The 144179-nt window shown below is 38.9% G+C and overlaps 1 protein-coding gene across 1 annotated transcript; it reads left to right on the top strand.

The window, feature by feature from the left end:
• The first annotated feature begins 43207 nt into the window (after positions 1–43207).
• On the top strand, positions 43208–117506 carry NEURL1B (neuralized E3 ubiquitin protein ligase 1B). Its single transcript, XM_051978908.1, has 5 exons — positions 43208–44437; positions 82497–83057; positions 96959–97666; positions 104083–104208; positions 110358–117506. The coding sequence occupies exons 1-5, from the start codon at positions 44407–44409 to the stop codon at positions 110600–110602; spliced, it is 1671 nt and encodes a 556-aa protein (XP_051834868.1). The 5' UTR covers positions 43208–44406; the 3' UTR covers positions 110603–117506.
• Positions 117507–144179: the final 26673 nt, after the last annotated feature.

Here is a 144179-nt window from a genome sequence, read left to right on the forward strand (position 1 = left end):
GGTTTTTGAGCATAATCTTGGCAATGAACTATGTGTCTTCTCTGAGACTCAGCCTAGCTGATAGAAAGGAATAAAGTAAAAAGGAAAGACTATAGGATTTGTAGACAGGAGTCTAGCACCATCCCATCCTGCCAGAGTGAGGGAAAAGTGACTTAATTTCTCTGGGCCTCAGCTCTCTTATCCCTAAAGCAAAGAGGAAAAGTTGGACAAAGTGACTTTTCAGGTTCCTGCTAGCTCTAAATCTGTGATCCAAAGGTGGAAAGGCTTGTCACCCAGAGGTTGAACACAGAAGCTAATGAAGTCTGGTTACTGAGGTTTGGCACTAGAGCAAAGATGAAATCACAGGTCTTTGAAGTACACAAATAAATCTCTCTCTTTCTCTTTTTTTTTTTTTTTTTTTAACATTTTTTAGTTTTTTGTTTTTTTTTTGATCTGGAGGAAGTTTAACAAGTCTACAAAACCTCAGAATTTTTTAAAATAAGTTTTCTTTTTTATTGTGAAATAAAGTTTTCCATTTTAAAATCTGAAGCCTTCACGTTGTCCTTCTAACTTTTTTGCTGCCCACCTCTCCTCTTTGGGAGTGATGGATGAGATGTTGAAAAGGAGGGTAGAGACCTCTTTGTGAAGTCATTTAGTTGTATCTGACTTCATGAGACCATTGGCCATACTGTCTGTGGGGTTTTCTTGGAGAAGATATGGGAGTGGTTTGCCATCTCCTTTTCTGGCTCATTTTACAGATAGGAAAACTGAAGTAAACAGGGTCAAGTGACTTGCCCAGGAACAAATCAATAGTAAGAGTCTGTCGAATTCAAATTTAGGTCTTTCTGAATTACTCTATCCACTGAATCACCTAGCTGCTCCTAAATATTATTTCCTAGGTTTTCTTTATTAATTTCTATGGGCCTATATGTGTTCAGTGTGTTGGAAGCATTGTTGTACAATAGAGAGAACATCAAATAAGATGTTGAGACTAAATTCTAACAGTACTCTAGCACTTCTCAGCTGTGAGATCTATATAATTTTATGATTGCTTTTATGAGTGGGAGGGTCTTTTCTGATCCAAGTAGCCTTTTGTACTGTACAACAAACCATTTTAGAAAACAGCTATTCAAACTCCCTCAAATAATTGGTGAGTGAAATAACCAGAACTATAACCCAGAAGCAAAATTCACATCCATTCTCAAGCTAGTGTTCTTTGCACTGTGCTAGAGCAAAGATATCAAATATGGAGCCCAAAGGTTGCACTAAGACCAAAACACTCTGTAGAACTGGCTGAATCAAATTAAAATGGAATTGAGAAATATTTAAGGAAAAATACAATAGAACGTAGATAATGTCAATATATAGTTTCCTAGGAAACTGCATGGGATCAGTTTGCAACCTCTGTTTTTATTTGAGTTTGACATTATTATAGACTAGAGTGCTGCCCTGTGCACTCTATATAAAATTAATATAAATTTAATTATCAATGGTAGTCTTTCTCTTTCCCCTAACCCCACTCCTACTTGTGACTTAAGATCTCTTTGGTCACAAGAGGGTAATATAAAATTAATAATAATAATAATTTTTATTATTATTATAGTTAACACTTATATAGCACCTACTATGTGCCAGAAGCTATATGGTATGTCATAAATATTTCACTTAATCTTCACTATAATACTGGATAACAAATGTTATTATTTTCCATATTTTACAGTTGAGAAAATTGAAGCAAACAGAAGTTAGTTGGCGTATCCAAGGTCGCACAGCTAGTAAGTGTCTGAGGCTGTTGAATTCAAGTCTGACAACAGACCCAGAACTCTATCCACTGCATCATCTAGCTACCTGAATCAGTCAGGAAAGGCTCTAAAGACCATCCAGCTCATTCCTCAGGCAAAGTCAAGTAAACAATAGGTCAACAAATATTGATTAAGACTTATGATGTGCCATGTACTGGATGTATAAATACAAGGAGAAAGAAAAATAGTTCCTGCCCTTAAGGAACTTATATTCTAATGGAAAAGGACAATATATAAAAAACAAACTGAAAGGGGGAAGGGAGGAAGTCTGAGAGAGTCAGGAGAACAGCCTGGAGAGGGATGAAGATAGAGTTAGCTTGGGCATCTTCCTTACAAGGGAGGTTCAGGGAAGAACCAGCCAATCAAAAAAAGAAGTCTCAGGAGTCAAAGGAATTCCCAGTGTATGGAGTATAGGGTTTCCTGGGTGAAGAAGTTACTTGTAGAAAGAGTCCAGGTGTGCAACCTGCCTAGGAGTAAAGCCAGAGGTTGCCTGATAAGGTATAGAGATTAAATCTTTCTCCCAGTGGAACATGGCGATTTTATGACCAATCCTATTTGTTCATGATATATTTTTGTCTGAGAAGCAATGAGGTATAATGGATAGAGACCTGATTTCAAACTCAGAGTTCAAGATTGCCTTATAATAAAGCTATTCTGATCTATATAGTACAGAGAAGGTGCTAATATCTGCACTGGTAAATTGGGGTTTCCTCCTTCAGGAGTTCTATTTAACCAATGAAATCATATATTGAGTCTGCAGCCTTAAGTTGACTGAGCAACTTTAGATCTAGAGGGATGTTTAACTGCATTTTAAATTTTTCAACTTTTTCTGAAATGTTATATTTTTCCTTAAATTCAAGTTTTTTACAGATTCATTTCTGGAAAATTTATAATGTTGCCTGCTTTCTCTCAAAACCTTTAATTTTATGCCCTTTTTAATAAAGCAAATCAAGGCACAGAGAAGTATGGGCTGGATGATGATACAGGAGGTGTAGAGTCTAATATATGGATTCAGAGGACTGATTAATGAATTCCCATCATCTTGGAGAAAGGTCTCTAGTGTGGTGAGGCAAGGATTTACCCTTGGCCATGTTCTTTTCAAATTTTTTTCATTAGTAACTTGGATGAATTTGTGATTACTCACTTTTGGGAAAGCTAGCCAATGTGTTGGAAGACAAAGGTTGGGATTTTTGACAGGCTGGAACAATGGTCTGAATCTGTTGTTGTTGTTATTCTGCATCTGTGATAATTTTATCAGCACGAGGGAATTCCCAGTTTGGAAAGTCTCATACAGATCTGTAATCCATTTGCAGTGTAAGAGTCAGGAAGTTGCCTGACTGAGAGGTGCTGCTGAAAGGTATGGGAGACAGAGTGGTTCAATGGAAAGATTTTTGGGTATAAAGTCAGAGGATGTGGGATCAAATCTCACTTTTGGCAATAATCACTTGGGTGAGTTCCAGCAGGTGACTAAATCTATGTGGGGCAGCTGAGTGGTACAGGGGTAGAACAATGGGTTTGGAATCAGCAAGATTCATCTTCCTAGCCTCAGATACTTTCTAGCTGTGTGACTTTAAGCAAGTCATTTAACCCTGTTTGCTTCAGTTTTTCCATCTGTAAAATGAGCCAGAGAAGGAAATGGCAAACCATTCCAGTAGCTTTGCTAAGAATACCTCAAATGGGATTTAAAAGAAGTCAGACAAACTGAAAAATGATTCAACAACAACAAATCTATGTGGTCCTCATTTCCTCATTTATGAAGTGATAGGGATGAACTAAACGAGCCTTCTACCTCTGAATTGTTTTAGGGTAAACAATTTATCTATATTCAAAGGCAAGATTTAATCTTCAGTCTTCCTAATTTGAAGACTATCCCCCTATCTATTCCATAATCAATGACTTAAACACTAGTAGATAAGATCTGCATTTAAAAAATGGTCTTTAAAAAAACAACTATCAAAATGCAAGCTGGGGGTATTGTGGCTAAACATCAATTCATGTGACAAAAATCTGGGGATGCTGGAATTATGTTAGAAAAAAGTGTTAGGTGCTAAAGAGAGATAATGACAAAAGAATAAAACAAAACAATCCTTGCCCTCAATAATCTTATATCCTATCATGAGAAGCAACATGTACATAAAATAAGCACAAAATATATATACAGTAAAAAAAAAAAATGGAAGGAGGGTGAGTAAAGCCTCATGTGGCATTTAAATTAAGTTTTAAAGAGAACTAAAAATTTGGGAGGTCACAGGTTGGACTTCAAACCAGGAGCAAGGAGAATCTGTGCAAGGGCACACAGGTGGGACTCCATTGTTATGTGTGAGGAACAACAAGTACCCTGGTTTGGCCAGAACTTCAAGTTTGTGTAATATGATATGGAAAAGTAGGCAGCGGTCAGATCATGGAGAGCTTTAAATACCAAACAGAAGAATTTATATTTGATGCAGAGATAATAAGGAGCCCCTGGAGTTTATTGAGCAGAGGAATGCCACAGTCAGACCCGTGCTTTAGGAAAATCACTTTGGCAGAAAGGAGCAATCTAGCATTCCTTCCATAGCACTACACTGCATAAAGAACTCTTCCTTAAGAATAAGAACTGGCTACTTTTGGAAATAGCTCCCCATGCTGAAAATTTTCAAGCAGAAGTTAGATAGGTGGCCTGGTAGATAGAGAACTGGGCTTAGAATCAGGAAAACTTGTCTTCCTGAGTTCAAATCCAGCCTCAGATGCTTGCTATTTGCATGACCCTGGGCAAATCACCTAACCCTGTTTGCCTCAGTTTCCTCATCTGTAAAATGAGTTGAGAAAAGGAAATGGCAAACCACTCTAATATTTTTGACCAGAAAACCCCAAGTGGGATCACAAAGATTTGGACGTGACTAAAATAACTGAACACAAGGTTCAGAGATGCTGCAGACTGGATTTGCACCTTAGATAAGATTTACACTGGATGATTTTAGAGTACTCTTTGAGCTGCAGTAATTCTAAGATTCCATATTAATTAAAGTCCATACAGGTAAAACTGGCCCAACTTAAAACTGGATCAGTTCATGTGCTTGGCAGACAGAGCACTGGACCTGGAATCAGGAAAATCTTGAGTGAGTTCAAATCTGACCTCTGACACTTACTAGCTGTGTGAATCTTGGCAAGTCCCTTAACCCTGTTTTCCCAAGTTTCTTCATATGCAAAATGGGAATACTAATATCACTCACCTGTAAGAATCAAATGAGATAATAATTGTAAAGTTTTTCATTAGTTTCTACATCCTAGATGAAGCACCTTTTTCTCCACATGGGAAGGTCCCAATGTGCAGATGGGCATAAAACATATGTCACTCTGAACATTGCTAGATAGAGCTTTGAAGGTTTGGGATTTGAGGGGGAGTTGTGCTTGCTTATGTAGGATGGCAGAGATTCTGCTAGAGGCTGGCATCCTGTTGAGGAAGCTGGATTCCTTCCTGCTAATGACACCACACTCAGTGTTCTAGAGTTGCTGAGTCTGTGGCAATTGCTAGCACAAAGTCCCCTGCTGAGCTTTCTTTCCCATTTTTTCCTTATATCATCATCTCCCACACCCACTGTATTTTCTTCAGGCATCATTTCTTATATCCTGGTCACAGCTTCCCTCCCTTCTCCTGACCTGATCACTTTTTTACCCAACCAAACAGTCTGGCCCCCTTTAGATGAAAAAGCTCTGGGAACAAATGAATTTTCTAAGAGACAAAGAGTTTACATATCTAACTACCAGTGTCCAGGAGGAGAATATCAGAAAAGTGGGGATATGGAACATGAAGTTGAAGAAGACAGGGAAACAATGCCATGATTTGCTCAAATTATCTCCAAAAAGATTATTGGTCAAAGCCCTGCCATGAGGTACCAGTGCTTCTTAAAATAGCTTCAGTTATCTCATTATGTTCAAAATAAGCACACATAAATCTGTTCAGATCTATCTGGAAATAGTCTGGAAGGTTAAGAAACCACAGGATCCCAGGGTTTAGGAGCTGGAAGAGACTCTGGAAATCTACTCATTCAATCTCTTCATTTTCCTGGAGAAGAAAATGAGACTTAGAAAGGGGAAAGCACTTATCAATATCCATCCCACAGCAAGAAGCAGAACTGGAATTCAAAGTCTGGGTCTTTGGAGTTTAAGTTTAGTGTGGTGTTCCTCTATTCTTATCACCCCACCAGTCATAAACTAGGGACAGATCAATGCATAAAATAAGGGTCTTTAGAACTGGAAGGAATCTTAAAGGTTATTCTACTTTCTTCATAATTATCTATAGAGACAAGAAGTAGAAAGAAAGTTGTTTGTGATCCTTAAAGCACCTTTGAAATATGAATTATTAGCAATATGCAGGTGGGGGAACTGAGGCTCAGGTAGCAAAGTGATTTGCCCAAGATTACACAAGTGGCAAGTAGCAGAACTGGGGTTCAAACCTAGTTCTTGATAAATGTCCTCTGGTAAAATGTAAGCTCCTTAAGAGCTGGGGATGTTTCCATTTTGATTTTTTGGGGTATCCCCAATTCCCAGAACAAGTGCTTGGCACATAGTAGGGCACTTAATAAAATAATGTCACTTTTGTTGAATAACACTCCCTTCCTGTTTGCATTTACAACTGTCCCAGTTGTGTGTGATAGGAATATGGAATAATTTTATGGACTACACACAATGATTTTAATTACACTCTCTCCCCACTGTCTTCTTCTTCCCTACTTCTTCTTTTCCCATATTATTCCCTCTCAAAAATTAAGCTGTGAGAGAAAAAATTCAGCCTGCCAAACGCCCACAGAGCACATATTTTAATCTGGTTCCTCAGTCTTCCAGGAAAGCAGATGCAAGATTCTTCCTGCCGGCTGGAACTAAGTCCTGTTTCACGCAATTAAAAAGGAGGGATTTGGGAGGGGGGGCATGGGGAGAGGAGAACTAAGGAAGAGGAAAAATTGCATGTAGGTGATGCTATTCTCATCCAAGAATCAACTCCAGCTTCAGCTGCTTCTGGATTCATTTCTGAGGATCAGGCAGGTAACATTAATTTATAGTTAGAAGGGACCTTTAAGCATGGACCTTCCATCCAAGCAAAGAATAAATAACACTGTAGAGAAACTGAAGAGATGAGATAATTTGTGGAGGAGGGTGGAGTCTGAGGCCCTGGGCTCATGAATCTTTCTCCCAAAGACACAAGCAACATTAATATAAACCAGAACTAGGAGTGAGAGTTTGACATAGTGACCAGCATTGTCATCTCTGAACTAGGGGACCCTCCACTCTAAACTATCACACTGAAGAATATCTGATAGCCTCAGGCAGTGCATTTACTAAGTATTTGGTTGGGACAGGCACTATGCTGAGGACATGAATGCAAGCAAAAAGAAAGACAGCCCCTGCCTTCCAAGAGCTTCCATTCTACTGAGGGAGGCTAGTCCATAAAAGAATGCTGAAAAAAGATGGGAAAGAATAAAGGGTTTCCATGCAGGCAGAGTCACGCAGTCCTTTGAGTCAAAGCACAATCAAATGCAAGCTGCAACTGGTTTGGGCCCATCCCCAAAATGGAAGCTGAGAAAGGAACCCACCAATGGGAGGAAGGGCTCTTATGGCAGAGGGATGTTGTGGGAGCCCCAGGAACTGAAGGGAGTTTCAGGGTGAGACGACAGATCAGTTATGCTATCCAGTCCATAGAGGCAGGAGCACAAGCAGAGAGGAAGAAGGATGGCTTGCTTAAACCCCTTCCCCTAATGGAAGAATTAAAAGGAAATCATCAAAGCGGGGAGAGACATCAGCAAAGACTTGCAATCTAGAACAAAGACTTGTGTGTGTATGTGTGAGGATGTGAGGGGAATTAGGAGGAGGGGAGGAGCAGGGAAGGCTGAGGAGATCAACGTGGCTAGAATAGAAGGTGTGAGTCTAAGAGGAATAAGCAATAAAGGTTCATAGGTGGGCCAGGAAATATCTGATTGTGGAGGGCTTCATTAAACAGTGGAACTCTGCGGTCAATGACTTATACAGAGAATACAATGCATTGTAAGGTAGTTTCAGTCTAGGGATTTACTGTTCTTGTAAGACCCAAAAAGTCATCATTGTAACAATCTCATCTCTTCCACCATCTCCTCCTGGAAGGACCCTAAGAAGGGCATTACAGTGAGACTTGTACCCCTACCCGAGATAAGTTCTAGCAGGCAGGTAATGCCAGTGAGAGCACTCTCAGTCTTTCTCTCTCTGTCTCTGTCTCTCTCTGTCTATCTCTGTCTGTCTGTCTCTGTCTGTCTCTCTATCTGTCTCTCTGTGTCTCTGCCTCTCTCTGTGTGTCTCTGTCTATCTGTCTCTCTTCTTTCTCTCTTTCTCTCTTTCTTCTCTCTCTCTTCTTTCTCTCTCATATTCTCTTCTCTCTCTTATTCTCTCTCTTTTCTCTCTTTTCTCTGTCCTCTCTCTCATTCCTTTCTTTCTTCTCTTTCTCTCATTCTCCTCGTACTCTCTCTACTCTCTCTCTCTCTCTTATTCTCTCTTTTCTTTCTCTCTCTCATTCTCTCTCTCTCCCCCTTGTACTGATACTCTTGCCAACTTCTTGAGGCCTTGCCACACAGGAAATGCAAGGATTAGCCTCTGGCCTTTCCCACAATGGGATTTTTTTTGTTTCAGGGAAACTAGAGACAGCAGAGACCTTCTAGGTCATCTAATGCCTTTTGGTTGTTTTAAACAGGAAGTTTCTTTAGTGTCTTCTGGAGAAATTTGTTGAGGTCTATTCTTAAACTATTCAAGCAGGCTTTTTAGCTTGGTAAATATCCATCTAATCAATTTTTTTCACTAAGCATTTACTACCATGGACCTAGCTTTATACTAGGCTTTGTTGTGGTATACGTAGCAGCATAAGACAAAACTCTTCTCAAGGAGCTGATAATCTAAGTGAGAAAAGGAGGCAATATATAGTATAGTAGGAGGCACCGGGTCTTGCCTCAAGATATCTGAGTTCAAAATCAGGCTTGATATTTCCTAAATGTGAAACAACAAAATACAGTTTTTCTCTGGGCTCAGGTTCTACATTAAGTAAAATGGGGCTAAAATAAATACTCTGTCAGTACCTCAGAGGATTTCTGTGAAGGAAGCCTTTGCAAACCTTAAATGCTATAGAAATGTGAATTACTCCAATTATTATATATACACATTAAAAAACAATTAATAGTGTCAGGAAGTAAGGCAATGATTGTGCCAAAGGAGCAAGAGAAAGTAAGTTTCAAAGAACTATGAGAAAGATTATTGTGGGCTCAGAGAGTCGGTCAGAAAAGACTTGGCGGAGGAGATGGCGTGTGAATTAGGTTTTGAAGGAGATGGGATGCAAATAGTCAGAAAGGGCTTTCTGAGGCTGAATTGAATGTCTGAGGGATAGAGTAGATAAATTTGAATGGAAGAGAGAGCTTGGTCAGTGAAGTGGTCAGCACTTCCAAATATAGCCCTATTCAGCACTATATTAGGAAGAATAGCTCTAATAGTTGCATAATCCCTTACTTTCTTCATCTGTAAAATGGGATTTAACTCACTCTTTTTACAGAAAGAGAAACTAAGACCAAAGGTTAACTGATTTGACCAACTTTATACAATTAGTATTAGAGATCTGATCCCAGCTCTTCTTATTTTGATTTACATAAGTAATAATTGTCCCAGGTAGGATTTGAATCCAGGCTCTTTTATTATAGATATAGTAGTCTTTGCACTGTAGGGGAATGGAAAGTACTACAGAGTTGTAAGCATAGCATCACTTGCTAGCTTAGAGGAATTGGGTTGTTCTTTTCTATTAAGGGGCCCAAGTTCTGAATTTACGGGGACCAGGAGAATGGTGGTATATCAGACTTTTTTCCCCCTTGTTATCTCTGGCTCTTGATGCCCCCACTCTGGAACAAGTAATTTATATCAAGGACTCATAAACAAGAATTGAAAAAAACTTAAAGCATGACACAGTAAGCACTAACATTATACTCTCTTGGGAGATTGAGGCTTGAAAAATTAAAATGTGAAGCACTTTATGGAACTATTGATCAAGCACTTCACTTGCATCTTGACTCTAAACCATTCAGAGGATTTTTAAGATTCATTTATAGGGCATCCTTTGAACCCAGGCTCCTTTCGCAGGGTTATCTTCTCTGAGAAAGGTGCAGGTGCAGAATAGTTCTGCTGCTAGTCAACTTTGACTAAAGAACTCCTGAACTCCCAAAGTAACCATCAGGCTTGAGAAGACCCTCTCTTTTGATCTCTGTTTGGTCACTGTGCACAGGAGAAAAATACAAAGCAAAAAAACAAAACAAAACAAAAACCTGGAGGCTCATATTCCAGTGTCAGATCCATCTAGATGAGCATGTTTTCATTGCCATGTGAAGGCAGTCACCATTGTTTGATAGAGAATAGGAGAGAAAAGAAATCCCCGCCCCCACGAAGTTATAGGGAGAGCTGTTCAAGTCCCAAGCCAAATGTTCAAAATGTAGGAAGAAGAGTGAAGAATAATCTATTGATAAGTATATATTAATCACTGACCGTGTATCCAGCACTATGGTAGGCAATACCAATGCAACAAGTAAAACAATTCCTGTTCTCAAGAACTTCACATTTTAACAAAGGAAAGTACAGTGAGTATGTGGGTAAATACAAAATATTGAAAGGAAATAAATACAAAGTAGTTGAATCCAAAATAACTGGAAAGGGACTTAGCAGTTCAGACTTGATGAATTGTTTTTACTTTGTTGCTCACACCTCATTCTCGGAGAGGATCAATGACATCAGGAGGGTGATGTCTTGACTTGCAAGTGAATTGGATTTAAATGAGATGAAGCTGTGCTAAGCTATCAGCCTCATTTTCTCCTCCACGGTCATCAGAGTTCAGTGATGAGACAAAAATCAAAATGATGGGCAATGACCCAGATGCAGTGGGAGACCTTGAATCAGGAAAGCTTTCCTTTTGATGGTGGTACGCAAAAGGCACCTTGAAGGAAGAGTGAGATTCTCTAAGGTGGAGATGAGGAGGTCACAGATTCTAGACATGGGTAACATACATCACAGAGTCACAGAGATTAGAAATGGAGTTTCAGGAGTCAGGCACAGAGAAATCAGTTCAGCTGCATCCCAATGAAGGAAGGGGCATAATGTCCAGTGAGACTGAAAAGATAAACAGAGGAGTTTATGTTTGATTCTAGAGGTAATAGGAAGTCAGTAGAATTCACTGAGAGTGGGAATAACATGGTTGAATCTGTGCTTAAAGAAAATCACTTTGGCAGCAGTGGAGACGATCAGGGCAGAAATGTCCTCTGCCGGTATGGAAGGTTCTTTCTTCTCACTTACTGATACCGACTGGGATCATGAGGACCAAGGAACTAGAAGAGATTTCTTTCTCATGTCAAAGCACAAGTCCTTTTATAATGGGTCACATACATCACTAGAAGTCATCAAAGTCTTTCTGCTCACCTTCAGGCAGGCCCCAAGGGGATGACTCCTCTCACTCCCCAGCAGATTCCCCCATGCATACTCTATGGAGTGCGCTCTAACCAAAGCAGACCCATGAGTTCCTCCTGTTAGACAAGATTAGTCTAAGTTCTCATGGAATTTGATATTAAAGAATCAAAGATCTAGAAGTAGAAGAATTCTGAGAGGAAATCAAAGCTAGAAACCAGGTGACACAGCAGTCAAAGCACTGGCTCTGAAGTAAGGAAGACCTGAGCTTAAATCCTGTCTCAGATACCTACTAGCTCTTTGCAAGTCATTTAAACTGTCTTCCTCAGTTTCCTCATCTGTAATATGGAATAATAATAGCACCTGCTTCCCTAGGCTATCATATGAGGATCATATAAACCTTAAAGCACTACATAAAGGCTAATTCCTATTATTATGAAGAATTAACCCTACATCTGAGAAACTAAGACCCAGAAATGTTAAGTGATTAAAATTTCAATTTGCTATCAAATCCAACCTTTTTTCTCTAAACTCCTCAGAGGTTTAGGAATCTCAGCACTCATGGATCCATTGTGTCCATTGGGAATAGAATCATTAGAATTTAATTCTGATCTTAGAGGAACAAACTCATTTTAGATCCACATGATCTAATGAAAATAGCACTGGACTAGAGTGAGAGGCCTTGGATTCTAATCCCAGCACTGACACTTCCTGGTGGCAAATCTTTTTGATTCTTGGCATTACAGTCTCCTCTTCTATAAAACAAAAATAATAATGTTTATTTCCTATTTCACAGGAGCTGTTATGCAATAAACCTTAAAGCATCACACAAATGTCAGCTATTATTCTTAGCTCAGATGAAATAAATGTTAAGTAGACAGTATAGCTGAGACTAGAGAGTTTATTTTCAGGAGTTGAGAAGTTGTTTCCCAACCTACCTCCTGGAGAAAGGCAAAATTATCCATTAGGTGTGAGATGTAGGAGATGACTAAGGAGCATAGCCCTCTTGGTAACACCTTGATCCTTCCAGGTCATATAGAGACTCTCCAAAACAAAATAAAGATAGCTATCTGCAGTTATTTGAGTGAGGTGGCAAGGATTGGGCATTTTCTTCCTGACCTCAGAGGACAGAATCAAGAGCCAAAGATGGAGTGCAAGAAGTTAATTTAGTTGCAATGTCAAAATAAAACCTCTTCTAACCATTAGACCTATGTCCCCAAGTGGAATGGGCTCAGGGTTATGCTGGTAAATGTTTAACAATCAGCCTGGAGGTGGGGGAGAAGAATAGTGAGACAGAGGCAATTTTTAAATTCACTAGGCATTATTGACATTTTCTCTATCACTTTCTTAAGTCTAGACAATTAACAATAAATCAAGCCTGATTTTGTGGTTTGCTGATTTACAAGATATAAATGCTCACACTAAAAATTTAACAATGGTTCTTGGGTATTCCTAAAGGGGCTGGCAGTTCTCCCACCGTTACCATCACCTTGGAGGTCTTTAAGCAGAAGCTGGATGACCACTTGTTGGTTATGTTATAATGGAAATTCCTATACAGATACATATTAGAGGGAGGTCCCTTCTAACTTTGAAATTCTATGATTCTCTTGTATGTTGGTATCTGAATGTTTCCTATTGGGTTCTTGTCCATCATTCAATGAATATTTATTGAGTACTTGACATATAACATATATATATTTATATTTATTACCTAACATATACTATATTTATATAATAAACATTTATTGAGGTCCTACCGTGTGTGTGTGTGTATACATATATATGTATATAGTGAGAAAGAAAGTACCTAATATATAAATTTCAATATAATAAACATTTCTTGAATATCTACTATATGACTATATAAGGCACGATGGGAGAGACAAAGATAATTAACAGCATCTTCCTTCCAGGACTATGGAAACAGTCAGATTAGTTCAGCAATCAATCAAACAAGTATATATTAAGTATCTACTACTATATGCCTTGCATTGACTGTATAGACTGATTAAGTGACTTGTCCAAGGTCACACTGGTAGTGTCAGAGTCAGATTTTGAACTGAGGTCTTCTGTGTACAAAGTCAAAACTCTTTCTTTTGTGCTATGTTCCCTTCCCCCCCCCCCACTCTGAGTTATTGTGATTCTGCTGATTTGGGTGAAAGCCCACTGAAAGAAAATTTTGCATGGGAAGGAAGGAATGCTTTAGCTCTCCCCTTTCCCCACATCTTCCTACCTATGAACACAGTCTGTTTGGCTTTGACCTGGGGCTATCACCTGAGTTCCCCAGCAGGTCCATGCCAGGTGCAGCTGTTTGGATTTGCACCTGCTTGTTTTCATCTCTGCCTGCAATGAACCAAGAGAAAAGCTGCCTCAACAGCTGGCAAAAGACAAGAAAGACTTTGGGGCATTCTCTTCGATCATTCCTCCCACATTGCTGGGCTTGGCTGGGTATGTTCAAGGGAGGGGGACTGCCAGGAGGTGCTGATGGAAACTGGTGGAACAGCTGTGCAGAGGAATTACAGCATTGAGCAGCATTTGGATGCTTAAGCTTCTTCTCAGGACCTTTTTGGCCTGGGGTTTCCGGAATTAGCAGTCCCCAGGGATTTAAACTTCTTGGATCACTTAAGGGCCCAGGGATGGGCAAGGGTCTCAAGAACTTGGCTCCCTTTCTTACAATCCTTCTTTCTCTACCTATCAAGTAACACTCTATTTGTGCTAGCTAAAGTCCATTAACAATTGGTTCTTGGACATTTCTAAAGAGGCTGCTGGCTCTCCCACCATTACCAGCACCCTGGAGGCGAATAAAGAAGTTATATCTTAACATGCTACGATTTTGTTTCTATAGATCCATGATCCCCCAAAGCCAAGGAAAATCTTCTCTCTCTCTAAAGGGAAAGCTCAAGATCCATATAATCTAATCATAATAAGGTCAGACAACTGAAAAATTCCTAGATCAATAGAACCAGAAAGAATTTTTTTTAATTTTTATTTAATAATTACTTTATATTGACAGAATCCATGCCAGGGTAATTTTTTTTTTTACAACATTATCCTTTGCATTCGTTTCTGTTCCAATTTTTTTCCCCTCCCTCCCTCCACCCCCTCCCCTAGATGGCAAGCAGTCCTTTATATGTTTGATATGTTGCAGTATATCCTAGATACAATATATGTTTGCAGAACCAAACAGTTCTCTTGTTGCATAGGGAGAATTGGATTCAGAAGGTATAAATAACCCGGGAAGAAAAACAAAAATGTAGATAGATCACATTCGTTTCCCAGTGTTCTTTCTTTGGGTGTAGCTGCTTTTGTCCGTCATTTATCAATTGAAACTCAGTTAGGTCTCTTTGTCAAAGAAATCCACTTCCATCAAAATATGTCCTCATACAATATCGTTGTCGAAGTGTATAATGATCTCCTGGTTCTGCTCATTTCACTTAGCATCAGTTCGTGTAAGTCTCGCCAGTCCTCTCTGTATTCATCCTGATGGTCATTTCTTACAGAACAATAATATTCCATAACATTCATATACCAGAACCAGAAAGAACTTTAAAGATCATCTAGCAGATCCAGTCCCTCATTTTTCATAAGAGCAACTTGAAGTTCAAAGGGGAGGAAGTGATTTGCCACACAGATCATCAGTGTGAAATAATTACAAATTATCATATTCTAATAAATTACTAACAAATGAATAATAATAAATATATTCCTTAACTAGATTATAAATCTCATAGAAAGAACTGTCTTCATGAGCAGTCGAAGGGAGAGTAAATAAGAATGCTTCTGTGTGATGCCCACATGGACCACACTCTATACATGCCCATTTCTGCCTTTATTTCAGCACTTCCCATAGCACTAGGCAGTAACCACAGAATTAGTGCTTAAAATTTCTATTTGCTGTAGGATTTAAGAGTTAGAAGGGAACTGAGAGGGGGATGGAAAACTAGTTCAATCCTTCCATTTTATAGTAGAAGAAACCAAGGGCCAGTGATTTCAAATAATTCACTCAAAGTCATACTGGTAGTAAATGGTAGAACCAAAATTTTGTGACACCAAACACTCTTCTTCAGAGATATTGGGGTTCTCACTCTAGAGCCTTAATGCCAGTTGGCTTAGTGTTCCCCCTTCCTTATGGAGTGTGTGTGTGTTTGTGTGTGTGTGTGTGCATGCGTGGAATGAAATTAAATAAAACGCAATTGGGTAGCTAGGTGGTACAGTAGATAAAGCACTGGACTTGCATTCAATTAGACTCATCTTCATGAATTCAAATCTGGCTTCAGAAACTTGTTACTTGTGTGACCCTGTGCAAGTCACTTAACCCCATATGCTTAGGTTCCTCATCTGTCAAATGAGCTAGAGAATAAAATGGCAAACCTCTCTAGTATCTTTGCCAAGAAAATCCCAAATGGGGTCATTAAGAGTTAGACATAACTGAAACAACTAAACAACAGCAGAGTATTGAAAACAGCTAATCATTCCCCCTCTGTGTGATGACTCCCATATATAATTTTACTTCTTGATTTTTTTTCCTCCTTTCAGTTTATTTCTTAAGTGGATATATACTCAGAGAGAAGGGGTAGATGCTTCTGAGGTACCTTGACACAGCCTACATCTCATACCCATGGAACCACAAGAGCCCCAACCCAATTGGTTTTTCTACTGTTCTTTGAAGTTTCATGGCACAGTTTGACTTTGAATTACTCTCTTGTTTCTTTTCCATATTTTTCACATTTATTGGAACTGGACTTAGAACAAAAATTTATGAAGACTTTTTTTTCACATGAAATGAAATTCACATAAAAATATACTTTTTTTCCATCCATTTTCTCTTTCCCCAAACAAAGATTTCTTTTTGTACCATGCTAGTATTTATTTTAAATTCCTGCTAGCTAGTTTCAAGTGAGCCACAAACCTAAGAAGAAATCTCAAGATTCTGTTGAGTGATCTAGACATATTTTACATCCAGACAACTCTATTCTACCTACTTGAGGTCAGACAGAAAAATTTTTGTTGAGATTATTCTTTCAGATGATATGTTCCCCCAAATGCTTATGAGTTGGAGCACAATGGAGAAAAGATTTGCCTTTTCTAGCTTCAGAGATTTGGGGATTCCTCAATTTTCTTTCAGACCCATATCCACATACTCAATCTTTGCAATCCTTCTAGCATATTCCCTCTGTGATCTTCAATTTGAGTATGGTTGATTTTAATGATTTATTTGTAATTCCACAAACCCTTATTAGGAGTTACTATGTACTAGGTACAAAAGGGAAAAAAAGGAAACAGTGTCTCATCTGAAGATGATGACATTCTACCCAGTGCAAGTTGCTACTAACTTCTTGTGTGAGTCCTTAAAGCTGCTTTTACTCTCTGAGTCTTGCTGATCAAGTACAGAAAGAGAAAGCATTAGACTCAATGATGTCTGAAGTCCTTTCAGCTCTAACATTCTATGTCTATGTTCTTGGGGAAGTGGGAACAATGGAAAGGGGAAAAGACTCAGAGAAGTTTTCATAATGTGTCAGGAATTCATGCTTATTCCTGTGTCTTTGCTTATAGTGTCCCCTGCTTGGAAAGTTTTCCCCCCCATATACTCAGCTTTTTTTACCTTCCCCATCTTTCAAGGATCGCCTCTTCTTCAATCCCCACTGAGTCCTCCCTCTTTGATCCCCTGACCCTTCCTCATAGTTTTGTTTGGTTTTATGAAAATTTCCCATTTCCCAATGAAAAACAAACTTATAGCAATACATAATTTGCATGCAGGTAACAGGAGAGGGCAAAAATCCCACAAAGTGCAGCTTGAGGGGCAAGAGCTGGGAAAAGAGAACTAAATACAAATAAATCTTTTTATTAAATAAAAGTTGTACTTATATGGCATACAGAAAGATCTTCAACTTCCAAATGAAGTATAAAACGAGGGAAATAGTCTCTAACTGTTCTTCAAAGCAGCTAGCTATTTCTTAAGATAAAATCAGCAACATTCAGGGGTATTTCATCAATTTGAGTTGAGTAGCACTGTTCAATGTCTCTGAGAATACAGATGTCTTCATTTTTTATAAAATTAATCAAAACACACTTTTAGTCATTTTGACCTATGTTCCAATTCTGCATATGTGCAATTCTCTGTTGTTGATCAAGTCATAGTTGACGAAAAGAGAGACTTGAGGAACAACTGTAGAAATAAATACTCGGCTTGCATGAAATCTAAACCTTTTCATGATGGACTTTCTCTTTGGGGGACATGTCTCCATGCATTGATGAAACAGTGAGAATGGCTTCTCTCATTTTCTAAGTCAACCAGTCTACCAGCTTCTTCTTGGTATTACAAATGATCAGTTGTACAACTAGATGCATCACACTGGATTATATACTATCATCTCCAGGGAGAGGATATGTGGAAGGAGCTTAGCAAACTTTAAAGCATTGGGTAAATGGTAATTATTACCACTATGTTATCATCCTCCAATGGTTCTGTGTAGCTTGGTCCCTGCAAGTTATTAAGGAGACATGGGCTTGTGCCCTCTATGTATATATAATAAGAAATATGCAATAAATATGTGATTGAGCCAGCCATAGTTTTGACATCCAGATGGTATCACTTTAATGTTCTGGAGACTTCTCCTGCCTCTAACACTACATACCCATATGACTCCTTAACTCTAGTTTCTCACTTCTTCAAATGGGAATGATAGCACTTATACTCTCTACTTGTTTTGTTATTGTTCTGTTGTTTTCAATCATGTCTAATTCTCTGTGACCCCATTTGGGGCTTTCTTGGCAAAGATACTGTGGTGGTTTGCTATTTACTTCTCCACTCATTTTACAGATGAGTAAACTGAGGCAAGCAGGATTAAGAGACTTATCCAGATAAATATCTGGAACTAGTAAATATCTGAAACTGAATTTGTACTCTTGAAAATAAATCTTACACACTTAGTGCTCTATCCACTGCCCCACCTAGCTGTCATTGTGAGGGATTAAAAGGCATTGTGGTGATGAATAGTAAGCATTCATATAACAACCAGAGTGTAGTCTTTTAGCAGACCAATCTCTTTCTTGACTACCTGATGGTATTTGTCTTATTAGCCTCCTCTGCTTTTCGAGACTAGCATTATAACTTTCTCCCCTTTGTTTTCTCCATCAAATTTCCCCCATTTCCACATTAAACTCTTTGCATTATACAGAGAAATATGTGTTGAATTAAATCTTGATCTTACAACCAATGAGAAAGATGAAATGACTTGCTAACTAGGTTTCACCTAAGTAGAGGAAACTCATCACACAAAGGCATGGCATTGCGAGTGAGTTCAGGGTGCCAACATAACATCAATCAGAGTCTGCTTTCAAGGAGCATATATTCTATTACTACTATGAATAAACAGCAAAATTGTATATTCTGTCCTCCCTTTCATGTCTACTGCCTTCCCCTATTTAGGACTAGTTAGCATTTATTAAGGACTTATTATCTTCTAGCATCATGGCTTGAAGGATGAAGTATTCTCTTGGAGTCAGCAGGACCTGGGTTCAAGACTCCTTTCTAACATACTGGCAGCCAGACTAATAGATAAGTTTTCTGTATTAGAACAAAGGACACTAATATTCTCCCAAGCGGTTACTTGCTGAAGCAACCAGCACCAGTCACATAACTAAGCTAACAGAAGAAGGCACTGGAACTCTGGTCTTCCTGCCTCCAAGGTCAGTCCTCTCAACACTTCACCCAACTGCCCTGAGTCAGAGGAATCTCTCCATCCAATAGTCACAAAAGGCATTCATTTCCTTCTGTGAATGTTTCCAAACTGACAAATTAACTGAACTTCCAGATATTTCATTCAATCAATCAACAAAAGTTCCTTAAATAACTTAAATAACTATTAGGTGTCAGATGTAGTAGATAAAGAAGCATTGGCATTGAAGTTAGGAAGACCCAGTATAAAGCCTACTTTTTAAATTACTGGGTAAATCACTGAATCTCTTAGAACTCCAGGAAACTTTTTAAAAAGGGCTAGAAACTGAGGAAAAGGTGCCAGTCTAGACTAGCAGAAGGACTTTTTAAATCCAAAGTTACTTATTGCAATGAAATCCCAGGTATTATGTGCACATACACAGAAAGGCATGTGCACATACATGTGTTTACATGCATACATGTGTGTGCAACATATTAACATGTATGTTCATATATGCATGCCGAGTATTATGCTGGATTCTGGGACAGAGTCCCTAGGACAACTTGTACAGTCGGTCAATCAATATTTATTAAGTACTACTATATGTCAAGTTCTATGCTAAGCACTGAGCACACTTAAAAAAAAAAAAAGGCACAAAACAATGTCTGCTCTCAAGAAACTTCCAGTGTAATGAAAGAGATGACATATAAACAACTACTTAAAAACAATCATTTTGACTATTATAATACACAAGTTAAAAAGAGAGGACATCGAAAAAAAGATGCTATCTGTTCTAGTGAAAAAAAAACTGATAGATATATAGAATAATTTTATAAATATATATTTATGTCTAATGATGGTTATCTCTTGGTCAATATTGAGAAGGGGTGTAGAGGAGGGAAGAGAAAAAAATATATATAATGAATTTGTTGTCTATTTGGAGAAAATAGCAAGTTATATATGGTAGATTTGCAGTTTCATGAACAGTTATCTTTTTTATTTCAATATGAAATATTGAAATATTAAATAAAGCAAGCATGTGAAAATGCTTGCTTTGTTCCATGAATTGAAAATAAAATAAATTTGTAATGCCAAAAAACTAAAATCAAGATATTGGTAACATAAATTGGAGACTGCCACAGAGAGAAGGTATATACAAGTTGAGCTAGTCTATTATACAATAGAATAAACAAGAATATTAAGGGACTGGTTCCTTGAGGCTTTTTGACAACTCAAAACCAGACTGGGCATCTGGATTTCAGTCTCTTGACTCCTTCCTTCTCCCACCTGACCTGAGGGATTGGAAGCTGTAGCCAAGAGTTGGGATGGGAGATGTAAACACAGGCTGAGGTTCCCATAGCTCTTATTATATTGTCACGTAAAACAGTGACTCACTTCAAACCACCATGAATAGCTTATTCGTCAGGGTTAAAATTACAGAGCCAGTATTTGATATTAAAAATAAAAGGGGCATGTATTTGGTTCACAGAGAATGGCAAAATATGGCTGCTCTATAGACAGGATTATTTAGATGGTATGAATGGATGTTTATAAATTCTGGTTGCTAGCACTGCTGGGCCAACAGGTATGAACAGCTTCTACTAAAAATAGGGGGAACTACAAATCTATTTTATACAGTACTGAAATATTCTCACGCTTCTAAGGGTAAGAAGCACAACTTATAGATAATGGAGATGAAAGTTTTCCCTCCAGAGAAGATTTTCATAGTTCTTTTGCTTCATATCTGGGACCAATCTGGTACTTCTAGTCACACTCCTCAGGTGTAAGTCATAACAATCCTTATATAACCAGCTTCTCCTAACAATAGAACTAAGAGGTATTTAGGGAAGAATTATGATCCCATTTTACAGATGAAGCTCAAAGCATTGTGGAAGAGGAAAGGGCAGTTGTTCTGGAGGGGAGAGACCTAGGTTCAGATATAAATACCTTTGATATATACAGAAATATCAAGTTTCCTGAGGAAGGGACAGGAGATAACTTGTACCAGGACAGGCAAATCACCACCACCATCTTGGTGGCCTCTAAGCTAGCCCACTGTAGACATCAGCCTGGCAGGATGTGTTTCAGCCACAGAAATCGAACATCCACAGTTCTTGGCTCTATCAAATGGTTCAAGATGAGGAACTGATACGACTTTTTTTCAGTGGCAATGACATGAAAGATGATATGTTGCCGTCTGCATCCTTACAAAGCTGCTGAAATCTGCTTTAGAATGAGAGCCTCCTGAAAGCAAGAATGATCTTACTTTTCTATTTATATCCCCAGCACTTAATGCAAAGCTTTGTACATAGTAAGGACTAATAAATGCTTCTCATTTATTCACTCAGATCACTTGCATGATCTGGGACAGATGGTTTGATGTCTAGAGTCCTTAGTTTCTAAGGGCCAGAACGGCAATCCTACTTACTGTTGGAAGTTTACAGGTGAATGGGGGAAAGAGTCACATGGAGTAAGAAGGTATGAATAAGGTACAGTTTGCACCATTGGGAGAAGTTCCTACCTAAATGAGGTCACAGATCCATTAAAGTAATGAAGAAGGGATGCCTGTACTTGGCCTCTGAGAACTGCTCCAGTTGGTATTCAAAGAAATGCCAATTGGAACATTTTCAACTGGGCTTGGAAAGTTCTGATTAAGGTAAATGAAAGGAACACCAAAGCAAAGCCAAATGCTGAGTAATTGTACTGGTCAATCATGGTTTCCTCCAAGGATGGAAGATAGACTTCCCTTCTTTCCATAGAAAGGTGTGGGACTCTGGGTACAGAACGTTGCATTTTGAGCACAATTCCTGAGTCAGCTTTTGATCCTCTTGCATTTAAATAGCTTCTTCTATGTACCAGGGACTGTGCTAAGTACTTTTTGTAACATTTTTCTTTGTTTTGAGGGAGAGCTCACTGATGGTTTCTTTTCATTAGCATTCAAGGCAATGGTGGCTTATATTCAGAATGGATTATGATGTAAAAACAAAAGATTATCAACATTTAAAAAGAAATTTTTAGCTAAGGAGATGGAAGTCATTCACATATAGAAACCAAAGATGGTCTAATCAGTAGCTCCCAATTACCAACTGAGAAATGGCCAGAAGGGAAGGAATAGTGTGTCTCACACTGGGAAAGTAATGACATCTTTTCAGCAATCAGAATGACAGACATTTATTGAATGCAAGATCCTATGTTCAGTTCTGGGATTACAAAAACGAGGAAGACCTGGTCCCTGTCCTTAAGGATTTTTCAGTGTGGTAAGGGATATGTCACAGGGGTCCTCAAACTTTTTAAGTAGGGGGCCAGTTCACTGTCCCTCAGACTGTTGGAGGGCCAGACTATAGTAAAAACAAAACCTTTGTTTTATGGGCCTTTAAATAAAGAAACTTCATAGCCCTGGGTGAGGGGGATAATCGTCCTCAGCTGCCGCATCTGGCCTGCAGGACTTAGTTTGAGGACCCCTGGATGAGATAATAGAAGTTCAAAGCATAAGAGACATATGAAAGATTCTGGAACAGAGAGATCATATAGCTGGGGAAGGCAATAAAAATGGAAAAGAGAAGCAGGGACAAATGGAAATTTCATAGAGAAAGGAAGCCACTAATTTGTGATTTCATTCATATGAGGACTGCTTCCAACAGTATAGCCCACACCTTGTTCATGCCTTCTTAAATTGTGTCACTCTTGTTCATGTTCACCAATAAATCCTTCATGAATCTTCCACTCAATTGGTTGGTATTCTTACTTCAGGCTGCTTAATATTACTTACCAGTGCAGGCCATGGGCTCCCCATCTTTTCTGTGAGATTGCATAAGGGTCTGTATTCTTCTTTTCCTAGAATACTTCTCATATATCTTTATTTTTGGTAGACTATACCCATTGAACCATGAAAAAAGTCACAAGTCTCTGATGCTTTCTAATTGGTATACTTTTTCTCCCCTGGAGTAAAATCAGAAAGGTGAGAAGAGTGTGTTTAAGTACCAGCAAACTGGAGTCAGCCAGCTCAAACTATCTCTGAATTGCTGATTGATAAATTTTTGGTGTGACCATTTACATCATGGAAATCAGCTAACGTTACTAATCAGAATTTGATTTATTGTTTTATTGATTGGCTAGACCTAAAAAAGTGATGGAGAATGTTAATAATTCAGATTAAGTTTAAAAGTATGTGATGCTTACAGTTCTTTTTCAGAGAACCAGTTGTTAAATATTTACCAACACACTACTATTTCAATCTTTTTTAATCTGCTGATATTCCATTCGAGGAGGTTGCTAACACTTAAAAATGAAATTAAACCACTTCCTTTGGCAAGTGACATGGATTTTAAAAATAATTTCCCCTAAAGTTCTCTCTGCCCATTCATGGAATCATAGAACATCAATCCTAGAAAGGACCTTAGAGATAATCTCGTCTTTACAGATGAGGAGAACTAGATGCAGAGTGGCAGAAACTGGCCTAAAACATTCTCCTTTTTCCTCTATTTCACCCTAAGGTTGTGTCTGCAAACACCATAAGTCAGTTGATTGCTTCATTGAGCAGTGGGGCTTAATTGGGCATTAGGATAACTGACCTAACCAGATCTTGACATGGTTGATCAGTGTTATAATGGACTCCAATCCACTAGACAGTATAAACCAGCTATTTAAGAGTCTATTAAGCAGTGATTGAAAATTCTTTCTATATATATGTGAATAAATCAAATCAACTCTCTGGCAATGTGTGGAGTAGAGAAAGTCACAGAGGCTTAAGATTTAGAACTGAAAGGTCATCAAGGTCTGAAAGCTCAAGTCTATTTGTGTTGCAAAAGCAGCATAGTTCAATATATAGGGCACTAGACGTGGAGTCAGTAATTCCTGACTTCATATCTTTATTGGCTGTGTAATTCTGGGCAGATATCTTTGATCATTCAGGGCTTCAGTTTTCTCATCCTTAAAATGAAGGATTTCTGTAGTTTCTTCTGTATTTAAATTCATGATCCTATGACTCCATTCTTTGCAGATGAACTGTGGTAGGTCAATGGCAAAAAAAAAAAAAAAAAAAAAAAAATACTAGCTAGTTATTTAGAACATGTCACCAAATCTGTCTCATTAGCAAACATCACAAGTCATTTTTCAAGCATCATCTCTGCCCATTGTCATAGTCTTCTCAGTCTTGGATCAGGCACTCCTCCTTTTCCAGTTCCTGGCATCCTACCTGAATCTTTCCATTCCATTGACGTTGTTCTGAGGTCATATTCTACCAGAGAAACTCTTTTTCTTTTTTCCATTTCTCCTTTCTGCAGTTAACTCTTTCTGCTGCCAGACCAATACCAGAATTCTAAGCCATCCCTAAATAGAGAAGGTGTCCTTCATAATGGATAACAACATTCTCACCCATTCTTTCTGCAATCTCCCAAAGTGAAGTGAACTTCTAGACTGTTTATTCCATAAGCCTCTGGCAGCAAGAACTAGCAGGCTTCTAAGTCACATGGAACCATTATAGGTGCATATATTTAGAATAGAAAGGGACCTAGAAAAATCATTATCACACCCAACATTTTATATTTGCATTTTACAGATGAGTAAACTGAGACCCAGTGAGGTAAAGTGACTTACTTAGAATTATCTAGTTAGTAACTGAAATAAGATTCAAATCCAAATCTTCCAGAGCTCCATTCACTATGCCATGCTGCCTCTCAGAAAAGGAGGCTGAGAAACAGGAAGAAGTCAAGGTCAATTCAAAAAGGGACATAATGTGTAGGATTTCCTTCCCCTAGCTTTTTGAATATTTAATTTCTTTTTCTTACCTTTTAAGTTCCTCCTTCCCTCCCTGCACTAGAGAAAGCCATTACTTGGCACAAATATATAAATATATGTAAAACTATACTCTACAAACTTCTATTAATCAGTTCTTTCTCTGGATAAGGATAGAATCTTCCTTCATAGGTCCTTTGTGGTGGACTTGAATATTTATAATACTCAGAATAACTTGGTTACCCTTGCTTTTATTGAAAGGGGGGAAACAAAGACAGACTACATTTCTACAAGTGACAGATCTCCTCTTCAACTCACCTCTCAATCAAATGCCTAACCTCCCACCCTCTCGTGCATCATGTAATCATCATGACCAGGGCCAGGGAAGAGAGTATCTCAGATCTTGACACAAGTGGGTAGCAGGCAGGTTTTGTTCTGTGTTATAATTGAGGACATACTGTACGTGAATCCTTCCTAAACAAATTCCTTTTCACTGACTGTTCTGGGAAAAGAAAGGAGAGCTTTTAACTATTTGCCAGTTCTAACTGGTAATGAGCTAGACAAGGAAGCCCTGCTCCTAGTACATCAGTGTCAGCCGAGGGAGAGAGGATAAGTACAGGACTCACTCCTAGAGCCTGTACTCTTCCATGACTTAGGATCTATGTAAGTGGGTGTCTCTGTGGGTGCCTTTGTACCTGGCCATTCATGTATATTTTCATCAATGACCTAGTTGATTGATGGAAATAACCCCATCTTCTGAATTCTGGGATAGCATTGACAGAAGGAAAGGAATAATTCTATCCTAAAAGGCAGGTTTTGACAAGCCAGATTAATGGGTCAGGAATAAATTAAATAGGTTTTCAATAGATACAAGTTCCTCAAACTTTCCCAGGGTTGGGGAGAGAAAAAAACAAAAGCTACATATAGAATCAATCAGTCATGGTCTAAGGGACTCAGAAGATTTGAGTTCAAGGACCAGTTATGCTACTTACTGTGAAAGCTACTTCCTCATTTCTGTACCTTATTTTTATACCCTATTGCTCTCATCTGTAAAATTATGAAGGGGGATTAGATTATCTCTAAGTCTCACCAAGGTCTAATATTCTGTGATTCTGTAAAAATAAGGACTCAGACTGGACATATCAGCAGAGTCAGTCTTTGGCAAAATTTGTGTAACCCTGGGGTCAGAAAACTGAACAACATAGAAATATTTGGGAAAATTTAAAGGAATTTCTCATATCTCTGGGTTCTTGTCCCATCAGAAAAAAAACTAGAGAAATAATTACCATGATACCAGCCAGTGTACTGATGCCAACTCCTTTTGCAAACACATTTGATAAAATTTAAAAAGGAAAATGTTATTGAAAAGGTTGGCAAGACAAAATAGACAAAACAAATAAATTCTTGGAAAGTAAAGAAAACTTCTAAAGAGCAATCTTCTCCCAAAGAATTTCATGGAGTGTCAGTTCCTTCTAATCTTGACCAAGTGCCTGCCAAGGCCCTCAAAAGGTCTTTCCTCCCAGAGTTCTGCATCAGGAAGCATGAAATAGCATCCAGCAACATGTCTTATTGTGGTTCCTTCTTCCATTCTGTGAACTCCCATCAGGAGCATTTCTTGTCACCCAGAATCAGTCCCACTTTTTTTCTGGGCCCCATCTCTACACACTACAGAAGGAATAATTTTAGGGTGTTCCTGGTTTAAAGGCAGATAATTTTTCCTGGATCACAGCTTTGGTGATAAAGTGTTAGACAATAGCTCTGCTCTTTCAGAGGTGATTCCCAATATGATCTAGGGTGCAAAAAAGCTTGTCCAGACACTTATCTCCCAGATAAGTCACCAGCATGATTAGTTCAGACCTAGAGGCCACAAATCTCAATGACCTTTCTGTCTTAGTTATCCAGGAGGGTTGTTTTCCTATTTGAGTGAACATCCCAAACTTCTTCCAAATTATCTACCCAGATCTGCGTGGGTGACCTTGGATCTCTGGACCCAATCTCTGGAGACTTGTTTGTTTTTCAATAGACTAGATAGTCTTTAAGGTTCCTTCTACTTATAGGATATCCATCTATTGAATCATAATCCTATTATCTTAAATCCCAAAGAATCTTTTTGGAATATCTAGTCATGATTATTTAAATTACTTAAGACTATTATCAGATCTAAGGTAAAGGAATTCTCTTTTGAGACAAGCCAAAGTGACTTAGTGATTTACATAGCTAGTTCTTCATGATTTCAAATTCAGCCTCAAACTAGCCATGTAAACCACTAAGTCACTTTTGTCTCGTTTGCCTCAGTTTCCTCATCTGTGAAATGAACTGGAGAAGGAAATGGCAAACCACTAGAGATATCTTTGCCAAAAGGGGTCAAAAAAAGTAGACACGACTAAAATGACTGAATGATAACACATTTATATAGCCAAAAAAGCTTGCCTTCATTTCTTCAATCCTTTGCTTTTGCTCCCTTTCCTTTTTCTCACAATCCTAACCACACCATACTCCATATTGCATAGGGAAATATCTTATGCATAGCTGTCACTTCTGGGCCTTATCCCATCCTCCAAAACTCTTCTACTGCTAGAAAGCTCTTAATGGCTGGATTTACAGTAGCTGTTTCAGAATGAAGCTAACTGACAAACACATTCACCTTGAAATACTGATACTGATACCAGCTTGATGTGTTACCATCCCAGGAGGATTTGACTTATAAGAGGATTCTCTTAAGTGCAATACCTTAAATCCAACATCATAAATTTCAATGGTATAATTTCAGGAAGAATGGAAAGTGGAGATGATGAGAGCGAAACCAGACAGCCCAGTAAAGTTATGTAAAATCACTAACAAAAAGTTATGCAAACTTAAAGGGACTTACACTCTCTGAAACCAAGAACTTCCAGAGAATGACTCCTTTCATATACAAACCTAAATGGTCCCACACCCTCTGGAACCAGGAAGAGGAATATCCTGAGAATATGCCCTTTCATATACAAATTTAAGTAGTCTTGCCTATTTTGTTCTATTGTTCTATCTCTGTATAAAGTAGGTCTTCAGAAAATGTCTCTTTGCAAAAATCACTTCTCTCTGGAGAATGATAATTGCCCCCCAAGAGCGTTATCTTGGTGTCTTTCTAACAATAAAAGCCTTTTTTATCACAGCCTTTTGAGTAAGTGAATTTCCTTCTGTACGAGACCCCATACCTTGGTTCCTTGGAGAACGAGAACCCCACACCCATCCCTGCCACATGACCCTACCCTCATCAGAGATATCTTAGCAGAAGTTGTTCCTACTTTCTCTCCCCTTCTAACCCACACTTCCTTTTGCACAAATCTATGTCACCAGTTTGTTCAAAACCCTTTTGTGGGGATCAAAGTAGTTTCACAGAAGAGGTTAAATTTGAATTGAACTTTAAGGAATGGGCAGAAATTCAACAAGTGAAGAGGGAGGAGACCATGCCAGACACAGGGAACGTCAGGAAAAAAGGATTGGAAATAAGAGAGGGATGTCCATAACTAAGGCAGGGAGCCTGGTGTAATTGTCACCAATGAAATAAAAACAAAGGCAAGAAAGGAGAGATCATTTCCTGCATTGGAGATAGCTGGGAATCATAGAGGATTTAGCCTCAGAGGATCATAGTTTAAGAAATAGAAAAGACTTTAGAAGCCACTAAATCCAACCTCCCTCCTCTCCACATTATAGATGAAGGTACTAAGATTCTTAAGTTGTCATTTATCAAATGTCATACCAGTAATAAATGGTGAGTGGAAGAGGTTGTATTTGATCAGGATTTTGAAAAATTGGCAGGATTTCAATAGCCAGAAAGCAGTTCAGAAAGATGTGAAAGCAGGAAAATGTGGTATGTGTTAGGGAATGGTAAATAATTCACTTTACCTGGATGTGTATATAAGAAAAAAGAGATAAAGCTGGAAAGATTGCCCAATCTCAGAAAGTGAAAGACTGTGAATTTGCATATTTATAGGAGAGAGGGAATCATTAAAGATTTTTTTCAGGGGAGGATTATAGGGCTTTAAGGAGACTCACCCAGTAGGATATATGTGTAGGGTTAGAGTTACAAATGATGACTTATTGATTGTGGAATATGAGAGGGAAGAGTCAAAGGTGGATCCAAAGAAATCTTCATCTGACTACCCTCTTCTCATACTAATCATCCCATATCTCTCCACCCTTTATTAGCCTAACTCCTATTAAAAAAACAAAACAAAACAAACAAACAAAAAGGTGTCCACACTTGCTGTCTTTCTTCTCTTACCTCCTACTCACTTCTCCACCCTTTGCAATCTGGCTTCTGTCTTTAGCATTCAACTGAAACTGCTTTCACAAATGATCTCCTTATTGCTAAATCCAATAGTCTTTTGCCAGTTGTCAAACTTCTTGACTTTTTGGAGGTATTTAACACTGTTAATTACCCCCTCCATTTAGTTATTCTTTCTTCCCTAGATTTTTGCAACACTTCCTTTGTGTCTCTCCCCCTACACATCTCTCAGTAATGTTTTTACAGAACCTAGATTCTGACCCTATGAGTGGATATACACCAGGGCTCTATCTGGATCTTTTCCTTTCCTGTCACTTAGTGATTTCATCAGTTCCTCTGGGTGCAGCTATCATCTCTACAGAAATGCCTCCCAAATCCATATACCCAGCCCTCATTTTTCTCCTGATCGCTAGGATTTCATCCATTTGAATAAACCATAGGCATCTCAAACTCAACACAACCTATAGAATAGGTTATCTTTCTCCTTAAACTCATCTCTCTTTCTCACTTTCCCTTTTCTGTCTAGGGAGTCGTCATTCTTCTGGTCACTCAGGTTTGCAATCTCTGAGTCACACTCAGCTCTTCACTCCCATCACCTTTGTAACTAATCAATTGCCAAATGTTATCAATTTCACCTTCACAAAGTCCCTCAGATCCATCCCCTTTTTTATACTTATACAGTCACCACCTAAGGTCAGGCCCTCATCACTTCTCATTTGGACTATCACCTTTTAATTTGCTTCTCTGCATTCAGCCTTTCCTCTATATAATGCATCCTCCAGACAGCTGCCCAATTGATATTCTTGAAGCGGATGTCACTTCCTTCTCAAAAAGTTTCCATGTTTTCCCATTGCCTCTAGGATCAAATATAAATCCTTCTCACAGAAAAGCACAGAAAGTCCTTCACAATTAGACCCTTTTCCCCCCTTTCAAAATTGATTACATCTTTCTCTTTGTCATTCTAGTCAATTCTTTCCTTGCTATCGTTCATATACAATATTTTGTAACCTACCACCTGTGCAAAGGCAGCATGGAATCAGGAAGACCAGAATTCAAATTCAGATGCAGACATTTAGTAGCTGTGTTATCCTGAGCAAGGCTGCCTGCCTCAGTTTCCTCCATTGTTAAAGGAAGGAAAAAATAGCGCCATTGCATAGGTATGGTGACATTTCAGGGCTGTTTCAGGCTCTGTACCTGAAATGTTCTCCTTTCACACTCCCAGTTCTTAATTTCTTTTGCTGCCATAAGGATTCAGCCTCCTGTAATAAACCTTTTAGCAGCTAGATGGCTCAGTGCATAGAGCCTGGAATCATGAAGACCTCAGTTCAATTCCTGTCTCAGATGCTTTTAGTTCTGCAACTCTGGGCAGGCCACTTAATTTCTGTTTGCCTCAGTTTGCTCATTTATTAAATGGGGATAATAATGGAACATGTAGCATTGTTTTGAGCATCAAATGAGACCATGGTGTAAAACACTTAGCACAGTGCCCGGCACACAGTTAAATATTATTTTTTTGTTAATATTGTTCATTCATGTCTAGTTCTTTGTGATCCCATTTGGGATTTTCTTGGCAAAGGCACTGAGGTGATTTGTCATTTCCTTCTGCAGCTCACTTTACAGATAAAGAAACTGAGGCAAACAGGCTAAGTGATTCACCTAGGGTCGTTCACACAGCTAATAAGTATCGTTAGAACTCAGATCTTCCTGATTCCAAATTTAGTGCTCTATGCACTGCCCCTCTTTACCCTGTTAGTCATTATTTCCTGTGTCCTCCACATTTTTTTCTATAGACAGATAAATCTAGACTTGGAGGTTACCTATTCCTGCCCCTTCCGGTTTTAGATGAGGAAATTGAGTCCCAGGGAAGTTAAGTGACCCCAAACCACAGAGGTAGGATTTGAACCCAGGCCCTCTAAATCCTGAGTTAGCATTTTTTTGCCTCCTGCCCTTTTATTTCTCTTATGACCGTTATGTCTGCAATGTTTTAGAGTATGCTTAACTCACCTCTCTTACTCAAGGCTCCTTCAGGGCATGTTTCATTCAACTTCATTTTTTCTATGTCATTGAACAATGACTAACTCACTCAGCAAGCACAGGATAAATTTATATCAATGACCACTAAGGGAGATAAGGGGAGAGGAGGGTTCCAAAAACATCCCGAAGAGTTTCTCTGTGTGGAGAATGAGGGAGTTAGATGTCATTATCTCTAGAATCCCTTCTTAAATCCTGTGAACTCAAAAAATGCTAAATAATGAAGTCTTGGGGACAAGGAACACAAGCACTGTGCTCTCCTGGGCAGGAAGTGTTAGGGGAGCAACAGGAGACCCAGGGCTCTCACCAGGATCCTCTGGGGGCTGAGCTTTGGCACCAACATGGCCAGACATCAAGGAAACTGCTTTTCCCCAGGCCTCTGAGCCCCCACCTGCCTCTCAGGAGGGGCTGCAACGGAGGGGCTGCCAGGAGAATATTTGTGGCAATTGGGACGTGACAGCTGTGTGACCCAGGAACTTGTTAGAAGGGAAAGAGCTGGGATTTCAAAGTGAGGGAGGAATAGACACTGCACTTTTCATCATCACTGCTTTCTTGAGCCCTTAAAGGTCAAAGTTTCTCTTCTGTTTTTAAGCTAAAAATTTGGGAGTTCCCAAGTAATGTATTAACAACAATTCACATCTCAACAAAGTCTCTGCAGTTTTCAAAGGATTTTCCTCCTAACCAACCCTGTGACATGAGGAGGACAAAATTATTATATTAAATATAGAATACTGGGACTCAGAAGTATGTGAAATGACTTGCCATTTTGGCTTAATCGACAAATATCGGAACAAGGACAAAAACTGAGGTCTCCCAACTCTAAATTTAGTCTCTGGTCACTAAACTAAGCTGCCACTGAAAGAAAGCCCAAGTCACCCGAGCCCAGGGACATAACACCTTTTCTTTGAGGGCCCCAGATGAGACAGGAAATATGTCTTGGTGAAGAGAGGTCTGCTCAGCCTATGACAATTCCAGTCAGGAAGAGCCGGGCTCTGCCCCAGGTAACAAACTAAGATCATATCTAGTGCTAATTTGCAAAAGCAAGTTTTCTCGATGAATTCTCTTTGCTAGTGAAACCACAGGTTTGAAACAGAAAAATTAAGGGTGTGTGTGTGTGTGTGTGTGTGTGTGTGTGTAGTGCAGGGGCAGGGACTGGGATAATATTTAAAGATTTTTAAATTATCATCATGGTAGAAGGGGAAGAGCCCTGGATTTGGTATCAGAGGACAGCTCCCCTGGCCCTTTCTTCTGGGCTTTAGTGCCCTTATATGTAAAATGAAGGAAATCAGGCTAGACTAGATAATCTCTAAGGTCTCTCTTCATCCTAATTTCATGGTCTTTCTATTCAGAGGAATATTCTGCTACTATCCACAATCTTTCATATTTAGGAAAATAGGTTTTGAAGTTGCAAGCCAATTGTCATCTTATTGAGCTTTTAATCCTCATATCTCATAACTTAAATAAATATCTTTTTCTTTCTTTGGAGAGTGTGTGGAGGTGGTTTCTCCCTGTAATCAGCCAATGTCTCCCCCCCATCCCCACCCCCTCCAGAAAAAAGCTGGTCGGGATGCCAGGGCCTGTGCCTTTGTTAATCACTGTCCAGGGGAGAGCCGAGGAGGAAGCTGTCTGGTTCATTGAGTTGGGGTGGCCCAGCTCCCCTCCTCCTGCCCTGTAGCTCCAAGCCCTGCTTTTGACAGCTTCTGCAAATGCCTGGCAGTGCATAGCAACCCAGGCCCACGGTGCAGCAAGGGCCAAGGCAGCAGATGGCTGTGAGTTTCTTTAAAAGCAGCTGCTGGTAAAGTTGAAGTTTTCTTTGTGGAGGCCTTTTCAGTGAATCAATTTCATGACACAATATGAGTATTGGAGGAGTGGGGGGGGAGGGAAGAGAGAGAGAGAAACCAGAAGAAAATTGCATTTCTACCTCTGAGTTCTTCCTCCTCTATACTGTCCTCAGGAGGGAGAGAGCCTGGATTCCCATGTCCCTGTCTGTGATACTTCCTTTAAAGCCAGCCTCAGCCAAGTTAAAGTTGGTAAAGTTTGTACTTGGTGCCTTACTAAACCCAGATATATTCTTTATCATCACCATCACCTAAGTCCCAAGTAGCCCTTACATTTGTTATTCAGACACATAATAGACATTTAATAAATGCTTGCTTCTTTTTTTTAATTGACTAATTTTTTGGTTACATTTTAAGTTCCAAACTGTTTCCCTCCCTCCTTTCTCCAGCTCTCATGAGAGAAGGCTACCATTTTACACAGTTTTATAAATATATGTAAAATCATACCATACATAATTCTATTTTCAGTTCTTTCTCTGGAGGTGGGTAGCATCTTTCTTCATAGGTCCTAAAATCAACCAGCTCATCATAATATTCTATCACAATCATATACTTGACGATCCATTCCCCAATTGATGAGCATTCCCTCAATTTCCAGTTCTTTGCCACCACAAAGAGAACTGCTATAAATATTTTAGAACTTAGAGGTTTTTTTCCTTTTTCCCTGATCGCTTTGAAAACAAATCTAACAGTGGTATTGCTGGATTAAAGGATATACACAGTTTTATAATTCTTTGGGCATAATTCCAGATTGCCCTCCAAAATGATTAGATCAACTGATAGTTCCATCAACAGTATATTAATGTCTCAGTTTGTCTACATCTCCTCCAACATTTGTCATTTTCCCCTTCTGACATTTTAGCCCATCTGACAGGTATGAGGTAAAATGCTTGCTTCATTGAGTTAGAATGATTCCATGTTAGAGTTGGAAGGATCCTGAAAAATCTTCTAGTCCAGAGATTCTTGGACCTTTTTGGAAGTCTGATGAACTGTATAGACTCAGAATGTTTTTAAATAGATATTTTATGTAAAAAAAATGAAAGGAAGGAAATGTTAACTTTCAGTTAGAGGCTAGTGAAAATAAAGACAAAATTTCCTCTCCATTCAAGTTCATAGATTCCCTGAAACCTATTCACAGAGCCCTATGGTCTATGGACTCCATTTAAAGAACTTTTAGGTGGATTTAACCCTATATACATCATCCCAGCTCCCTATTTTTCATTATGTGAGGCAAGACCTCTTGAAATTTCACCTTTCCTAATTTAAACTTTCTGAGGGGAAGGATGAACATTTTTGAGATTCTCTGTCCTCATATTTTAAGGCTTGACCTTGGATCTCACTGCTCTAAATGTTTCAGGACAGTTGCTAAACCTCTCTGACTATCCTTTCTTACAAAATTCAGAGTTGAAAAGGCCATTTCAAACCCAAATAAGAATCCCTTCTACTAAATATCTAACTGTCAACTATCCAGGCTTTGCTTGAAAATGAATCTAGGCTCCAGAGCTAGGTTCATTCCACTTTGAACTACTCCAATGGTAAGGAAGTTTTTCCTTACAATTTTCCTTTTACAATAAAAAAAAAAAAAAGTTTTTTTTTTTTTTCCTTTTACCCATTGATCCTATCTTTGCCCTTTGCCTCTCTGAAGTGGAGTTCTACATATCTGGGAGGGGCTGACTAGGCTCAAAGCCTATTACTGCCCACGGGCTTTAAGTCCTATGCTCAAACATAGTGTTAACACAGAAAGACTGGTGGGACCAGAATAACCATGTTACTCATTATCTCTTGGGGTTGGAGTGGATCGCTAATTGAGGTCTTGCTTGGGACCATCTGGTCCTCCCAAGGCAACAAAGACTTAATTTTTCATATTTCTATTCTGAAAGTTGGGAACCCCACTGAACATGCTGAAATTCTCCAAGGAATGAATGCTACTCACCTTTCCCCAGTACATCTTACTTCCAAAGGATTATTTTTAAAAAACTTAGGAATGCTGATGAACACATCAATCAGCTATGACTCCAGAGGACAGACGAGGAAGAATGCTACCCACTCCTGAGGGAGAGATGACGGACTAATATGAAAGATGAGACACACATTCTTTTGAACATTGCCAATGCAGAAATTTGTTTTGCTTGACTGCATTTATTTGTTCCCAACCCCCACACACACTTTTATGCCTTTGCCAATAACATTCTTATACTTAAAATACTGTCTATTCCCAACTCACTCCTCCCTGTTTCACCTGTTGAAATACTACTCATCCTTCAAGACCCATAGGAAGTTCTCAATGGCTACTTGACATGCAAAGAATTAGTAAGCTATTCCTAAAGTAGATTCTTATTTTCAGTATCCATAAGTAATGCTTTTTTCAGAGTAAGTCGTAGGTTCAAAAAGCCGATCGGGAAATCCCTCATTACAAATCAGCCTGTTCGTATCATGTCACAAAGGCAGCCAACCACTCTACTAATGCTTAGGATCAAAGCTCCCTTAGGGGCAGAGGCTACCATTAGTTCAATGGTTCAGGGACAATTAGAAATAGAAACTTCCTGTCCTTTGACATATGAATTGGCTCTCCAATTTCCCTATCCCCACACTCCCACACATACACATAGGAAAGTATCTTCCCCGTCAGCAAAAGGACCAATAAAGTAAACTTTATTTGAAGTAACCAGAATCGAGAAGGTATCAAAAAACCTGTTTTTTCCCTATAACTGCCTTCCATTCAGTCTGGCTGCTGGCCCCTGACTGTTGTCTTTACTTCCCAGTAACTGCTTGGTCTCAGCGACAGCTTGGTCCTTCACATTACTTAACTCCTTACCAGAATAGAGACTTGCAGATGGGAGATGGTAGAGTGAGATTTGAAGCAGGATTTGTATCCTGTTCTTTCAGGTATTTTCCTTTGTTCCTATAATTGAAGGAATGTCTCTTCCTTTGCATATCTCTCTCCCCACTCAGGTCAATAGTGTCCCTTCTGAGACACATTAGGAGTTAAATTCAATTTCTTGGAGACTCAATTCAACAAACAACTCTTAGGTGCCTACTAAGAGAATACACCAAGTCTAGCTACTAGGGGAGACAATGAAGGAAATTACTTAGACATCAAAGACTTTCCCTGTAGAAGCAAGGAAATGGGAGTGTATGGAAGCAAATAGTACATTTACACAAAGAACTGAGATATCTAAATCACAAAGCCCAAAAGCCTTAATTAAATTGCTTTTCAAATTTTGGATGGCTGTGTTACCTTTGTATATCTCAGGGTTTTGGTCTATTAAATGGGTTCACACAAAAAAGTGTGTCCTCTCCCTTTAGCAGATTGGTGAAGCCTAGATATCCTATTTCAGAATAACATATTTTGGGGGTGCAGTGGATAGAGCACCAGCTCTGAAGTCAGGAGGATCTGAATTCAAATTTGACCTCAGACACTTAAAACTCCCTGGCTGTGTGACCCTGGACAAATCAGTTAACCCCAATTGCCTCAGCAAAAAAAAAAAAAAAAAAAGAAGAAGAAGAAGAAGAAGAAGAAGAAGAAGAATTTATTTTAAAAATAAATTTATAATTTTTAAAATGATAAATTTTAGTTAGAAGTTAGTGAAAATAAAAATACATTTTTTCTCCATCCAGTAATAACACAGATACCCTGAAATCCTTTCATGAACTTCTTTAGGACCAAAGTAAGAAGTCAGCAATAATTATCAACTTATATCCCAGAATCCTGAGAGGTATTTCTCCTTAAATGGGATGTCTGGAAAAGTGGAAGGCAGGTAGGAGAAAGGGAATGGGAAGTAGAATGGGATAGGAAAAAATGGCTTCTCAAAGCTAATCTGTCCCTCTAAGCAGATTTCCTATTTAACAGGAAAATCCTGATAAGGATTTTTAAAAATGGAACAGAAAGGTACTTTAGGCAAATAATTTAGCCATTGGATCATTAATAATTGAAAGGGACCATCTAGTAAATCCCTTCACTTTCTAACTAAACTAAGACCTGGTGGCTTGGGTGACCTACTCAAAATCATACAAGTAGTGAATGGCAGCACCAGAATTCAAATTCAGATCCATTCTTTTCCCACCACAAAAGGTTGCCTCTTTAGCCACTTTCTTGAAACATTACTTTAAAACATTATTAAAAATGTAATAGCCTTCATAGCCCAGTCCCATATTGTTTTGTTCTCTAAAAATTAGAAGGCAGGACCACACAATTTATGTTTGGAACTGTAACCACTTTTAAATCCTGGGATGCTGTGTCAAAGCCAGCTCTTGGTGACCAGGGAATGAGGGAGAAATGTATCACTCATTCACACAGAGGAAAATAATAATAAAAGAATAAGGTTCTTCTCAATCTGAACTGTTTGAGTAGCTTTACAGTGCCTCAGCACTTACTAAATTTTACTTTATAATGTTCTGAATATGAATGAAAGTGTCAGTGAAACATCTTGCGCTCCTTGGGAGACATGAGCTATATATAAATAGGTGATATAGTCATTGTATAATAAGAACTACCGTACATGAAGGGAGGTGAATACACACATGAATACATCATATGACCCTGGCTCTTCAGTGGGAGAGAATCCTGTCTTGATGACGCGGCACCATTAGCTGATCTCAGGCAGAGCCTGCTGAGCTCACCTTTAAAAAAGATGTATCTTGATGTGTTGGGGGGGAGGGGTGGAAGACAAATCTTTTTTTTTTTTTCCCCCAGTTCATTTGGGGAGCTTGCATTTAAAGGCACCTCTCTCTCTAGCTGTAGCCAACAGAATGACAAGCATCATTCACGCTGATGACAGGGTCCCATTGTTTCTGACTAGGTGTGGTTTCTTAAGCAGTTGACCTTTGCTGATTGATTATTATTGCCAGAAGGACCAGCTCAGCATCATTTTCACCACACCTAAAAGTGCTGTAGTTGGAAGGTGTTCTCCAGTGAAGTGAAATGGGACTTAAAGCTCCAAAGAGCCTTAGAAATCTCATCCATTTAAATGATCGGGAATAAGAGTCATTAGACTGTGAGCTCCTTGAGATCAGAGATCATTGTTTATTTACCATTTTTTTGTCATAGTTAACAGCAAATTACATTTACTTTATGCTCTTAACTGCTAGGTCAAGGTACATGCTACGTATTACAAGGCATATATATTAAATGATCTGTTGAAAGCAGATCTCTTTCCACAGAGGACTGTATAGAGGTTCTTTTATGGATGTTTTAGAAATATTTTTTCTCCCCCCCCCCCCCGAAGGCAATTGGGGTTAAGTGACTTATCCAGGGTCACACAGCCAGGATGTGAGGGCAGATTTGAACTCAGGTCCTCCTGACTTCAGGGCTGGTGCTCTATCCACTACACCACCTAGCTGCCCCTTTTAAAAATATTTTGTGGCTAATATAATTTCTTTCTTTTTTTTTTTTTGGATAATATAATTTCTTTCGTGCTGTGAGGCTTGCTTCTGATGTGCCCATCGGCTAGTTATTTCTTGAGTAGTCTCATTTTCTTCTGAGGAAACTGGATTTGCACATTTCTGAAGTCCCTTATAATGATAAGCTTCTGATTCTGGAGTCCCAAACAAATATTCCAAAAGTCTTAAGGCAGATTTTGGGGACTAAGACTTTATACATATATACAAGTAAAATTTCCTCAAATTAAATGTCATTTTGGGGAGGGGAGCTTGCCCAGCTAGTAAGTGTTAAATGACTGAGGCCAGATTTGAAATCAGGTTCTCCTGACTTCAGGGCAAGTGCTCCATCCATTTCACCACTTAGCTGCCCTCCAATTATATATTAAAACAATTTTTTAACATTTGGAGTTTTTATAAATTTTGAGTTCTTCTCTTCCCTCCTCTTTGAGATGGTATAAATCAGGTATAGGTTATACATGTGCAATCATGTAAAACATTTCCATATTAGTCATTTTACACAAAAAGACTCAAAAGAAAAAGAATGAAAGTGAAAATAGCATGCTTCAATCTGTATTCAAACATCATCAGTTCTTTCTCTGAAGGCAGCTCCTATAAAGGCAATTTCATTAGTCTTTTGAGATTGTATTGGATTATTGTATTTCTGAGAATAGCTAAGTTATTCATTGTTCTTAATCAAACAATACAGATGCTTACTATGTACAATATTCTTTTGGTTCTGTTCCCTTCACTTTGTATCAATTTATGTAATTCTTTCCAGGTTTTTTTTCTGAAATCATCCTGCTTGTCATTTTTCATTTCACAATAATATTCCATTACATGCATATATCAGAGCTTGTTTAGCCATTTCCAAATTGATTAGCATCTATTGGATTTCCAAATCTTAGCCACCACAAAAAGAGCTATTATAAATATTTTTATACAAATAGGTCCTTCCCTATCCCTTTTTTTGGATGGGACTAAGATTTGGAGAAGTGCTGTATTTGTGTAAATATTCAAAAGATTCAAAACCCTTTCGAGGAAAATATTGGACCCTACCCTTAGGCACTTCCTAATCCCACCAATGTTAAAATGGATCATACAAGTACAGACTTTTACAACAAAACAAATTAGCCATATCTTCCCATAAGTCCCCAATCCTTAACCCACCCCTACCCTCCATATATGTAGTAACAAAAGCATATCATTATCACTTTCACCAAAAATGCAGAATAACTACAGTAGAGGTAATTGTTAAAGAATTCAGGAATTAAATGCTATAGTAATTGCAAAGCAGAAAACCTGATTTTTTTTTTTTTCATTCAAGATATTTACTGGTTATATAGTCACTCAATTGCCCTGTAAATCAGTTCCTTCATCTATAAAATGAGCGTGAGGAAGCAGACTACATGGCCTCTAAGACCTCTTCAGGCACACAGCAGGCATTTAATAAATGCCAAGTTGATTAAATGACTGTTAAAACCCATAATACAGCTCTGTTATTCCCTTGCTGGGTGACCTTGGGCATCTTTCTTTCTTGGAGCTAGCTAGCAGGATACAGTGGGAAAAGCACACATTCTAAAGTTAAGGTACCAGGGTTCAGCTGATATATTTTTTTATTAGTAGTATAATGAAAGGCAAAAATAGATAACTCCTGGGACTTCAATTTTCTTATCTGTAAAATCCGCAAATTCACTAAATGGCATCTGAGATCCTTCCCATCTCCAGATCTATATTATATTATATAGTTCTTCTTTGAGTCTCAATTGTCTTCAAAATAATAATAATAATAATAATAATGGCATTAATATAGTTCTTTAAGCTTTTTAAAATACTTTTACAATATTTTATCCTTATAAAAGTCCTAGTAGGTAGGTGATCTTATAAATTCCCATTTTGAAGATGAGAAAACTAAGGCAGACCAAGTTTACTGGACTTCCTCAAGGTCATAGTAAGCTCAAATCTGAATTCACATCTCCTAACCCCAGGTTCAAGTCTTTAATTAATGCAGAATTTGACTGCCCTAAGAAAGGAGGATAATGTAGCAGAAGGGATCTCAGATTTGGATAGAAGACCTGGGCTTCTTCTTAGATCTAGTGCTATTTAATAATCATCAAGTCGCCCTTTGAAAATCTTCTTGCCTTCTGGTCTTCCATTACCTCATGTTTAAAGTAATGGCACTAGACTAGGTTAGCCTCTGAGGTCCTGTGCAGTGCTAAACAGTATGAAACATTCCTTTAAGACATAAGATAACTGAGAAAAAAGGATCAATTGAAAAGATTAACTGTGAGAAAAGGAGACTAGACTAGAAGATCTCAAAGATCCTGAGTCTATGATTCTGTTAATGCATCTGGATTATCCAATTAAATCCCTATATTAAGTTAGACTATAACAAAGAAAAGTATGAAGACAAAACCTTCACTTTGCCCAATGTCTTTTATAGAGAACTAATATTAGAATCATCACAGAATCTGAGTTGGAATGAATCTCAGAGAGCATCTAACTCAAATTTTACTTGAACCAGTTCTATATATAGAACTATATCAGTTCTATTGTGTGTTAGATCAATGGTCATTCAGTTTTTGCATAAAGAGCCTCAGGGAGAAGGAGTAGACTGCTTCCTGAGTCACAGAACCTAGAACCAAAAAGGAACCTTAGACTTTGGGACAGCTCTATTTGTTCAGTATGTTTTAATGGTTTCCAGGTGAAATCTGCTTCACTTTCACCAATAGTTTTTAGTTCTGCCTTTTGGGGTCAAGTAGAACAAATCCCCCCCTTCTGCATGACAGCCTTTCAAATGTGGCTCTCCTTCCTTGCTTGGTCTTCTCCATTGGAGCAGTGTGTTTTTCTTTTGAAAAATTCAAAATACGTGATCTGCCAGGTTACACAATGTCCCTTATACAAAGACCCACATGATAAATTCTATCTTAAATTTTATGCAAAAGAATCTACATGCTCTTTCTTGTTGGATAATGAGAACTATGTAATTCAATGTGATTCTCTTTTGGCTTTAACTACTATGGAACAAAGGCAAATCCAATGACTAAATTGAAAAAATATATGCAAGGTGCCTGATAACATCTACTCCTTCTGCTGCTTTCAGATTGACCTGTTCTGCTCTCATCCATAACTATCTTATTCTACATTATGCATTGTATACTACCAAATCTTTTTTGGAACTAGGCAAGGTGTAAATCCTTAATAAGTATTCATGAAACCACAGAGGGAATCCCTTTGTGAGGCAAAGGATTACTCTATAATTATGTGAAAATCTGGATTTATAAACCAGATGTCAGAGTTTACTGTATACAGAGTGCACCTGTACAGTTTTTACTAGACTGAGAATTTTGTTTGCCTCAAGCCTGCCTTGCCATAAAATTGCCCAATACTGACCACTTAAATTTATTAAGAGGAACTGCTCTCTGAATGTACTTTTGTTCTGGGACGATTGCTAAATTATAGGCAAGTGACAAAAGTAAGAATTCTTTCTGTGACCAGTGGCTAAACTTACATTTACACCTTACTATGTGCCATTGTTCCTGATCACATCCAGCTTGGTTATGTATTTCTACAGAAAAATCAAATAAAACAAGCCAAGGGAACTGGCTGACTCCAGCCACAGCTATAAAGTCTCCTTTCCCAGAATTTTAAAACTGGAAAATGGCTGTTAGCATCCAGTTTTCTTACTCTCATGAAATGTTCCAATGCATTTCCAAATATTAAGGTATTGAAGCATTCATGAAAACATGGACTCTGTATGAACAACAGTCCGACAATAGCCTTGATACTATAGAATTGATGATAAAGCACATCTCCCTCCTTTCAGGAGAGGTGAGGAACTATAGGTAAAAAATGTTTTTCTTAATTGTTTTTCTTTGATACTGGAAACAACTCATCTTGGGGTATCTTTGGGAAGGGTGGAGGCTATACCTAAAAATGACTGAGAGAAAAAAAAAAAAAACACTAAAATTATCTGTAAGCAAGTTAAATCTCAAAACAGTGCCATTGGGTCAATCTCTTATCCAGACAAATTGGTTTACATCAAATAGTACTTAGTATTTGCATCAACTTATGCAACTCTCTCTTATTGGAACTCTCACTGCTCCTCTCTGGAGATCTCTCAATTAATGATGATCTTAAGGTGGGCTTCTTATGGTGAAATGAACAAAGTGTTGAATTTAGAATCATAAGATCTGGGGTCAGATTTATAACTCATTCCTTGAGTGACTTTGTGATAATCTCTCTGGGGCTCATTTTCCTCATTTGAAAAATAAGGGATATTGGACTAGATAACCCCAAAAGGATTTTTTACTCCAAACTATATATCTTCCTCAAAGCTGACAAGCTTATAGAAACAAACAATATTCAAATAGGACCCTCTCCCCTTCTAAAGATTGTATAACAGTTAAGAAAGAGCAATGGCAGCTTTTCTGACTGTTTTCCCCTCTGAGAATGGATAGAATTCAAATTTTCAATGCATTTCCTTTGTATTATAGATTGGGGGGAAAAAAAAGTCTCTAAGTAAAGATACCTATTGACTACACTGATGAATTCCAGTTTCTCCTTATTCCTTTTCTGCTCCTGCCCCTATTTTCCCTGCCAGTTAGGCAGCTAGGTGACTCAATGTATAAAACCCTGAATCTTGAATCAGGAGGAGCCTAATAGCTGTGTGAACGTAGGCAAGCACTTAACCTCTCTCTACCTCGGTTTCCTTATCTGTAAAATGGGTATAAAAATAGCACTTATGTCTCAGGGTTGTTGTGAAGATAAAATGAGGTAGAGTAAAGTACTTTGCAAAATTTAAATCGCTGTACAAAAGCTAGATATTATTTGCCCTACTGAGATTCCCCTCATTACCCTTCTCCTACAGTGCCAAAGTTCTCACTCCCACCCCTCCTTGCTCCCTCAAACAGCTACAGAAACTGTCTTTTGAGAACTCGCTCAGAAGCCAGGACGTTCCAACAACAGCTTCTCTCCTCATTAGATAATTAGAGGCATGTGAGGGGGGAGAAATAGTCTGGACTGAGAGCCGGGGGATCTGGATCCAGCTAAAGGGCCAGTGGGAAAAATGGATCTTGAGTTAAGACACTCTGTATGAGAAGCCGAATTCTGCCAAATTCATGTGACCTTGAGCAATTGAATTCATCCATTCATTTAATTTAACATTTACAAAGCATCAACGGTTGTAAGACACTTTGGTACCCCAGAACAAACAGGGAAACTGTCCCTCATGAATGGGGTGGGGTTGTCAGGGGGAAAAGAGGCACAGAGATGAGCCGAATCCAAAAGATACAGAAACAGAATTAGGAAAGGGAAAGGAAGGAGACTAGAGGGGATTAGGAAACACCCCTTGAAGGCCTCAGTTTCCTCATCTGTAAAACTGGACCAGATGACTTGTGAGGCCTTTCTCAATCCTAAATTCTATGCTCTCAGGCCAGTCTCCTCACTAATTAGCTGTGACCGTGGGCAAGTGCCCGGGCCTCGGCCCAGACTCCTCACCGATGAAAAGGGGGGAGGGGGGTAGAAGCGGTGTGCGTTAGCTAAACTAGGTTCTTCCTACTCCTTCCCTTCCTTTTACTGTCAAAGGCATTTGTCCCTTTTTGCTACTAATGCCAATGAATGTCCCTGTTTTTCGTGGCTGCCTGGGCTGTGCGTTTGTCCGGCGGCGTGCATGGAAGCCTCCTAGAGGCCTTGGCGTCGGGGCAGGGGAGGCCGGTCTGTCAGTCTGTCCCAGTTGCTAGGCTCCCTAAGAGTCAAGGACTTCTGGGTTTACACAGGGCAACGGCCGCTGGGGCCGAGCTAAAGCCCGGCACCTATGCCTGTCCTCACGGGAGGCCTTCGAGGGAGGGAGGAGTGGCGCCGGCTCCCGGCTTTTTCGTGGTTGCTCCTCTCCAGCTGCCCTTTCCAAACTTTCAAAAGATGCGGCCGGACTCCGCCCCCAGCCTCCCGCGCCTCCGCCGCCCCTGAGCAAATGCAGAAGGAACAGCGGGCCGGGAGGGGCGGGGCGAGAGGAGGCCGGCCCTATCCGAGCCCAGGTGGCTCCGCCTCCCGGGGGCGCAAGCCGGCGGTGGCCCCGGGAGCTGCTCGCTTGTTCCTTCGCTCGCTGCTGGTGCCGGCAGCAAGCTATGTCCGGGAGCCGAGTCCTCGGACCCGGGCACCCGTCGCGCGCGTAGGAAGCAGCAGCAGCAGCAACTGCCAAGTAGTTAGTTGTCAATGGCCCTTCGCATAGCGGAGCAGGACCGGACTAGGGGACCCTCCGCGCCTTCTCTGCCGCTGCCCACCCCCACCCGAGAGTGATGGGCAACACCGCTCACAAGACCCTACCAGGTAAGCGGCTCCCCGCGCCCTGGCTGCCCACTGTACCCCGCTCCCCTTCGGAACTGCTTGCCACTCTCTGCTCGCCCCTCTGCGGCCGTTGCGCGGGACTGAGCTGGCTTGTCGCCCGGTTGCCGGGCTTGGCTGACCGACTGCCGGCGTCTCCCGCCCTCCCAACCCGCCAACACACACAAACACACACACATACACACACACACGCATGCACACTTGCCCGGGGCCAGGCCGTGCCCACTGGGGTTGCCGCCTCCAGCCAGGGAGCAGGGAGGCAGGACTGCCCGCTGCCCTCCACCCTGTCCTTGGCTTCGAGCTGGCCCGTTGCCCCTCCTGCACCCCTCTCCTCCAGGTGCCAGGGGTACTAAATATTACCCCCCTTCCCTTCTCCCCTAGCCTAGGGACCCCGACTGTAGCCAGGTGCTGGCACCCTCCCCCCCTTACAGAGCTGCCCGGCGCTCCATTATCCTAGTCTTTGGGGCTCTTCCCACCTCCTCACATTTATCCTATCGCTCCAAAGCAAAACTGCATTAATAGGGAAAGTGGGCACAGGCAGCTAGCTGTGACATTGGGGGCTCACCTGAAACCCCTGAGGTGTGTGTCGGGAAAGGGAGGGATGAGGAAACAAACCATCGGGGTGCTGGGTCAGGCAAGCAAAAACAGCGAAACCATCGACCTCTCAATGCTCCAGCCCCACCCGAGCTCCCCTGCACCCCAGTCGCCGCCGTGCCTGCTCTAGCGCAGGGAATGCTTCCTGGAGGAGGCAGCCACTGCCTCTCCATCGCCTTTGTTTAGGCATTTCTCTTGGGCATGTCCCCGGCTTTTGGGGGGAGGGAAGCTATTGGCCGAGAAGCAGACCGCTCAAGGACGAGATCCAGGTCCTAGTGGCCAGGGAAGGTGCTCTAGGAAGCGCCACCTGCAGAGGGAATCGGTCTTATTCCCCGAACTGCCAGGGGCAGGATGGGGAGGTCCGTCAGGGTGAATGCATCTGCTCCGAGCTATGGCTTCAGAAGCACCGAGCCCTAGGAGGCTGACTACAGTGGACAGAGGAGAAGGGACAACGGCCATCTCAACAGAGCCCTGAAATAGACTTGGTGTCAGGCTGACAGACTTCAGAACTAGGGGAAGGGATGAACTTTCTCCCCTTGTGTCACCACCTGCGACTTCCACAGCTGCTCGGCCCCATGGGGCCCCCAGTACTCGGACAGGGCTGTCTGTTGGTCACCCAGACAGCCTCTTCAGGACTGTTTCTGGCAAGTGGGCTAAGGCCGTGACAACCACAAGTCTCTCTTGCTCTGTGTCCTTCTGTTATGTTTCATCCCTGGGGTTTGAATGCCTCCCCTCCCCCTACAGCTGGCTGAGTGCATTCTTATGGATTCTCATGTTGACTATTTGTTGATCAAAGATCACTATCTGGCAAAGTATGGAAGGAAATAGTTTTCTGCAGAAGGCTGGATTTTTTTTTTTAAATAAATCTACCAAAAGAGGTGGTGTATAGAGGCTCAGCAGGAGACTTGAGAAGGAGGACAGATTACCTTATCCTTGCACACCCCCACACACATCATCCCTTCCTCCTTGGCATCTCATACATGGTTATCAGAACATAATCTCTCTTCCACTCAAGGAGATTGAAATAGATTAGTGATAAACTCACTGATTTTAAAACCTGAATTGTGGGAGGTGAAAACATCTAATCGTTGTTCTGGATAAACCCCTGAGGTCATTTAAAAGCCCCTGTAAATGAACCCTAGAAATTCAGCAAGCTGGTGAGGGCAGAAGCAGGCCTTGATACACTGTGATATGTTTTACATTTTTCTGGGTCCTCATTGTGGTATGAAAATGACTAGATTTTCAGATGAGTTTGAATATTGATAAAGCCTACAAAGCTAGAAAGCCAGAAATGATTTGTCTGTCTAGGACAGTGTCATGGAACTTTTTGGCAATCTGGTAAAATCTACATACCTCTTCCCAAAATAATTTTTATGGCAAATTTTCATAATGGAAAGAAAAGCTAAATTTGTTAGAGATCAGTGAAAATAATTGTGTGATTTCCTCTCCCCCATCCAAGTTTGTGGACTTTCTGAAAACTAGCTATGGACCCTAAATTAAGGACCTCTGATATTGGGAGGGATCTAATCAAGTGTTAGAAGGGTAGTCACCAGGTGATGAATTTGGTCAACCATAGTTATTCAGGAATGCCATCAACCAAGGCATGGAGAAACAGCAGTACTGATGAGGAAAGGATTGCCTATGTCCAAGTGCCATGCATCCATGAAGCATTTGAGGATTGAGACAGATAGATATTGATAATGATATACCTGTGTATGGTGTAAAGAACATTTATAAGCCAGCAGAGAAACATTTATAAGCCAGGGGAATGGGCTCTGGATTTGGGGTCAGAAGACCTGGGTTCAAATCCCAGCTCCGCCTCTCAGGTACTATATTAATCAAGTTAACTAATTTGGCAAGTTAATCAAACTCTCTGGGCTTCAAGTTTCCTTACCAGTAAAATAAGAGGGTTAGAATAGATAGGTTCTAAATCTGGGCAGTTAAGTAGTACAGTGGATAGAGCTCTGCCCTTGGAATCAGGAAAGTTCCACTTTCTGATTCAAACCTGGTCTCAGACTAATTATGTGACCCTGGAGAAGTCACTTAACCCTGTTTACCTCAGTTTCTTCATCTATGAAAACAAGTCTATTCCAATATGTTTGCCCCCCAAAAAAAACAAAACAGGGTCACAAAGAATTTCCACTCAGTCATGGAAACAAAACTTCTCAATCCTTTGCTTAGAAGGATTTCTATTGTAGTCCCTGTTCTGCCATTAAATAGCTAGATGACTGGCCAATCAATTTCTTTCTTTGTGTCTTCAATTCTCCTTAAAGAAGGAACTAGATCAAAGGTTCTTAATCTTTCTTTGTATTATGTTTCCCTTTGACAGTACAATGAAGTTTATAGACCCCTATTCATAATATTTTGTTTTGAGACTTTACCTCCCTATATGCCCCAGACTAGAAAATCCTTCAGATTTCATGTTAATTGACATAAGAGCTTTAACCTACTCCCATTTCTGACCTAGTGGACCCTGCTCCAAGGGACACATATTGGTGTCATGGACCCCTTTGATGACCTAATAAAATCTACAGACCCCCCTCTTCATAAAATAATTGTTGTGGCATACTTCCATACTGAAAAGAAAGCTAAATATGTTATAGATTAGTGACAATAATTTTGTGATTTTTTTTTTTTCCCCATCCAAGTTTATGGACTTTCTGAAATTTAACTATGAACCCCAAGTTAAGATCCCTTGGTGTTTAGAGGGGCCTAGTCAAGTGTGAAGAGGCACTCTGGTGAGAGAGTGGTCATCAGATGATGAATTTTGCCAGCCATAGCTACTCATGAATGTGTTATCAACCAAGGCAGAGAGAATATGCAGGACATTGCACAGATTTGCTTTGACTTATTGCATCTCAGAACGACCCAGCTCGAGTGATCCAATCTTCAGCCTCAGCATCTCTGGAAGCAGAGATTGCAGGGTTGAACCACCATTCCTGACCTAGAATAATGTTTTTAAATGTATAAAACACAATGCATACTACTACAGAGGAAATCAGTTATAATAAAATAACGATTATTTTTGTTCTCATCCAAGTTTATAGACCCTGGGCCCCTGAACTTGATAGTCTTAAAGTGCTCTTAAAACTCTATGGTTCTTGAATTCCCTCTTAGTACAAAGTAGGAAACAAAAAAAGACTTTTTTTTTGAAGGATATGTGTAAGTAAAAAACTTAAAACAGGAGTCCTAGCTGCTTGTTGCTACAGTAGTAGAGATTGCTCTCTTCCTGGTGAACTGTGTCTGTGGTAGACGTTTCCTATGGATATAACCAAATATAGCTTGGAATCATTCTCATCCAAAAAGGAACTGGTTTGAAGAATCACACCCTTTACAGTCTCTCTTAATTAAGAAATGTTTATGCATCTCCAGGGCAAAAACTATTCCTCCAGATGTGGGTCATCTTTCAAGGTTGGGGGTAGGGATGGGGGTAGACATACTGAGTATGTGAATGAAAATACAGCATTCTAAAAATAGCAGGATATTTATCTAGTAGTATTCCCACTCAAGCACAGAGCTCACTCCCTTGTCCCTGCCTTTATTTTTCAGCTCTAATTGAAGAGTCCTAACGGAGGTCATCTTTTTCAGTAGTTGTCCACAGAATCAGAACAAGCCTCTAAGGCTAACTTACTCTAAACCATACCTGAACAATTCCTCTCCAGGATGTTGGAGAGGCGGCCTTTGCTTGAAGATCTCCAGTGAGGGGAAACACATTCCCTCCAGCCCATTCTGATTTGAAATAGCTGTAATTAATTGTTAGGAAGTTTTTTCCTTAAAACTTAACTAAAATCTACTTTTCTGTGTCTTCTATCAATAGATACCCTCTGGGGATCTCTGAGGCCTAAATCCTTCCACAAGACAGCTTTTCTAGTACTTCAGGATAATTATCATCTCACCCTCCTCTTCCAAGTGGTCTTTTTCCTCAGCTAATTATCTTCAGTTCCTTATACTTTTTTTCTTAAAGCATAACCTCTAACTCAGAACCTTTTCTGATTGCCTTTCTCTAGATACTCATCCAGCTTTTCTGGATCTCCTTCCTAAAATGGCATACCCTTAGCTAAGCCCAGCCACCCAGGTGTAGTTTGACAGAGGGCAGAGTCCAGAGGAGCTGTCACTTCCCTATTTGATTTTTCTTTCCCCTCAGGGACCACTGTCTAGCCATACTTTCCTATGGGTAATTCAGAGGGAGCACTTTGGTTTCAAACAATTGTAACTTTCCTAAATGCATGGATAACAATAAAAGCTAAGGCACTCCAGGGAAGATGTTCTATTGCAGGGAGTTCAAAAACTTCATAGCATCATTTATGATGCTCAGTGTTGCTAAATTCTGTGAAGAAATTCTTTTCTATCCTTCCTTGGTTTCAAACAAACAAACAAACAAACAAACCAGAATTATGTTGTCTCCCAGTTAAAGTATACTTAGATGGAATTTCTTATCAAGAATTTGAAATACTTCCCTTTCACACTTACTGAAAAAGAGAGAGAGGGAACAGGAGGGAATGTTCACTTATCTAATAACCCATTATTTTCTTCAATAAGGCAAAAAATGAATAGATATTTTATTGATCCTCATCTAAAAGCACTTACAATTTAGTTGGGAAGAGATGGGCATTGGAATGTTGATGTTTTTTCTTCCTTCCCCCCCCCCCCCCCCCCCAGCGGAATGGAATATGGGAAGGAGAAAAAAAAATATATTTCTGTTAACTTAAAAATTGAGACATGGGATGGGTGTCTTATATATGAATTGTTGAATGCCTTTTCAGGTGAGGTCATTGAAGTATTAGTTTTACTTAATTGTTTGACTTTGTTACATGAGATCTCTCATTAAATGGGAATAATCTGTAAATATGATATAATAACAAAACACATCCATAAAATTTCACTGAAGGAGTGAGAGAAAAATAAATAAGTGTTTGTTAATTGAATATTTTTTCATTTTAAAGATTCTAAACAGATGTAAATTAGAACCATAATCTCCCAGAGCTGGGAGGGGCTTTTGAGTATATCTAGTCCAATCTGTGTACCACCATAGAATTCCCTGTACAGTATCCCAAACTAGTAGTCATCCAGCTTGAATACCTCTAGTGATGGGGAACGCATTACTGAGTGAGGCATCTCATTCTGCTTTATGATAATTCTAATTGATAGAATGATTTTCCTCATAAAAAATACATCTGCCTTCTCTGTGACTTTTACCAGTGGTTCCTAGGTCTGTCCTTTGGGACCAAGCAGAACATGGCTAATTTGTCTTCTATATATAATTGCCTTTTAATTCTTGAGGACAGCAATCATGTCCTTTCCTTTCTAAATCTTTTCTTCAACTGAAAAGTATCTCATTTAAATAGACCTTACAGACTATGTCCAGGATTGTTGAGGAAAAGAGAAAGAAAGGAACTGTCAGAATTGAGGGGGTTTATCAGAAAGCTTCCCAGAGAAGGTGGTTTTTTTGTGGTAGAAATTGAGAAACAAGGGGCCCAGGAGGAGCCCTCTGGGGCCAAGGATTTGTAACAATGATGTATGTGTCATCTTCCCTTCACTTTGCCAACACATTCCAACCCTGCCTCTCCCATCCCGACCATTCTTCATTATTGGCTCAAGCTGAAGAGGAACCTAAAGATTGAGCTTGAGCTAATTAAGACATATTCTATTTTACCAATTTAGCTTTATTTTTCTGTCTCCACATGTTGATTTATTATCAGAGATATTTTCTGGCTTTAATGTAAGAAGAAAAAGCAATTTGGGCAGAGAAACTCTTGACATTAGTGAGCAAAATACAACAAATTAGGCCATTGTTCAGAAAAGACCAGTAGTTCTAGCTTAGCAGGAACATCTTATTCTTCATCTGGATCCAACCTAACTCAATAAGCATTTATTAAATGTGCAAGGGGCTGCAGACTCAGACTAAATGACAGGTGGTTCCCAACTTTAAGAGATATAGCATGCGAACATCATTAGTTCTCAAAAAAGAATTTTATTGGGTGTGCAATAAATTTTTTATTCAGGTATTGCACGATTAGGTATAAGAAAACTTATAAATAACTATATTCAATACAAATTTTATTTACCCATATGTGTAATATGGTTCATATTTGCAAAATAAACAAAGCTTGCCTATTACATATATGTGCTAAACCTCATAAGTGGGACCTTACATTTACAAAGAACTTGACAACTTTTGCTTCATATTGAAGTCTCCTAACTCTAGCTAATGTAGCCAATCTAAAAATGCAATGTGCCTCTTTTTCTCATAACAAAGGATACTGTGCCATGACCAAAAACAGTTTGAGGACTGCTGATACATTTGATAATTGGAAGAGAGAGAGAGGAAGAGAGATAGAGAGACAGAGACAGAGACAGAGACAGAGACAGAGACAGAGACAGAGACCTATCAACTGACAGAATCAAGAAAGGCTTCCCACAGGAGGATAGCAAATGAGCTTGGTCTTAAACAAAGCTGGATAGTCTTTTAAGAGGCACAGGCAAAGAAGGAGAGGTAAACTTGCTCTTATTAAAGGCTTACTTAGTTTATTATAGCCTAGATGTGTCAAATGTAGTTTAAAAGGAAGTGGGGAATTAAAGGGTCTTGGAAATACCTTTTTCAAAAAGGGACAAAAAACCATTTGTAGAACTACTTTTAGTAGTGTCAAAGAACTGGAAAGCTGAAGGGATACCCGTCAGTTGAGTTACAGAATATGAATATGATGGAATATCATTGTGCTATGAAATCATGAAAGAGTTTCAGAGAAGCCCAGAAAGATTTGTGTGAACTGATGTAGTGAAGGGAGCAGAACTAGGAAAATTTTTGCCGTAACAACATGTTACACAACAAAAAGAATTAAGTACTCTGATCAATACAATAACTAAGCAAAAGATGATGCAGCATTATACCAACTTCCCAACAGAATAGTGATAGGCTAGAGATGCAGAACTGACATATATTTTTGGATATAACCAATGTGGAAATTTATTTTGTCTCACTCTGAATATTTATTATAAAGGTTTTGTCTTATGAAAATGGGGAGATTCAGGAAGAAAGAAAAATAAGTGTCAATTGAAAAAAAAAACTTTATAAAGAAGAGTTTTCTAACATGAAATGTCCTCTTAAAGACAGGTCAGCTTTTCTTAGGATTTTCTTATTTTTCAACCTTGAAAGAGACTATTGAAGCAATCTTTTTAGAATTATAGGATTTGGAGCTAAAAGAAAACTTTAATGGAGTTAATCAACAAATTTGGGGCAGTAACTGAGAAATGTACTGAGAGCAAAGATCATGAATGGCACCCTCATATCAATTTTTAAAGGACTATTTCCCCTCATTTCCATGTAAAGACAATTTTAAAATATCAATTAAAAATGTTTTTTGAGTCCAAATTTTCTCTATCTCCTAATTTCCCCTCTTCTTGATATGGTAAGCAATCTGATATGTTACACATGTTCAGTCATGTGAATATATTACCATATTAGTTATATTGTAAAAGAAGACATAGACCCAAAGGAAAGAAAACACACAAAAAAGACAGAAGATGAAAAATAGTATGTTTCAATCTGCATTCAGACTCATCACTTCTTTCTCTGGAAATGGATAGCTTTTTTCATCATGTGTCTTTTGGGATTGTCTTGGATCATTTCATTGTATTGTTTCACTTTACTTCCCATAAGTTCATATAAACCTTTCCAGATTTTTCTGAAATCAGCCTGCTTATCATATATATCATCAGTACATATCAATTTTTAAAAAACAAATTCATTTGAGGAGAGACTTCTGGGAAAGACTTAAGACCTTAGGATGTATAACTTACCTTGGAAAGGGGAGATCTAGAGAGAACACTATGCTCTAGCAAACAGATAGAAATTCTGAGATGCCAGTCTATATTAATAAGAAACACTGGAAGATCTTCACTGGAGTAGGAGAAGATCACAGATCAGCTTCCATACGGTTCATGGAGACAGAGGATGGAAATAAGTAGTCCATCTGGTAGCCTCCTAGTTTATCTAGTTATTCTTGCTAACTGAATGCCATTTTCAGTCCTTACCTGCTGAAGGAATATAAACATTTTCAGTGCTCTCTAAATTTAGCACCGTGGGACAAAACCCCAATTACTACATCTGGACTTTAGTGATCATCCATTTACATATGTGTACACTGGGGCCCAGCTAGGGACAGTTCTTTACAGAGAGCACCTCTAATACAGTGGAAAACAAAATTAGCATTCAGAAAGATCTTGGTAAGCTAGAGCACTGGCATGGGTCTAATAAGATGACTTTCTTAAGGGATAAATGTAAAATCTTGCTCTTGGATACAAATAATCAATTTCATGAATAAAAAACGGGAAGGATAGATATACAGCAATTGTTCTGGAAAAAAAAATATTGAGATTTTAGTAGACTGCATGCTTAATGTGAATCAGCAATGAGGTGTGAAAAACCAAAAAATCTTGGACTACATTTAAAAAAAATAACTTCCAGGAATAAGGCCACTGGATTCTCTCTTCTCATCAAACTTCAGCTGGAATATTGTGTTCTCTTGTTGAGTGCCATGGTTTAAGAAGGATGTTGATAAAATATATAGTGCCCAGAGGAAGGCAACCAGGACACGTGGATCAGATGAAGGAAATAGGCATGTTTAGCTTGGAGAAAAGAAGATTCAGAGGGGATATGATGGCAGTTGTCAAGTATTCACAGGGCTGTCATTTGGAGGAAGAATTAGACTTGTCCTGTTTGGTCTCAGAGGGCCCAACCAAGAGCAATACTCGGAAGTTACAAAAAAGGGGGAAATAGGCTTGATGTCAGGAAAATCTTTCAAACAATTAGAACTGTTCAAAAGTGAAATATATTGCCAAGTGGTGGTGGGCTCTCTCCCCTCTGTGGAGTTCTTCAAAAAGATTTGGATGATCACTTATTTATTTTAAATTATTTTTAATTTTTGCTTTTTATTTTCAAAATATATGCATAAATAATTATCAACATTTAACATTTCAAAACCTTCCAAATTTTTTCTCCCTTCCTTTCCCCATCCTCTCTCACTCCTCTCTTAGATAAACAGTAATCCAATATATGTTAAACATGTGCGATTTTTCTATACATATGTCTACATTTATCATGCTGCACAAGAAAAATCAGATCAGAAAGGAAAGACAATGAGAAAGAAAACAAAAAGTAAGCGAACAACAGAAAAAAAGTGAAAATATTGTGTTGTGATCCACAGTTGTCCCCACAGTCCTTTCTGGATACAGATAGCTTTCTACATCACAAGTCTATTGGAACTGGTCTGAATCACCTGGATATTGAAAAGAGCCACTTCCATCAGAGTTGATCATTGTATAATCTTGTTGCTGTGTACAATGTTCTCTTGGTTCTACTCACTTAGCCGGATGATCACTTATGATCAGTATGTTGTAGTCAGAGATTCCTTTTGTATAGAAATCGAATTAAATAGCCAATGAGGTAATTGAAATCTATGAGCATTCAGTCATACAAAATAAAGATTCAAATCTTTTTTTTGCTATGCTGGTTCTTTAGATCCTGCTTGATTAGTAACCAAGAATCGACCCTTTCGGCTTTATAACTTTCTCTAATTTAACATCATACTTGATTTCCCTGCATTGTATCATTAGAAATTTTATAGGTCCATTGAGCAAAAACACGAACTATTTCTTACTAATCCAGCAGTTTCTTAGACATCACAATGTACTCAGTAAACCCAATTGGTTAAGGCTGTAAAACAGACCAGAGAAAGGTTATGTTATGCTGATATTTTGAGGGTAAAATGGAAAATGGCTTAGGTTTTCAATTAAGTTGTCTTAGGTTGTAGGACTTTAATTCTGTGAGAGAGTATGGTTTTTTTCATCTTCATCATCATCATCATCACTAGTAACACTTTAAGGTTGGCAAACAGCCATCTATTAAGTAGTTCCTATTTTTAAAGGGCCCTGGATTGATAAAGATGATTATTTATGGGGCACAACAAATCAGAGAAAATATGTTAGGAGTATTTCCCCTCTTTCTTCACATAAAAATTACAGCAATAATAGTTAGCATCTACATAGAGCTTGGTTTACAAATATCTCATTTTATCCTCACAACAACCCTAGGAGGTAAATGCTTCAAATCCTGCTTCTACAACTTCAAAGTACCATAAAAATATCAGTATCATTTGAAAATTTATTGGGAACTCTCAGGGGGTCTTTTTTATGTTTAACTAAGGGCTGTACTTAATTACCTTTCCATCTTATTGGGCTATTTGCAGTCTCTAGGACAGGGTGTTTGACTAATTGATAGTCTCTAATTAGTGACGGATCCCAGTCTCTCAGGTTTTGGAGCTCTTTGCAGATTACTGCCACTCTCACTTCTGGCCATTTGTTTTACCTTGTGCCTCCCTGCCCAGTTGATGCTGATGGTTATTCACAGGGCTGAGTTTGGAAAGAGAAAACGCTGGCTCCTCCTCCCTTTCCCCACTTCTCTCCAGGTATTAATGTGAGCCACAGAAGGTGATGGCAGATTTCCTAGAGCCAGTACATCCTGGATTCATAGCATTTCAGGATTTGAGAGGTGGAAGGGACCTTGGAATCAGTCCACCTCCTTGTTTTTACCAGGCTAAGAGAGGCCCAGAGGGGGAAAGTGATGGTGCAGTTTCTCTCCAAGTAGATCCTTAAAACAGGTAGTTTGCTGTGTGCAGCTATAAAGAAAATCCATCCTCCTCCACCCCCCTCTTCCCTCTTTCTCCACAGCCCTCCCCGCCGAGTTTCTGTGCTTACCAGTGCGAAAGCAAGCAGCTTAAAATAGAATTCAGGGGCACCAGGTGGCATGTGCCTTAAGAGATGTAGAGGTTTATGCGCTGATTTAAAATAAAGAAGCTAGGATTGTAAGCATAGATGCTCAAATAGTGACTCCCCACCCTCAATTTAGAGAGACCAAAAGAGATTTTTTTTAAAAATTGTAGGGATAGGAGGGAGAGGTTGTCAGAGATGGGTGGAATAGGTAATCGGTTAAAAGGGCAGAAATATATGAGTATATGAAAAATGAGTATGTTGCCGAACCATCTCATAGAAGGAAACTTCATTGGTGTATATTACGATACACAAAACAGGACCAAACATAGCTTAGCCGAGTGCATGGCACATAATAAGGACTTAAAAAATGCTTGATGAATTTTATCTTGCTGCCCTTGCAGAATTAAGATTTATAAATCACATTCTAGGTTTCTACCATTTTATTTTTTTCCTTCTTTTTTTTTTCCTCCTTCCCCTCCCTCCTTCTGTTTCTTCTTTCCTTTCTTTCCTTCCTTCCTTTCTTCCTTCCTTCTTTCCTTTCTTCCTTCCTTCTTTCCTTTCTTCTTTCCTTCCTTCCTTCCTTCCTTCCTTCCTTCCTTCCTTCCTTCCTTCCTTCCTTCCTTCCTTCCTTCCTTCCTCTTCTATCCTGGTTTATAGGAAGCAAAGCAAGTCCCTTAACCTCTCAGTACCTTGTAATTCTCCAAGAGCAGAAGCTGCAAAGAAAGTGGTGATCAGCATCTGGAGAATGCTCTCACTTTTGGGAGTTCCCTCTGTCAAATAAATCATAAATCTTGTCCTTAACCCTAATCTAAACTCTGTAAGCAGCAAACAATAAAAATAAAAGGTATTGGATGGTACACAAAACCATAAGTTTCAAACATCTTACACTGTCTTTTTTTCTCCCTTAAGTATGTGTTAATTTTTTTTTAATTATCAAAAATGCCTGTTTGCTCTGTCCTCCTGTCTGATCCCTTGCCTTCTCAGCATTTTTAGAGAAATTCTAATAGCATTTTAAAAAATACTATAAAGAATGCTACTGTAGATAATCCAGTTTGTAATCTATCTGTCTTTTTGATAATGGACAGCGTCTTACTTAAATGTCCCATGCTTTAATCAACTCTGAGACTCCAGAAATTATAGAGCAGTTGCCAACCTGCATTGATAGAAGAGTTTCCATATGGGAATTCCCTATATGGAGAAATTGCAGGTATAGGCTACATTTTTAAAAATAATCTTACTATGTAAATTTATTGTTATGATTCAATTCTCTTCCTTCTGCATCATTTAGTACATGTCTTCCAGGATTTCTTTAGGTTCTTTAGAGATGTGAACTTTTGGGGGGATTGGAGGGAAGGGTCATGGAATAAGGCCTGGGTTGTGGGAACCTCCCAATAAGAAACTCCTATTGATGAAGATTGGCAAGTGCTCTGTGACTTATAGTTCTCCATAGTGGTTTAGGTCATTCAGCTTGTCAAAGGTCACCTAGCTAATATGTCATTGGCAGGTCTTCTTAATTCTTAGGTTGACTCTCTATGTCACACTTATGATTTCTTATGGCATATTTTTTTTTTCAAAAACCTGGAAGCAATCTATTTGTCCAACAGTTGGCGAAGGCTGGTGGTATGTGAATGCCACAGAATAGCATATTTAAGAAGCTTCTGTTATTTATTAAGCTCTTACTATGTTCCTGGCACTGTGCTCAGTATTAGAGATATTGGGGCAAAAAAAAAAAAAGCTGTCTCTGCTGTCAAAGAGCTTACATTCTAGCAGGGAAAGCAATAAGTGCATACAGGATAAATATAAAATAAGTATGAGATGGTGGGGGCAGACACTAGAAGCTGAGGATCAGAAAAGACTTCATGAAAAAGGTTATGGTTGAACTATATCTTAAAGGAAGGGAAGAACTCTATGAGGCAGAGGTGAGAAGGTAAGAAGGCAGTGCATTTCCGGCATGAGGAATACCCCAGGGCAAAGAAATGGAGATCTGAGATGGACTACTCTGAAGGGGAACTGCAAGAAGGTCTAATTAGGCTACAATCTTTGCTTCAGAGAAATATATAGCAGCTGTTTCCAGGCATTATTCATTTGAGAGCTTATCTTAGTTTAGAATATTTCAAATTCCCTTTAGAAATGTTTATAGTATTTAGCAAACATATTATAAGCATTTATAGAAATTTTTAATTGCTCAACCCAGATCTGTGTTCTTTTGTGGATGACTCTGTGATCTCCTTGGGGGCAGACAATCCACCAGTGAAATTTGGCAGTCCATTCACAGTCCTCTCATTCTATGTGATTCTTTTTCTTTCTATGCATCTTCTACAGCAAATTCACCCTATACACTAAAAACTTTCCTCTGGTTTTTTAATGTTCTATGGGCACCAGTGCAACACTTGGGCTATCTATCTTCTGATAGACAATAATATCATTACTGTAACTGAAAGGAAAAGTATTTAAGTTTCCTACTATGTACCAAATACTGTGATAAGTGCTGAGGATACAAATAGAAAAAGCAAAATGACACCTGCTGTCAAGGAGCTCACTCTGTATTTGAAAGAGAAAACATAAATGAGAATTTAATTCAAGATGGCAAGAGCCAAGATTCCTTAGAGTGGATTGCCAGATGAGATGGCAATGCCCAAAAGTCTGGGAATAGAACAGACAATAAGACCCAGAGGATGTTAGGATTTGGTGACAGAACAGAGGGAAGGCTTGGTGGTCTTCATCTCTCTGGAAGGACGACAGTTTATAATTTTCTTTTCATCCATGTGGTAACAGCAGGTCATTTTTGCCACCAATCATCTGCTCAGTGGGATCTCTAGGCAGGGATCCAGGGTATCAGATTTTAGGAAGAGATATGAAGAGAAGGCAAGGGTGAAGGGCAATTCTGCCTTGTTTTCTTATTCAAGAATAACTCCTTATTTACCGTTTCTCTCAGTGCAAGTCATCTTTTGTAATTAGATCCTGCTATCTACTGACTCCATGCATCTCTCCACTGTCCATTGGGCCACCTCCAATTTGATCCCTTTGAGTTTATGGTTCTTCATGGTTGTCAAGTGTAGAGTAGTCCTGAAAGGAATATTGATATTGACAATATTGGGTTTTGTGACACAGAATGGTTTTAACAAAAGAAGCTACTAAGAACTCTGGCACTGTGGAAAGAATGCTAGATTTAGAGTCAGCTTCAACTGTGACCTGGACAAGTTATTTAGTCTTTTTGCACTACCATCCATAAAATGAATGTATTAGATTAGGTGGAGCATGAAGGTCCCTTTTCAATTCTAAGTCAACAATCCCTATGGCTTAGCAGGGTGAGATTATGTTTCCACTGAGTCATTTGGAATCCATAAACCCGAATTGTCCTTATATGAGCATCTTAGTGAAGACAGTGACTTGGGCCCATAGTAAGAATGATTCACCACTTGAGTTCCATAGTTGGATTCTCAGGGACCTCAGTCTCTGTCTTAGGCCATATTCTCTGATCTCTCTGTCCTGTCTTGGTTTCAGTGTTCCACTTTGCTAAAATATGATCCTCAGGGTAAGTTGAACCTTTAAACCTGCTTTACCCTTTGGGAAACAGGTGGAACGTCTTAATTAGTAAGCCATTTTGTTATATAGTGTAATTCTCCAGCTTCTTCCTTCCAAAGAGAAAAGTCCTTATGCATTTCTGGCACATGAGGCAATGCCTTTAAGCTATTAAAAATGTATTTTGTTTATATAAACAACATCACACAGTGTTTATATAGCAATTATATCAACCAGAGTACTTGTTTTCATGCCTTTATTCCCAATAATAATTTAAGAGCAGGGTAGAATAGATATACAAAATGTGCTTCATTCTATTTTTGTGGTTCTCTCTTCCCAAGTAGGCAAGATTTCTGCTCCCTAGGAAATCATCTCTTGCTTTGGGCATTTGTTCTTAGGGGTATTCAGGGCTTATCAAGGCCATAAAACATGGCAATGTTGCAATCAGGACACTAAAATGGGTGTAAAATTAACAAGTTATTGGAAATAGCTGTAAATCTCTGCTTAGCAATTGAGTCTCACCAAATGGATCAGATGAATATGGGTTGTGTACCTAGAATATTAGAATTGAAAGATCCTAGAGAAATTATCAAATGCAGTCTCCACATTTTACAGGATTCAGAGACAAGGAAAATATTTGTCCAAGCAAGGTCATGAAGTTTATTAAGGGCATAAACCAAACCTGTGTTCCAGAGAGCAGGATTAGAGATGCATGCAAAGAAGGAATGTTCTCTCTGGATAGAAACTCCATGGCACTTAATGCAAAGAAAGAACTAAAAAGAAACATGGCTCCTGTTCTCAGAGTACTTACATTCGAGTTGAGGGACTGGGGCATATACACTGATCAGATAACTCATGATACATGCACATGATACACAGCAACTCAGGGTTAGAATAAACTTAAGATGTTATCTAAGTTCAGACTGGACCTGAAAAAGAATTCCCACTACATGATCCCTGACAAAGCAGTCTATACTATGGAATAACTAATATATGCTAAGTGTCAGATAAATGATATAGATAATAAGTGTTAGAGAAGTTTGCAGGAGGGAGAGATCCCTGCGGGCTAAAGTGCTTCAAGATGGCTTTAAAGAGTTTTGTCTTAGAGTATGTGATGATCAACTATGCTGGATTTTGCTCTTTTCAGCAATGCTATGATTCAAGGTGATTCCAACAGATTTTGGATGGAAAGTCCCAATAGAATCCAGAGAGAGAACTATGGAGATTGAATGTGGATCAAAGCATAGTATTTTCACTTTTTTGTTTGTTTTTTTCTTTCTCATATTTTTCTCCTTTTGCTTGAATTTTTCTTGTATAATATAGCAAATAAGGAAATTAAAAAAGACAGAGTTTTGGCTTGAGGTGGGTTAAAATAGAATCATGTAAGCAAAAAGAAAAGGAGAACCAGCATTTTTAACAATGCGGTTGTTGGGATCAAACATGTGGAAGGGAAAATATTCAGGACATGTTTGGAAGTAATGGAGAGCACTACAGAGAGAGTAGGATTAGCATTTGAAAGCGAGATATAAAATTATGACTAAAATGTCCAGACTCTTTGAGCCAGAAGCCCCATTACTGAACTAATATTCTGAGGAGCCTATCAACAAGGGAAAAAAAGGCCCCTTAGACTCCAAAATATTTATAGCAGCACTTTTTGTGATAAATAAGAATTAGAAAAAAAGTAAAAGCTTATCATCTAGGGAATGACTAAACAGACTGTGGCCTATGGTTGTACAGTGGAAAATTACTGTGCTGAAAGAAATGATATATGTAATAAATTCAGAGAAACATGAAAAAATATACATGAACTGATGCAGAAGGAAGGAAGCAGAATCAAGAAAACAATATACACAGTAACTACAACAATATAGGAAAGAATGACCACCTCTCCCAAATTAAAAGTAAATGTAATAAAATCATAAGCTCAAATGGGACTCAAATGAAGAGAGAGGGGAAGCATCTCTAGCTACTCTTTTGGGGAGGTAGGTCTGCAGGTATAATATTGCATATATTTTTAGGCTTTTTTCAGTGTATCAATTAATTTTGCTGATTTTTTTTTTTCCTCTCTAAAAAAATAGAATTTGTCATATAGAATGGCTCTCAGAGAAGAATTGAGGGGAGAAACAGATATATGGAATAACCATGGTGATATAAGAAACTTAAATAAAAACTTATTTAAAAAAAAAGAAAGTGGGAAATAAATATAGTTGGAGAGGTAGAATGGAAATGGTTCTGAATGATAGACTAAGGAATTAGATTGTATCCTGTAGGCATTAGGGAACCACTGAAGGTTTTTGAATAAGAGGTTAATGGGATCAGTGTTATCATAGGGAAGAAAGATTAGCTTGGCAGCAGTGTTCTTTGTAATTAACAGTGGGTCTATCTTTCCTAATATATTCTGGGCATCTTTTCTAATATCCCTTTCAGCTCTGAAGCTGTGATCATGTGAATGGTCCCAGCACTGTCATGTTGAAAGGTCATTCAAATTAATCCCATAATTGGATCCTACTTTCCCCCTATACACACCAGGGGGTGTTTTTAAAGAATAGATAGATTGCTGAAAAGTTGAAGGTACATGAATTGTTTGTGAATCAGATTATATTTTAAATGTACTTGGAACATTCACAAGTTAAAAGCGAATTAGTCTTTAAAACAAGTAATTATCCTCTAATTTATTAAATTGGAAATGCATTTCTCTCACCCATTTTTGTACCCCTCTAAATATCAGCTAGCTTAAAATGCCATCTTTTCCATGAGAATTACTTACTTTCCATTCCCCTCCACCATTCCCCTCCCTCTCTTTGGACTTTCTATAGCACTTTTCTTTGTACCTTTCTTAAGGTTTATACTTCATTTTGCCTTTGAGTCTTAATGTTTGTGTATTTGTACTAGATTTTAAACTCCTTATGGGCAGGACGTATTGCTGAATATCCCACAGATTTAGCTTTGTGCCATTGTGTATGGTGGGAAAACAATCAACTTTTGGACATCCAGCAGTTATCAAGCTCAAACTGCAGAGGTTTTATTTATAGAAGTGTTTTGAGCCTCTAATGGATTTCAGGTACGGATGGAAATAACTTTATTCTCTTCCATAGCAGGCAGTAATGGTTTACTCAGAAGTTGGCACAAAGAAGCAGGTTCAATATTAAACCAGTTAGTTTTTGACCTCATATCTTCCCTTGTCACATTTGTCACTATCTAGTCACAGCCACCTCCAAGCTCATTTTAAACCTCCAGGAAATGTAGTGTTGGGAACGTTGGTTGACTAAAATCAGTCATTCATATCTATATTTATAGGTGCTTCATTCATAAAACCTTTACAAAAGTTCACTGAAAGAGTAGCTTTGTGTAAATAAAAATGAATGAAGACTTGATTCTGACTTTGCTTAACTTTTTCCCATTTGGATGGTTTTCCATAATCATTTTTTTCTTTCACAAAAGCATGGCTTTAGATTTGAAAGATCTCTTGGGAGTCAATTTAGTGCAATCCCCTCATTTTAGGGATGAAGCCAGATTAAGTGATTTGGCTAAGATTATAAAAATGGCAGAGTCCAGCTTCAAACTTGGATCCTCTAATTCAAAATTCAACCCTTTTTTTTCTATTTTTGCCAGAAAACTTGAAGTTCCATGTAAATATAGAGGAACCTAGATGAGAGATCTTTTCTTATACTGTATCAGGAGAAGCAGAATTCATTTAAAATTCAGGAATCCAACTAAATAAATATTAAGTGTATTGTGTGAAAGGCTGCAAAGTGTAGTAGGTAGAGAGCTGGCCTTGGAGTCACGAAGACCTGAATTCAGTAGAAAGGACCAGGTATTGTTATATCCACTTCATCTCATACTGGAGGGTGCTCAGTTGGAAAACACCCAAAATGCCTTCTCTCCTTTCCATTTCTTTTCACTGACTATCCTCCATGCCTAGAGTGCATGTCCTTCCTTCCTCTGTCTCATAGAATCCCTCTCTTCTTTCCAGATGCTGCTATCATCTTCTACATGAAGTCCTTCTTGACTTCTAGTCATTTAGTGCCCTCCCTAATTATCTACCTTGTGTATTTGTATTTACTCTGTATATTTATTCTGTTTGTATCTCTACATATATGTGTGCATGCATTTACTTTAAAATGTAAGTTCCTTGAAAGTGGGAATTGTTTTATCCTCAGTATTTGTATCCCCAGTGCCCAGCACACAGTAGGTGTTTTAATAAATACGTGTTGATTTTCTGATTTGCGTTTTTTAATCGAGTGACTCTGTTTCCCCTAGTTCCATCATAGCAGGGTTCATTCCCTATTATTCTAGGGTCATGATTTGTGTAGACTTATCCCAGATAGTCTCATGCTTTAGTGCCTATTCACTGGGAAAATGGTGTCCCATGTTTCATTCAATCACTTAAGTCTAGAATGATGGAGCCACTCACACAAGCAAGATTTGATTACATACACTCCTTGACTCCTCCATAGAAGCAAAAGGAATAGAATCCAAGAAGTGTGCATCCTGAGCTCCTCCCAGACTGCGGCGGGCTGTCAGCAGTCTGTGAGCATGCTTCCAAAGCAGAGTCCTGGGGACAGCGTTCAGATATATACACCTCCCAGTCAGTTTCACTAGGAGTTTGCAAGTGTTCCCAGCGCTGTTCCACTGAACGCCTGAAATAGTCAGTGTTGAGTCTGTTGAGGGAACTCATGCTTATGGCACTGCTGCTGTGGATGGAGACCTCTGATTCTGCTAATTGCTTCCTAGAATGGTTAGTTCATTAGATGAGCCACAAAGTATCCTGACTACTCATTGACGGCAAAGCTACAGAAAGGTGTCAGAGACAAACCCAAGAATAGAGATGAGGTTCTCTCGTGCTCAACACTCGTCCTTCTCATTCTTGGTCCTCATCTCCCCCAGCTGCTACATCTTCTATCGCTTCCTCAGTGGTCAGTGCTTGATTACTCCTTCCATCCCCTCTTCCTCACCTTCTCCTTGTCTTGCTTTTTAGGCTCAGGCCTTTCCTAGCACTACATGGAGCAGTGGACATGGAACTAAAAGCAAGGTCGGGATGCTCTAGAGGGTGTCCTTAAATTAACTGATGTAGAAAAGTTAAAGGTCCTAAATGGAGGATCTTCGTGGACTGGGAGCCCGCCTTGGAACCAGGGAGTCCTGAATTCAAACACCACTTTTTGACACATCCTAACTGTGTGACTAGGCAAGTCACTCTCTAGATTTATAAATTGCAGAGAAAGTGATAGTGGGACTATCCATCCAATTGTGGTGGTGGTGTTGTTGTTGAGAAATTTCAGTTGGGATTTTCTTGGCAAAGATGCTTTGCCATTTCCTTCTTCAGCTTATTTTGTAGAAGAGGAACTAGACAAGTAACTTGTTCAGATCAAACAAGCTAATAAGCATTTGAGGTTGGATTTGAATTCAGGTCCTCCCGACTCCAGGACCTGACACTCTATCCGCTACTCCATTTAGCTGCCCTAGTAGAAGGCAAAAGGTTACGAGAGCAGGGAGGTACAGTGAAAAGAATGTTGAATTGTTCAAATCTTTCTTTAATCACTTTGGGAAAATCTAAACTTTTCAAGACTTTGAAAACCTGAGTTTTCTCAAGTATAAAATGAAGTGATTGAGAGAAATGTTCTTTCTCTCAGGTCCTTCCCATCTCCAAATCTATGGATCTTTGATCTTTGAATTATGAGGCAAATTTTCATGTTGCAATTGCCAAGGATAGCTTCAAATAGATACAGCCCTAAAATTCAAAAAACCTGTCTGTGCACAATAGCCAACACTGAGAAAACGGACCATTTTTCTTGGTCTTGCCCTTACTTTTAAAAGATTTATTTAAATGGGCAAAAAAGTGGCTATAATGAAAGACAATGAAGTTCTAAAAGGAGCCACAGAAGAATGCTGGGATCCAAAGGAAGGAAAGCATGATTATAGATGGGTCAACGAAATTCTAAATTATAGGGCACAGCTTGATTTCTTTCTATTACTTTTTGTCCTGTTTCTTGTTTGTCCTCCCACCTCCATGGCAATATGGAAAGGAGCCTTTCAACCTGTTGGTATGCCATGACCTCTGTAAAGTATGGGTCCCTGACATTGGTTTTCCAGGAACTTTGTTTTTTTAAGCCTAATTACAGAATTATAATAGAAAATCTTCGTATGCTGTCTTTGATGCAGCTAAGATTTAACTGACTTTAAGGGTGTGTCCATCCAAACTACTTCATTGGATTTGAATTTTGTGGGATCTAATTCTGCTGGAAATAAGTGGGCTATCATTTAGACCTTGGAAAGTGAGTATTTTCTTCATACTAAAGGGAAGTTAGCAGTATCCCTTTAGCAGGATTTTAAGACCAATGTCACAAAATGTTGCTTTTATGCTAGGAGTTTCAGAGCTGTTGATCAGGATTGAGTCCTTTTTTGTACTTCAGAGACGGAGCAATTTAACCAGATAGAAATGGCTTAGCTAGAAATTATCACAGTGGAAGAAACTATCTCCATTTTAAAATTGAAGATTAATATGCATATATTAATATTCTCTATGTAATATAGAATAATTAATATGTATGTAATAATTAATATACTCTATAATTATTACTATATACTAGTAGTTATCTAATCTAGTTCCAAGCTATGTTCCCTGATGCTTCTCATCATGCAATTTACATTTAAAACTAAAGTGACCCTTTTGCTATTGCCCATGCACAACTTTCTATCCCTCATCTGTGTGCCTTTGCAATAGATTTCCCACCATGTCTGGAATATCTCCTCACTTTTGCCTTTAAAAAAATAATATATGGAATAAAACAAGCATTTCTATAAGTAGTATAATAAAAAAGATAATCACACATGGAACTGCAAATCTACTAGGCACAATTTGCTTTTCCTTTCAAATACATAACAAAACTATCTTTTAAAAAATTAAACGTTAAAATTTTTTTTCTTTCCTCCCCTCACTCTAGAGATAGTTACCATGGGACACAAATAGGTTTATATGTATTTTTCTATAAATAAATATATATATTTACATAAAATTATTCTATACATCCCTCTATTTGTTCTTTTTCTAGATGAAGAGAGTATCTTTCTTCAAATTTAATTAATTTGGATATTTATGATAGTCAAAATAACTTACTCAGTCATTATTAAAACAATATTGCTGTTACTATATATATAGTGTTCTCTTGGTTCTGCACATTTCATTTTTCATCATCTTATGCAAGTCTTTCCTCATTTTTGTAATCCTTTGTTCCCTTTAAGACCCAGCTCAAATGCTGTCTTTTCTGAACCACCACCCTCCATAATTCCTCACCTTCAAAGTTAGCACTTTCTCTGAAACTACTTTATCTTTACCTCATATCTATATTGCATTTATTTATAGCATAGATCTAAAACTTCAAGGGACCTCAAAGGCCATTTACTTTAACCTTCTCATTTGAAAAATGAAGGACACTAAAATCTAGGAAAGTTATGCTTTCTCCAGGTAGAATATAAGTTTTTTATCAACAGGAACTATTGGATTTTGGCCTTCATCTCCCAATGCCCAACATGGTCCCTTGCACATAATAGATAGCTGATATGTATCTGTTTGTTGAAGACCCTTACCTGTCTGAGTCATAAACCAGATACACCACTTATGATTATTGTCCATATCCCTATGAATCCTCTATAGAGAATTCACCTGACATGCCCAAGAATTTCCTGTGGTTCTTTTGATATTTCATGGTTATCAAAATAATGCTCAAGATGTCCATCTGTTATCACCTCACCCATGCTACCCATCTAGCCCACTTTTAGCTTGCACTATTATACATTCTTAATGACAATCATTCGGGCATATTTGTCTGTTTCAGTTTTTCTCAATCTTGATTTACTTTCCTTAATCCTTGTCAAAATAGCCTCCATGATCCTTCTGCTGGATTTGGAACCAGAAGGAATCTCAGAAGCCATTTGTTCAAAGTCCTTATTTTAGAGGGGAGGAAAATGAGTTGTAGAGAGAGGTTCAGTATTTTATCTAAGGTCTCATGGCTATTAGGGGTCAGAAGCAGAATTTTCACGTAGCTCCTCTGCAGCCAGCAATCTTTACACTATACAATTCCAGTGGTGAAAGTTTAAATTCTGAGGCAAAGACAGTTTTCTTATTATACTTAACAAAGAATGAAAAGATCTCCAGCAGAGACCTGCCTTTTCTTTAACTGGGGAGTCTTGTCTAGGCAGTATTTACACCTATTTCTCCTGTCCTTATTAATTTAGGCTAAGCTATTCCTCTTGGTTGGTATTTCCCATCCCTTCTGCAGTCTCCACTGAAGATAGAGATGAGCTGAATAATTCTCAAAGGGCACCATCTGCCGAATGCCAACACTTTGGCAGTGCCAGAAAAACTGTGGTTGCTATATCCTCTGCTGTGGATTCTATCAGCCCGAGTTCTAATTAGAAGGAAGGAAGGATAGAATGGGTTTTGCAATGAGGAGGAAGCTTATAAGAGGGTGTAACAACATTAGTCTGCAGCACTGAAGCCCAGAAAATAAGGCTTCTGTTACTGATCAGCGTATGAAAAAATATAGTTCTATTTTTAAACCTTTCTTTCCCATTGTTACGAGGCCATGATAAGGAGACTTGATAAGGATTTTGGAATCTTTCCTTCTCATATCCGTGATATGAACACAGCTGTAATGCAAGAATATTAAGGTGGAGAGAGGGACAGTGATAGGATCTCTCTTACTGAACTCAAGTGTTTGAAGGATTGTCATATGGAAGACACATTAAACTTCTTCTATGTGGCGCTGGGGAACAGAACCAGGGAGCAATGGGTGAAAATCACAAGGAGACAAATTTAGACTTAATATAAGGGATAACTTCCTAACAATTAGAACTATGCAAAAGCAAGATGAACTTCATAGGGAAGTAGAGGGAGCTGCCTCCCTGGAGTGTTTCAAACAAAAGCTGGATGACAACTTGCAAAGTTGTAGAAAGGTGGATTGACTTTGACTCTGAAATTCTGTGTTCTGTAAGTCATAAAATGTCTGATCTTGCAAGGGACCTTGGAGAAGAACAGAGCATTTAGTATGCACTTACTACATACCAGCACTGTGCTAAATCTTAGGAATACATCTACAAGAACCAAAGAAAGTCCCTTTCTTTAAAGAAACTTAAGTTCTTACAGGGGAAGACAAGCCTGAAAGTTGGTGCGGAAAGTGAGGGAAGCACTCACCAGTATGGTGAGGACTCAAACCTAAGCCAGAGTAAGATAAGATAAAGCCTGCATATTAGGAATTAAAGGGAAGAGTCCAGGATTCTGGTGAGAAAATGTGAAGATGATGGCTAAAGAGTAGACTCAAGTATTAAACAATGCAGTTCCTGAACCTAAAGCAATCTACTTGATCTTAGGGGTTCAGCCTACTTGATTTTTTTTTTTTTGCAAAAATGCCTTTTCTAAGTAGGTAGCCCACACAATTTGTTAGGCCCACAGGTTTTTAACTATCTGCCCCCCACTACCACTACTGTTATATAACTGACTACCACTAAGTGTCATGCTAGCAATCTTGGAGGAATTAATCATTGTAATTATTTTTTAATGAAGCCTTCACACATGGATTTCTTAATATGGACTATTTCTGAAAAACTTGAATGTCCAGATCTATTCCAGTCTTTTCACTTTCAGAAATTTGTGACTTGCCCAAGATCACATATCAAGTAAGTGTCAAAGGTAAAGAATAGGATTCAAGAGCTTTGTCTTCCAGTCCAGTCTCCTTTTGACCATCCTAAACTCCCTTCACCAAAAGCCCTCCTTTTTGAAAGGTAAAAGTAACAATTTGAAAATGAGTATTTCCAAAGAATATTAACAGAAGAAGCATTTCTCCTCTTACTTTGAAAAGTAGTGGGTTTCAATTTGAAGAATTTACATTGTGAATATCTTGAATGAGAAAAGTGCTTCATCCATACTTAATGAGGAACTCGGCAAATAAAAGCAAAGGAAAAAGCTCTCTGAGCCTACAAACTGCCTTCCTTATCCCAAATAGAAGACTTAAAAATGTGGGCTGCTGCTCACTGCGGGTGAGAGAGAATAGATGAATCATTGCAGAACCAACTCAAAGCATATGCCCTACTGATGAGTGATGGATGAGCAGCATCCTTTCTGAATAGGCCATAACAGAACCAGAGAAAGCCCAGAGCAGAATAATCGAATTGATCAAGAGAATTTGGATAGATTTTTAAAAAGTAGTTCTCTTCTGCCTGAAAGGATAAAAGCTGGGGAAAGATAGGATCAAATTCTGTAGAATCATGAAGGGTATGACAGGGTCAACCTAAGCTTGTTTGTTCTGTGAGTGTTAACAGATCTCAGGATACTAAAATTAGGAGAAACCCGTTGATGCTGGTAATGAGTATATTTTAAGACAGAAAAAAAATGGAAATCTTAGCATCATAGTTTTAGAATTTTGAAGAGAACTTAGAAGTCAGCTAAGCTGATCTTATTTTGCAGGTGAGGAAACCAAGAACCAACTGATTAAATGACTTGCAGATAGGAGGAAGTAGAAGTTCAAGGATTGAAATTGCAGTCCTAGGACTTTTAATTCTTTTTCATTGCACAATACCTCGTTGTGAGGTAGAGAATAACCCTGGTTTCTAAAAAGCTATGCTAGGAAAACTCAAGATTTGGCAGATCCTACCAGGCTGGAAAGTAATGGCCAGCATGACCAAATGTAGACCTGTCTTTCATAAACTGACCTTGCCTAAGGATAGAGATTATTATCATGAGAAGGTTTGCCCAAGAGTGCAAAAAAAAAAAAAGAGTAAATTCCTACACAGTAACTCATGTAAAAAGTCCACTAGAGGAGCTGCAAATAGGAAGACTTAGGGGAAGGACTGTCTATGCTGAGGAAACTACAGAACCATATTTCATTCCACACTGGGTAAATTTGTGAAATTTGTTAACATAAGAGGTAATACAAGTTGAAACTGTGTACTTCAGGAAGAGATGAGATGAATTCATGGATGTGCAGTTAAGGGAAGCAATGATTATTTTCAGGGACATCTTGAATGACAGCCTTGACCTCCCACAAACTGTTGCCTGCTGTGCCTTTTAAATAGAGAACTTTAGTTTGCAGCAGACTGTGGGGACCATTGATGTGAATCAGGGTGGCAAACATGATGCTTAAGTAAGTGACACTGAAGCACAGTTCAACTCCCTGAGCCTGTGAAATAGGATTTCTTTTTTTTCTGGCTAGAATTCTTTCCCCACTTTTTCTGCCTCTTTCAATGTCTTCTGACTCTCCAGACTTCATCCAAATTGTTCATTGCCACTGACAAGGTTTCTGAAAGAAAAACATGAACATAATGGAAAACCTTTTCTCTCTTGTTCTGACTCCTGTAACCAGCCATATGAGCATTTAGTTAATCTTAGGTTCAAGTCATCATAATTTGTTTTTTTTTCTTTCAAGGCAAAAGGACCATTTTGCACAGGTTTCATTGATGTGGCATAGGCCTTAGCTCCCTGCTGCATTGGAAAAACATGTCTTATTTTTAGAGGAATGGCCACAAATGAAGTCTTGAGATGGCTGGAGGAGGAAGAGGAGGAAGAGGAGGAGTCTGGAAATTGGCAAGCAGTATCAAGGCAAATAACAGCTGGCAGAAATCTGCCTTGTTGCTCTATTTTCACAGAAAGAAAAAGACATAAAGTTTAGTCCCTAGAACAAGTTTATTTCCCTACCTTCATTTAGTAAAGAGTCATTTTTGTACATGAAAGGTACTGCTCTTGAATCTAGTTAGAGAGTCCATGACCCTGACTTGAGCAAATCACACAAGATTGTTCTTTAAAATTAGGCAAGTCTTTTCCCTTTCCTGGACAAATATCATCATCCTCTGTAAACTCAGGGACCTAGTTTTGAAGATCCTTCTAGTTCTAACATTTTGTGTTCAATGGTTCTTCAACCATTGGCCCCCATCTCTTGGGTCAAATGATTCTGAAAGCATCTATCCCTGGATAATAGGCCAATCCCATTTTCTTCTTCTGTTACACCCCCTGTAAGAAGGGTTTGTCTGCCTCAGGGTTGTTCTAAAAGCAGATGTTGGTTTACATTGCAGAATTGACTTGATAGTTCTCTTTTTCTTCTTGTTGTTCTTTTATTTTAAGTATCTTAAATTTGTGTAAATAATATGTCTTCTTAGAGACCCTTTTTCACTCTGGTTTTCTTTATAATTCATGTCAAGGCAGAGTACTCAGAGTAAAAAAAATCTGAGGAGCTACCACAGTGTTTATCCTTCATTCCCTGAAGGAAGTAAGATCATATAATCAAGATTAAACAAATATGTAAACTTAGCCAGTTGCTTGGCTACATTTTATCTTAACATATAGTTGGTTTTGCAGTAAACCTCTTATAGTAACAAAGCAGTATTTCTCACTGTCCTCCCATTAGGAAGTTGCAGTGTTCACTTAAATCACCAAACTTTTCTTTTAAGAAATCTCCTGCTTAGAATTGCAGGTACTTCTCTTTTGTCAGAACACTTTCTGGTGACAATCAAAAGCTAAGGATGGTAAGGTGTTATTTATTTATTTATTTATTTATGGCCTAATTCCTCATTTAATGCTTCTTTTTGAAATTTGAAAGTTAGAAAGGAGCATTACAGGTCAACTAACCCAACCCACTATCTTTTTAAACCAAGACCTGTGTTGTGTTTCAGATTCTGCTTCTGACACTTATTACCTGTGTGATCTTGAACAGGTCACAACTTTTCTGAAAGTTTCCTCATGTATAAAATGAAGACTAGATTGTCTGATCCCTTTCAGCTCCAAATCTGTGATTTGAGATCTTTGATTGAAAGAACTTCTGATGAAAACTGTCATTAGCAATGCAGATCAGCAATTATCTGTAATAAAAAAAAATTACAGGAGAGGCACTGAGAGAGTAGATAACTTAACCAGAGTCACATATTCAATATGTATCCAAGGCAGGCCTGGATCTGAAGTCTTCTGAACTCCAAGGTTCTGAACCCCAAGACTTTACTTTGGCCCACTCACTCTCTGCCTCCCCTCATTTTACAGATTGAAGAATTGAAATCCAAAGAGGGAAAAGAAGGCCACACAGTTTCAGAAGCCAGATTTTCTTGCTCCTGGTCCAGAGTTCTTTCCATTATTAAGCCACTTCTTTTAATAATCAGTGTGTTTCAATAAAGAATTGTCTTGTTTTGGGGTTTGGGATTTTGGGGTTTTTTTATGTTCTTACTTGCTATTATGAGTAACTCTGATTTTCATAGGCCATTCTCCATTCTTGCCACCAGCCAGAGCTGGCCCAAAGGAAGAATTAGACAGGCTTTGTTCTTGATACCCTTCTAACTTCTTCCTCTTGATTCTTTCTTTCCCTTTCTTCTCCTTTCCTCAATCTCCCATCTGTGTCATGCCTAGTTGAAGCAATTAAAAAAAGAAACATCCAAGAAAATTAGTGGGTAAAAGGCCAATGGTACAGAGCACCCAGTGACCAATTTAGAACCAATCCTTGACCCTGAGGTAACCTGGATAGATAAATAAGTGTATTTGAGAAGTATTATAAAGAGTGAAATGCTTGTCAAAAGTGATTCCTAATGTAATGGCATATTGTATTCAGCAGTCCAGCTTACTGGCCTACATCTAGACCATGACACTCTTGCTTTTGTGGTTCCTAGACCATAGCATTTCCTTTCACATCTTTATACCTTTTCCTTTGGCTTTTTTCCTTGGCCTTCTTTTTCTTCTCTGCTTCTTCTTGGTTTCCTTCAAGTTTCCTCTTCTGCTAGACTTCTTTCCTAGTCTCTCTTGCTACCTTCCCTAAGAGATTATCTCCCATTTACTTTTTCTCTCTCTTGCATTTACCTTGATTTTTACATATTGTCTTCCCCATTAGAATGACAGCTCCTTGAGGGAAAGGACAATGCTTTTGCTTTTCTTTGTGCTCCTTTTGCTTGACACAGTGTCTGGGACACATTCAAGTGCTTCATCATTGTTTGTTGACCCACTGACTGGTGTTCCATATAGCATCCAAGTGACAACAAAATTCCCTCTGCATGATTAGGTTCTCCAGATGTTTCTGCTTGCAGATGATATTGTGTTGGAACGCTATAGGCCTGATTCAGTGAGATCTATGATCTCCCAAAATAGGTTGGCTTAGGAAATAACATTTAGTGAAGAATCAGATCATAGCCTTTGAGCTAGAAGAGACCTTAGAAACCATATATTTAGTCCAACTTCATCATGCTGGGGAAGGTAAAATCGACAGAAATTAAGGGGCTTTCCAAGGTCACATAGATAAGTGAAGTGGTCCAAGCATTATTTGAAAGTAGATCTAACTTCAAAGGCTATGTTTTTAACTATTTCCCAGTATTTCTCTATTGACACTGCCCAGATTCTGACATAGATCTGAATGGATAGTTCATTGAGTTAGTCAATAATCAATCAAAATAGAGATATAGATCTCTCTCTCTTTCTTTCTCTCTCTCTCTCTCTCTCTCCACACACACACACACACACACACACACACACACACACACACACACGTTTGTATGTAGTATATATATTTTGGAGAGGCTCTAGAGATGGACAGTTCTGGACCCAGTTTATTGGGATAGTAAGAGAGTCAGTCAACAAATATTTATTAAGCACTTACTATGTGCCAGACACTGTTAAATGCTGAGGATACAAATGGAATTAATAAGGGAAATGATCTTTGTCTTCAAGGAGCTTACATTTTAATGGGAAAGACATATGAAAGGAAAGACATGTTGAAAAGGGATAGGAGAAAGGAGATATTTTAGTGAGGGCATGGTGACTAAATCCAAGGAGTGGGAGTGGTTGGCCTGGACCCCTCCCCCAAAAAGAAGTCTAAGAAGAATTTGCTCATGGGAGAAAAGACCTGTAAGTGTAGAGGGGTCAGTAATGTCATAGTAATGTAGTCCAGAAAGAATAGGAACCTTACCCAAAAATGGATCTTCTGATAAGAATTTATCAAAGGGCAAAAGAGGGCTGAAGGAGTGGGATGAGAAGGCAATTATGGCATAGAGAGCATATTGTACCACATCTAAGGAATTGTACAGTGCTTTCAATGATCCCAAGCTACTCCCTTTTAAGTCTAACTTTGCTAGGGGGCTATGAATCATAAACTACCTGATCTTGAGAGAAAATCTCAGTTGACCCCAAGGGTGGTTGCAGGTAGGTTTACAACAAGTTATAAATGTTGATAACTGCCCATGCAAGAAAAGTGACATCATCAAGGACATGTATTACTGGAAAAACAGATGAAGTCCGCAATGGGCAGAAGGACAGTCTGAGTCATGTATTGGGATGTAGAAGATGTTGACCTCCCCCCAAAAAAAGATCCCCAGCACACTAAGTCAACATTTGTGGAGTTTTTTGGAAGGATTTTAACAAGACTTGCAGAGGATGAAAAAGTATGGATGAGCTATAGAACAGGAGAGTAAAGTACTCTCCAGAATTGATGATATCATGGACCCATGAAAGTATAACAGAAGCTCCAACTTTTAAAACTCAAACATCAGGTTTAGAAAGGCATTTTGGTGTACAGAAAAGTCTTTGAAGTCTAGAAGATCTGTGTTCAAGTCCATCATTTGACACATACTGGTTATGTAACAAATAACCCAATATGTGCACAGCGTTTCCTCAACAAGAGTTTCTATATAAGTAAAATATCACAGATCCAGCCCCACTCTCAAATGATGAATTATTTACATAGGCAAAGAAGGAACCATGTAGGGAACAAAACCAGGAGAACATTGTACACAGTAACAACAATATTGTTCGATGAAAAATTGTGAATGATTTAGCAAAACAATCCCAAAAGACTAATGCTGAAGCATACTATTTGCCTCCAGAGAAAGAACTGATAATATTTGACTTCAGATTGAAGTGAGCTATTTTTCACTTTGATTGTTTTTCTTTTATTCATGTCTTGTAAAAAAAAAAGCCAACTTTTTTAATGTGGCCTTTTCTGGTGGTCTCCAGTATTAATAACACTGTTGAACTAAGATCAAAGTGCATGGTAATACAAAGTACAAAGTAATAAATAATAGATCAGAGTTTGTTTCAAATTACTGACACCCTTATATAGCTCATGCCAGTCGAGAGAGGCTGCCTCCACCATGCTATAATAAGATCTCAGGGGTCCTCTTACCCAGCCATAGGAGCACACCAGTGCAGTCTTTATCCAAAGAGCTCTGAAAATCCTGCAGAAATGCTCCCTAACCCTTAATCAGCTAGCATCCTCATCTGGGTTTCCTCAAGGAACCCACCAAAGGGCTAAATAGTTTTTTTTTTAGTTAACATGTAAAAAAATACTTTTCAGGGCTGCACCTGCAGAAGAAGTACCTGGCTTAAGATACAGTATGTAGTACTTGCCCTACAGCCCTAAAGTAGCACGTTCTCCATCAAGGCGAGAATCAAGCTGATTGTCTCTTAATTTTAGCTCATTCTTTAATTGTCTACTTTCCATGTTCCCTTAAGCTCTCGGTATTAAATTAAGCCCTTGGAGTGTTCCAGGAGCCCAGTGATACATGTTGATTAGTGTGCTGGAGAACCAAGATACAAAGCAGCAGCCTTTCATTACAGAGGAGAATGTCATTCCCTTCTTGGTGATTACTGCCCTATTGTGTTCTTTACTTTCATTTATTATGACTTTTACTTTTAAAATGGAAATCTAAACACCCCAACAGGAGATCTTCAGAGCACCAGAGGGACCTGGGGTAATTACTAGTGCCCCAAGTCAGCCTCCTCCCCTTAAACTTTCCAGGGTCTGGGAGTGTGGTTTGATGTAGAAAATGTCTTAAAGATTAAAGGAGTGGGGATGGGGGTGGGGAGGGAGGGAAACATACTGAGCCTAAAACAATGGTGGAGATTAGGAGACAAATTTATTCTAGTAGGTTGGCAAAACCCTTTGGAAAAAAAAAAAAAAACAACAACTAATATCTATGAGCTTAACAGAAGGAGCTGCTTGTTGCTTGAATATAAAGCCTCTTCAGGCTCATGCTGAGCAGAATTTCATTAAAAATGATTACCGACAGGTGTTCCTTCTAGAAAAGACCTATGTTATAAATAAATAAAGGAACTGTGTTTTTCTCATAGGTGATATGGAGTAACAGTATATTTTTCTGGGTATTGGCGATGTGGGGAGCTGGGCTGAGGTGGGGGAAGAATGGTGAAAGAATCTCAAAGAAACCAGCTAAATGTCTTTCCCACCCACTCCTAAATTCAGTTTATTTATGGTTCTGTTTGATTTGCCAGCCCACAGATCTCAGTCCTTAAGAGGGAAACCCTTGATAGGTGTGATAAAATTGCAGTGAAGTGTCATAGAACGGCAGAGCTGGGATGCAGTGGCCCCGGGATCAGGAGGCTTGGTGATGCTCATTACCTCTATGACCTTAGGCCAGCTAATTTGTCCTTGTGCTTCATTGAGTTTCTCTACTATTGAAAGAGGAGGATGGACTAAATGTTTTCTGCAGTCCTTTCCAGTTCAAGAGCCATCACCTAGTCTTAACACCTTATTTAACAGAGAAGAAAACCGAGGAACAACGAAAGCATATGACTTCTTATAAAGAGCCAAAGTTAGCATCCAAGTCTTGACTCTTAAAGCAGTGTCGTTCCTCTCCCTCTCCTCTGCCCCCTTCTATCAAAATTAAGCACAAAGTAATTGATATAATAATAATAAGTTACATTTTTTATAGAGTCTTGGGGTTTGCAAAGCACTTTACACATACTAGTTGTGTAATCAAATTAGTTAATTTGAACTTCTCCAAGTCATGGTGAGGGTAAGAGCCAGGAGGGTTTCCTTTGGAGGTTTAGATCTGGACAGTTTAGCTCTGAAGGAAGTTAAGGATTCTAAAAGAAGAGAAAAGCAGGGCTTTGGGAGAAGGGCAGACTTAAAGTTTTCATGTTACATAGCTTATATTTTATATTAAGCACTTGAAGGTTTACAAAACATCTTCACAACAGTCTTGTTGAGCTGCCTCTCTGTAGCTGTTTCCTGACCAAACTACCTCTTAAATTCACAAATGGAGGAGTATTCTTAGTACAAAAAGGAGAAAAGCCTTCAGAAAAAGCATTCCTTTTTTTGAGATTCAATTTCTTTTTTATTATTATTATAGCTTTTATTGACAAAACATTATGCATGGGTAATTTTTCAATACTGACCCTTGCAAACACTTCTGTTCCAACTTTTCCTCTCCTCCCTCCCCCTCTCCCCTAGATGGCAGGTAGTCCAATACATGTTAAACATGTTAAAGTATATGTTAAATACAATATATGTACACATATTTGTACAGTTATCTTGTTGCACAAGAAAAATTGGATTTAGCAAGCCATTCTCCAATTGATAAATGGTCAAAGAATATGAATAAACAATTCTCAGATGAAGAAATTGAAACTATTTCTAGCCATATGAAAAGATGTTCCAAGTCATTATTAATCAGAGAAATGCAAATTAAGACAACTCTGAGACATCACTACACACCTCTCAGATTGCCTAAAATGACAGGAAAAGATAGTGCGGAATGTTGGTAGGGATGCGGGAAAACAGGGACACTGATACATTGTTGGTGGAAATATGAACACATCCAGCCATTCTGGGGAGCAATTTGGAACTAGGCTCAAAAAGCTATCAAACTGTGCATACCCTTTGATCCAGCAGTGTTTCTACTGGGCTTATATCCCAAAGCGATTTTAAAGAAGGTAAAGGGACCTGTATGTGCAAGAATGTTTGTGGCAGCCCTGTTTGTAGTGGCCAGAAACTGGAAAATGAATGGATGCCCATCAATTGGTGAATGGTTGGGTAAATTGTGGTATATGAATATTATGGAATATTATTGTTTGGTAAGAAATGACCAGCAGGATGATTTCAGGCCTGGACTTACATGAACTGAAACTAAGTGAAATGAGTAGGACCAGGAGATCATTATATAAACTTCACCAACAATACTATATGTATGATAATCAATTCTCATGGACATGGCCCATGAGATGAACTTCAGCAATGAGATGAACCAAATCAGTTCCAATAGAGCAGTAGTGAACTGAACCAGCTACACCCAGCGAAAGAACTGTGGGAGATGAGTATGAACCATTACATAGAATTCCCAATCCCTCTATCTTTTGTCCATCTGCATTTTTGATTTCCTTCACAGGCTAATTGTACACTATATCAAAGTCCTATTTCTTTTGTACAGCAAAATAACTGTATGGACATGTATACATATATTGTATTTAACATATACTTTAATATATTTAACATGTATTGGTCTACCTGCCATCTGGGGGAAGGCGGGGAAAAATTGGAACAAAAGGTTTTGCAATTGTCAATGATGAAAAATTACCCATGCATAAAACTTGTAAATAAAAAGCCATAATAAAAAAAATTTTTATATTAAAAAAAAAAGAAAAATCGGATTTAGAAATAAGGTTAAAAATAGCCTGAGAAGGAAAACAAAAGTATAAGCAAACAACAGAAAGAGTGCAAATGCTATATTGTGGTCCACACTCATTTCCCAGTGTTCTTAAACTGAGCGTAGCTGGTTCTGTTCATCACTGATCAGTTGGAAGTGATTTGGATCCTCTCATTGCCGAAGATAGCCATTTCTATCAGAATTGATCCTCATAGAGTATTGTTGTTGAAATGTATAACAATCTCCTGGTTCTGCTCATTTCACTCAGCATCAGTTCATAGAAGTCTCTCCAAGCGTCTCTGAAATCATCCTACTGGTTGTTTCTTACAGAACAATAATATTCCTTAACATTCATATACCATAATTTACTGAGCCATTCTCCAATTGATGGGCATCCACTCAGTTTCCAGTAGAAAAGGCATTCTTTTAGGAAAGATCACTGGTTTTGTATTAGTCTTTTTGGTCAAATTTATATACACCATCTTTGCCATTAAAACTGCAATCTTTAAACTCAGTGGATAAATAGCATCAGGAGATTTAGAGATCACCCATTCCAACACCTATACTTTAAAGGTGAAGAAACTAAGGCACAGGGAGGTTAAGAAGTCTGTTAGCCAAATTAGTAAATAGGATAGGACAGTGGTGTCATTCATATAATAATAGCCAACATTTTTATAGTGCTTACTATAGCCAGGCATTGTGTAAATGCTTTACAATTATGATCTCATTTGATCCTCACACCAACCCTGGGAGATAGGTGCTATTATTTTTATCTGCATTTTACAGATGCGCTAACTGAGACAAATAGAAATTAAATGAATTGTCCAGAGTTACACAACTAATGTCTGAGACCAGATTTGACTTCAGGTCTTCGTGAATACAGATCCAGTGCTCTATCTACTGTATCACTTAGCTGCCTCACATAAAATAGGACCACCAAACCATGCATAAGATCCCTGCAGAGTCAATATTGACTTAGAAAACCATACATTAACATTATCTATGTTTTATTGCATTATTATTTATGTGGTAAATATTTCCAATTTACTAAATTGTTTAGAGCAGCATTGGGGAGTGTTTCCAGCTGCTTAACTGCAGGGTGGTGTATTTGATACCTCTGATATGGAATATAGAGCACCAGGTCAAAAAGTCAGAAAAAACTAGATTTAAATTCTGTCTCATGAGAGCATCCTTATTAGTTTGACATGTGCAAGTCATATGGCCTGAGCCTCTATTTTCTCATCTGTAAATTGGGAATGATAATAATAAATAATAATACCTACCTCATGGAACTGTTGTAGGGATGAAATGACCTCTTGTTTATTAAATGTTTTGCATATCTTAAAGTAACATAGAAATGTGAGCTGGTAAAAATGATAGATGGTAGAGCAGAGGATCAAACCTCTTCAGACTGAAGGGATCTTCAGGTTTCAAATCTGGTATTCCCCTTCCACTTCCCTGTTCTGCCAACCAACTTGACAATTCATGTTTTGTCACATTGAATCTGCTGTGGAATTTATATTAAATCATCTGGAACATGTGGAACAGAGGGCAATGAATCCATGGCATTCATGATATTTTTTAAATGTGGGTTTTCTCAGAGCCTTGACATAAAGAACTTATTGGACTTCATTCTATAGTATGGTCCTTTGATTGTGACTCTTTAGACAAAGGAATTATCTAGACACAATTTTTTTTTTATTTTTATTTTTTAATTTTTATTTAATAATTACTTTATATTGACACTCGTTTCTGTTCCGATTTTTTTTTTCCCTCCCTCCCTCCACCCCCTCCCCTAGATGGCAAGCAGTCCTTTATATGGATATGTTGCAGTATATCCTAGATACAATATATGTTTGCAGAACCGAACAGTTCTCTTGTTGCATAGGGAGAATTGGATTCAGAAGGTATAAATAACCCGGGAAGAAAAACAAAAATGCAGATAGTTCACATTCGTTTCCCAGTATTCTTTCTTTGGGTGTAGCTGCTTTTGTCCGTCATTTATCAATTGAAACTCAGGTCTCTTTTAGACACAATTTTTAAATAAATTAGCCAGATTTGTCTATTGGAAATAGCCTTAGTTTTGGGGATTTTTTTTTTGTCTATGTACTCCATGTTTTGTGGTATTTCTCTTTTTTGCCCCAAGGTGTTCAACTTGTACTGTTTACTCATCCATCTAACCACAAATAGTCACTGGGCTGGGACTAGATGTGGATAGTGGATAGAACACTGGGCTTGGTGTCAGGAAAATTTGAGTTCAAATCCAGCCTCAAACCTTTACTAGCTGTGTGTCCCTGGGTAAGTCAGTTAACCCTGTTTGCCTCAGTTTCCCCATCTGTAAAATGAGCTGGAAAAGGAAATGGCAGGCCATTCCAGTGGGGACAGAGTCAGACATGACCAACCAATTACACAACAAAAAAAAGAGCCCCTTTCCAGAATCTTCCAAATCAAGTTTCAGATTCTATTCTGGCAAATACTGGTTAATCAGAAAAATGTCTCTGGCCAACAATATGGAACTCAATTTCCCATCTACATCAAAAGGTACATAAAATGGTACTTATAATCCATCCCTGAAACTGGCTAGCTACAAGATTCGAGGCAAGTCGCTTACTCTCTGAAGCTTGGTTTTTTCATTTGCAAAATGGAGTAATAACAACAATAATAATAATAACAGCTAGAATTTGTATAGCGCTTACTCTGTACCAGGTACCATATTAAATGATCTCATTTGATCCTCACAACAACCTTGGAAGGTAGATGCTACTGTTTCCCCATTTTACACATGAGGGAACTGAGGCAGACTGAAGGTAAGTACTTAGCCAGAGTCACACAGCAAGTATCTGAGGCTGGATTTGAAATCTTCCTGACTTCAGGTCTGGCACTCTGCTGTGCTACAATAGCCCCTGCACAAGACTGGGGAAGAAGTTTAGTAAATCTTCAAGTCCATGTGTGAGTTGTGTATTATTGTTATAACATCATTTCACTTCTCTTATCTACAGCAGCATCATCATTGTACTAAGCAGAAGATTCCCGGGAATAAGGGGGTGTATAACTAGTGGATAAGAGAGAGAGGATGCATACCTCTGGGAATAGCCTCCAAGGAGTGATAACCTACAGATATGTCTAGTCCAGAATTATTTTTTAAATTTCTTTCTTTTTTTTTTTTTTAAGTGACTTGCCCAGGGTCACACAGCCAGGAAGTGTTAAGTGTCTGAGGCTGGATTTGAACTTGGGTCCTCCTGACTTCAGGGCTGGTGCTCTATCCACTGCCCCACCAGCTGCCCTCAGAATAATTTTAGAAGCTAAGGTTTTCCAAGCATCTGGTATATCCCCCCTTCTATATTCTGTCTTCATCCTGTCCATTATGACATTTGCCCCTCTGGATTATTTGATAAGTCTCACAGTCAATTTTACAAGTGCATTTACTTGCAACAACTCTGTAAAGTAGGTAATGAAGGTATTTTTATCCCAGTTTTATGAATAAGGAAGCCAAGGTTCTGAGAGATTGAGTAACTTGTCAAGGACCACAGAGCTACTAAATGTCAGAGCTAGGATTGGGATCCAGCTTCCTCTGGACACTGTGGCAGTGTTCTTTCCAGTGAACCATGATGTAGTAAGAGACAGAAGCTACCCAGTTATCTCTGAGCCTAGGGATAATAATAATAACAATAATAGTAATAACTCCGAGTCCCAGGCGCTCGCTGTTCTGTGACGGTCTGGCTTCATTCATTCATTTTAAGCTAATTGGGTCTTTATCCGTGTTTTGCAGACACGAGTCACCAGGCTCGTTTGTTATCCAACCGGCCTTGCTACACGGTGCCCGCCAGCAGCCATGATCGGCGCTCTATCCTGGCCATCACCGAGCCCCCGCGGTTCCACCCCCAGGCCAAGGGCAAGAACGTGCGGCTGGACTCCCACTCCCGCAAGGCCACCCGGAGGAACAGTTTCTGCAACGGGGTCACGTTCACTAACCGGCCCATCCACCTCTACGAGAAGGTGCGGCTGAAGCTGGTGGCCGTGCACCACGGGTGGAGCGGGGCGCTGCGCTTCGGCTTCACCATCCACGACCCGTCGCAGATGAACTCGGACGACATACCAAAGTACGCCTGCCCGGACCTGGTGACCAGGCCCGGCTACTGGGCCAAAGCTCTGCCCGAGAGGTTCGCCCTGAGGGACAACGTGCTGGCCTACTGGGTCGATCGCCACGGAAGGGTGTTTTACAGCATCAACGATGAGGACCCGATACTGTTTCACTGTGGCATTAAGGTCTCCGGGCCCCTGTGGGCCCTCATCGATGTTTATGGAATTACCCACGAAGTGCAGATCCTAGGTAGGTAGCACTTGCACTCGTGGCTGGCGTATATTTAAGTAACACCATTGATTGTTTTAATTTTGTTTTTGGTCTGGGCTTATTATTTCACTGGCAGGGGGACCTCCCAGTGTAAAAACTCCTCCCACGGATTGAGAGTCTCAGATCATCTGCAGCGGAACAGTTAGGGAATTTCCCGGTGTACTGAAAGTGTATCCACTTGGCCAAGAGACCCACAGCTACTTCTATATCTTCTCTCTCTGATGTTGGCTTTTTGTCCACTATATCGTGTCGTTCACATTATTGTATGTCCTATACAGTAATACATGCTCTTTAGCTTTTTAAGTTCACTCATCTTGCTCTCCCTCCATTCTCTGATGCAGTGGTCCTCAAACTTTTGTTCTCAGTATCTTTATCCTATTAAAAATGATTGAGGATCTGTCCAAAGAGTTTTTGTTTATGTCGGTTATAGTTCTAGATATTGATCACATTAAAAATAAAAACCAATTATGAATTTGCAGACTCTCTGAAAGGATTTCAGAGATTCCCAGGCTGCTCTGGACCAGACTTTGAGAACCACTGCTCTGATGCATAGATGGGATTATGGACTTACTCACCACATTGGGAAGAGCTCCATAGACAGAGTAGAGCAGTCAATGCAATATTTTCCCCATTTTTGTATCTCTTTCAGAAACAGATATCACACTTTTCTTCTGCAAGGTTCTACCTCTGCACTTGGTATGTAGAAAGCAATTTTCTTTTCAAGGAGAATGTCAGAGAGGAGTCTGCTTCCTATATGTCCCCATATAGAGCCAAGGACCAGTTAGAGTGCTTCATGACAGCCTGAAGACATATCTTTGGTCAGATCCTCTCTGTCAATTTGCAAAAGGGCCAGGATTGCTAGTGAGAGGATGTGAGAGAAAATCCCCAAATCTGGCTTAGGCCGGCCAGACTATGGATGGCTGAGACCTACAGTCCAGATCTCAAATGCAGAGCTCTGCAAGTCCAAAATCTGGAGAAACTTCTTTGGCTTCACTCTTCAAACTAAAATTCAATTTCTCATTGCAATATTCAATAAAACGCTTCAGAGGAATAAGTAAGTATATACTCACTATAAGTGGCCCTTCTTTTTCTGAACTTGGGAGTTTGTACCAATGTCACTTGTGGGTTTCTACTATATAATGATAAAAGGCAGCTGGGTAGTGCAGTGGATGGAAAGTCAAGAAGACACAGGTTCAAATCCAATCTGGGACACTTACTAGCTGTGTGAGTCTAGTTAACTCACTGTCCTTCATTTATCTGTTTCCTTCTCAGCAAAGTAGAGGTGATAATAGTACCTATCACTCAGGGTTGGCCAGAATGAGATTATCTATATGTATCTATAATGCTTTGTAAACTTTAAAGTGCTATGTAAATGCTGGCTATTGTTACACTATCTCTAGTAGTTTGCAAAGTACTTTATACATATTGATCCTTGGAGGAAAGCTATACTGGTTGCTACCATTCTCATTTTATCCAGACCCAAAGGTAAAGTGACCTTTTGCACAAGTTCCCTCAGGTAGGAAGTGATAGTTAGGACCATGTCTTCTGACTACAAATCCAGCTATCTTTCCACCATCTTGTCACAGCTTTCTTCCTAGAAAATAACTTAATGTTGCCACCTAATTGTTTTAATCTGTCTAAGAAGGTGTTAAAGCAGATAAAACTTGGAATTATAGAGGGATTGCAGTTGAATTGTGCTAGCATCTATTTTTTTCCAACTCCTTGATGGGAAATGAGACTCCAAGAAAGTTAAAGGTTTCAAGTTCTTTTTTGCCTGATCCCTTTTTTGGATGCCACAGCATTATCTTGTATCTTCTCTGAGGGCCATTTTAGAGCCTCTCACATTACATTCCAGCACTATCAAAGATAATAGCATTGATGGATCCTGTCCTTTTTATCAGTGAGCCCAGAAGTCAACAATGTCAGAATCGTTTGCTTGAAATCAGGAGACATTTTTTTCAATCCTTCATTTTTCCATATTGGAAGAAAATTCTAGTTAGGCAAAAAGAATTAAATCTTTCCGCTTTGGTCTTTTGTTTATCTTCACAGATGTGGAAGTAACCACTCACATTGTTGCCCAGCCTAGATTGCTATGAGACAGTCTGTCAGTATGTGCTTGATTATATATAACAATTGCTTTAAAAACACTTATTGGTCAAATAATTGACTAGTATCCCTGTGTCCCAGGCAAGGCAAAAGGCTTTTGGTTTATTTCAACTACCAGGGAGACTTCAAATGGGATAAAATATGAGTTGTTTTTTTTTTTTTTTTTTTTCATTTGTGGTACGTGCTATTAGATTTTACATTTTACAAGCAGGATCTTTTTTGTCATGGCATTTGGGTATTTTTCTTGTATTGCAACCTGAAGTTTTATTTCTTTTCCATTGTAAGAGACAAAGAAGCACTAGTTTGGAAGTTTGAGAATAGAAGTGCTTAACACAGTACATGGCAATTTGGATCCAAAATTATCCAAATCTAATAAAATTACATTAATAGAAATACATATAAAGTCCTGTTTAAACATCAAACTATCAATTGCAAAAGTATTGGATAATGATAGCATGTATAACTACTGAGGGATTATTGCCAAAAAAAAAAAATGGGGGTCTCGGTGAAGTTGCAATTCCCCACCAAGGCAACATTGGAGCCAACATAGCAGCCAAAATGGTCAATATTATTTTAGGGAGTAATAAAGAAGGATGGTGTCCAAAGCAAATTGGGTAATGGTTACATTTTCCTTAGCTCTGGGTAGTTCAGGGGACAATATCTTCAGTTGGACATCACAAGCAAGAGTATGTTTGAAATCCTCAAAAGGATGTTCTAGCAGCATGCACAGATGAAATATCACCTAGGCAAGAAGACTTGAAGGGAGATAGTCCATGATTCATTGGCTGCCATCTGATATATGAAGGGCTATCATGTGGAAATGTTTTTCTGCTTAGACTAGAGAACAATTCTAGAAATAAAGCCTAAGCAGATTTGACTTGAGATTTGACTTAAGGAAAAATTTCTTAGTGGCTAGAGTAATCCAAAAATGGAATGTGCTGCTTTGGGAAGTTTTAAGTTCTCCATTACTGGAAATCTTTAAGCAGAGCCTGGACAATGTCTTGTCAAGGAATTGTGGGGACAAAAGGTAGCCTCCTGTCCAAGTAAAGGATTTCTAACTCTGAAGTTCTAAGTAAGACTTCTCTGCTTAGGAGATTGACTTTCTGAAAATGTTCATGACATGGTTTACAGAGGTGTTAAAAAGGGACAGCCTTAGAGAAAGCTTAACTTCTAGAGCAGTGGTCTCGGTTATTTTTGATTGTACCCTCTATCAATAAAACACCTGTGAGCATGCACTGCTGATACCGCTATAATTCCTTTTTTATACTATATCTATGTATGTTTATATTATATTACTAACTATGCATGTTGAACAATTTACATTAAAAGTAGATTTTTAAAAGGATGAGATAAAGATGAAATAATATTAGAGGCAATAATTACCAGTTTATTGATTGGGGAGGATATGATGGTCAAACCTGTGCTTCAGGAAATTCACTTTGGCAGATCGGAGAGGGAAGAGATGAGGAGGTCACTGCAGCATTTCAAATGAGAGATGATAATAGTCTTATCTTCAATGCTAGTTATTTGAGCATGGATAATAAGAGATAGTAGAGACAGAAATTTGGCTTTTGATTGCATATGGCTAGAAAGTGAGGGGTGGAAGATGACGCCAACCTGGGTAACTAGAGGGATGGGATGCCCTCAGCCCTGATAGGGAAGGTGGGCAGATTGAGGAGGAATAATAAAGTAGTGAGATCTTCCGTCCAACGCACAAAACATCCATGTCTACTCATTCTTTGTACCCCACTCTCCTGTCCAAAATGAAAAGTGGGGCCTTGCCGGTCATTTCCCAGAAAGAAGAGCTTTCTATGCTACAAGGTCATCTGGGGAGCAGAATGCTGGGGAACAGGAATTTTCCCAGGGATTCCTGTGCAGCTGCAATAATATATGCCGAGATAGGAATTAGGTAACACTCTGAGAGACTGAGAAAAGATGGAGGTTGTATGATGGAGAGAGCTGGCAAAGTGAAAGTGCCTTGGTGGGTAATGGTATACATAGTATTATAGTTATTTATATAGGTATTGTCTCCATTATAGTTTGAATGGAGACGAGCCCTAGGATTGGCGATAATAGTGCAAGTGGAATGTAACCTAACTTCCCACTCTCCAAATGATGAGAGCGTGCCTTCTGTGGGATAGGGCCATATCCCCACCAATGAGTGCCCTTGGACCCCACTCTGGAGACCACATTTCTAGTGGTCCTTCCCATCATATTCACATTTATTCTTTGGTGCTCAGTGTCTGTGTATAGAGTGAGATCTAATTCAAGGATCCCTATTGTTGGCCTGCGGACCAACTAACTTCACTTGGAAAGGTTCAAAAGATCCCTTCTTCTGGTATGGTATCTCCTCCAGAGGTACTTGCACATATATCTTAACCTAGGGGAAGGAATGGACGAAATAAGAGTATACTGTGATATAGTGTAGTTTGGGAGGGAGGAATCAGGGAAGATTTTACTTGGATGTGACTTAAACAGCACCTTAAGATGACTAACGAGTTTCTTTGAGGTAGAGATAGGGAAAAAGTCAATTTCAGGCATGTAGGACAATCACTGTAAAGCTGTGGAAACAGAAGATGGAATGTCCACTGTGAGGAACAGAAAAGGGGCCAATTTAGCTGGATCACAGAATGGAGAAGGAGGAGTAATGTCCAGTGAGGCTGGAAAGTTGGTCAGAATTTTGTGGGGCTTTAAGAGCTGAAGACAGGCATTAATTTTTTTTATCCTAGAGGCATCATGACTAATCCTTTCCATTTTACAGATGAAGAAATCGAAGTTTACAGAAGGAAAATGACTAACCCACTAGTTATTGTCCCATTCCTTCCCTCTCCTTCACATGTAAACTCCTGGAGTAAGCCATCAGTACATGTGTCTTTTACTTCTGTTCCTCTCACTCTCTTCTAAGTCCCTCTGCAATCTGGCTTTCATCCCTATCATTCAAATAAAACTACCCTCTCCAAAGTTACCAATATCTTTATTGCCAAATCTAAGGACCTTTTCTGAATCTTGATCCATCTTGGCCTCTCTATAGCATTTGAAACCACTGACCATCCTCTTTTTCTGAATACTCTTCCTTCTCTAGGTTTTTGTGGCACTACTATATTCTGATTCTGTGTGCTGTCTCACTCATTGATCTTATCAGCTCTTATGAGTTCACTAAATCAACTCTGGGCAGATGATTTTTTTTTAGATCCATATATCCATTCCTTTGCCAAATTGTCCTTCCTAAGCTCCAGCCCCACATCACCAACTGCCCTTTGGATATTTCCCAACGATGTCCCATAAACATCTCACATGTCCAGAACAAAACTCATTTTCCCCCCTTCCTAATAACTTCCCTCCTGTTGTCAAGGACACCACTATCCTCTCAGTTACCCAGGCTCACAATCTCACTATCATTCTTGATTCCTCAGTTTCATGCATTGCACATATCCAGTCTGTTGCCAAATCTTGTCACTTCTGCCATCTTGATAGTTATTATATGTCTCCTCTCCACTCATGGAGCCCTCATTATTTCTTACCTAGACTATTTCAATAGTCTAGTAACTAGTCTCTATGGCTTCAGATCTTTCTCCATTCCAGTTTATCCTGCAGTCAGCTATCAAGATGCTCTTTCCAAGGCATTGGTCATCCCTCCATATACCCCCTGGTCAGTGAGTTCTAATAGCTCCCTTTTAACATTAGAATTGAATATAACTCTTTTGTTTGGCATTTAAAGCTCTTCATAACCTGTTGCCTTTCTACTTTTCAATTTTCTTTCATACCCATCCTCCAGGTACCCTATAATTCAACTACATTTACTTGCTTAGAATTCCTTAAATATGATGCTTTTTCAAAAATCTCCTTTGCTCTAAGTGGCCCCAATATCTGAAATGTTCTTTCCCTTTGCCTCCACCTGTTATCTTCCCTAATTCACTCAAATTTCTTTTCTTACTCAAAGATTGAGCTCAAATACCATCTCCTCCAATAGCTCTTCTCCAGTGCTAATAATGCCTCACCAAGAACACCTTCCATCTATTCTGTGGATCTGCTGTCTACCTACTTGTTTACACATTGTTTCACCCATTCCACCCCTTCACCCCTTTAAGCCAGGCACTGTATTTTTGCCTATTTTTGTATTCCCTTTAGCATAGTATCTGGCATGTAGAAGCATTTAACAAATACTTTCCTGCTTGGTTTGACTACACATGGGGAGTAAATGTCAGGACTGGGATTCAAAACTAAGTCTCCTGAATCCAAGACCGTTGTTCTTTTTTTCTTCACAATGAGACTACCTTGAATTTCCTACATAGTGGAAGGAATGGGGCAAAGAGAAAGTGATACCTCTAGGGTGTAACCTGTCAGTTGAAGTATTCCTAGAAGGCTTAGCATTGCAGATCTCACTTACATCCAAATCCCTCACTGATATCCACCCCAGACAAATTCAGCTCTGTCCAAAATTTTTTTTTCATCTTTTTATACTTTTATGGGACAAAAGTGTTCTTCTGAAGTTTAATTGGCTTAGGTTTAAGATGAGCCCGATGTAGGATGATCTATAAAAGTCTTCCACAAAGGGCCAATGGTGGTTTTTGCTTCTGGACTCTTTTGAAGAACTGAACATGCCAGAGTATAAAGGAAAAGGGCCACGTGTGGTTTCCACAGACTAGACATATCTGCATGACTTGGAATTAAAAGCATACAGGACTTCTGAAAAGAATCTATGGAAACACAGATCTCCATCAGAGATCCCTCTTTGTCTCTGTTTCCCTAGTGCAGGGAACTAAGAAAGAAAAGAGGATAAATTTATAGTCTGTGTGACTGAGGAAATCACTTAATTTTTCTGTTTCTCAGTTTACTCATCTGTAAAATGAAGGTTTAGATCAGAAAGCTTATGAGGTTCCTTCCAACTCCAAGGTATGAACTGTCTCCTTTCTGGCTCTCCCCTTTTCCCCCTTACCCTCTTTCCCTTTCTCATCACCTTATTTTCTCCTCTCCCCTTCCAGTACTACTCTCACATACACACACACACCAAACTGGATCATATGCTCAAAATGAAGGATGTGGGGTCAAGAAGGCTCTGTACACAAAGAGTACGCTAGTCCCATGGGACAAATAATTGTGGGAGGGGCTCCCAGGAGTGTTAGGATAATTGGGAGGCAGTAATGTAAGCTTGGAGCAGAATCAGCATGGGAGTCTGGGGACTGAAGTCTGGCACTTACTATCTGGGGGACTGTGAAGGAGTCACTTAACCTGAATTTCTTCATCTGTTAAATAAGGATGATCATGTTTGTAGTACTGACCTCCTTAGGGCTATTATGAGGCAGTCACCAAACCATAAAGTGCTTTGTAAATATGAATTACTCTGTTTGTTTAAGCATTTTATGGTTTGGTGGAAAGAGTGAAAGCATTTTAAGTGGAGTAAAGGGAATGTGCAAAGTCACCAAGGTGAACAGACAAGCTAGCTATCAGATTTTCCATGAAGCTTGCCTGATCTCTCCCCCTCTTCCACCCCCTCCCCCCCCCGAGACTCCTCTCTTCCCTTCAAAAGAGGAGATCAGACCCAGTTTGGGGAGTGCCCCACCCCCCTGAGAAGCGGAGTATGGGGCATCTCTTTCTCTGTGACTAGCTCCTCCCCAGCTCAGAGCAGTCGATTAATAGTGAAGTTGAATTACATAACAAGAACGGGATTTGGTCAAAGTGGGAAAAGGTAGGATGATTAAAAAAAGAACATTTCTTTGGAAGCCTTGGGTGCCAAGGCCAAGAAGCTGAGATCTCACAGATGGAGTCTGGGAAAGGAAGGAAGGTTGTCATCAAGGTTGCTTGCATAAGCAGTGATTTGTGGGAGGGTGTTCTGGTAGCTGCAGGTAGGGCCAAGTGGAGTCAGAGATGAAGGCACCCAGAGCATCACAGAAAACTAGAAAGGACCCCAGCTATCATCATTTCCATCCCACTCACTCCATAGATGAAACGGAGACCCAAAGCAAGCCTGTCTGAGATGGGATTCTAATTCAGTGTGCATCCAAGGCCAGCCCTCTCTCCAGGGACTACATCAGGCTTGTCTCCATCAAGATAATCAGCCAACAAGCCTGTAGTAAGTGCTTTCTAAGTGCCAGGTGGAGAATACAAAGAAATGGAGCAGCCTACCCTCAGGAAGATTACAGTCTGCAAAAGGAAACAGGAACAGTGAGTGAGAGATCACCTGAGAGAAGGTAGGGAGGGAAGGCCACAAGGCCTCACATAGGGCAGGATGGTGCAGCTGGGTTTTGCAGGAAGCGAGGGAATTTTGAGGTGGAGGTGAGGAGGGAACACATTCCTGACACAGAGGGGTGCACAGCCCGTGCAAAATGGAGACGGGAGGTGGGAGCCTATATAAGGGAACAGGCCCGGGGAGGGGGGAGTGGATCATGTCTGGGAAGCTTGTAAGAACCTAAGCATGAATTGCTGAATTCTTAGACGAAGAAGTGGGATGTGAGAGCAGGAAAAAAGGGTGTGTTCATCTCATAGGCAAAGTCAAGTGGCTTTGAGAATGTTCCAAAGCGAGGGAATGAAGGGGAGGGGAAGGGAAAAGGAGAGGCAGAGAGAGGGAATGTGAGACCAAAACAGAGACACAAGGAGGATGGGGGTGAGAGAGAGAGGAGGAGAAAGAGACAGAGACAAAGAGAGACAGGGAGACAGACAGGGACAGAGAGAAAGAGGAAGAGAGAGGAGGAGAAAGAGAGACAAAGAGGAAGACAGAGACAGACAGGGACAGAGAGAGGAAGAGACAGAGAGAGGAGGAGAGAGAAGGGGCGGAGGGAGAGAGAGACAGAGAGAGAGGAGGAGAGAGGGAGACAAACAGGGACAGAGAAAGGGGGAAGGAGAGAGAGACAGACAGACAGAAGGAGAGAAAGGGAGACAGGGAAGAGAGAAAGACAGACAGAGAAAGACAGAAGTGGAAAGAGGATGAGAAAAGAAGAAAGGAAGAGGAAGGAAAAGATGGAAGATAGTTGGGGGAAGAGTTTTATTCTTTACCCGACTAGTTTTAACTAGTTTTAACTCCTTCTACAGAAGGGGCCCGGGCAGCCGATGCTGTGGTGCCCAAGGAGTTAAGGAGGGAACTGCATTGACTAGGTACAGCGTTTACAGAAAGCATGAGTTTTTAGGAGACCAGGTCACCTTAAATTCCAGACTTTCTTCTGCTCTGCAGGAAGAAAAAAAAAAGGAATGAAAGAAACCAGAAGTGGGGTTGATCCAAGACTGAGATTTGTCAGATTAGAAACACTAGGGAAACAGGAGTGCTAAAGTCAGAGATGATTGTGAGTTGGAGGGAGGTATCTCAGCTAAAAAAAAAAATGAGAGAATCAGGTAGAATTGGATTCCTGTCCTCCAGCCAGTATTTCCTAAGGACCTTTTTTGCCTGAGGGAACTCTCACACAATGAGGACAGCAATCCTTGTCCAGATGTTTGATTTCTACACAGTTTTTCGAGCTTCAAGGTTAAAATTTTGTTTATTATGCCCCACACATCAAATATATAGTGAATGTAGAAATAGGGGGATGATAGATTTTTCTTTCACTGCTGGATGGAGAAAATGAAGATGAAGATAAAGAAAATCTAAACTGGCACTGGGTCCAAATCCCAGCTCTACCTCCCATTACCTGTGTTAGATTGGTGAAGTCCCTTGATATCCTCAAGCCTCAATTTCTCATCTGTAAAGTGGGTAGAACTGTATGACCTGGAAGGTCTATTCCAGCTCAAAAGTCTATAGTTCTGTGATTTCATGATTTGTCTTCAGTGAAGGAAAAGGCTAAATATGTTAGGTTGAGCTTCTTTCATGAGAAGCATCATTGTGTAGTGAAAAACTTGTGAAACTAGGTTTGAACCCTGGCTGATATTTATTAGTTTTGACTTATGAGCAAATAATTTAACCTCTGAAAGAATGGTAGATATTAGTTCAAGCTGCCTCTGATTCTATTTTTTGTCATTTCTTTCTTCATTGAAATTTGATTGTTGCTGGAAGTACATTCTAGTTTTTCAAACTAAAAAAAGTAGAGAGAGGCTACCGGTAGTGATATTAAATGGAGTCAACTATTTTCTTCTGTGTCCATCCAGGGAGAGAGATTAGAAGGCTAGGGCCATTCCTGCCACCCTGAATCATCTTCTCCCTTCGAGGAATCAAAGATCCAGAATTGGGAAGGGCCTCAAAGACCATATAGACTAATCTTGTCTACATGGTTATGTCACTTATGCAAGGTTATACAGATTTTAAGTGTCAGGAGTGGGATTTGAATACATCTAACAACACATCTTAGTACAGAGGAAAGAACATTGATTTAGCCATCTCTGCTCATCACATACCACCTTTATGACCTTGGGGCCTTGGATGTAAATAGTAAGTCATTTAAATTACTTTCCTCATCCATAAAATGAGGGAGTCTTGCTAAATGTCTTTCTGAAGTCCATTCCAGAACTAGATTTATGAATGAATAAATTTAGACCTGGAAGAAGACTTAGAGATTATTTTTTCCAACCTCTTCTTATGGAGTAGGAATTTAATGCCTAGAGAGATGAAGTGATTTGCAGACTTTATACAAATAGAAGGTAGAAGCTGGGCCCCGACTTCAAATCCTGTCTCATTCCTATCTCTTCTGCTTCCTCTGACATCACAGTATTGACTAGGTCTCTTACTTGGCAATTAGTCATACCTTCTATTATATCTGTCTACCTCACAGAGGTGATTTAGGTTATAGATAAAGTTATTTGTGTACGTCCAAGTGCTATATAACGGACATATTATTGTTGGTATTATCATACTGTGTTAATTACCTTTTTGTAGATTGATATCTTGTCTCCCTATCCAGACTATAAGTTCCATGAGGGCAGGAATGATGTCTTTTTTTTTTTAATTATGTCTTTATATTTACTTACTCCTTCTATAATTACCAGCAAAGCTGGCCTAAACATTTGTTGATTCCTTTTCGATTTAGTGCTTAGTTTAGGATTAGATTATAATAGAACATTAGTCAGGAAAACTTTCAAAATATCTAATGTAAACCTCTTTCTTTGACAAATGAGGAAACTGAGGCAATGTGATTTGTCCTGAGGCACAAGGAGTTGATAGAAGAACCAGGTTCTCTGACTCCCAATTGCGCCTCCCTTCCAGTATTCCACACAGTCTCTGCTGTGCTGTGATATAACAGAGGACCCCAGGAAATTCTCAGTAGTTACTAACCTAAAGGGAATTGTGTTCACTCCTTTGTTGTGGTGGTTTGTTCAGTTGTTTGAGTTTAATTCAACTTTTTGTGATCCAGTTTAGAGTTTACTTGGCAAAGATACTGGAGTGATTTACCATTTCCTTCTCCAGATTATTTACAGATGAGGAAACTGAGGCAAAAGGGTCAAATGATTGCCCAGGATTATGTAGATTATAAGTGTCTGGGGGCAGATTTGGACTCAGTTCTTCCTGATTCCAGGTCTGGCACTTGGCCTTCTAGCTCTGGCTAGCTCTAAATGCTTGTTGAATGAATCTACAGACTTTTCGATTAGGCCCCTTTGAAGCATTGTAGTCGACCTGTGGCTCTCATTTTTTTCTAATGGCAACATATCCTTTGCCCTACATAAGGAAACGCTTCTAAGTTTGAACCCCACTCCAGTTGGGCAGACTTGGACGGGCATGTGATTGCAAATGGACGTTATACATACAATTCCCAGGATATCCAGCTGTCACTCTCACAGAGGGACACGTCCATGTAATGTGGTGTGCATGTGGGAAACGAAAAGCTTAGATAAAACGTGCTTTCTGCCCTCCCAGACCTCTGCATGGAGCAGGAACGCGGGAGCAGCATGAGGCATCCCTAACAGGATGCTCTGAGAAGTCCGAGAGGGGACAGCCATTCCTCCTAGCAGCGGAGGCTTCCTGGGGGAGAAGTTTTGCAGTTGAGCCTCGTAGAATGGCCGAAGCAGCAGAACGGGGGAAGGAGGTTCTCCCCAGCAGAGGAAACAGTGGGAGTAAGGCAGAGAGCCCTGAGACGGAGGGTGTGTTGAGGGCAGAGAGCTGTCTGCTTTGGCTAGGGCACAGGGCGTGGGGAGCATATGAGACTAGTTGGAAAGGGTGATGGTACCAGGGCGGGGAGCACCTCGAAAGCCAGGCTGAGGAGCTCAGACTTTCACCGGGTGGATAAACAAGGGCCTGACATGCAGGACAGCAGGAAGGTCATAGGCTAGGGGGTTCAAATTTTGCCTGTGCGCTGGGGTGGGGAAGTCTCAGCTTCCCTTTCCCCATCTATAAAACGGGCAGAATCCTCCTCAGAACTAACTTTCATCTGAAAGATGGAGCGGTTATTGTAGATGGCCCCTGAGATGCCTTTCAGCTCAGAGTTTATGATCCTATAATCTATGACCAAATCTTTGAATAAGCGAGATGATTCTGGCCTCGGTACAAAGGGTGGAACTAGCCAAGGATACAGGCCAGGCGAGCCCCACCCTACCCAGCCACTGAAGAGTTCCTGCTTCCTCCCCTGGCTCCACATTAGCCTACAGGACACCGGGCGAAAGTCTTTTGGCGTTGGCCGACCTTGGCTCTCAGATACTCTATTCTTCTCTCGGGCTGTTATGAAGCATTTCCTCACTCTCCAGGGCTTTTTGGACTCAGTCTGGGATGTTTGGAGTTTGGTTTGTTCTCACTTAGGTTGCTGTTGGTCAGTCATTTTCCAGTTGTGTCTGAATCTTTATGGCCCCATTTTGGTTTTTTGGGCAAAGATACTAGAGTAATTTAACATTTACAGATGAGGAAACTGAGGCAGAGTCAGTGACCTGGCAAGGGTCAAACACTAGTAAGTGTCTGAGGCCGGATTTGAACTCGGGAAGATGAATCTTCCTGATTCTCATAGCCTGTGTTCTATCCACTGCACCACCCACGTCCCTTTCTCAATTAGTTTAGATACCTTTAAAGTAGGGTTAGAGCTAGCTCTTTGAGCCTATATTTGGTTGATTGTATACCATGGATAGAACGCTGGACTTTCTGGAGGCAGGAAGAACTGAATTCAAAGTTGGCCTCAGACACTGGTTGTGTGACACTAGACGGGTCATTTCATCCTGTGTGCCTCAGTTTCTTCATCTGTCAAATGATCTGGAGAAGAAAATGACAAACCGCTCCAGTATCTCTGCCAAGAAAAACTCACATGGGGTCACAGAGATTTGTACACAATTGAAAGAATTGAATAAGAAATTTATTATTGATTTTTTTTTATCTTGATTGATTTTATGACCTCTTCCATACTATATCTTTTTTTCAAAACTATTAGAATATAAGCTCCTCGAGGGCAGGAATTGTCTTGCTTGCTTGTATCTATACCCTGAGCACTGAGAACAGTGCCATTAGGCATTTAATAAATGCATTTTTTTTTCCATTCAAAAGGGATATGATTTGGGTTTGTTGACTAATATTCCTAGTCAGGCTAAAAGATAATTTGTAGAAGGGGTAGTAAAGATTGAAAAAATTCAAATAATATCCAAAGCAATCCCAATGGACTTTGGACAGAAAATGCCATCTGCATCCAGAAAAAGATCTAAGGAAACCGAATGTAAATCAACACATGCTATGTTCACTTCTATTTTTTTTAAATCTCTCCTATAGTTTTTTTGATTTTTCTCTCCCAATATGATTCATGAAGTAATGTATATTAAAAATAAATAAATTTACTGGAAAAATTTAAAAACAAAACAAAAAGAAAAGAAAAAAATGGAGAATATTAAACATGCATTTGTCCAGGAGGGTCGCAGCTTTTAATTCTTGCCTTCTTGTAATTTGACCACAGATAGCATGTTTGCCGAGACCATGGCCTCCTCTCGTCTCAGCAACACTCGCTTCAGCACTTGCATCCCACAAAGTAACCATGACTCAGCCAACTTCAACAACAATGAACTGGAGAACAACCAGGTAGTAGCCAAAATCAGCAACCTGAACCTGAGCCGGGTCCCAGGAGTGTCCACGGACAACCACGTTATACCCTGTTGTCCCAGCAGGCGTTCTCGGGGTCATGGAGTCCCAGCCTTCTTAGATACCGACCTCCACTTCCACCCCACCCGAGGGCCCGACGTCACCTTCTCTCAGGACCGCATGGCCGCCTGCACCAACTGGCAGGAGAGCAACAGGACCTTGGTGTTTTCGGACCGGCCTTTACACATCGGGGAGAGCCTCTTTGTGGAGGTCGGACACTTGGGGCTGCCCTATTACGGGGCTCTCTCCTTCGGCATCACTTCCTGTGACCCGGGGACATTAAGGACCAATGAGCTCCCGGCGGATCCCGACTCCCTGTTGGACCGCAAGGAGTACTGGGTGGTCTACCGAGCGTTCCCCATCCTCAACAGCGGGGATGTCCTCAACTTCATGGTCTTGCCAAACGGGGAAGTGCACCACGGCGTGAACGGCAACAACCGAGGAATGCTGATGTGCGTGGATACCTCACAGTCCCTCTGGGTGTTTTTTACAATTCACGGAGTTATCAATCAGCTCAAGATTTTGGGTAAGTTGTATGGGACGCCGCCAGGTTTCTCCCCATTTCACAGGCTAATTTTTTTATTTGGCTGCTGCTATATTCCAACATTTTTGTCTGCCTGCTGGCTAAGGACACTAAGAAGATCCAATTCAACAAATATTTATTACCTGCTTACCCTCCGCAAAGAGTTAGGACTAGAGGGATACAAATAATAATATCTGTAAAACACTTAGCACAGTAACAGGCACAGAGTAGGTATTATATAAATCAATATATAATAAGATGATAAAGTTATTAATTATTAACATGTATAATAATTATTAATTTAAATACACATACACAAACTTATTGTATGTTTGTTTATATAGCTGATAAATAATCTATTATTATTATCATTAACACATGGTCACTGATTTCAAAGATCCAACAGTCTTATAGGGAAAAGGAGACAAAACATATTTGTAGATGAATATGATGTAAAATGCTTATCTGAATCCTGATGAAATGTGATCTATTTGTTTAACAATACTGAAGTTACTCACACTATATAATAATACACACTCCCAAGTTAATCTAGTTCAGTCCCCTCATTTTCTAGTTGAGGAGACTGAGCAGAGAGAGTAAGTGAAAACCTGTAGGATCAAATATAAACAATTCTGCTTGGCTTTCTGGCTATTTCTCCCATGTGACATCCTCCATCTCCTCCTTCCATGTCCTTCCTCCTCATCCCTGCCTCTTAGGATCCCTAGCTTTCTTCTAGGCTCAGCTCACATGTCACCTCTACCAGGAGGCCTTTCCTGGCTCCCCCAGCTGCTAGTGGCTTCCCCTCTCCTCCCCAAACTATCTTATATCTATTTTGTATGGGCCTATATTGTATATGGACCTTCACTAGATTATAAATTCCTCAAGAATAATAATTGTTGAATTTTGTTTTGTCCTCCCTTAGCTTCCCACCAGACCTTGAGGTAGATATTTAAATACATGTGGATTGATTAATTGATCACACAAGTAATCAAGTCTGGTATTTGAACCCAGATTCTCTATAACCTAATAACCTTTCAATGATATTGGACTGCCCTTTCACTTATAAATTTCATTTCTTCCTGTCTGTCAATATCCAGGGGATTTTTCATGGATTTCCCTATTGACTTATCAAAACATGAAATAGTTCAAAGGACTCAGGCCTTCCGAGTCAGGACACCAGGATTTACCATTTACTAGTTGTGTGACTTAAGGCAAGCCATTTCACCACTCTTCTGCCATAAAATAGTGAGAATCATATTAACCTTTTAGTAGGTTTGTGTGGGAGAGGATGTGGCAGTGTGTGTAGGGGTGTGTGTAAGGGAAAGCATTTTATAAACCTTTAAGTGCCCTAGAAATATAACCTATCATTCATATTATATTTGGTCCTTTTGTCTTTATGCCAAATATTTAGCCTAGATTTCTTTTTACTTCTGTGTTTCCCTCTGACATCAAGGGAGTCAAGGCTCCCTTGACTTTAGGTCTTCTCATTTCAAGGATTTCTTTGATTGCAAATGCAATATGAATAAGCAATGTAATATGCAGATGAAAAATCAAAATTAAATATGACCTTCATTTGCATCGAGGGATAGAATGCCCAGAGTGAGAGAGCAAATCGTGTCACCGATCTCTACCCTGATCAAACATCTTTGAGCATTATGTTTAGTTCTTAGCACCACATTGTATGGAGGAGATTGACAACAAACTATTACCAGTAACTGTTTGTTAAACAACCATTACGTGCCAGGCACAATGCTAAGTGCTAGGGATTCAAAAAAGAGACAAAAGACAACTCCTGCCCTCAAAGACTCACAAGCTCCTTAAAAGATTGTGAGCAGGGTAGGCAGGGAATTGGAGACACATGAGAATATTTTGAAGGAACTAAGGAAAGAAGATTAGACTTTCTGAGGGCAGGGATCAGGGTAACTGTTATGTCAAAGGTGGGGTGAGATTTGTTTGACTTGGCTCTGGGGTGAGGGGCTAGGAGAATGTGCAGAGAGGGAAAACTTCTTATCCCTAATCAGAGGGGGCTGGGGCCGCTATGGGAGGGAGAGGTCACCTTTCACTAAAGGTCTTCGGATGAGACAGGTGGATGCCTGCTTGGCAGGAATATCAGAGAAGAGATCCTTGTTTATGAAAATTGAAATAGATGTCTCCTGGGCTCTCTCCAGACTGTGATTCAAGTTCATGGCCTGGACCACTTCATGATCTATTATTCTGGACCATAACTCTGTCCTAACCCTCCCATTGTGTCAGTTTCTCAGAGCCCTCTAAAAGTACAGAATGTGGCAATTATGTTGCCATAGTGATGGCAAGAGCTTACTATCTAGTTATTTTTTTCCCTAATGCTTCATAGTAAGTTTTTAATGAATGCTTTTTGTCTTATATCAGTCATTTCTGGGAAAAAGATAAGAAAACAAAACTGAATCCTCCCTGCTCTTGATTGAAGCCTACCTTGTATAAAAAAAAAAAAAGAAAGAAAAAGAGAATGAAAGAAAGAGAGGAAGGAAGAAAGGAAAGAAGAGAGGGAGAGAGGAAGGGAGGGAGGGAGAGAGGGAGAAAGGGAAGGAGGGAGAAACAGAAAAGAGAGAGAGGGGTGGGGAAACCTCAGATAACATAACCACATCTAACAGATGTGTTTCTTCTGCATAAGTCCCTTTCTCTCTCTACTGATGAATCGATCCTTATCTATTTTTCTTTCAGTTCCTCAAAGTTCAGCTGCCATAGAGTGATCTTTTCATTTACATTATTGTAAATCAGTGTATATTTGAATTCTGGTTGTTTTTCTCTGTCTCAATTCATACAACTCATCATGTTTCTCTGAATTCCTTATATTCATAATTTTAATGTCTAATAATAATTCTATTATGTTCATATGACATGGTTTGTTCAGTCATTTCCCAATCCAATAGGCACCATTTTCCTTAGACAGCTAGATGACATAGTCATGAGCTCTGGACCTGGAACCAGAAAGACCTGAATTCAAAAATTATCTCTGACACTTACTGTGTGACACTAGATAAGTCACTTAATTGTTGCTTACCTCAGTTTCCTTATCTACAAAATGGGGATAGCAACAGCACTTCCTTCCCAGGAGATGTTGTAAGGATTAAATGAGATTTGTAAAACCTTTAAGTGCTGCATAAATATTTAACCATTATTATTTCATTTTTTTTTTACTAGTACAGAGAATTGCTGCTATAAATATTTTTATCTATGTTGTACCTTCATTTCTCTTTTTTACTTCCTCAAAGTATATATTTGCTTTCTCTCTAGTCCAGGGATTCATAACCTTTTTTTGTATCATGGATCCCTTTGTTGATTTATTTATCAGTATGCCTAGTAAAATGTGTAGAAAAGACAATGGATCCTCCATCCGAATAATGTTTTTAAATGCATAAAATAGAATATGTAGGTAGTTAATTATATTAAATTTTAAAAATTAGTTCAAAGACCACAGGTTAAGAACCCCTAATTTAATATCTATTCAATTTGCCGTTGTGAATTGGACCCCCAAGATAGCGAGCTCAGTCACAGCAGAAAGTCAGCCAATACTTACTGATTAATTAAAGGCTCCCTCCCTGCTCCTCCACCTGCTGACCTGAAAACTGAATGCTGAGGCGGCAGCAGCTGCTGTGACTCACCCGAGCCTTCCCTGCTCCTGGCAGATGGCAAGAGAGGGGCTGCCTTCCCTGCTTGGAAGAGTTGAATAAGGCAAAGTTCTTCATTCATCAGTTCTTTTTTCCTTCACCTCCCTAGCACCTGAGCCTGAGTGGGAGAAAATGGCTCAGCAGAAAGCTGACAATTCAGGAGGAAATAGAAGAACATAGAATTTAAGGTTAGAAGAGGCTTAGCCATCATTTATTTAGTCCAGAATTCTTGTGGGAAAAGGGACAAGTTATGGATGAATTTCAATTAACTTTGATGGGGGAAATACCTTTATTTTCAATTTGTCCTTTGGTTTCCTTTATAATCCTAGGCATTTTTATTTATGCATTTAAAAACATTCTTCTAAGAAAGGGCCTGCAGACTTCACCAGTCTCCCCAAGGAGTCTAGAACATGAAAAAATATAAAAACCACTGCTCTAGCCCAACCCTCTTCATATACAAATAAGGAAACTGAGACCAAACAAGGAAAACAGTGCCCAGTGTCACTCAAACAGTAAAGATAGTAAGCAGCAGAGCCAAAGTTTAAACCCAGATGTACTGACTCTGGTATGATGATGATGATAAATAATAAACAATAATATGTAATATCATATAATATGAAATTAATAATAATAATAATAATAATTTATATAGGGCTTAATAGGTACCAGATACTATGCAATTATTAGTTTTACAATTGTTAATTCATTTGATCCTCACTGCAACCTTGTGAGGAAGGGGTTCTTATGATCCCCTTTTCACATATGAGGAAATTGAGGCAAGCAAAGGGTAAGTTGCCCAGGATCATGGAGCTTGTAAATGTAATTCAGGTCTTCATGACTCTAGATCTAGCGCTCTCCATTGTCTAGCCAGCTGCCCACCCCGTCCCTTTTTCACTCATACCACATTTTGGTACCTTGAGCTTCTTTTTAATATGCTGCCATTTGTCTCCCTGGGAGCCTTGGTCATCCCCCATGGCATTCACTGTATATTGTCCAAAACACTACTTCAGAATATAAAACTGAGATGTTAATTGAAAAGTAAGCAATATGTTAACACAGACTTTGATGCATAAATGAAAAGTCCAAAACAGCATATCCTCAAAGACAATAAAAAAGCCAAAGGCTTGAACCCTCCCTCCAGGAATTCACAATCTAGCTGGGACTAGACCAGGTCTGGAACACCTGATTGAAATACCTATTTTAGCTCTGAGCAAGTAGATGGATTCAGAGCCAGCTGATGCAGTCGCTGCTCTGTGTGTCTCTGTGCTCTGCCACTGCTTTCTGCCCCGTACCCCACACATCATAGTCTCCATGTCCCTGTGCTCACGGCCCTTCCAACACTGCTTGGCTTCTTCAGACTTGGGAAGCAGAAGGACGGTGGGGGAGGTATCAGGGCTGGGAAGCTGGAAGTGTGTGGAGGAACATGTCAGCAGGTGGCACCCCCTTCCCACCAATCTAGAAAAAAAGGAGATGGCAGCAGACCCCTGGGCCAGACATTCGTTACCTACAGTCCCTTAGGAGCCAAGATGGGCTGCCCCAGGCAATCCCATGTCAGGTTCCCACCTATGTGAGTCCTAAAGGCACTGAACAATCTCATCCTGACACGGCCACCTCGGCTGCTCAGACTCAGTTTCCTCATCTGTCAAAACAGGTAGCTTGTACTAGCTACCTCAGAGATCTGCTATGAAAAAAGTCACCTTAAAACATAAAGTGTTAGGTGGAACAGAAATGAATTGGGGAAAACCAATGAGTCTGTGATGTCTAACAATAAGATGATAGCAGACTGACATGTTACCTGGAAACTACCTCTGCCTTCATTCTTTAAGCTCCCATCATTTGTACAGCCTTTTATTAGGCACCTGGAGGAGATTGGACAAGATATACCACAAACTCTCTCCTTGAAGAGTTTATCAAAAGACATGACAAAGAATAAATATAATGAATAAAATTTGATTATACAGCACTGGACTTGGAATCAGGAAGATCTGAATTCTAATCCATTGTCAGATATTTACTAGCTGTAGATCTCTGGCAGATCACTTGGGCAAAGCACTTAGCCTCTGTTTGCCTCAGTTTCCTCATCTGTTAAAAAAAATAGTACATATATGACCAGTTTGTTGTGAGAATCAAATGAGACAACATAATAAAGTGTTTCACAAACTTTACAGCAATGTATAAATATATTTTTTTCTGGGATGTGCTGCAACATGGTTCTCCAAAATGGGAAACGTTTTTAAGTTTAATTTGCATTACTAACATCTGTTGCATTATTTTCTTAAATCTTTACACAATCAACAAAACAATAAATCAAGTCCTGATTTGTATCATTTGCTGACTTCTGAAGTATAAATGCTCACATTGACCATGTTCATTTGACTCTCAAGCCTGTTTGAGTTCCAGCATACCAATTATTATTATTATTGTTATTGTTGTTACTGTTACCAAATTTAAATCAAATTAAGCATAAATTCAATTTAATTATTATCATTAATAATAATAATAAACCTTTTTCCCCAACAACCCCAGGGGGCAAACTGACTACAATAATATAAACCTTATTTTATAGAAGGAGACACTTAGATTTAAGGAGGTTGAGTGACTGACCCACAAGAAGCAACATTCAAACCCAGATCTTCTCCTTCCAAATCCATTTCCTCCTCAGTGATGATGATGTGGATAAGTAATATTTTGGTCTTTATGAGAGGAATTCCTTCCTCTGAGATTTATCCAGCTGCAGCTGCCTGACTTTTTTTTTCTGCTTTGGTTTTGTAGGCACATTGCAGTCTAGCCCAGTGACTGCTTCTCCCTCAGGATCTCCCAGTGGCTCACAGTACGACAGTGACTCAGACATGGCCTTCAGTGTGAACAGGTCCTCCTCAGCTTCTGAGTCCTCACTGGGTAAGAAGCCCTTTGAATTCAGAACGGTTCAGGAGGTGGTCTGAGGCTGCCACCTTAGGAGTCACCTTCCCATTCAAGCTAAAACTGTTTTTTTTGAGGTCTTGTCCAAGGACATTTTGTTTGCTGTCCCAATTCCCTTCTTGTGCTCTCCCTGTGTGACATTCCCTCCTCTGCTGTCCTCTCAGGTGTAGTTATGCCAGATCAGTGATGCTGGGAAATGGGAAGAGAAAAAATCTAAAAACGAGGCTCAAAGCATCACTTTGTACAGTACCTGGCGTGGAATAGGTAGTTAATAAACTCTTGTTGACTGACCAAAAGGACAGTAATAATACAATTGTTAGTTGGAAATTACTTGAGAAGAGACTGTATATACACATACATACATACACATAGAGGTATATGTGTGTGTGTATGTATGTAATATACATATATATATTAAAATTATTTTAATAGTATTTTATTTTTTCCAATTACATGGAAAGACAATTTTTAACATTCATTTTTCATAAAATGTTAAGATCTCTCTTCTCTCCTTCAGGTTAAGATTACATTAGGGTTTTTTTGGTTGTCATATATAAATGTGCAATTATAAGCAATTTTATATAGGTTATATATGGCAATGTTATAAAACATGACATATATATATATATATATATATGTGACTTATATGGCAATCACAGGGAAACTATATACCTATGGTTTTCCTATTTCCTAGATGGAGTTCAGTCTTTAGAGAAATTCTAACAGGCTGCTGTTCAGATTGGTTTAAATTTAAATGGTTCATAAACCCTCCCACCTATCAGTAGAGAAGTGAATGTAGTGTGTTGTTGAAAGTTCATTTTACTAGGTATACGCCAGTACTGGTGGGAAAACTATTCAACAAAATTTGTGTGACCCGCATAGAAAAGAATATGAATGCAAAGTCACACTCCTGTTGTTTTTCTCTCAGACCATGGGTACAGAACAAGCCGTATGGGCAGAAAAAAATAATAGCATTGGAATAGCACTGTTCAGAGAGAGAAGAAGCATGAGTAGGGAAAAGGAATAAAAAATAAAGACAATATGGAAGGTAGGAATCCAGGGTCAAGAATCCAATAATGCAGTAATGTTGTCCTGGACAGAGAATCCTTTGGTCTGGTTCTATTTGACTTTGGTTATCAATAACTTGAATAAAGATTTATTTATCATGCTTCTGATGGCGAAAAATAAAGAGGACTTAAGAAGCTTCTTGATAAGGGTGAAGAGGAAAATATTAAAACTGGCTTGAAGACTAATATTAAAAAAAAAAAGTAAAATCTTGACAATTGTTTCCATCACTTCCTGGCAAATAGAGGGAGAAGAAAAGGAAGCAGCATCAATTCTAAATTCTTAGGCTCAGATGATGATGACTGTAATTATGAAATTAGAAGTCACTTGCTCCTTGGAAGGAAAGCTATGACAAATCTGAACAGCATATTTATAAAGGAGAGACATCATTTTGCTGACTATATAGTCAAAACTGTGGTTTTTCCAGTAGCAATTTAAGGTTGTAAGAGATGCCCTATAAGGAAAACTGAACTGCCGTCAAATCAACGCTTTTATAATTGTGGAGCTGGAGAAGATTTTTGTGAGTTCCTTAGGTAGCAAGGAGGTCAAATCAATCTATTTAAAGAAATTAATTTAAGTGAGTCACTGGGAAGTTAGATTTTCATGTTGAAGCTTAAATACTTTGGTCACATAATGAGAAAATGGAACTCACTGGAAAAGACCCTGATATTGTGAAAGATTAAAGGCAAAAGAAGGGAACAGTAGAGGTTGAGATGTAAAGGTGGTGTCATGATAACAGTGAACATAAACTTGGATAGGTTTTGAGAGATAAGAGAGCTAGAAGGGCCTAATGTGCTGTGGTTCATGGGATCATGAACAGCAACAATTTTCATGTTCATTCAATTTGCAAATGGCACAGAAAATTGGGAGGGATGGCTGACATCTTGGATAAGATTCTCAAGATCCAGATAAAATCTCAGAAGTCTAACAGGATGAACACTAAAATACAATAAAATGATGTGACACAGGGATAAATGTAAATACCCTGACCGAGATTCAAAAAATCAACTGCATAAGAATAAAGAAGTAGAATGGCTAGAAAATAGTTGATAGGAAAAGAGACAGAAGGAGCACAAGTTTAATAGGAGGAATAGTTAGATGGCGCATTAGATAGACCACCAGCCCTGAAGTCAAGAGGACCTGATTTCAAATCTGATCTCAGACACTTACCACTTCCTAGCTGTGTGACCTTGGGTAAGTCACTTAGTCCCAATTGCCTCAGCAAAAAAAAAAAAAAAAGTTTAATAGGAATGCACATTTATGATACGACAAGCAAAAAGACTAATATAGTCTTAACCTGAAATTGATAGAAGCAAAGAAGCCTGAATAAGGGAGGTAATGATGCCATAATACTATGCCCAAATCCCAGAATTGGGATGGCCCCCAGAAGCCATTGAGTCCAGCCTGTTTTTGAACAAGAGTGGTCTTTACAGAAATCTTGACAGTTAGTTGTTCAACCTCTTTTTGAAGAGGATGAACTCACTCTTTTGAAGTACTGTGTTCCGTTCTGAGCACCACACTTTTAAGGCGGACATTCACATACTAGATCAGTTCCAACAAAAGTACATTGATCACAATAGTCAGTACAAATGATAACATGTAGTGTTTTAAGGTTTACCAAACTCTGCAAATATTATCTCATTTTATCTTCACAACAATTCTGATGGATTGGTACTATCATTACCCCCATTTTTCAAATGAGAAAACTGAGGTAAATAGTAATTAAAGGTTTGCTAAGTAGTAAGTGTCTGAGGTTGGATTTGAACTCTGGTCTTCTTGACTTCAAGCCAAGCGTTTCATCTCCTGTACCACCTAGCTGCCTAACATGATGTATGAGGATATCTTGAAAGAACTAGGAATATTGATCCTCAAAAAATACTTTGAATTGAAAAATACAAAGAAATACTTTGATGGAGGAGCCAGAGAATGGGAAATGATTGCTATCTTTAAGATAAATTATTTTATTTAATAAGAAGAAATATTAACTGGAAGGGTTAAACTTCTTCTGATTGGCCCTGGAGAACAGGTCAATGTTAGAAAGTCAGTTTTCAGATGAAAATTAAAAACTTCTTAACCATTAGCTCTATCCCAAAGTAGAATGAGCATCTGGGAAAGATAATAAGGCCTATCATCAGCAGAGTCCTTCAGGAAGCCATGAAGTACATGATCACTGAAGTGATCCATCCAAATGATGAAGCTGAGAGAATTTCTACTCAAACCAAATTGAAATCAAAATTATTTCCAACTCTTGAATTCATTTGATTCTGTGAAATTACTGTTCTCTTCCTTTGGCAAGTGAGAGCTTTGCAAACCTTAAAGCATTATATAAATGCTAGCTATTATTATTATCATTTGGCCTCCAGATCCATTTAAAATATAGTCAACTTAGGGTGAATCTGTCACTTTTCCTTCATTAGATGATCACTTTCCTCAATCTGTACTTTCTTCCAGCAACTTCACATCCTTGTTTATTTTCCTTCTATTTTCTTGTCCTGGAATTAGGAGGTGAATATGAAAATGTAATAGTGAACATTCCTCCAAATCTTTCAGGGTTCTTTAGGTGACTTGAAACAACATGTACCCTTCCTCTTATAAAAATACTTATGGGTCATCAGTCTGAGTCTCTGTCTTCCCAGCAATACCAGGATTGCCCAGTGGGACAAATTAAGAACTGCAATGAGACAGTTATCAGATATCAAAAGCCCCAGTGAAAAATGTTGTCATTCACTGGCTCCATCTGTTCTCACTTCCCTAACCAACTCCAGGTCCAGCTATGCACATATGAAGCCCCCACATCATTCTCTCTATATCTTTTGTATCCTTGTCTCCCAGATTCAGAGCTTCTATTGAAGCCAATGGTGGATGATTAACCATTCTGAATGATTTTTGCCTCTGTGGGAGCCTTCTTTTCACACATAATTTGAGACTTTATTCTACCTCCAACTTTTCCCTCTGAGGCCAGCTATAATGACCCTTATAACTGGTGCTATCAGAGAAGCTATTTCCTTTTTCCTTTGTATATAGCTTGTTTCTGCCAAGAGAGCATTTAGCTAATGTGGTGGTACATGGGCAAATTTCCTTAGAAATTTTCTTTTTTCTTTTCATTAGATCCAGTTTAATTTAATTCAACATATATTAAATGACTACTATATATAAAGTCACTATGCTAAGTACGTGAAATATAAATTTACTAATAAAAATGTCTTTACCATTTTGAAAAAAGTTTTAAAAATACATTTATCACATTTATTTTGATATTTCTTTTTTAAAATTTTGAGCTCCAAATCTCTCCTTTCCACCCATCCCTCCCATATTCATTGAGAAAGCAAGAAATATGGTATTAATTATACATGTGAAATCATGCAAAACACAATACTATAGTTTAGCCATGTTGGAAAAAAAGAAAATTTTAAAAGTGAAAAAAAGATATGTTTCAATCTGTATTAATTCTCTCTCTGGAGGTGAATAATATTTTTCATTATAAAAGTCCTTCAGAATTGTCTTGGATCATAGGTAAATCATTCACAATTGATCATCATACAATATTATTATTGTTCATTTTTGTACAGTGTGCAAAATTGTATAATGTCCTGCTCACTTCACTTTGCAACAATTCATATAAATCTTCCAAGGTTTTTCTGAACCATCCTGCTCACCATTTCTTATAGTATTCATATAGCAGTATCCCATCACAATGAGATGTCACAACTTGATCAGCCGTTTCCCAATTGATAGGTTTCCTCAATTTCTGATTTTTTTGCCACCATGAAAAGAGTTATCATACATAATCGTGCATGCGTGCGTGCGTGCGTGTGTGTGTGTGTGTGTGTGTGTGTGTCCTTTGCCTTTTTCTTTGGGATATAAACCTGTTTTATAGTCCTCTGGATATAATTTCAAATTATTCTCCAGAGTATTAGGAGCAGTTCATAATTCTATCAACAATGCATTAGTGTCTCAATTTTTCCACATCCCCTCCGACATTTTTCCTTTTCCTTTTCCTTTTCTATCTTGTTAGCCAATCTGATAAGTATGAAGTGAGTATCTTAGAGTTGCTTTAATTTTTATTTCTCTAATCAATAATGATGTGGAACTTTTTTTCACATGATAATAAAATCTTTGATTTTTTCGTGTGAAAACTTCATATCTTTTGATTATATATATATCAATTGAGGAATGACTTACATTTTTATAAATTTGTTTCTGTTCCCCATATATTTGAAAAAGGAGTCCTTTATCAGAGAAATTTGTAAAAAATTTTCCCCCAACTTTCTGCTTTTCTTCTAAACTTGACTACATTGGTTGTGTTTTATAAAACCCTTGTAATTTAACATAATCAAAATTATCCATTTTACTTCCTAACTTCTCTTGTTTGGTCATAAATTCTTCCCTTATCCATAGATCTGACAAGTAACATTTTTCATGCTCCCCTAATTTGCTTATGACATCACCCTTTTTTGTATAAATCATGTATCTATTTTGACCTTATTTGCTATCCAATGTGAGATCAGTGGAAGTGACCCTACCCTCAAAGAATTTATGTTCACTTGGGAGAGAAGAGAAAGTTATAGCATATACACAATATATATGAATAATTTAAATTGAGTTTAGGAGGAAGAGGGTACTTAGTGTAAGACTTGGAGTTGGGAAGGGTTATGGTTTTTGAAGTCAGAAAAAGCCTCACCTAAGATCTGGCACCTAAATTGTACTTTGAAGGATTATAGGAGCTAAAAGCAAAGAGACAATTCTTTTCATACATAGTAAACCTCCCATGTAAAGACAGAAGTAGAATATAGACACTTTTCTTACTAATATATAATCCCTTTGCTTCAAGAGTGATTCCTACATTCTTTTCAAGTGTTATTATTGAAGTTTGTTATGTATCTAGAGTTGTGTGTTGGCCAGGTGTATTTTGCATTATCTTGTGCTGAGGTCAAGATTCATGCTTTTGGTGGAATGGAATTGGGGGGATGATGTGGGTTGTGAATTTTAATTCTTAAAAAAAAATAAGATTTTGGGGAGGGAGAAGTATACATTTGTGTTTTTCTTATTTTTCTTTTGTATAGTGACTGCTCCAAGCTCCCCTCTGAGCCCCCCTACATCACCTGCATTCTCCCCTCCAGAGCCTCCAAGCAACAAGAATGGCGAGTGCACCATTTGCTTTGACAGTGAAGTAGACATGGTCATCTACACCTGTGGCCACATGTGCCTCTGCCACACCTGCGGTCTTAAACTGAGGAAGCAGCCCAATGCCTGCTGCCCCATCTGCCGGCGCACCATCAAGGACGTCATTAAGATCTACCGGCCTTAGCCCCTCCGTCACACCCCAAGCCCACCACTGCTCAGGTGGGCAAAGGGGCTTTGCTAAACAAAACGGAACCATGCCTTGCCACCCACTGCCAGTGACTGGTCCTATGCCAAGAGGTTTACCCATCTCTTCTGAAGCATTTTTAATGGTAGGAAAAGTCAGGGATCTGCCCTAGCTAAGGAACTTGGCAGAGGGTCCGAGGGAAGAAGGGTAGCTGCTTTTGGTGATCTAGTGCTTCTCCTAAAGATACCGTCCTATAGATGATCACAGGCACTGTCACATGTAATCACTGTAGCATATGTACTTGCTTTCTCTAAGGCCCAGTCTTGCCCAGCTGGGAAAATGGCAAACTTTGTGCAATGCTTCTTGGAGATAGTTCGGTTGAGTGTGTGTGATACAGGAGAGACAAGTTGGGGGACAACAAAGGGAGAAAAGAAAAGGAGAGAATGAGAGAGTGAGAGGGTGTGTGAGTGTGAGAGAGAAGAAGGAAGAGTATATAAGAGAGAGAGTGTGTGTGTGTGTGGATGAGAGAATGAATGTGTATGAATTCTAAGCTACTGGAGGTGGGAGCTCCTGGTTCCACTGAGCCCTCCCTTGCCATCCTCCAAGCTCTCTCCAGAAGCCCTCAATCAGGAGCTTCTCAAAGAACATCCAAGAAATAGAGGACCAGCTACAATCAAGGGCTTGTGTCCTTTTCCATTTTTTTTCCCTCCTCAGAAGCTATTGGACGAGTGACTGTTGAACATTTTCAGTTTTTACCCAACCAGAAATATTACTTGGATAATAATATTTGAGAAGGAAACTTAAGATCATCAATGCACTGTTTACAACCCCAGATATGAACAGCTGTGTCTGGGTGCATAGTTTTTTTAAAAAGCAACTTGTTGGATTTTGATTTTGGGTTTGTTTTCTCTTTTGAGAGTGATTTCACCGGTCCCAGGGTGCAGCAGAGCTAGAGCTCTGACCTCTCCCAGAAGATGCATTACCCTCACAGCTGCTCTGCAGAATAGAATTTTATGCACCGTGCACCTTCCCCCATTCCCCCAGTCTCCAAATACTTTAAAGAATATTATCTTCTTAATCTTTATAATTAGGAGACCCTCCCTAAAGCAGAAACTGAAATAGAGAGGCAGGGGCCTGCTCAGAGGTCATTTGATAGCTTAGCTAGAACCCCTTATAGATTCTTCAGTTCACTACTTCAGCCACTTGCCCCAGGGTTGGCAATCTGGGGCACATAAGGTGATGTTCAGTAGTAAAACCCAGGGTCCATTCTCCAACCTAGGATAAATTTAGAAGCAGGAAGAATTTGTTTTTATTGGCTTTCCATTAACTTCCCTCCTGGGCCTCCATGCTACCTAGCCTCTCTATCCTGGTCATGCTGTCAGTTAACTGTCAACTAATCTCTAGTGGATTGTCAGCTTTTAAGGTGTTAACTGATAATTATGGCATCAGCTGACAATCTTGAAGTGGGACCCTCTTCATTGCATTTTTCTAAGGAGGATTGTTTAAGATTAGCTGACCTTCCTTGAGGAACAGGGTCTAACTTTACCATGTTTCTTTTCCTGATCATCTTGTTATTGCTACCAGAGAGATCCTGAGGGGACATTGGGCATATTATGGGTCCTTCTTCAAGATGCTCTTCTTGAGTCATCCACCCCACTAACCCGGGGAGCAAATCAATAAAAATGTACCAGCTGGCCTCTGCCATAGTCCATGCTGCTTTTCCTTTTAAAGGAAGTCATTCCCCAAGAGTCTTAGAGGTTAGGGAATTAAGGATTATTGCACGAGAAGTGGCAAGAGTGCTAACCTGGGATTCAGAAGATGCCCCTTTCCTGCTCTGCCTCCAGATTCCAGGCTCATTTCTGCTTCTAACTCATTGTGGAGGCTTTAGTCAAGGCATGTCATTGTGCCTAGGTTTTCTCATCTGTCAAATGGGGATAATAATGCCTTTCCCACCTGCCTTGCAGAGGCTATCATGATGATCAACTTAGATATAGGATATGAAAGATAATAAAGATAATAGATGTGTAAGATATACTTCTTTTTAGACTAAATCTCAATCAACTCAACTTTTCCAGAGGGAAGACAAGTAGAAATGGAAGAGAAAGTTGTAGTCAATTAGTTTTGGTTCCTTAGGTTCTTGTATCCTAGGTAGGGTGTAAGGGAGAGAGCAGATCTTCAATTAAAACCTTATTTGGTAGAATTTCTGTATGTTCTTCCTTTTTCCTAACTCATTCGGAGACCAGGCAGTGATTGATCCCCAGTGGCAGCAGGAGAGCTCGGCCAAGGGCTGTCGAGCTGAGAGCTGTGAATGAAAAACAATTCTGTCAAGTTGAGTTAAAATGAGGTGTAAAAAGAAGTGGCCAGGAGATCTACGAAGTTCTCACTCAGCCTTTTTATTGATGTTTTCGAAGAGCTACCTCCCCAATCTTGCTGAGACCAGAAGACAAGACAGACCGTGCCTTCCACCCTTTCTGTTAGAAGCAATGTCAGGATTCGCTGAGAGACAGGGTGGCAGAGTGGCTACACATCTAACCTTGGTATCAGGAAGACCTAAATCGACAGGCTCACTAAATGAACCTGGGCAAATTAACCTGTTGGTGCCCTCGGCCAAATGGACCTTGTGACTCTTCAAAGAAAGAGTAAATTATGCCCAACGTAGCTTCCATATTGTGTATGTGTCTTTGTACACTGAGTCTCTGAAAAATAGTAAACCAATATGTGGTATATATGGTCATTCAATTGGATTCACCAGAACAGCCCATTCCCTAGGAGTGTCAGATAACGAGAACTTGACTGTATATTTCAAAGGGACTTTGATTTAAAAAGAGAAAATAGTTGACTGTTATCCCATTGTTTTTCTGCTTATATTCTTCATGCAAGCATTTGTCAGTGCTTATTGCCATCCCTTGGCCTCAGTTTCCACAGCTGTACTATGAGGGAGTTGGATTAAGAGCCTATGGTGACTCTGACTCCTGGCATAGGAACTTTGAGCCCCTCAGATATGTGAGGAGCATAGTTGTGTGCATTACATTTCATTAAAGTGTGCACCCATTGAATTTTATTGTTTTTAAGGCAAACATTTATTGCCTAATCATAAAGGACATTATTTTTAGTTATCAAACCAAAGATACTAAAATTTAATGAAATTAAAATTATTTTTCTAAAAATAACAGCTAAACCTCACTTAGAAATACAAAATTTTAAAGGGAGAAAAGTACCAATTTTTTTTTTTTTTTTTTTTAGATTTTAGAATTTGCCCGAGCACAGCCGGCATATCCTATGTATGAGAGCCCACAGTCAGGAAGACTGATGGTGAACATCTTTTTTCCCTCTGGTTCCCCATCCTACCAATTCTTATTTCGGTCCTAGTTACAGCTCAGTAGCATTAGCGCCACTTTGATCCTTAAGTGCAGAGATTTGGAAACTATTAAAGGGTGGCCCGGGCCGCTGAGAGCATCACAGGCACTGCTGCCGATGACCTGCTATGTGAGGAGAAAATGAGACAATGGCCTGTTTTAACCTGCCTAGTCACTGCCATAAATAGCATCAGCATCTGAAGAGGAACTGGGGGCTGGGGGGCTGGGGTTTGCTTGCGGTTTCTTTTTAAACCAGGCATTGTTCAGTGCTTGAAGAACTTCCTTTTTTTTTTTTTCTTTACTAAATTAACCACTAAAGTTCCCTCAGTCGCTGCGCTTGATGGCCAGTGGATATTCTCCCTCAGTGGTGCTGCCTGGTATTTCTCTTGCTTCTTTGTAGGACACAACATAGCCCTCTTTGCCCAGGGTGAGCAGTATGCGGTATACTGCTGCACACAGGCTCTGCTTTAAAAGGGAAGGGAAAATTGTTATTCATGACATTTTTTTAAACCTGGAATGGAAGAGCAAAAGGTTTTGGCATTGAGGAAGAACACAGGTCCAAAGGCTTATTATAGAATTTTATGCAATGAAGAACAGCATAGGAGAATGAACAGAACCCAGAGAAAGGCTGAGTTTTAATTCCATCCCTGCCACTCATGCCCTGTGGAGCTGGATTACTTTATTGTCCTCTCCGCCTCAGTTTCCCCAGCTGTATTATGAGGGAGTTAGACTTAAGATCGAGTGGCTTTGTGGTTGTAACTCTTGTCCTTGCAGATGTGTCAAAGAGCCTACATTAAGCTATTGAAGGACAGGAATTGGGCTGTGCCTTAATCTTGCTAATGTGTTTTCTCATGCATCAGTGAGCTATGTCCAATTTTGGTATGATTAAGGGAAAGAAGAGAATTTGGAGTTCAGAAGACCAGAGGGCATGAATTTCAAATCTGCCTCTTGTTTGACCTTGGGCAAGTAGCTTAATAATTAATAATGAGTGATATTTACATAACACTAATTTGCAAAGCACTTTACATATGTTATCTGATCTGAGCCTTGCCACAGCCCGGTGAGTTAGGGACTGGAGATATTATGTTCATTCTACAAAAAGATCAAACTAAGATTCAAAAGTTCCCTAACTTACCAGCAATGTCAGAGGTACCTTCAAGCCCATATCTGTCAGTACTGTTCAGTACCATAACCACTTTGCCACACTGCCTCTCATCCCCTGTAGATACCAGTTTCGTTATGGGTGAAAACTAGAGGGTCTCCAAAAGTCCGTCCCAGTTCTCAATTCCCTGTTCCTAAAGTAACTAGAAACAGCATCAAATAAATGCACTCTTAAGTCAGTACAGGAGTCCCTTTGTTTGGGGTTTTGCGGCTAGTTTAGATTGGGCCTGGTGGTTGAATCTAGGATTTCTAACAGAAGGTTTGCCCCTAGAATTACTTTGAGGATTCCTCTTTTAAGGTCTTTTGAATGTATTTCCAACCCTGAGAAAGCCAAACCCAGCTCTCACCAATATAATCTGCCAGCTACGGCTCCACTCTTTGCCCTTCCTGCTGAGTGGTGCACAGAGTCAGGACTGATACTGTATACATGGGTTAGCAATGGTCCTGTATATCCCAAGGACCAAACAGTTGATGGACCTGGTTTCACAAGGTCGTAAGAGTGGGCAAACAAAAGGAGAAACAATGGAGTTTTGCAAAAGACTAAATGAAAGACTAGAGAGATGAAACTAGGAAGAGATTTTGCAAGGTCTTAGACAACTTGCTTTTTACTTTGCTGAACATTTCTAGAGAAATTCTGGTTCTCATGTCCCAGTGTTGTTGGAAAAAACTGAGCTTGACTTAATGGCATTCATTGAATTTGGCTGCTTGAAAGAGATACAATGGAGGTAGATGGACATGATTTTCTAGTGATTTGGGATCCAGACTTAGAACCTGCACCTCTAATCTCTCATCATTACCAATTCCATTCCTAATCTCTAACAGTTTTGAAAAGTATAGAATGCCTCAAAGGCAGCCTGGAGGCCAGTGCTAGGACAAGAAAAGACTGATGGGTCCACAAGAATCTGACCTCTTTGGAATAGCTGTTCTCCCTCACTCCAGGGCCCCTGAGAAAATGATTTCTCCCACACTGTAGATCAGAAGGTCAGAAAAAAAGGAAACAAACCTTCCCAGAGATCCAATGCAAGCAGCCAACTCAGCCTTCCCAGAATGATAAGGTTCTGACTGGACTGTGGTAGCTGTGCCTTTGAAAAGGGGTGGGTCTTGAATCATGTGGTACAAATGATTCCCTGAAGGGTATTTTTTTCTTTTTTGCTTCTTTGTCGTCCTTCCCAATGGAATAGTGCTTTTATATCCATGGCTATTCAAGGTCTGCTGTCCTCCACAACAAATGTCCTTTATGGCCATAGCCACCAACTTGCAACTCAACTAGTTTCCTCTAATCCTTAAAATAGGTTTAATTTCTACTCTCCTACTTCTTTCTCCTTGACTCATTCTTCTAGTCATTTATTCCTTATGGGATAGCCATAGAGAGAGAGAGATAAGAATATATATATACATATGCACATATATAAGCTACATATGTATGTATATATAAGCTATATGTGTGAATAAGCCTCAGAATCAGTGAGTAAATAAAGAACCAGCCTTCAATCTTGACTATTCTCTGACTAATATTGGCTTGTTTAATCCTGGGCAAGTCACTTAGGCCTTTTAATAGCCCGAGGAAATCTGACTGTAATTTGAAGAGCAGTTATAGATCTGCAACGGTACAGGTTGTTTCATCTGAAATTCCCAATACCACTAAAAATACAAATTTGGTCTAAAAAACTAAAACCCACCCAGTTATATCAAGGGCAGGGCAGAAGACTATCCCATATCTAATTACAGCACTTGGGATAGATAGCTGAAAATCTTTGTCCCCAGCAGGGACTCCCAGGCTTAACCTTTCAGGATAACATTTAAGTCTAGATAATAGCTTGGAGGGCAAGTCTGGAGTGGACCTCACTCTGCCTTATGCCATCTTGGTGCAGGTTTCTACAAAGGGGAGCCTCAGGTTCAGGAAAAGTAAGTCTCCTGGGGATGAATGGTTAAAAAAAAAATTGTCTTTCTCCTTTGATGTCTCTTAAAATTCCTTGATGAAATGCTTGTACAGAAATCTGTTTGTGCCTTATGGGAGTGTCTGTGTACTTTTTATCCTTTTTAAGCAACTTTAAAAAAAAATAAGGGGAGAGAATAACAAACATGGTAGTTTTCTAGGTTTTTCTGTGATCACTGAAATTACTTTGCTTTTTTGATATTTGAGTGACAGATTATCTGTTTCCTTAGATTCTCCCTCTACCTTTGTACAGAGAGCTCCGTGGATTTGTCTCCTCTTTCCCTTGACAGTTCACTTAGTTGTTGGGAGGGACATGTACTCGCTCTACCTATCGGGCCTTTCTAGTTTTGTGCTCTGTGTGTTGTGTGTGTAAGAATTTTGTCCATTTTCTCTGTTTTACATTAATATAAACTGTTTATGAAACAAATAAAACTTTTGCTTGTTAAAAAAAGTTGTCTCGAATTTTGTTTTATAAACTATACACTTAGCCATAGGGCAAAGGGCCTCACTGAACATTCACTGATGTTTTCAATTTTTGAGGAGTTCAAAGTTAGCATTTTCAAGGAAAGAGTCAATAAGTCTGAGCCCCAAATTTAGTCCTCTGGTAGTGAGGAATTAGAAAGCATCTGAAGGACATCAGGATAACTAATCAGTATGATCTAGTGAAAAGAATGTTAGCCTACCAATAAGGGAGCCTGGTTTCAGACCTTGATTCCAGCCCATAATGGCTTAATGGTCATGGGTCACTTCTTTAAGCATCAATTTCCTCATATGGAAATTGGGGATAATTTTTTTTAACATTCAGAATTTTTTTCTATTATACTTTAAACATTTTTATTCATTTTGAACTTAAATATATAAAGACAGAAACATTTCCATTTACATAGCACAAGAAGATTCATTATAAAACTATGGATTTACATTTCTCACTAATTACTTTTTAAATTTTTTATTATAGCTTTTTATTTACAAGTTTTTATCTACAAGCACGGGTAATTTTTCAGCATTGACAATTGCAAAATCTTTTGTTCCATTTTTTCCTTTCCTTCCCCCGACCCCCTCCCCTAGATGGCAGGTAGACCAATACATGTTAAGTATGTTAAAGTATAAGTTAAATACAATATATGTATGCATGTCCATTCAGTTATTTTGCTGCACAAGAAGAATCGGACTTTGAAATAGTGTACAACTAGCCTGTGAAGGAAATAAAAAATGCAAGTGAACAAAAATATAGGGATTGGGAATTCAATGTAATGGTTCTTTGTCATCTCCCAGAGTTCTTTCTCTGGGTGTAGCTGGTTCAGTTCATTACTGCTCCATTGGAACTGATTTGGTTCATCTCATTGCTGAAGTTGGCCAGGTCCATCAGAATTGATTATCATATAGTATCGTTGTTGAAGTATATAATGATCTCCTGGTTCTGCTCATTTCACTCAGCATCAGCTCATGTAAGTCTCTCCAGGCCTTTCTGAAATCCTCCTATTGGTCTCACTAATTACTTTTTTAAAAATTATATAATAAATACTGCTTCTTCCTTTCAAAGCTACTCTGTTTTCCATGGTTCTTTCTACATTATCTTTTATTGTCTGCTGTGCAATACACACACACACACACACACACACACACACACACACACACACACACTACTATTTCCTCCTTCCTCACCCTAAATATATGTGTGTGCATATAGATATAGATATAGATATAGATATGTAAAGCTATACTATACATACTATCCTTTCTCTGGAGACAGCAACTTCCTGCATAAAATTGGGAATAATCCTACTTGAACTGTGTGCCTCCTAAATTGTATCTTTTTGCATTGTTAAACCTTTAAGCACTGATGTACTGACCAATTCAGAATATTCTTTCCTTCATCTTTAACTCATTATGCTCCCTATGTCTTCCTTCCCCTTCTTTGCTGTCAAATTCTTGTCCACCCTTTAAAACCTACCTCAAATGCTATTTTATCCAAGAAGCTTCCTATAACTTCCTCCACATATACTCAGCTGGTAAGGGTATAAGATAGCTGACAAAAGACTGAAAAAACAGATATTTTATTACACTGTTCACAGAGATATGAATTAATCCAACTATCCAGAAAGTAATTTGGAATTTGTATTTAAAAAGTAGCTTTTTTTAAATGCTCCTATTCTTTGACTCAGATATCTCCCTGCTACCTCAAGAAGTTCCAAGATGGAAAGTTCCCATAAATTCCAAAATACACATAGCAACATTTTTTGTGGTAACAAAGAACTAGAAACAAAGTAACCTATAAGATGAATATATAAGCAATTTATAGTTTACTAAAATAATAGACTATTAATATGCTATATACTAAACATTACAAATGTCAAGACTACAGAGAAACATGAAGTAATTTACATGAACTCACGCAAAGTGAAATAAACAGATTTAGGAAATATATAAATGTGTGTCTCCTTATATATACATAATAACTATACCAATGTAATAGACCAAGAAGAAAAAAATTGTATAAAACAAAACTACATGTTATAATGATCAAGCTTGCCCTCGAAGAAGGACTAAGAAGATGCATCTCCTTCCCTTTGAAGAGATGGGAGGCTATAAATGTGAAATATTGCCTTTGCCGTCAGACACGTAGGGATATTGGTTAATTTTGCTAAACAGCTTTTTTCCTCTTTCAAAATCTTAGTTTCGAGGGATGAGTCTACGCATGGGGTAAGAGGGAGGGATATCTTTGAAAATGAATGTGGAAAAAAATAAAGACATCAATAAAAATAAATGTAACAGGGAGGAGACCTGGCTGAAGCCAAAGACAAGACCTCTCCTTCCCCAAAGGCATTTCCCTGGGGGTGGGGAGGTGGGGGGAGAGATAGAGGCAGTGGTTTCAGTTAAATCTCCAAGCTTGTTCCAGTTTCTGGAATGAAACCTTTCTGAACTCACTTGATAATTTATTGGCAATCTTTGGGGCATGGCCAACGTTCCTCTGCCTATCTAAACAAGATTCTTAGGTAATGTTATTCCATTTGGAAGACTTTTTAGCCCTCAGTCTAAGGCCCATGAGTGACTGATTGAGACATGTTCTCAGTTACAGTATCGAACTGAAATAAGATTGGGTAGTTTTTACCTCCCCTCTAGTCTGTAAGCTGGATATCCTGGGTTCTCATCCTGGTTCTGGCCCTTATTTATTGTGGGACCTTACGGAAGTCCACTTCTGGTCCTCAGTTCCTCATCTGCAAAATGGGAACATTCTATCCAAGGTCCCTTTTAATTCTGCCTCTGACTATAACACTCTGCTGATAAACACTGGCAATCCTGGGCATTAAGACCAAGAACTGGCCACTACTCAGCCTGCCCAGGCAAGTCATAAATGAGGCCATGTATAACTGTGTGCTGTAAATAGCCCAGGCAGAACCCAGCAGGAGATGATTGCTGGGTGGCAATACTTTAGACATTTCCAGCCACTGGCCTCAGCTTGGTGCCAGGGAATGAGGATGGCAGCCACCACAGAGCCTTGGATTGGCGTTGGACTGGCAGCCGATCCAATCATCAGGGGCTGTAGTTCTGCCTCTGACCAACTGGCTGGACTGGGACTTCTCTTGTAACAATGAAAAAAAAAAAGTAAAAAAAGGAAGACCAAATTTCAGTGCCACTGGAAGCCATAAGTTATCTTCTGCTCTTTACCTAGATGTCCAGTGCTTTATTCTTTCAAAATATACTTTCAAGTAAGACCCTGAGGGTCTGCCATTCGAGACTCTAAGGCACCTTCCGGCACATCTTATGTATTAAGGTGTTCTGAGATGGGCCTGTCTCAGAGAAGCCCCCTGGGAGTTTAGGTTTGACATTGGAACAAAATGAGGCACGTATAGGTCGTTCAAAACTTAATAAGACATTTTACTTTGCTGTAACAGGAGAAATATTTGCAGCAAAGATATTCATTGTGAACCATATGAGTTCATTCAGCCAAACAAAGCCCCTGTCCTAATCCAACAATGAAGTGCTCAGTCCTTAGTTCTCCTCAGGTGATGAGGATCAACAGCATCAGATTTCTGTCTCAAATGATATCAACTGTCTTTGTGTGATCATTGCTAACTAGCGATCACAATAGGTTTAGTCATTTTTCAGTTGTGTCCAGTTCCTCATGATCACATTTGGAGTTTGCTTGGCAGTGATTTTTGCCATTTCTTTCTCCAGTTCATTTTACAGAGGAGAAAACTGAGGCAGAGAGCATTAGGTGACTGGCCTAGGATCACACAGCTAGGATGCTACTGAGCAAAAACCATCATTTAACACTAGTCAATTAAGTTTCAAGAAAAGCCTGGATACCTTTCTAATAAAAACTAACAGCTTTATGGATTGAGGGGTTAGGATGTTATTCCTACTTCATAAATCCAGCTCTACCTCTGATATATGTTCTGACGTCCCTTTCAATTCTTAACATCTCGTGATCTAAGATATGATCCAGCTCCACCATTCCATATTCTTTGGCCAACCCCCATTGGCCAGATCCTTCCAGATTCTCAGAGACCTGACCCATTGGTCCTGTTATTGCTTCACATGGTCTATAAGGCCTTGCCATTGGCCTCCTCATATTTCCTTTACAAACTGAAAAATCTGGCCTTTCCATCTGTCATGATCTGAACTTTCCTTTATGTATTTTCTTCAAGTAGAATGTGGATTCCTTGAGAACGTGGATTGTCTTACTTTTCCACTTGTATCCCCGGTTCTTAGCCTACACAGGGCCTTGACACATGGTTAGTGCTTTTCTATTCCACAGAAGATAACAAAGATGAGAAAAACATCCGAAATAGCTCATACAAAGATGTGACCCATGGGGGAAGAAACGCTATTTTGAAGTCCTCCAGGAATCAATTCTTGAAAAAGATTCACGAAGGGGAAGATACCAAATGCTTGGGAAGGGGGTAGCAGAGAAGGAATGATGAAGTAATTAAGAAAATATCACCAATGATGATCATATGCCTACTTTCCAGCACTTAAAAACCTTTATGAAAGTAGTCATCCTTGGTATATTTATGAGAAGTAAGCAGGCAGCCTTTAGAAGACAGAATTCTTACATTTCCACAATTAACTGAAAGGGGAGCAAAACATAAAGGCCTTTGGGATCTCACCATTGGCTGACTATCATTAAATATTTGATTCATAGGAACAAAATAGTCCTTTGTAGAAGCTCTTCCTATAAGGCATCTCCAATTTATATATTGACATCATACAAGATTCTTTGAAAGATACAATCAACAAGCATTTATTAAGGGCCAAGTATGTGTCAGAGTTTTACATATCAAGTATAAAACAATCCCTACTAGCAATGTTTATGTTCCAATGTGGGAAACACATACATATTTGCATTATTATTATTAGTTAACTTTATATAGCACTTGCTACATCCTAGGCATTATACTAAGCATTTTGTAATTATTATTTCATGAGATCTTCACAACAATCCTGCAAATTATCTCCATTTTACAGATGATGAAGCCAAGGCAAACAGGGGTTGGTTATTACACAACTAATAAATGTTTGAGGTCAGATTTTAATTCAGGTCTTCTTGACTCCAGGCCCAGTATTCTATGTGCTATGCCACTTAGTATATATATATATATACACATATAATAAATAATGAAATGAATAAATACAAATATATGCAATGACAAAGAATTTTTGTTAGATAACCATTTGAATATCAGTTTCAGATGTGGCATAAGGCAAAAAGACCACCAAGGCTCACCAAGAGGGTCTGCTGCTGCCATGGAGTCTATCCAAGCATCATACAATCAAAAGACATGCATAGATTGTGGCTTGCACTGTTGGAGGGAATACCTACATAGATGAAATCACAGACCCATTGATCCAAAATATTGGGGAACCTGACCCTTCCAAGTTAGGAACCAATAGCTGGTCGTTGAATGGAGCTTAGGAATTAACAGATTTGGCCCTATTTGTATACCAAGAAGACTAGAATTATCTACTTACATAGATTTTAAGTAACTCTCACATCATGAAATCATAGAAAATTATAATTTCAAGGGATCTCAAGGATCATCCACTAATTTTTAATCAATTTTTAAAATCAATCCACTAATTTTACAAAAGAGGAAACAGCTTCTGAGATGTTAAATAAAATATCCAGGGTTACACAATCAGTTAACAAACCCATTTCTCTTTCCCCATCCAAAGTTTTCCTCATTTTCTGTTGTATGCTATAAAAGTAAGGGATATATGCTATAAGTGTAAGAATATAGGCAAGGTTTATCATTGGTAAGAATAATTAATAAAAACAAGAATTTTGTTGCTGCCTGAAATGTAAAACTAAAGGTCTAAGGTACAGATCCAGTCATTTCAACTTTACCTAATCCTCTTGTCCCTTGTCCCAGATTCATGTGAAATACATGCCAATCAGGAACATCATGGGGAATAAATAAAGCCTGCTCACTCAAGCCTCACAAAGTTTCTTTGTGATTTTATTGGGTGAGGTTCCTGAAATGGCTGAATGGAAAGCTACAGACTAATAACCAGGAGTTAAAAAAGAATTTTCTGAACTTGAGTCAAACAATGGCAGGGACTGGGGACTTCCATTGAGGACAGGACAGAATAAGTCAAACAAATAGACTTAATCCCTGAGTACATCTTCAGGCTGCCTGTCTGGTACATGCCATCAAGGTCCTGGGACCTTGTAAGAGAAAGGCTTTCTTCTTGCTCCAGCCCAGGTGATGGTAGCAGAAAGCAGCAAACGGCACAAACTGACCCTCGCTGGGATGCACAACACAGAAATCAGAGGAGACATCCAGAAATGGCAGCACAATTTTCCATGGAGAGCAGAGATGCAATCCCATCAGGCAGCAGCTCTGGCACAGTTAATCACAGTGCCCAGTGGTGAGCAGAAGAAAAAAGCACAATGACATCAAAGAACATTTGTATCTCTGAAGCATCTGAGGTAGGAATTGCCCCCAGAGGACATATGTTGTTGGGCTACATTTCAGACCTCCTCTGAATTCTTTTTGCATATGCTCAAGCCCTTCATATTCACTATGTGTCCTTTCACACTTGTTTCTAGTGGGCATAGGAGATCTTATCACAATTTGCTATATACTGGATGTCTTTTGCTTTGAATAAATGTTTCCCTTCTAGGTTGCTTAGACAAAGTAAGCACATCGTTGAGGACTTGTGAGTTATAGTTTTAATAGGGTCCTATCCCACAGAGTGCCTTGAATATGGGAGGAGCATTCTGGGGATCCATGTGCTACATGAGAATGAATATGTGCTTGTTTCAGGGATAGGAGAAAACAGAATTTAAAATGATTTACTTGTCACCCAGGTAAAAGAAGACCAAAAGGAAAATAAAAATATGGTGATCACAAAGCCATGATCAAAAAGTAGACCAGTTAAGGGTGATGGGGAAGGATGCTGGCAGGAGAGAGGCAAATGGGGCCCTGGGATCCAGACTGAGAAGTGCTTCAGGGATTTAGCACTGACACAAGCCCCATGTTGCTGAGAAGCAAATGCTCCAGGGCTCATTTTTTCTTTAAGTTCTAACATGTCTTTGGTTTTATTCCTTATATATCCTGTCTCGATTTCTTTCCAGTCCTGGTTGATTGTCAGACGTACTTTGAATTATACAGAATTAGAAATAACAGGGGGGCACAGCAACTCAGAGCAGCTTCAGGAATGTGTATTTAGCAATCAGGAAGCACAGGGTGTGGTCTCTGCATCTAAGGCAAAATGAAGAAAGAGATATCTCTAAGAAAAATTTCCAGTGGATTAATCTATTCTATCTACTTGCTGGGCTAGGAGTGCCTCCAGGGAAATGTCGGGGATCTGTCCTTAATGCGGTGGCATTAAAATTGCTGAGATGATTTTATCCCTCTCATGGTCAAAGGCATAGGTGGTATGTTTATCAAATGCTAGAGAAAAGCTAATACTAATTAGCAGAATCTAAAGATTCTGATGATCTAGAATAAAAGATAAACTGGATAGTTCAGCATATAGTCAAAATAAATGTAAAGTTTGACCTGAGAAGGGTCAAAAAAATTTAACTACACTTGTATAAGATGAGAGAGACTACAAGACAGTTCATTTAAAAAATATAATCACCTATAAAAGATTTAATTAATGATCAGTTTAATGATCCATCACAGGTCCAAAAGGCTCACAATACAAAATGCTATCCATTTCCAGAGTGACAGTTGATAGACTTGAGTTGCAAATTGAAGCATATTTTTCCCTTTATTTTTCTTCATTTCCCCCCAAAAATATGGCTGATATGGAAACAAATTTTATAAGACTTCATATATATAAAATGGGTATCTTATTTCTTGTCTTCTCGATGAGTGGGGAAAGGAGGAGGAACAGAGATAACTGGGAACTGAAAACAAAATTTTAAAAAGATCTGAGAGTTTTAGTGAACTTTAAATTTAATGTGACTCAAGTCAGTGTGAACTGCCCCTCTCCCAATTAATTCTCTCCTATATTTATACATTAATAAAAAAGATCATGTTCTGAACAAGAGAAATGATAGTTCTGCTCTTCCCTTCTCTGAGCAGGAGACATTTTTGCCCTTACGTTCTGTACTAAACATCCTGGATACAGGAAATTAAAAAGCTGAAGCAAGTTCAGGAGAAGGTGAACGTGACAGTTAGGCGATCAGAAAACATGATATACAAGGAACTGCATGTATTTGACCTTAGGAAAAGAAAGCTTGTTGTCTTCAGGTTTTTCAAAAACTTTCAGGTGGAAAATGGATAAAACTGGTTTTGTTTGGCCCCAGGAAGCAGAATTAGGGGCAGACTAAAAAGTCTAAGAGGTGCATTCAGTTAAATATTTTTTAAGACATTATAACAACTCAGCTACAGATTAGATTTGTCATTTCTTTTGCTGTGATTTCTCTCCTTCTTCTAAGCCAAAGCAAATCAGCATCTTGTCTAAGTCATACAACTAGTCAGAGGTAGGACCAAAGCTGAGATTTGTTGGCCTCTATCCACTGCACCCAGGTATCAAATACTCCCTGAGCAAATGCTGCCCCCATGAAGCACATTAAAATGTAACTGAGGAACATTTAACAACATTAATAAAAATAAAATGGAACAGACTGAATGATGATAAATCATACTGTTTTCACCTTTTTTGTTTGCTTTTTCTTTCTCTTGGTTTTCTCCCCATTTTTCTGATATTTCTTTTCCAACATGACAAATATGAAAATGTTTAAAATGACTATACATGTATAACATATCAGATTGCTTGCTGCCTTGGGGAGGAGGGAGGAAAGGGAAGAAAGGAGAAAAAATTTGGAATTCAAAACCTTATCAAAATGAATGTTGAAAACTGTCTTTACATATAATTGGGAAAAAAATAAAATATTGAGGAAAACAATACAATGGAACATTTGTGGTTTTCTAAGTCAGTGTACAGATAATAGGGTTGCTTAATATGCATGATTTATTAGCCCTGATTCTTTTTAGGTTTGATATCACTACCCTATGCCATCCTTCCTCTCTCTGAGAGAAATGGAAATGGACTGCCTTGGGAGGTGGTGAGCCCTCCCCATCACAAGAAGTTTTTATGATGGTTGCATAGAGAAGATTTTTTTCAAGTTAAGGATTGAGTTTGGTGATCCCTTCCAAATCTGAGATGCTATGAAGATGTTTCTACTCCCTCCCAACCCCCATTTCCAGAATTTAGTGATTTCTTCTTGATGGTTTCCTATCAATCTGAATTCTTAAAATCTTAGAACTTTAAGAGCTAGAAGGGGCCTTCTAGCATCACCAAACACTTCATTGTACAGATAGAGAGGAGAAGGTCCAAAGAGATGTGACCTATCTAACATAATAGATTACTCATCCTTTTAACGAGAGAAATTTTTTTTAAAACCAACTTACCCCGAGTCCAGATATCAGTCCCATATTCTGACGGAAGGGAATCATCTATTAAACACCTACTGTGTGCCATGAAGTATGCTAAGTGCTTTACAGATATTTTCCCAGTTAATTCCCACAGCAACCCTGGAAAGTAGGTGTGACTCCTTTTTGCAGTTGAGGCAACTGAGGCAGATCGAAGTTAAGTGACTTGCCCCGCATCACATGGCTAGTGGATGTCTGAGGCCATATCTGAAGCTAGGTCTTCCTAACTCTGGGTCCCAGCGTTCTAACCACTGCCCCACCTATCTCTAGATGATGGAGAGGGTGAGCCAAAGGATTGACAAATTAAAACCCCAAGATTTTTTACAGTCTCCCACTGGGCTTCCCAAATCATCTTGCCTCACCACGTTGTCAATTAGATTTAAGGACATCCTCCAGAGACATTTGAAGAACAGATGGTCCCTCAAGGCTTAGAAAAGGGATAGAGACTGGCTTTGTGGTTTTACACATATAGAAAACCCCCAGGACCAATGCAAATTAACATCTTCTCTGCAACTTGCTGTCTTTGAGAGATGTCTAGATCACTGAGAAATTAAACAAAGGGATAAAACTACATGGGCTTTTGGGACAGTGAAATGAGCCTGGAGCGGGACATCGAGGAGCCTGAATTCCCAGCTCCAGTTGTACTATTAGTTAGTGCGCTCTTGGATAAACCCCGTTTCCTGTTTGTTTGGGCTTCCATTTTTTTAAATACATATGTGTGTATGAGCACACACACACACACACACACACACACACACACACTCTTACACGTATGAGATACCCAAGCATTCTATCAATGGTATTTCTAATTTTCCCAGACCTTGTCTGAGAAATGCAGTTTCACTGTGGAAAAAATGAGGCAACACCACCCCCTAATGGTTTTGGCAGCATTGAAACAGCAAAGAGAAGACCTCTAGAGCAAAGAACAAGGGACAGGAGGTGCGATTCAGAGCTCAGCTCTGGATTTTTCTTCACTTTTGGCTACTCAGCAATGGAAGATTTAGCCAGGTTGCCTGGAAACCCAAAAACAAAGTTCAAGTAAGAGAAAATATGGCTGCCCCATGACCTCCTCCTCCCTCTTGACAGACTTTCCAGGTTGCCTAGGTGTACATACAATGGAAAGGATGGTAGCTGCTGCTCCTGCCTGGAAACTAACAATCATCCCATCATTGAGCTGCAGGTTCCCATTCAAGACGAAAGCTGGCGGTGGGGTGGGAAAGGGAGGCAAGTGAGGGAGGGCATGGATGGGTATGGTGAAAGTAGGACACCTTGGTGACAGAGATAAAGAAATTCCCCCAACAAAACCTACTCAGGAGTTTAGGGTGAACCATTGAAAAAGGGAAATAGATTATCCTCCCAACTCCACCCATCACTAGCTTCGTGGCCATGGGCGATTCAGTGGGCTTCTGTTTGCTCCACAGTACACTGAGGGGACTTCTAAGCCTTTTCAGCTCTGACATTCTGTGTTTCTTAGGCCTCTTTCCAGTTAATGTTTTAAAAGCTTTTTCACTGGGTGATTTTCATGTCCTGGGATTCTTCCCTTCACTAAAAAGTGCTGTTCTTTATGTGATTAGGAGACCACATGACCATTGCATCACTTTTCACCATCTTGGAATAGACCCTTATGGCTCTCTCTTCCACCCACCCCACAGCCATCTGCTTCTCCCAGAAGCCCTTCTGTCTCTAATGTCGGATCATCACATGAAAATCAGCAGTCCTAGCTGAAGAGATGTGGAAGCAAAGGCTTCACCCTGCCCACAGAGGGAAGAAAACAGCCCCTTGATTCAAAGAAAGACTTGGGTTTAACATTGCCTTTGACATTATTACTTGTGTGACTGGGAAATTTAATGAATTTCTCTGGGCTTCCATTTCCTTGACTATAAAAGGAGGGTATTGGACTAGGTGGATTCTGAGTTCCCTTCCAGCTGTAAATCTGTTTTTATGATGCTATGCTCACTGAAGTTATGCTGAGGAAAGTCATTCATCTCGATTCAGTAAATATGGGAAAAGGCATATGAAGGAACAAAGGAAGCTTAACATGAAGTAGAATGCAGGTTTAAGGCAGTGAGGTGGTGCTTAGTACACAGAGCGCTGGGCCTGGAGTCAGATTCATCTTCTTGAATTCAAATCTGGCTTCACTTACCAACTCTGTCACCCTGGGGAAAGTCAGTTCACCCCTTTTGCTTCAATTTCCTTCATCTGAAAAATGAGAAAGAAATGCAAAAACCACTCCAATATCTTTACCAGGAAAACTCAGATGTGACAGAAAAAGACCAAGCACAAAATATGGGTTGGGACTCTCAAGGGCAATATGAAGTGAAGACATGTCCTGGGAGCAGCCCAATTTTTTAACATCATTTTTTAAAAAAATTTTTTTAGCTTTCAACATTTACATTGATAAAATTTTGAGTTCCAATTTTTTTCTCCTTCTTTCCTCTTCTCCCCACTACCCAAGACAGCAAGCAATCTGATATAGATTACATGTATAGTCATATTAAACATTTTCACATTAGTCATGTTGGAAAGGCTCAATATTAAAGTCTTCTCCAATATAATTTGAATACATAGGAGAAATTAGAAAACACCCAGTATTTGCAGATTAGTTGCTATACTTACTATTGTTAGAAAATACCTATATAACTCAACATGATTCCCTTCCTACCTTATCTACCAGAATGGTCTGAAATTTATTCATGATAATGGCCTCTCACATTTATGCAGTACTTTCAATCTTACAAAACTTTTCCCATACACTACTATCTTGCTTTCTTCTCCTTTTCTAGATTGTAGATAAGTATCTACTATCTCCATTTTGTAGAAGAGGAAAGTTGGGGTCAGAGAAATTTAAAAAGCTTATCCAGAGGTGTCCAGCTAAGCAAATGTTTGAGATATTATGTGAACACATTTCTTTTTCTATCTAGGATTAACAGCAAAGAGCATCAAATTCAGAATCAGAAAATTATGGCTTTAAGTGTTGGCTGTGTGCCCTCCATGCTGTGAGTAAATCTTCATTGCCTCATTTGTAAGTTGGGGAGAGTAACACTGTGCTAGGGACCTCCCAAGGCTATGGGGAGGACAGTTCTTTGAAAACCTTAAAGCATTATAGAAATATGACATTTTGCTGCTCTTGTCTCCTTAATTTATCTACTTATACTTCTTTCAGTTATCTCTGTAATACTTTATCTTTAGGCATCTTATTAAATAAATAGTATTATGTGTTTCAATCTGTAAATCACCTCACAAAAGGGAGAAGAAAAAATCTAAATAAATTAATAAATCCAGATGCAAATATACACACATGTACATATGTATACCTACATACATGCATGTGTTCACATATATGCAAATCCCAATATATACATACCTGTGCATAAGGTTCCTATGTGTATATACACATAAATAACACACATGCACAGAGATTCAAACCTAAACATATCTGCATAAAACACACATGAATCCATATAAAATCATGTATGCACAACACGGAGATTTATACACATGTATGTTTACATACATATGCACATGTGCACGTGCCATTTGACCCAGTATGCTACAAATGAAGATTTTCTCCAACCTATTCCTTGCCTTACTGGAATGCAATCTGGTCATGAATCATTATCAGAAATATCTTAATTAAGGATGCCTAATACTTAAGCCAAGTTCAGAAAGACCATACTCTTGCTATTTTTATTTGCAACTGCATCCAATTGACTTCTATTGGATCATAAAGGCCTTGGGCTATCACTAGAGAAGGATTTCTAATTCTTCCAAGTAGAGAAAATTCTGACCAAATGCATTGGCTGGCTTCCTCTACAGAAGGCTGAATGAACCTAGAGTCTGGTTCCAGTTTTGCTACATCACTGTGGCCCAGGTTGGGACACCTTTCTGTTTCCTGCCTTCTTCATCCAAAGTTCACCTCCACCCAAAGGGCTTAGTCACTGAGGGTTGCTAACAAAATATCTTAATGAAATGGATTAATTGCTCTTTCTGGCAACTATATTAGGCTGGAATTAAAGTGCTGGACTTGAAATCAGTGAAAAGAAGAGTTTGTTCTCCATCTCTAATACCTACTAATGGTGTGACCATGGGGGAAAAAATCACTTGACCTCCCTAGCCTCAGTTTCCTCATCTGTAAAAAAAAGAAGAAAATATGTAGTTACTACCTCAAAGGGTCATGATGAGGACCAAATGCAATAACATCTGTAAAGTGCTTTGTAAACCATAAAGTATTAATATCAATGTTATTATTAATGCTTTCCTAAATCACCCAATAGTTCTATTATTAATAAACAATTAGACTTTGAGGTTTTTTTTAATTTGTAAAGAAATTTTTATCTTACTTTTTTTTTAATTTGTAAAGAAATTTTTATTGATGTCTTTTGTTTATATACTCTTAAAGTTCCTCTCCCCAATAGCTTTCTGCTACCTCCTCTCTAAAAGAAAGGCACTCCTTATAACAAAAACTTTTTAAAGAAGAAAGAGAGAAAAAAGATAGGAAAAACTAATCAATACTTTGAAAAAATATGAAAATAAATGCAATGTTCCAGCACTCATAGACTTCCCACTTTGGCAATGCAATAAAAGTAAGAGTCCTCTCACATCTCTCATTTGGGGCCTTGCTGGTTCTTTTTAAAGTCACAACCTTTCAGTTTTTTAGATAACATGGTAGATAAAGTTAGGAAGATTAAATATAAATCTGGCCTTAGACACTTACCAACTGTGTGACCCTGTCTGCCTCAATTTCCTCAATTATAAAATGGGAGTCATAAATAACAACTGCCTACCATGGTTATTGTGATCACATGAGATATTTGTATAGTAGGTGTTTAATAAATGTTTGTCCTCCTCCCCACCATTCTCCTTCTTTTCCCTTTTGATAATCCTTGTGGTCCCTGTACATATATATATACTTTTTTCTTGCTTTGACTTGATTTGCTCTGCACCAGTTTATGTAAGACACACTTAACTTGTAAGACTTTTCTTATCCCTTTAATACAGTTCACAATGACCCAGACACTTGTTTTCTTTTTTGGACATGTCCTCTTGGGGCTAGAAAATTCTCCAAAAGAACTTTTCTTCCATCATAGATAAAACACCAACTTCCTTTTTTCTGGTGATACATGGCCTAAAGAATATTTTCCATGCCATCCTCCCAGGCAAGAAAGTCACTGTCTGTAATAAACCTCCATCTACCTACGGTTTTTCAGTGCCCTTTGGGTAGTCTGCAATTTTGTTCCAAGATTATGGTGTTCCATGATTCACGGTCATATAGCATCCCCAAGATCACCCACAAATGGCCCTTTGCGTCAGTGAGCAGTTTGAGATCATTAATAGTGCAGTTCCACCTCCCAAATGCAATGTTCTGTCCTCCTACTCAGCTCTGGATCCAGCTTGATGTCCATCTGCAGCACTGGTCACCTATGGGTAGCTGCTGGGACCCTCCTCACCCACTGCCCCCCAATAAGTTATCCCCAAGGTCTAGGTACTTTGTGAATCAGAATCCTTCCCAAACTATAGCTCAAATCTCTCCAATGAGGTTTTTCTTTTTACTAGAGGACATATGTAGCTTGTATATATTTAAGGATTGCTAGATCCTTAGTGGATAAAGTGTTAGACCTGGAATCAGGAATCACTTAGTAAGCATATGATAGTGAGCAAGTCACTTAACCTCTGTCTGTCTCAGCTTCCTCATCTATAAAATGGGGGTAATAAGAGTGTCTACCCCTCACAGATGTTATGAAAATATTTGCTACATAAATGTTAGCTAATATTACTATTTTTTTATTAAATAAATTTATTACAGGAACAGCTAGTTGGTACAGTGGATAGAGTACCAGCCCTGAAATCAGGACAATCTGAGTTTCAAATCTGGCCTCAGACACTTAACACTTCCTGGCTGTGTGCCCTGGATAAGTCATTCTACCCCAATTGCCTCAGGAAAAAAAAAAAAAAAACAAGTAAATAAATAAATAAATGGATGGATGAATGGATAAATAGATGGATTTATTACATATTATTTTATTAAATAAATATTTATTAAATACTGTAATAACAATAATTAAGGGTAGAGAGAACACTGCCAAGAAAACCTCAAATAAGATCACTGAAAGCAGAAAACAACTGAACAACAACAAATTTATACATGAGCCTATCTGTATATGTGAGAGCTCTAGAGAAAGGCTTGCAGTACATTGAATAGGTCCTCTATGGAGAAGTTATGCAAGGATATGAACAAGAATCATAGTAATTTCTTATTGAAAGAGAAGAACTCAGTTCAAATTCATTCACTACATGTATGACCTTAAGGAAATCGCTTCCCTTTCTTATTCCCCCATTTCTTCTTTATAACACAAAGGAGTTACACTAGATCAGGACCTCTTAAACTTTTTCCACTTGCTACCCTTTTTCACCCAAAAAACTTTTTACATGATCCCAGGCATATAGATATATAAAACAGGTATACAAATCAAACATATGGTGATAATAATTCATAACTTCATGACCCCCACATTCAATTATGAGACCCCATAACTGGGGGTTGTCACAAACCACAGCTTAAAAAGTCTCATCCTATAATTTCAGAGAGACCTGGAGATACTTACATGAACTGATGCAAGTGAAATGAGTAGAACCAGGAGATCATTATACACAGCAACAAGAAGATTATGTGATGATCAATTCTGACGGACGTGGCTCTTCTCAACAATGAGATGATTCAGGCCTGTTCCAATGATCTTGTGATGATGAGAGCCATCTATACCCAGAGAGAGCACTGTGGGAAGTGAGGGTGGATCACAACAGAGTATTTTCACTTCTTTTGTTGTTGTTTGCTTGAATTTTATTTTCTTTCTCATTTTTCTTCCTTTTTGATTTGATTTTTCTTGTGCAGCAAGATAATTGTATAAATATGTATGCCTATATTGGATTTACATATATTTTTACAATGTTTAATATATATTTGATTACTTGCCCATTAAGGGAGACAATAGGAAAAAGGAAGGGAAAAATTGGAACACAAGGTTTTGCAAAGGTCAATATTGAAAAATTATCATTGCATATGTTTTGAAAATAAAAAGCTTCAATAAAAAAAGTCTCATCCTACTATAAATTCAGTGACCACTACATACCAAGATCTCTCTAATTCAGTCCTTCTTCACCTCTCACCTGGACTATGGCAATAACCTTTTTTATTTGGCCAATCGAGATTGAATGACTTGAATGACAGCTAGTAAGTATATAAGGTTGTATTTGAACTGGGGATCTTCTGAATCCAGGGCTGGTATTCCATCCATTGCACCACTTAACTGTCCCTACAATAACTTCTTAAGTAGACTTCTTGCCTCAAATCTCTTTCCTGTCCAATCTACAAGGGTGTCAAATTCTACAGTGTTAGGGGATTGTCTACCCCAGGCATGTAAAGACTTTCCCTAATGCAATGGACAGATGAGAACAATTTGTTCCAATGCTATAAAGGCAGGTAAAACAAGTGTTGTGGGATGCGTAGAAAAAATTGGTTGGACATCGAAGACAGCAAAGTTATCCACTGCATCTAAACTCTGTCCTGCTACTGGACAATGATGACTTGAGAAGAGAGAATGAGGCTGATGGTTTCATACAGCTCTGCCTTAGTTAAATCCAAATTACATACAAATGCAAAAAAAAAAAAAAAACTTATCATAGAGCGAGAGAGACAGGTAGAGGTAGATTTAGGTGTAGGTATAGAAATAGAGATATTATAGATTATAGGTAGAAATCTAGACCTGGGTCTAGAACTAAGTATAGATAGCACTATAGAGCTACGTGGTAAATGGACTCCCATCTGTAGAAACAGAAGAAGCTTCTGCTTTTAACAAAAGTTCTTGGAAGTTGAGAAAGGGATCATACATATAAAAAATGATAAGACTGGTCCCACTTCTATTAGACACACAATTATAAAAATAAAAAAGGGAGGGGATGTTAGCATACAGTAATAATAAAAGTCCTAAGTATACACACAATAATATGCATATTTTGTCTCACTGTCAGGTCTGATGGAGAACTAGCTTTGGTTCTATCAATCACTCCACAAGGATTAATTAATTAAGGTAGATGGTACAGTAGATAAAATAGTTGGAGTCAGGAAGACCTGAGTTCAAATTCAGGTTCAGATACTGACTAGCTGTGTGTCTCTGGGCAAGTCACTTAATTCTTTTTGCCTCTGTTTCCTCATCTGTAAAATGAGCTAGAGAAGGAAATGGCAAGCCAATTCAGAATCTTTGTCAAGAAAACTCCCAAAAGTGTCAAAAAGAATTGGACATGACTGAACAATAACATGTGGAAAATACTGTACTAAATGTTAGAGATATAAAGAAAATGAAAAGGTAGCCTTTGTTCTCAAGAAGCTTACATTCTAATGGGAAAGACATGTTCCTAAGTAGGTATATGCCAGATACATACAGAGTAGGTATCCTTAGAGAGGAGGGTATTAGCTGCTATAAGGACCAAAAAAAAAATTCTATAAAAGATGCCATTTGAGTTGAGTGTTCAAGGAAGCCAGGGATTCAGAAAGGAAAAAGTGAAGAGGGAGAGTATATCAGATACGGGGGACAAGAGATATAAGTGCATAAAGATGGGAAATAGAATATCATGTATAAGGAATAGCAAGTAGGTTGGCATTGAACTGTAGGATGCATGAAGAGAAGTAATTCATAAAGAAGCTTGGAAAGATAGAAAGAGGTCAAGTTTAAAAAAAAAATCTCCAGGATCATTATACACTTCGACAACGATATTGTATGAGGATGTATTCTGATGGAAGTGGATTTCTTTGACAAAGAGACCTAACTCAGTTTCAATTGATAAATGATGGACAGAAGCAGCTACACCCAAAGAAAGAACACAGGGAAACGAATGTGAACTATTTGCATTTTTGTTTTTCTTCCCGGGTTATTTTTACCTTCTGAATCCAATTCTCCCTGTGCAACAAGAGAACTGTTCGGTTCTGCAAACATATATTGTATCTAGGATATACTGCAACATAACTAACATATATAGGACTGCTTGCCATCTAGGGGAGGGGGTGGAGAGAGGGAGGGGAATAGAAACAAGTGCAAAGGATAATGTTGTAAAAAAATTACCCTGGCATGGATTCTGTCAATATAAAGTTATTATTAAATAAAATAAAATAAAATATTTTTTTAAATCTCCAGGTTTCAACTAGAAGAATTTTTCTTTGATCCCAGATAATAGGGATCCCATGAAGTTTATTGAATAAGGATGACTTGTTCAAACTTGCACCAAAGGAAAATTATTTTGGCAGTTGTGCTGGTTGAATTAATAGGAGGAAGAATTGAATTAGGAAATTCAATCAGTAATCTAATGCAAAGTTCTAGAGAGAGTGGTGAGGACCTCAATAAGGATGACGCTAAGTGCATGGAGAAGAAGAAATATATATATGAAAAATATTTTGGAGATAGAAACAATAAAATTTGGCAGCCATCAGTGAGATTAGCAAATCCTGAGAAGGGATCCTCCTTCCTTGCCATCACCAAAGCCAACTACTGGTCAATGGCCACTGACAAGCATATAAGCCCCAGTGCCCTACGAATGGCAGTGCCCCTTACAGGTCACTGGGTCTGCTTTCATCCTGGCTCCCAAAGTTATCATCAAGGAAAGCAAATCTTATGGAAAAGGGACAAGACCAACCCTCTCCGCTGACTGCTGACAAAATATTATCAATGTAGGAGGCAGACCAGTCTACTGAAGTAGCAAGTTACCCTGAGGCAGAGAGAGGAGATAAGTCAAACCCCACTCTCCCTTCAGGCTCAAGTGAATGCAGGACCAGGATCCTGAAGCAGTCTCACCTTTATGAAGATGAGACCTGATAACTAACTCTTTTTGCTTGTTGCTACTGACTTAGCAATTACAGCTACTGAAGATTCAGACAAAAACATTCTCAAAACCAAAATGCTGGGAGCTGTTAAATAGTTCAATAGCAAAAAGAGCTATTATTTTATTATTTAATATTTCTCTTATCAGTGGAAATTATATTAAGATACATTACTATTTGCTTTTGTTACCTAAAGACAGTCTAATTTGCAACTGAATCCACATGACTGTTTTATTCCCCATTAAATTATAGTCTCCTTATATTATTGTTCTGTAAGAAATGACCAGCAGGATGAATACAGAAAGGCTTAGAGAGACTTACATTAACTGATGCTAAGTGAAATGAGCAGAAACAGGAGATCATTATATACTTCAACAATGATACTGTATAAGGATGTATTTTGATGGAAGTGAATTTCTTTGACAAAGAGATCTAATTCAGTTTCAATTGATCAATGATGGACAGAAGCAGCTGCACCCAAAGAAAGAACACTGGGAAATGAATGTAAACTATTTGCATTTTTGTTTTTCTTTTTGGGCTGTTTTTACCTTCTGAATCCAATTCTCCCTGTGCAACAAGAGAACTGTTCGGTTCTGCACACATATATTGTATCTAGGATATACTATGACACATTTAACATGTATAGGACTGCTTGCCATCTGGGGGAGGAGGTGAAGGGAGGGAGGGGAAAAGTCGGAACAGAAGTGAGTGCAAGGGATAATGTTGTTAAAAATTGCTCTGGCATGGGTTCTGTCAATAAAAAGTTATAATTATTTTTTAAAATTAAAAAATAAAATATAAAAAAAGATTATAGTCTTCTTGAGAGGAGGGACTATTATACTTTTCAATTTGTAATATCACTGCTTAGCACATAGTAAGTGTTTAATAAATGATTTTCACTCATTCATTCATTCATTATAGAGAGAGTGAGAGTGAAGAATCAGGATGAACTAATGTTGTGATCTTGAGTAAGTGGATAGCTACTGGGGCCCTCAGAAGTAACAGAGGATGTCTCTGCTCTCACCTTGGACAATGGCTGCATGAGTAAGTGCCTTGGTCTTCATACAGCTAGAAAACTCCACCACCACAGAAGAGACCAGAAGTGCCATGACAAACAATACAAAAAAGCTCATTCGGGCAATGCCTTGAAAGCCAACCTATTTGGAGGGTCATCCCATGCAAAAGGGATTGTCTTGGGAAAAGTTGGTGTGGAAGCCAAGCAGCCTAATTCTGCCATCAGGAAGTATGTGAAAGTCCAAACTGATTAAGAACAGCAAAAAAAAAAAAAAAAAAAAAAAAAAAAAAAAAAAAAAAAATCACTACCTTTGTTCTCAATGGTGTTGCTTGAATTTTATTGAGGAAAATGATGAAGTTTTGGTTGCTGGCTTTGGTCAAAAAGGTCAAGCTATTGGTGATATTCCTGGAATCCACTTCAAGATTTCTCTTCTGGCCTCGTATAAAGGCAAAAAGGAAAGACGAAGATCATTAAAATTGTATGATGTCTTTGTCATAATAAAAAAAAATTCCTTTAAAAAAAAAAGAATAGAGAAGTTCTGCAAAGGGTTGAGTTTGGGGGAAGAAATGAGTTCTTTTGTTGAGTTTGAGATGCTTAGAGATGTGAAATTTGAAATCTCCTTTAGGCAGTTGGTGATGTAAGTCTGGAACTTAGAAAAGAGACTAAGGCTGGATATGTGGATCCAGGAATCATCTACAGAGAGATTATAATTGGGCTCATTCCAGCAAAAAAACAAAGCCAGAAATTCTTTAGTCTCAGGGTCATTACAGAGCACACAAAGCAAGACTGCTGGCTTTCCTTATTTTCTGTGTCTAATGAGAAGGAAAAATGCTCTCATTTCCTTGATGTTTCCAAAAACAAAATAAAGTATCTTCAACCACACACACACACACACACACACACACACACACACACACAACATACACACAAAGGAAAATGGCTAAATTTTGTCTAATACATCCCAAACTCAAAATCTGACTTTTAATTTTTAACCTTTTTCCGTTCCACAGCTGCAGTATCACTTGCTTCTTCCTTATTTCCAGTGAATTCTTTCCATAGCCAGTGTTTGTTATAAGGGTTTCTCTTGCTAGGTATAGGGAATAATTATGATACATAATCTCTTTTTCTATCCCCTGATTATTCAAGATATGTTTTTCTGTTTTTAAAAAAGATATATGTTATTTCTGATTAGCAAGTATTTATGTTTTCTCTTCCCCACTCCATTCCATTGAACAAGAAGAAAAAGAAAGATAGAAAAAGAAAGGAAGGGAGGGAAGAAAAAAGGAAAGAAGAGAGAAAGGGAGGTTAGGAGGGAGGAAATACCTTATGACAAATATGCATATTCAAATAATATAGACATTGATTGTGTCCAAAAATATGTTTCATTCTGCATTTTAAATCTGTCACCACAAATGTTAGAGGAAAGAAGGAAGGAAGGAAGGAAGGAAGGAAGGAAGGAAGGAAGGAAGGAAGGAAGGAAGAGAAAGAGGGAAGGAGGGAGGGAGGAAGGGAGAGAGAAAGGAGAGAGGAAGGAAGGGAAGGAAAGGAGGAAAGGGAGGGAAGGGAGGGAGGGAGAAAAGGAGGGAAGGAAAGGAAGAAAGGGAGGGAGAAAGGAAGGAAGGGAGGGAGGGAAGGGAAGGAAGGAAGGGAGGGAAAGAGGAAGGAAGGTAGGGAGGGAAGGGAAGGAAGAAAAGGAAGGGAGAGAAGGAAAGGAAGAGGGGGAAGGGGAGGGAGGGAGGGAAGGGAAGGAAGAGAGGGAAGGGAAGGAGGGTTCAATAGTGCATTAATGAGCTTTGTTTCCCATCACCCCTTCAAAAGATGATCTTTTCCTTTTTTTTTTATCTTTGCTAATCTGATGGATATGAGGGAAAAACCAGTGTTGCTTTGATTTGTATTTCTTTAATTATTAGTAATTTGGAACATTTTTGAACTTGTTGATAGCTTGGATTTCCTCTTTTAAAAATAATCTGTTCATATCCTCTGACCATAAATCTATTATAGAATGGTTCTTAGTCTTATAAATCTTAATCAGTTCTACCTTAAATATGAAATATCTTGGAATTAAATTTTTCTCAGAGAAACTTGCTGAGAAGATTTTCCATAGCTACTTTCTTTCTCATTTTCACTAATTCAGTTTTACTTATGCAAAAAATAAATTTTATGTAATCAAAATTGTACATTTTATCTTCTCTACCCCTTAATTAATTAAGAGCTCTTCCCTAACCTTAGATAGGAGATGTAGTTTCTTTCTTATTCTTCTAATTTGATTATGTCACCATTTATGCCTAAGATATGTGTTTATTTAGAATTTATCTTGGTGTACAGAAATAACAATAACAAGATAATAATAGCTAGCATTTACTTAGTGCTTTGTTTTGCAAAGTACTTTACAAATTACTTCATTTTATCCTTTTGACAACGAGAGGCGGGACTAAGTGTAATTATTATCCCCATTTTGAAGATGAAGAAACTGAGACTTAGGGAAATGACGTGACTTGTCTGGAATCACATAATTAATAAGTGTCTGAGGCTGTATTTGAAGTTAATTCTTCTTGACTCCAAGTCCAATGCTATACCTACTACCTGACTATATTCAATTTCTGTCAAATTGCTTTCCAGTTTTTCCAAATTTTTTTTTGTCAGATAATAAGTTCTTACCTCACTAACTGGGGTCTTTGGATTTGTAATTTTTCTCATTTAATGCTATATATTGTGTACCTAAGCTTTTCCACTGATTGACCTATTTTTTTTGACTAGTACTAAATAATTTTGTCGTTTACTGCTTTGTAACCCAATTTGATATCTGACACTGATTGACCTCCTTTCTCGTTTTATTTCATTGCTTTTCTTGAGATTTCTGACTTTTGTTCTTTCAGATAAATTTGATACTATTCAAAATTTTCAAAATTGAAATTTGACAAAATTGAATAATTAAGTTAATTCAGGTAGCATTGTCATTTTTGTTGGGGACAACTAGGTAGCCCAGTGAATAGAGCATTACGCCTGTAGTCAGAAAGACTAGATGATCAAATATGATCTCAGACATTTACTAGCTATGTAATCCTGGACAAGTCATTTAGCTCCTGGCTAAATAAAAACTGGAGAAGGAAATGGCAAATCACTCCAGTATCTTTGCCCAAAATGGGGTCACAAAGAAACAAACAAAACTAAATAGTAACTGCAGTTGTTTTTATTATATTCATTTGTTTTAACATGAAAAATTAATAACTTTCCATTTATTTAGATTTTTTTTATTTCTGTAAAAAGTGTTTTGTAGTTTATTCATATCATTCCTTTATATATCTTGCAAATTTTTGGCTTACATATCAACTGCTTTCCTCTCTCTTCCCTCCCTCCTTCTCTGTCTCTGTTTCTGTCTCCATCTCTCTCTTTGTCTTTCTCTGTCTCTGTCTCTGTCTCTGTCTGTCTCTATCTCTTTCTCTCTGCCTGCCTCTGTCTCTCTTTGTCTCTATCTCTCTCTACCTCTGTCTCTCTGTCTATCTCTCTCTTTCTGGAAGTATTCTTCCAGTTATGCACTGAGCTAAGTTTCCTATGTCCAGGAACAGGGTGTACTTCCACTCTTCAATCTTAGCTTTTGGAAGCTCTCATTCAAGCCCTCAGGTTTCATTCTCTAGGTGGCTTGACTAGGGTAGCTTTTCTATATTTTTTTCCTTCTTAGCATCCTCATTGCCACAATGTCAGAGGTCCTATGAACTGTGATAAACATCTCCTCAGTTGCCATAGTTACTTCAGGATCCTTAGTCTCCTTGGAAATGTTGTCTGTAATAGCAAGCCAAGACTGCATGTGAATATATGTTGTTTTCCTCAACAAAAGTGAACTCTCTCGATATAAGGGATCTACCCATTTGTGGTTGTTATTGTTATTATTGTTTGGTTTTTGTATCCGCAATAACTAGCACATGCTTGGTTTTTAACAGATACTTATGTTACTTAGCCTAGATACTTGTAGGCTAATTGACCTTAAGAAGTACATGAAAACTTCTTTTGTGCCCAGTATTTGTGCTTGGTAAATTGGAGGATACAAGAGAAATATAACAGTCTCGGTGCTCAGGTATTTACTTAATCTACTTATGAACAAGAATATGAAGAAATGAAGAAATGAGAGAATATAATCAACCAATCAATTCTAATCACTGAAATATCAATCAATTAGAAGGCAGTTAAAGTCTGCTATAGTGTCATTGACCATCAGCTTCTTATGATGGTTTCTAAGGTCCTTATTTTTTATAATGTATCCTCCAGCCTAGTCTCCAACATATAGTAGGTGCTTAATAAATGTTTAGTTGATTGATTGACTTATGGATTACAAACAAATTTTTGTAGATCTTTCCCTGAATAATTGGGATTCAGGGGGATGGATCTTGTGAGTTGCTGCTTGGGCACATCTCACATATTATTTATGTAACAAAAACACTTATCTTCTTGCTGATAGCTCTTTCCATTCTTCTAGTACTAGAGAATTTCTCTGGAAAATTTCTCTGGTTTTGCTTCAGTGGTTAAAAAGGCAATGCTTTCATAAATTTTGCTGTCACCCCATGATTGTCCTCTCCTGTGCCTCTGTACAGGCTGTATGGGTAATAAAAAAAAAAAACATACAGGTACTAAGTTTTCATCTTGTTGGCAATATTCTAATTATATTTTGAATTGATTGAAATTCATTTCAAATAGGGCTGACATTTCATTAATAATATTTAGTAGTCTGAATCCACCAGAGCTTGGATGTCCATTGCCCACTAAAGTAAGTGATTTCTTTGGAAAATTTCAAGGTCACTTTGATGTATCCAAAATGTAGGTAAATTTTATTACTCATTTCACTAAAGTCAAATCTTTCTAGAGTAGAGATTCTTAACTTGGATTCCATGAACTAGCTTTACATATATATATAGAGAGAGAGAGAGAGAGAGAGAGAGAGCGCCATATTTCATTTTTATTTGCATCCTTGACAGTCAATATTTTATTTTATGCATTTATATGAAACCTGTTTCATAGGGTCATTGTGAGAATCAAACCAGATGATAAATTTTAAGTGTTTTGAAAATCCTAAATCTTTATTTACCTGCTAGTTATTGTGATGTTTTTTAACAAACAAGGAAACAGAAGACAAAGAAAATAAAATGACTTCTACGAGAACACAGTTTACAAGTAGCAAGGCCCAGATTCCAAGCCAGCACATGAGACTCCAGCTAGAAATCACTTTTAATTATATTGGAGATGCATTCTTTTAAATTAAAATGTAGTCAACCTGTTAAAAATGCAAATATCCCAGGACAATTAATACTAAGTCATTAGCAGTGAATACTATTATAATAGGAATCAGCTCATCAGATACTTTTTAGCAGGACTGTAACTATGGGTTAATTGTCACCACACTGTATGATATCATGGAGTGAGAACTGGTCTCAGAATTGGAACACTTGAATTCAAGTCCTGACATATACTGACTGTACATTCTTAGCCATGACATTTAAATTTCTTAGTGCCTTCAGGAAGTTTTCCAAGATTTTAGGTTGCTAAGCATTTGTATTCAGCTTTGTTGGATAAAATAAATTCACCCAGGTTTCCCTAAACCAATAAAATCCTCTTCCCTCATCAAAATGAGTGGATATCACATTCCTTCTCTGATACATTTATTGGAATATTGGAGAATTTGGGGAAAGCATGAAAGCACCTGCATGTAGGTTAAACAGTGTTGGAGAGGGGAAGCAGGGTTAGTGATTTTTAAATCAATTTCAAAAAATAAACAAATTTTAAAAAATAATAATTGGAGGAAATTTCATAAATTTCACCAGATTATTGAAATGTACCCTCCCCCCCAAAAAAAGATTAATAACACCTTTTCTAGAGTCCATAAAGGTATTTTCTTCTTTTTAAATGACTAGAACATGATGGCCATGTGCTTCGTGGTTTAAAATAGCAGTACAATCCATAGCCTCAATCTTCACTGCCATCCACTGGCATTCACTTGCCAGATCCCAGGAGTCAAGGCTTGCTGATTGGGTCCTGTCCATTGCTTTCAGGGTCCCAGGCAATCTGCCATTATGTTGTTTTGGGGTTTTTTCACCCATTGATGGTCCTGTGGTCCTTACCTTTGCAACATCAGATGAGTGTATGTGTCCAATCTGTGGCGATCTTCACAAGTGTAACAGAAGGCAACTCTGTCTCTCTTTTCCCTCCTGTTGTTAATATATCTTTTTAGCTTTCCTCCTTTGTCCTATTTCCCTTCTGCTCATCAATTTTTCTACATATTCTTTCAGTTGAAGGCTGTCTCACTGATTAATTTCCTTGGAACACCCATAAGAAGTTTCCAAGGTAGGTGGAGTTGTCTAT

Source organism: Antechinus flavipes, chromosome 2 (assembly GCF_016432865.1).
Source record: "Antechinus flavipes isolate AdamAnt ecotype Samford, QLD, Australia chromosome 2, AdamAnt_v2, whole genome shotgun sequence".
Classification (NCBI taxonomy): Eukaryota; Metazoa; Chordata; class Mammalia; order Dasyuromorphia; family Dasyuridae; genus Antechinus; species Antechinus flavipes.

Excerpts from the sequence above, each read along its gene's own strand:
- NEURL1B (XM_051978908.1), top strand. The coding sequence starts at position 44,407 with ATGGGCAACACCGCTCACAAGACCCTACCAG. Across the intron at positions 44,438-82,496 it reads CGCTCACAAGACCCTACCAG|ACACGAGTCACCAGGCTCGT; the intron begins GTAAGCGGCTCC and ends CGTGTTTTGCAG. Across the intron at positions 97,667-104,082 it reads CAATCAGCTCAAGATTTTGG|GCACATTGCAGTCTAGCCCA; the intron begins GTAAGTTGTATG and ends TTGGTTTTGTAG.